The sequence below is a fragment of the Cetorhinus maximus genome, chromosome 4 (assembly GCF_964194155.1).
Source record: "Cetorhinus maximus chromosome 4, sCetMax3.hap1.1, whole genome shotgun sequence".
Lineage (NCBI taxonomy): Eukaryota > Metazoa > Chordata > Chondrichthyes > Lamniformes > Cetorhinidae > Cetorhinus > Cetorhinus maximus.
Window position 1 is genome coordinate 13,761,942 of NC_135882.1, and position 144,179 is coordinate 13,906,120.

Consider the following 144,179-nt stretch of genomic DNA (forward strand, 5'->3'; position numbering starts at 1 on the left):
GTCACATTCATATGATTGAAACCTTTACCATCATAACCATGGGCCTCATCATATTACAAACATACATGATGATAAGTCATGCACAACGTGGCACCCTCACATGAATGCTAATGACTGTAAAAGAGGGGCCCATGCCACCAAATTGTCCATAATCAAACCATGCCCACAATGTTGAGTGACACGACATCAGATTTCAAACCCTATACATGCTGATAGGATTGAATGTTGTATCATACATGCAGGTGAGGAATCTTGCACATTAGAAGCCCATAACTGTACAGCAACAGCTCTTTGAAAGAACTTGTGCACCATCCATTCCAGCCAATGGTCCAGTTTCTGACGTGGGCGCCACATACAACATGCCTAATTTTCATATACCTCTGCTTACCGCACAAAGCACATCTGGTGACACCTGGAATGCAAATGCAGCCAAAGTAGTGGCACAGCAGACGACCAATATTACCTGCACAACGCATGGCCTCTTCAGCTGCAATGCCTACACCGAGGCCAATGTGCAATACTGCAGTGCCAGATGAATGGCTTGCACCCAGCACTCATGCTTGAGGTGCACCTGCTGCTCTACATCTGTATCATGGAATCGGATCATTGAGCCTTCCACAAAGTCAAGCTTGGATGGCCAATGAAAGATACAAGGATTACCTGAATGCTTGAACTTTTGTTCTCATATGATACAGCAGAGAAGGAAGGAGCCCTCCAAAGCATCACAAATCAGCCAACAACCTTGATCGTCGAGATGGACCTCAGTAAGCCACCCTCATTATTACTACTTATTAAGACTGCGGCTCTGTATCTCTACATGGGCAGCTGTGGTCACAGGCACATGTGCAGCAGACGAGGGCTCTGGCGGAGGGGCTGAGCAGGTGGAGGAAGATGAGGGTGTTGCGGAGCTCTCGATAACTTCACCCTCCTCAGTGACATGCATCACCCTGGGTTGGCCTTCAGGTGGGATTGATAGGGCTGCCTGCTGGTGCGCAGCAGTCATCCATTCCAGCAACTGCTGTGCCAACCGTGCAACCGTCCCGCTAAAGGTACATAGCTCCTCATGTATTCCATGGATGCTAGCGCTCATACTCTGAGCAGACTGCCCCAAGCTACTGAGGGAAGCTTGCACCCTTTCTTGGCTGAGAAGCTGCTCTTGCATCCACTCTGAGTGCTGCTGCATGTGTCTCTCTGTGAGACTGGCCAATCTCTCATGGTTAGAGCTCATGTGGTTGAACCTCCAGGACAGTGTAGTGCTCATGATAGGGATAGACTCCTCCATTCACAGTCATTGAGATCAGACTGCCTCAGGGAACTCCGCCAGAAGCCCACAAATCTTCTGCTGATCATCTAAATATTGTGTCCCAAAAGGTGACTCCTGAGGTTCCACGTTCCTGCCCACTGGAGCATCACTGTGACTTTCCTCCTGCCTCCAAGGTGGAATGTCACATATGTCTCTGACTCTGACACCTCCTCTTACATCCTGGAGACTTTCACTCTGTGCCACCAACTCCACACGTGTACTACATCCCTCTCAAGTGTTTGTATCTGAGCTGGCAGTGTGTGGGCTAGTATGATGTGACTTTCTTGGACATCTCTTCTTCCTCCTGATGCATGAGGGACGATATAGCCTGCGGGGGCGGGGGTGGGGGGGTGTTTGAGGGAGCAGAGCTGGTACCTCTGTGAGACACAAGAGGAGGTAATTAGGCATAGCCCTTCCCATTGTGAAAGCACTCTCTGATTCACATCATTGCCTAACTATGCTCACAATGCCCTCATGACACAACCCCATTGTTGCACTCCCTCTCATGCCAATGTCCCATTGTACTCAGTGAACTAACACCATTACCATCATGTGCAATGGTGATTTCAACGCTGCCTTTATCACCCGCTAACGGCGATTCACCATCACCAACAGACAGCTGTTCATGTGCCCTGGCAATCTCCTTGGTCTTTTGTTCAACTGAACATATGCACTTCAGGAAGGCTGACCCTCCCCCAGTTCAGGCCACCTTTGTGGCATTTTTCATCCTTTTGGTCTGCAACGACAACATGAATTAATACAGTGCATGGAGGGATATTGCTCTTCATTTGTCTGTGCAGCATAGTGCATATATTCACATGTATTCATGAGCTGCATACACATACCTTTGCTTCAACATTGAGGCTTGTATGTGTCATGTCTCACAACTTAACTGCAGCATGCAGTTGTGACCCTTCCCTTGGAGCTCTGTGTGGATGAGCCAAGTTACTCATCTTGCCAGAATACAGTAGGTCATTGAACCTTTTCCTGCACTGAATCCATGAGTGCTGATGGTCTCCTGCTGTGCCCACCACAGCCGCAATTTGAATCCAGGTCTTCTTGGTTGCTGCAGCAGCATTATGGCAGCCAGCAGGGTAGAGGACAGGTCTCCCCTTCTGGACCTCTTCCACCAAAACCTGAAGGTCCTGTTCAGAAAAGTGTGGGGCAGCTGGACCCATCCCTTTGCTGCACATCCCCTGTGTGGCATTCTATAAATAAAAATATATGGCAACAAGGGTTGTGAGCCATTCAGATTACAATGCTCTCATTCACCTTAAACGCACTAACCATTTTCATCATATCATCAGTGATTACTGGTAAGATTTAATGGAAAAAATAGTTCTGCACAAATGCTTGGTGCCATGTGTGTTGCGTCTGTGGCTCCAAGGTAGCATGTTGTGCTCCACGACCACTGACAGCCCTACTGATTTCCTTCCTCTTAGACACACTGATATGCCATGACAGCGTGCAGCTTTGACGGGTCTGGTCAAGGGTCAACAATGTGGGTGCATCCTGATAGATGGGTGGCAAGGGGTCAAGTGGATTGGACAATAAGCATGGCAGTGTTCATCATTCATCCACCCAGAGTCTTGGCAGCTAACTACAGGACTACAAAATATCTGTATCAGGTAGTGGCGGCAAAACGATGCCATCTCCATGCCTGTGTCTTGTGAATCCACTCCATACTTTCAGTGGTACAGTACAGTACACTTTGATTGGACAGCAGCAATGACAATTCTCCCATAGGAAAAGCCCATGATGGACCATCTGTTCCAGGGTCAGCTATCAGTTGGATAATATTTACAGCTTTGACACTCACCTGACAAGGCAATGATGTCTCCTCCAAGGCACAGGGTCTTCACCATTGACGACCTACCTCTCAATTAATGGGTCTTTCTAAAGAAGGCCTGCTTTTTATCTGTGCCTGACTTGTCTAACTTTTACCAGGCCCCCCTCTGGCCCCTTACTTCTTCCGGGTTTGTCCACCCCGACCCCTATTTTAGACCCCCCCCCCCCCCCCCCCCCCCGCTTTGCAGGACCGAAAGTCGGAAGTTCAGGCAGCCATATTTAAAAGTCAGGTTCACGGAGCTAGGCATTCTCGTCTGTGTGCACAGCACCCAGAAGCAAAAATCTGGGCCTAGGCCTAACCAAACATAATTCAACTTTTATATTAAATGTTGTTAAAAAAAATCAATAAATTTAACCAAATGTTACTGTACTCAACCACATTGTATTTGAATACTAAAAATGACTCACTTGAAAGGCTTGAAGTGTTTCAGGTTCCAAAGCCACAAAGGAGGAAGTGTAACTGCTACAATCTGCAGATGAAGCCATGATAGCACGTAGTTGAAGTGTAAATGGATATCCATCACATGTGTAATCATGACGGCCAGAAGCAAAGCAATTATCAGGCTATCATAAATGTACCTAAACAAAATTGAAATTGAAAAGTAATTACTAACAAAAGTCAAAATGTCTTTTCTACTTTTAATTGTTCATTTTTTTTATTTTTCCCTAATTTTCTGCAATGTTGCTTCCCTACTGACCTGAAAGATGGTAGGCTAGAAAACACTTGTCCCAATTTTTGGGTGCAGTGATCACAATTTGTGACCTGCCTGCACCTGTTCTGATTGAAATGGGCAGCACAGAAATTTGATGTAACCACTTCATCTACATGATTATAGCATCTGGCTGAGCAGGTCCCGTGTCGCTTCCTTCTCCTTAACTCATTCAGCTGCCTCTGCACACAGCAGGGGAGCCCATAGCTTTGTTCAGAAACTGTAGTGTAATGGGTTAATAGAATAAATATGCTAATCAGTGATATAGACAATGATGTATCAGTGACATCAAAGTCTTGTGCTCAACTCTCTTGAGAGAGGATGGAATAGACTGCACTCAGGAGAAACATATCTGCTCTTTAACCTTTATATATATAGTGTTAATAAACCAGTTTAAAGCAAGTACCAGAGTAAGACTACAGTCTGTCTAGGGAAGATAGGTCATGCATACCAGTAATGAGGAACCACACCAAGTGTCCACAGATTGTAGTGGCAGTACAAAGTAGAAATCACATGGTGCAGCCAGCCTGCCCTATTTAGACTCACTCCCTATTAAAAGGAAGCTGCACACTTGAACTGAAGGCTGCAGGTAAATCATTTGAGAAGACTGAAGTTGAAGGGGGGAGCTTCCAGATTTAGTGGCTGCTTTGGAGGCTCTGGAGACCAAGATGGAGTCTAGAAGGGAGACTATGTTCACCCAGGGGAAACCCTGACATGTAGCCTCAGAAGGGAGTGCAGCACAGTGTAGGGGAGGACATAGCCCAGAATCTGAGCCCAAGAATATGGCAGCAGTGCCAGAAAGAGTACAATCACCTCATACTGGTGGTCAAGGTGAGTGATTACATCTCCTACCCATCACATCAACAATCTCTCCCTGGCACTCAGTACCCAAGCCTAACATTCACATACAGCACCTTACCTACACATAACCTCCAATGCTGCCAGCATCACTCACTGCCTGCATATACCTCTAGCTATTCAGCTATGGCACATATTCACTCAAGCAGAGTCACAGTCACTTTCTTGTAAGAGAAAATTACACACATCAGAGAGACCTAGAAAACTGGAGGGGAGCCTGCATGACCCCATCCCTTGAGCCCCCTTGAGGAGATCCTGGGGTCTAGAAGCAACAGGTCAGCTCAACAGAGTACAGCTTGAACAGAGTACAGAACTAGGAAATTTGGTTAGTGAGAGAATTTGAGGTGTTCTAATGGTTGATCTTTCTCTCTCTAAAATCTAGTCGAGTATTGCATAAATATTTAATTTAACTTTGATATTGACTTGTAGTTTCAGTCTTAGTCAGAGGGAAATTAGCTGCCTACTATTGGCAGCTGCACAATTAATTAGGTGACTAGTTAGAACTGGTTCCCTAGCCAGTAGGGCCTGACTCAAGTCTTTGGAATTCCAGCTGGGACAAATACAAGAGGTTTTTTCTAATGCACAAAGGCAAGCTTAAGGGAGTATAGATTCAACAGATACCTGAATTTGGTGAGTGAGGAAAGTCAATGCAGTGAGGGAAGAGGTGCTGTTTTGTTCTTTTACAGAACAAGGAGTGGTCTGAAGAGGTCAGTAAGACCTGAGAGCTGCAATCCAAAGTCATTAATTAGGTAAGCAGGTAATTGATAGTGACAATTAGTAAGTTTTCTCTAAACAGGGACAGTAGTTTAAACTAATACTGTGGAGATATAAATACTGTATTAAATTTATAATTTAACAACAGGTCCAAAGTCCAAAATCCAGCACCCTCAGGACCGAGACTGTGCCGTATTTCAGATTTTCCCGGATCTTGGGTTACCCACTGGTGGAACAGGCAGTTTTTTTGCCCAAAGAATAGGGAAAACTGGGGAGATCTTAAAGTGCTCATTGGACTCAGGTCCTGTATGTGCACAACTGTGTCTTTTGGGATCAGTCCAAGAATAGCCTCTTCATTCCCATGGTTATTCTGTTCCAGGAGCTTTGGATGTTGCGATGCATTAGGGAGAGAGAAAATTACCAGGGCACTTTGTTCTAGGAGGAAGTCACACCCCCTAGGTTAGGTGTTTTAGCCTGTGCTCAGGGTGGGAGGGTATGACTATGAGAGAGGCAGGCATGGGGATCCAGAAGGTAGCATGAGGAGCCTCAGCCCTTGTTGCATTTGTCCAACAGGTTCAAGGTTCTTGCAGCTTGTATGGACGACAGCAGAGACTGCATGGAGGATGAGCAAACTCACTGCAACACTGTGATGCATAGCCCATTCAACTGGGGGGGAATTCCACTTGAAGGAATGTAGTGGTAACAGGAGCCAGTATATTTAGGGGGTTAGATACTGTCCTCTGCAACTGAGGATGAGTCCTGAAGCCTGTATGACCTGCCTGGTGCTAGGGTTAAGAACATCTCCTTGGTGCTGGAGAGGGAAGGGATCCAGATGTTGTGGTCATGAGGGTACAAACAACATAGGTAGGACTAAGAAACAGGTTCTGCTAAGGAATTATGAAAAGCTGTGGGCTAAATGGAAAAAGCAGGATCACAAAGGTAACAACTTTTTGATTGCCACAAGCAAATTGGCATAAACTGAATAAGATCAGAGAGTTGAATGCGTGGCTCAAAGATTGGTGTGGGAGAAATGGGTTTTGATTCATGGGGTACTGGGGAAAGAGGGAGCTGTACAGTTGGGATAGACTTCATGTGAGCTGCACTGGCACCTGTTTAATAATTAATTGGCCCCCTAACAGCTGCAAGTAGGACAAGAGAATAAATCAAGAAATAATAATGGCTTGTAAGGAAGATACTGCAATAATCATGGGCAATTTTAATCTTCACATAGATTGGATGAATTAAATTGGTAAATTTAATGAGGATGAGTTCATGGAGTGTATTTGGGACAATTTTATTAGAACAATATATTCTGAAACCAACCAGGGAACAGGCTATTTGAGACTGGTAATGTCTAATGTGAAAGGATTAATTAATGATCTCATAGTAAAGGATCCTCTCTTCAAGAAAGGAGGGAGACAAAAAGCAGGAAACTTATAGGCCCAGTTAGCCTAACATCTGTCATTTGGAAATGTAGGAATCCGTTATTAAGGAAGTAGTAGCAGGACATTTAGAAAATCATATTACAGTCAAGCAGAATCAACATTGCTTTATGTAAGGGAAATCATGTTTGACAAATTTATTAGTTCTTTGAGGAAGCAACAAGCGGGGTAGACAAAGGGGAACCAGTTGATAGTGTAATTGGTTTTCCAAAAGGTATTTGATAAGTTCTATAGATAAGTGTTATTACATAAGATAAGCATTCATGGTGTTGGGGATAATATATAAGCATGGACAGAAGATTGGTTAAATGACAGGAAACAGTGTTGGGATAAATGGATCATTTTCAGGTTGGAGAGCTGTAACTATTGGAATGTCACAGGGATCAGTGCTGGGGGCTCATTTACAATCCATATTGTGATATGTGTATATTTTTATATTTCTAGTTTATGTATATATTTTGTATAGCTAAGGGCAAGCTGTGTCTGTGTGCGTCCAGGGTTAATCAAAGGTGAGGTTGTTGGAGTCAGATTGTCTGTAAAATCAAAGGGATTAAAGGTGTTACCTTTTTGCATTTTGTAATGAGGCCTTATGGTGGGTATTAACTTACAAGGAAGCAGAGTAGATCTGAAATTAGCATTTAGGGTTTTGAAATTGATTTATAGCTGTTGCATTTCAAAGGTAATGAAGAACATTTGCATTTTACAGGAGATGTCCTAAAATAGGAGCATGAAAGGTTTTGACATTTGGGAACCTGAGTTTTCAAAGAGAGATTTAAAGATAACGGAGAGCTAAGATGAAAGGGGTGAGGAGGTATTTATGAAAATGGGTTTTCAGCTGTATTAGTTGCTGTGGGGGGTGTCTCACTGAAGGCCAACTCCAGTGTTTTGGAGTGTGCTGAAAAGCTGTGAAAATCTTTTAATTAAAGAAAGCAGCTCAAGTTTTTGGCCAGGAGAATATTTGTCCCAAGAAACAGTTTATCTTAAATCTCCCATTGGGATAACTCACACCAACAAGGATTTGTTCTGGGAAGTTGTGGATTGTAATTCTGTTTTAAATGAAAACAATTTCTCGGTTGGGGAATATTTCTTGATTTATGGTTAGGAATCTATAAGGGCTGTTGCTTAAAATAGTTTTATTGTGTACCTTTGATAAAGCATTTTGGGGGTTATTTTGTGAGATTTTTTCCTGTGTATCTTTTATCTTGTGTGGTTTTTTTTCTCCTTTTAATAAACATTTTAACTTTTAAAACTTGAAGAAGAATTATCACTGGAGCCCTGTGCTTTTGTGTTCAGTCACTCTTCCTCATTTCTACAATATAGAAAAAAAAATTATGGTCAGCTGAGACGGATTTCAGTCTGAGATCTGGCTTCCTCAGCGTTAACATCAGCTGCGGTTGTAACATTAAAAACTTGGATGAAGGGACTGGTAGTCAAATTTGCTAACAATTAAAAGATAGGAAAGCAATTTGTGAGGAGGACACAAATAGTCTGCAAAGAGATATAGATAAGTTAAATGAGTTGGCAAAAATTTTGCAGATGGAATACAATGTGGGAAAATGTGAGGTTGTCCACTTTGGTAGGAAGAATAGAAAAAAGTAATTTAAATGAGACTGTAGAATGCTGCAGTACAAAGGGATCTGCGTGTCCGTTTACATGAATCACAAAGTTAGCGTGTAGGTACAGCATGTAATTAGGAAGACAAACGGAATGTTGGCCTTTATTGCAAAGGGGGTGCAGTAAAAAAGGAGAGATGTCTTACTACAACTGTGGCAGTGGTGATATCACTAGATTACTGCGTTTAGCTTTGGTTGCCTTATTTAAGGAGTGATATATTTGCATTGGAAGCAGTTCAGAGAAGCTTCACTAAGTTGATTCCAGAAATGATGGGGTTGTATTATGAGGAAAGATTATGCAGGTTGGGCCTATACTCATTGGAGTTTAGAAGAATGAGAGGTGAACTTATTGAAACATTTGAGGGGTACAGGTACATAGAACTAGAGGACACAATTTCAAAATAAGATGGAGATGAGGAGGAATTTCTTCTGAGGTGTCATTAATCTTTGGAATTCTCAACCCGAGAGACCAGTGTAGGCTGGGTCATTGAATATATTCAAGACTGAGTTATGTGGATCTTTGATCTAAAATAGAGTCGAGGGTTAGGGGGGCAGGCAGAAAAGTGGAGTCAAGGCCACAGTCGGATCAACCATGATCTTATTGAATGGCGAACAGGCTTGAGCGGCCAAATGGACTATTGCTTCTATTCCTCATGCTCTTATGTTCATGGAAGCTGCAAATTGCGTGACCATGGACCCCTGCTTTCCTTCCCAACCCCTGTCACTCACCCTAATTCTCCTTTCCTGCTTTCAAATACCCAAGAACTGCAGCCTGGACAGCGTCAATACACACAGGAGGAAGAGGAAAAGCACGCCATGAAAGTAAAGAGAAGGCCAACTTACACTTGCAGTCACCAGTTCAGATACTGATACTCCTCAAACCTTAGAGCCTGGTGTAAAGTTGTGATCAGCACATGGTGAGTCGCCTGGCACAAATGGGCTGCAGCCAGGCAAGGGAAAGGGTAGCTCCCAGATGGTGAGGTCACAATGGGTTTTGCTGCAGGGGATCAAATGAGGACTTTGGGCAGCATACAGGAGAATACTGATAATGCACACTAAGAAGCTTGGTACTTTGGCATTGGGTAATGCATAAAGCTTGCTGCCCATCCTTTCCAGTGTGTAAGTAGAGGCCAACTCCACGGTAGCACTGGTGGACCAATCCATGATGGAATGTCTGGTGGCTATTGTCTCATCATCCACTGCAGCTCAGGTGGAATCATTCAGACACCTCAGTGCAGCAGTGGAAGCTCAGATGGAGGTCGAGATCCAAGATTGCTGCCACACAGACTGAATGCTGACAGGCTCAGGCTGTTTCCATCATGGTAGCAAATCTCAGGGATTAAAGAGGTTTTCAGGCTCTCAAGCTAGTAAAGCAATTTGTGTTCTAGCAGATTGCTAAGGTGACATCGGACAAACCTGCTGTCCCATAACTCCTCCAATACCCTTGCTGTTGCATCTCAATCAGCCTAGACTGCTGCCCATGCAAAGATGGTACAGTCCAAAGCTGGGCCCTCAGGTCCAGAACTGTTCGAGGGCATTCTTCAAGGCCATCTTTGGCTCCCCTCAAAAAAAAAAAGTCAATGGCCTTCCACCAGCCATGCTGCAGCTGCTGGGAGGTTTCCAATCCAGCATAGGAGACGGTGGCAGCGATGGTCAGCATCAACGCCCTGCAAAAGAGGTCAGCCACTCAATGCCGAAAGAAGATGAATAATCTCTTCCGTTCCACCAGGGTAAGTCACTCTTCTCATCACTCTCAACTCTCGCAGTCACTCACACATCCACAGGGATCTCACTCTCTGCCAGTTCAAGAAACATCATTCACACTCACACACATTCATCTGCCCTGCGGATCGTATTCTCATCCCAACCATGGCATCACTCAGCACCCACACATGCCAGGCACCCTTCTCATCTGGCCTGACAGGCATCTTGCTTACACTCTCTCCATCTGACAAGCTGACACAGAACAAAAGGGAGATCGCAGACTGGTGGAGGAATGGTAACATCAAGGTCCTCACAGACTTTGAAAACAGAGCCATCCAGCTTGCCGACGACGATCTGAACTGTTCCTCTGCTGACGGTGAGGTCGGCGGTGCTCAACCAAGTGAGGATCCAAAAGTGCAATATCCATCAGACAATCATGCTGTGAGTGAGTGTCCCAGTTCTGCAGTCCCCTGCCATGCACTAATTAACTCTCCATGCCTTTGCAGGCACATCCAGGAAGCAGCCAAGGGAATCCACGAGCCAGGTCCTCTACTCAAGCCCCAAAGACACCTCGGAAGAGGAATCAGATGACAACCTAATTAAAGACCTGTCACAGCATTCACCCACACCCTCTACTAGTGCAGAGACACACACCTTGGGGGAGACCTGGTTCTAGAGTAGCCTCGGGGTTACAACCCAGTGAGAATATTGCACTGTCTGGTCCACAGCAGGTGGAGGCAGAGACTTCCAAGGTTTCAGGCACTTGGAGGACTGCTGGAGGCTAGAAACCTGCTGAGTCCAAGTCAGATGATGAGCCCCTGGACTCAGTCATGCCTTTACAGCTCCAGCAACTGAGGTAAACTTGTGAGCATCAGGAAGGGATGTCCACTGTACTTGTCAGATTGGAAGGCACGATGGAGGAGTCCATTTGCCTTCAGTCTGAGGTGACAGTACTGGCATGCCAACGCACTGAGGTCAACACTGGTAGAATGGCAGCTGCCATGTAGAGCTTGATCAAGAACACTGGTCCTGCACTGCCACAGGAGCTGCATTCCATTGCTGAGGCACTTGAAGGCATCCATCAGTGTCAACCTGAGAGAGTGCGGGGCATCTCGAGTTCACCCCAGCTGCCCCTTCCTCTCAAGGAGTCAGCTGGGGACCTCAGGCACCCATAGGGTGGAGGATCAGCAAGCACACACCCTGTGCCATCCACCCAGGTGACTCTGGGGGTGTCCGGCCCATCCAAATCCCTTCTTCCTGTAACCCCAGCAGCTCTATCTCTGCAGGCTGACGAGGGTGGCACTGCCACATACCAGGACTCTGAAAACAAGCCGGGGCCTTCCAGGTCTCGGCCTGCCGAGGTCATCACGGATAACAGGGCCTAGCATACAGCAGGCCACCTCCGCCTCCACCTCCACTATGCATGTCGGGGGAGCACCAAGATGTAGTGGCAGGGTTAGAAAGGTCAAGATGATGTAACTCTTTCGAGTTATCAACAGTCACAGATTGTAACTCTTTCGAGTACATTCACAGTTCTTGGTTTCCGGGAGTGGGACATGAACCCACAACCCTCTGATTCAAAGGCGAGGGTGCTATGAACTGAGCCACAGCTGACACCAGTTGCACAACTGGGCACGGGTGTTAATCATTTGTACTTAATGTTGACCATTGTAAATACATTCCCTAGAATGTGTCCTTGTCTATGACTCTTTGTTATGCTGAGCAGTATCAATCAGATGTAAAACCTTGTTTCCTGCACAAAGTTAAGGCTACTGTCGCAGCCCAAGGCCTCTCCCCTGCGCAGAGTGTAACCTGTTGAGCACAGCGATTGATCCTGGAATCTTGTGGCAATGAGGGCTTGCCTTATCTGGCGAGTGCAATGGACTCATTGCCTGCACCCTCACATTCCAGGACCTCATCACCGTCATCTCCTTTGACATCCTCCTCATTGGAGATGTGCAGCTCTTGCATCTCCTCATCATCCAGGTCCTCCCACCTTTGCATCGTCAGGTTGTGTAGTGCGCAGCAAGCCAGTATGATGCACGACACCCTCTGGGGACTGTACTGCAGTGCTCCTCCAGATCTGTCCAGGCACCAGCACCTCATTTTCAGGATGCCAATGGTGTGCTCAACCAAACTCTGGGTTGCAGCATGAGCCTTGTTGTACCTTCTCTCACCAGGAGTCTGAGGCCACCACACAAGCAATATCAGCCACGTCCTTTGTGGGTAGCTCTTGTCCCCGAGGAGTCAACCCTGTATCCTGTGCTGTCAGGGATCTGAGACGTGTTGAGGATGTACAAGTCATGGATGCTTCCATGTTCTTGCATGTTCCATTTGTTATGGTCGTAGACCAGCTGAACATTGAGAGAGTGGAAGCCTTTACGGTTCACATACAGGACTGCTTGTTGCCAGGGAGATTTAAGAGCCACGTGGGTGCAGTTGATGGCACCCTGCAGCTGTGAGTATCTGGAAATCTGAGCAAATTCCAGCACTCTTGCTTTCTGGCTTGCCTGATCTCTGTCAAAATTGACAAGGGTGTGTGCCTTGGCGAAAAGGGTGTCCGTGATCTCTTGGATACATTTGTGGGTGGAGGCTTATGAGACCCCGTAAAGCTCCCTAGTTGAGCCCTGGAAGGGGTCATTACCGTAGAAATTGAGTGCAGCAATAACTTTAACTGCCAATGGCAGTAGATGCCTTCAAAGTCTCTGTGGTGCCAAATCCCGCAGAAGGTGGCATATGTGCGTGACCTGTTCCCTTGACATGCACAGGCATCAGCAACATTTGTTCTTGCTTATCTTCAGGTAGCACGTGCTGTCTGTAGACTCTGGGTCTAGTGATGCACCTACGGATGACAGCTCTGTGGGGTTCATCCTCTGCATGCGGAGGCGGCTGTGCCACCCCATGCTCTTCAGGATTCTGCTCCTCCCTTTGGTGAGCCAGGCACCTCTGTCACATTCTTCTCCTTCTTCTCTCCTGCCTATAAGCAATCAGGCAGATAGCGAGATCACAGGACTCCATGTTCCTGATGGTCTCCTCACCGCAGTATCAAAAATAAAGACTCATGGGTTAGCAATTGTCTCCTAAAGGCCACTTCTGGTCAAATCATCACCTGCAACTGCCTCTTAAGGCCCCTTAACACATGCTGGAGAGTCCAGACTACCACCTGGATGCCTAGTGTTTAGTGCGCATGATGGCTTACCATGCCCACAGCCAACACCGCCCCACACCACATGACCGAGTGGCGGCAGTTTCGGCCACTTAACTGCATCCTGAATTCTCATCTCCGGCGCAGGCATTTTCGTAACCTGGACTCCAAGGCTTTGTGGTTTGCTTGTACCATGAGGGTGACTTTTCAATGCCAACTGAAACATAATGCAAGGGATTAGGAGTGTACCCCTCCGTCAGTTTTCGATGCCCAACAGGATCCTCAGGATTGCCTAGTCACGCAATAGTGCTGCAGCACCATAGCACTCCAACAAGAGAAATCTAATCATCGCCCCTTGACATTCAATGGCATTACCATCACTGTATCCTCCACTATCAACATCCTAGGGGTTACCATTGACCAGAAACTGAACTGGACTAGCCACATAAATACTGTGGCTACAAGAGCAGGCCAGAGGCTAGGAACCCTGCAGCAAGTAACTCACCTCCTGACTCCCCAAAGCATATCCACCATCTACAAAGCACAAGTCAGGAGTGTGATGGAATACTCTCCACTTGTATGGATGAGTGCAGCTCCAACAATAATCAAGAAGCTTGACACCATCCAGCACAAAGTGGTCCACTTGATTGGCACCCCTTCCACAATTATTCACTCCCTCCACCACCAACAAACAGTGGCTGCAGTGTGTACCATCTACAAGATGCGCCGCTGAAACTCACCAAGGCTCCTTAGACAGCATCTCCCAAATCCACAACTGCTACCATCTAGATGGCTGAGGGCAGTAGACATATGGGAACACCACCTGGAAGTTCCCCATCAAGCTACTCACTATCCTGACTTAGAAATATATCACCTTTCCTTCACTGTCGCTGGGTCAAAGTCCTGTAACTCCCTCCCTAACAGCATTCCCTGAAGAATGTGATGTACCTATACCACGGGCTGCAGTCCTGTGCAGTGGTTCAAGAAGGAAGCTCACCGTCACCTTCTCAAGGGCAATTGGGAATGGCCAGATGTCCAGTGCTGGCCTAACCAGCAACATCTAAATCCCGTAAGTGAATGAAAAAAAAACTTTGAGTTCCCCTCAAAGTTGAGGTTGCCAGGTTCATGACTTTTAAAGGCAGTTGCAAGTCACACCAACTTGCGGTTTAAATTTGACATGGGGGGTTGATTCTGGAATGTGGCCACAATAATTATATGCAAATTTACAACAATTACGTTCCCAATGTTCCACAGTGGGAAATACGGCTCACCATTGACTTGGAAGGGGCAATTGCATCCTGGATTTACGTCATCGGGAAATGTGAGTAGGGCCTTTTCGTGAGATTCTCTGATCTCTCCACCGAACACGCCCGCTGTGAACAGGGGCAGAAAATCCCAGTCCATTCTTCAGGTACCAGCCAAAGCATTGATGATCAGCAGATGATTTGACTGTGGAAAACATCAGTCAAGTCTAATCCTGTTCTTATTTGACATTTGCACACATTATTTTCAACAAGAGTCACTGAATAGCAGGAATACGAGCTGATTTCCCCCTTCCTATCCATGAATATTAATGTCAACTGTAATATCCCACTCCAGCCTGTACTGAGTTAGATTAATCTGGTACATATTAGGGATCTAAACTGGGACCTTTTGGCTTTTTGCTGTACCTAGGATTGCTTTTAATAATTATGCCGTCGGGGAAAAGTTCCCTGAGTTGATGTGGCTGGAAAATTACAATCATTATAAATTGGATGGACTGACCGCTTTTAACAACAGGGCTTATGTACGTTTCATATGTGGCAAAGATTTGAAAAAAAGCACGATTAAAACCATCAAACTCACCCGAAATCTATGACATATGATTTTGTTGCTGCAAGATTATCCAGTTCTCTCTGTAGAGTAGTTGCCTCCTAATATAGGAAAAGAAGTAATTACTTATGTGCAAATCAATTTTGCCAACTTTTAAGTACTCACAAAACATTAGATTTTTAAAAATAAAACCAGAAAATGCTAGAAAAACTCAGCAGGTCTGGCAGTATCTGTAGAGAGAAACTGAGTTAACATTTCGAGTCTGTTTGATTTTTCAGAGTGCTCTCCACAGATGCTGCCAGATTTCCAGCATCCACGGTATTTTGCTTTTATATTATATTTTTGGTCAGCTGTGTTTGATATTCACAAAAACCCATGACCGTGCTTAAGACTTTTCAAAACCAACGAAGAGAGAAATCCACATAAATATGGAGCCACTGTGACTCAGGCTGTAGCACTCTTGCTTCTCAGCCGGAATGCTCCGGTTTTGAGTCCCATTCTAGGGCTTGTTTGTCAAGGAAGAACCCAGCCTCTGGTGCAGGGAATCCAGTCCCCATCCCGGATAACTGGGGAGGGTTAGAGCAGGAAGGCATCTAGCTGTAAAACCATCAAACCCAAATATGTTGGTTGATATGAAGGGTGACCAATCAGCATTGCGTCACCCCATGTAACATGGGAAAAGAAGCCGAAAGAGAAGTTTCTCTTTACCTGATACAGAGTGCGCACTCTTCCCCAGTAGAGGCACGCTTCATATATCTGGACCTAAAGAGTTTAACAATGGGTACTGCTAGAATTTAACCAGCCAAAATGTTTCAAATTAAAAGTACAGTATACTATACGCTTCCTGCTGTTTGTCTAACTATGATTTTCAAACATGAGCATTGGCCTAAAGACTCATCCTGAACAAGTGAGCAGCCCAAAGTGACAGAATAGTTCTTTCTAGTGAATGACACTAGTTGGACAATGATCAACTGCACCCTGAAGCATTATGGGGTTAATTATTTGATTATCATGGGATTGACTTGGTTGCAATTTCAGATTATTAAAGATGCTGTTTGCAACCAAGAGCACAACTGCTTTCTATCAAAGAAAATAATTACAAGTTGATTATTAGATTTCTTGCAGACAGAAGTTTGGGTCCTTGCTATATAGGCTTATGGGCGGTATGATGAGCAGCACAACTAATCATAAAGTGTGTGGGTGAATTGACAACACCCTCCTGTTACAGCATAGACACATTTCATCAAACAATAGTTGCATCAGTTGGAGGTGAGAAGCTTCTGGTTGGCTTTCTGCAACTTGATTAAGATTGGCACTGAAACCTGGATGTACAATCACATGTTTTGAAGAAGCAGATTGGACGCTACGTCCAGATCCCTGATGGAAACAGTTAAGGATGCCAAGCTGCACGACGTCTTCAGCAACCCTGCAGACGGAGCGCAGCGTAGATACACCTGGTCGCGGCCAGACGGGTCCATTCGTTCCAGGATAGACTTCCTGTTTGTGTCCCGAGCATTCACAGTCAGATCCACCGAGGTCAAGCCGGTGTTCTTCTCTGACCACTGCCTCCTACTGGCGGACTGCCACTTGGAGACGGACCTGAGGGTGGGCAGGGGGGCATGGAAGCTAAATGTGCAACTGCTGACCCCAGAGAACATTGAGGAGCTCAAGAGGGATTACAAAGGTTGGAGAACCGTGAAACCCCTCTTTGAGTCCCTGACACACTGGTGGGAAGTGATCAAGGGAAGCATCAAGAGGTTTTTCATCCGCAAAGGCACCCAGAAAGCTAGAAAGGAACAGAGGGAAATGTCCCGACTCCAGAAAAAGATGCAGAATCTGCTGCGGCTGCAGTCGATGGGGGTCGATGTCAAGGAGGAGCTCCAAGAGGTGAAGGGCCAGCAAGCCTCGCACTTTGCCTCGGAGGCCTCCAAGATCATCTTCCGTTCCAGGGTCCGCTCCGTGGAGCAGGATGAGACGTGCTCACGTTTCTTCTTCCAAAAGGTACACAGAGAGCGCTCTGTGATCAGCAGCCTGAAGGAAGAAGACGGCTCAGTAAAGTCATCACGGTCCGACATTCTGAGGATCAGCAAATCCTTTTATGCCGGACTGTATGACGTGAAGCCCACGGACAGCACGGCCTCCCAGTCCTTCCTGTCCTCTATCACGGAGGTCTTAGACCACAGTACGCGGGAGAGCCTGGACAAACCGCTAACTCCTGATGAACTGACTAAGGCCCTCGAGTCCTTCGAGAAGAGTAAAACCCCCGGAAGCGACGGCTTGCCGGCGGAGTTGTATTCGGCTCTGTGGGACTTGATCGGCCCAGACCTGCTAGAAGTGTACGAGAGTATGCTCCTGGCCGGCAGCATGTCAGAATCCATGAGGAAAGGCATCATCACCCTCATCTACAAGCACAAGGGGGAAAGGGAGGAAATTAGAAATTGGCGACCCATTTCACTGTTGAATGTGGACTATAAGATTCTGTCCAAGGTCATCGCCAACCGGGTCAAATCCGCTCTGGAATTGGTGATTCACCCTGACCAGACCTGCTCTGTGCCAGGCAGGAAGATCTCTGACAGCCTGGCGCTGCTCAGGGATACGATTGCCTATGTACAGGACAGGGGTGTGGATACCTGCCTCATCAGCTTGGATCAGGAGAAGGCCTTTGACAGAATATCGCACACCTACATGGGGGATGTGCTCTCCAAAATGGGCTTTGGGGAGGGAATTCGAAATTGGATCCAACTGCTCTACACTAACATCAGTAGCGCAGTCTCAATCAATGGGTGGGAAACAGATAGCTTTCCGATTAAATCTGGAGTCAGGCAGGGCTGCCCCCTCTCGCCTGTCCTTTTCGTGTGTTGCATAGAACCCTTTGCCGAGTCCATCAGGAAGGATCCGGGCATAAGAGGAGTGACGATCCCAGGCAGTGGAGGCACTCAGGTAAAAGCCTCCCTGTACATGGACGACGTCGCCGTCTTCTGCTCGGATCCGCTGTCGGTGCGCAGACTGATGCACATCTGCGACCAGTTCGAACTGGCCTCGGGAGCCAAGGTAAATCGTGGGAAGAGCGAGGCCATGTTCTTTGGGAACTGGGCTGACCGATCCTTTGTCCCCTTCACTGTCAGGGCTGACGGCCTGAAGGTGCTGGGGATATGGTTCGGAGGGACCGGGGCATGCGTTAGAAACTGGAAGGAGCGAGTGGCTATGGTGAAAAGGAAACTGGGCATGTGGGAGCGACGCTCCCTCTCCATTGCGGGAAAGAACCTGGTCATCAGGTGTGAGGTACTCTCGCTGTTGCTGTACGTGGCGCAGGTCTGGCCCATTCCAGACTCCTGCGCGATGGCGATCACTCGAGCCATCTTCCGCTTTATCTGGAGGTCGAAAATGGATCGTGTCCGCAGGGACGCGATGTACAAGCCTCTAGATAAAGGGGGAAAAAACGTGCCCAACATCGCCCTCATACTGATGGCCACCTTTGTGTGTGGCTGCATCAAGCGGTGCGTAGACCCTCAGTACGCAAACACCAAGTGTCACTACGTGCTGAGGTTCTACCTGTCCCCGGTGTTGCGAAGGATGGGTCTGGCCACGCTGCCGCGGAACGCTCCAAGTAGTTGGACCGTGCCGTACCACCTGTCCCTGGTGGAAAAATTTATGCAGAAAAACACCTTTGACCACAAGTCCATCAGGCAGTGGTCAGCACGTAACGTCCTAGAGGCCCTGAGGGATAAGGAGAGGGTGGACCCTGTGGGATGGTTCCCCGAGCAGACTGTCAAAGTCATTTGGCAGAATGCCTCATCGCCAGAACTTTCCAACAAGCACCAAGACGTAGCTTGGCTGGTGGTGAGAAAGGCCCTCCCTGTCAGATCCTTCCTACACGCCAGGAATCTCACCCCCTCTGCACGTTGCCCTCGAGGTGGCTGCGGTGGGGAAGAGACCGTTGTTCACCTCCTTGTGGATTGTGCCTTTGCAAAGAAAGTCTGGAGAGAGATGCAGTGGTTGCTGTCGAGGTTCATCCCGAGCAGTTCTGTGACACAGGACTCTGTGCTCTACGGGCTGTTCCCAGGGACACACACCGAGACAAACATCAACTGCAGCTGGAGGATCATCAACTCGGTGAAAGAGGCGCTTTGGTCTGCCCGAAACTTGTTGGTCTTCCAGCACAAAGAGTTGTCCCCGACCGATTGTTGCGGACTGGCACAATCCAAAGTCCAGGACTACGTGCTGAGGGACGCACTAAAGCTTGGGGCAGCTGCCGCAAAGGCGCAATGGGGAAGGGTCGCTGTCTAAGACCTTTCTACCACAGCGCACCGAGAGACTGGGAACTGTTTAGAGCCCCTCGGGCTGTACAGATCAAAATGAAAGGCTGTAAATGATTGTAATATTGTTTGTACTGATGCACCTGGTGATACATTATGTAAAAGTTTAACCTGGATTGTACCCTTGTAATGTTGTTTTTGAAATGGTTTTGAATGTGATTGAAGATAATTTATGAATAAAGTATATTTTTACAAAAAAAAAAAAAAAATCTGGGGCCAGATTTTCATGTGGGCTTGGGGAAACCCAAACTGCACACCTTTGTACTTTCCGAAATGCACACCTGACCCATGTGTGACTATGCCCAAGACTTTTGTCGTTTCACCCAGGGGTCAGGTTCTCGGTGTGTGAAGAGTGTGGGTGTGGAGGTAGGCCAGTTAAAAGGCCTGCCTTGGTTCTCCAACACAGAAACCCAGCTTCCAATATCATTTAAAGGTCCCCTAAATCTCCCCTCACCCATGTTGCCTCAGATCACCCACTCCGTGTCCATGCCCCCTCACCACCACCCAACCCCCATGCCCCCTTATGCTCCACCCACCCCCATACCCTCTCATCACCCATATCACTCCATAGCCATTCATCCAGTATGAACAATGTACAGTCCTCAGGAGCCATGAAGTAGTAATGGGAATCATTTTAAAATCATTGTAAAAAAATTAAACCTCTAACAATCTCATAAAACATTGAATTCAAACACTATCATTGATACTGCAAAGAAGAAAAAAAACTACTCCATTGAAAAAGCAACTGTAATCCCTTAAGTGCCCAATAGGTTTGTAAACAAGCAAGAAATCGTATCAAAGGCATATTGTTTTTAAAGCTTCTTAAAAGTTTCAATCATTCTTGGATCAATAGATCACCTGCTAAGCTGAAAAGGTGTGAGTGTGTTCTGTACCCAAGGCCTTCCAGATCTGTCAAAAGGTCACAAGAAAATGGTGTGGGATTGGGAAGGCAGAACAAATTGTTTTTGCAGCAAAAAAAAATTAAGTTCAGCTTTTTGCCACTTCAATCACACTCCACTGGGAGTCGAACATTCCAGTTGGTGCTTTTTGTTGTCCCAAACCAAAGCCACGTTGATGTTCTAGATTTTGAAGCCTAATATTGTATATCAAACTTCATCGCCAACTGCTTCATTCAGTTTCTCTTATTAAGGGCTTCAGCACACTGTTAGGCCCACCACAAGCTTAATCTGCTTTGAGACTTTATTTAAGGATTATTCAATAATTTTATTGAATCTAAAGTTGGACTTCACCAGTAACTATTATAAATTGACAATGGAGGGAGAATGGTCTTCCATCCAGAATGGCAGTCCATGATTACCCATCTATTAAAATTAATCTATCAGAAAAGTTGCCCTTAGTTCTCAAGGATACATTGTCAATCATGAAAGATTTCCTAGTTCTTTCTTTTTCAGGAAAAAAAGAGAATGCTCTGAGGTTATTCCTTAAAATGCTTTGACCACATATGCCCCAATTTTAACTTTGGTTATGTGGAGGGTGAGTGAGAATATGCCACAGACTCCTTGGTGGGAGGCCCAAACTATTTTAACTCCCGAGACACATCAAAATAAAAATAATGGGGTGTCCACACATTGTAACACTGAGCAGCCAGCCAAACCTTTGAACCCCACTTCCAGGTCCAGAGTTTGTAGAGTACTGAAAGTAGGGATCCACCTTCTGAAGTGAGGTGGTATCCCTGCCTTCACTTGTAGCCATCGCAGGATATTTGGAATGTTCTTTAAGAAAGGCTAGCCTAATCATAGTACATGACAAAGAATTCTGAATGTGAGGCCGCCTTCCAAGAATGTACTGTAGTCAACCTATATGCAACTTACAATTATAACCCTCTCTTAAAGTGCTTGAATTGATATCATCATTAAATAAGAGGTGACACAGTTTCCTTTAGGTTCCAAGGCCTCAATCTTGAGAGTCGAGGGGCAGAGGTGAGTATGGTGGCCATTACCAAGGAGAAGGTGCTAGGAAAACTGAAAGGTCTGAAGTTGGATAAATCACCTGGACCAGATGGATTACACCCCAGAGTTCTGAAGGAGATAGCTGAAGAGATAGTGGAGGCTTTAGTGGTGATCTTTCAGGAATCACTGGAGTCAGGGAGGGTCCTAGAGGACTGGAAAATCGCTAATGCAACCCCCCTGTTTAAGAAGGGAGTGAGGCAAAAGACGGGAAATTACAGGCCGATTAGCTTGACCTCGGTTGTTGGTAAGATTTTAGAGTCCATTATTAAGGATGAGATTTCAGAATACTTGGAAGTGCATGGTAAAATCGGGCAAAGTCAGCATGGTTTCATCAAGGGGAGGTCATTCCTGACAAATCTGTTAGAATTCTTTGAGGAGGTAACAAGTAGGTTAGACAAAGGAGAGCCAATGGATGTTATCTACTTGGACTTCCAGAAGGCCTTTGACAAGATGCCGCACAGGAGGCTGCTCAGTAAGATAAGAGCCTATGGCATTAGAGGCAAGCTACTAGCATGGATAGAAGATTGGCTGTCTGGCAGGAGGCAGAGAGTGGGGATAAGGGTGGCGGCTGGTGACTAGTGGAGTTCCGCAGGGGTCAGTGTTGGGACCACAACTTTTCACTTTATACATTAATGATCTAGATGAAGGAACTGAGGGCATCCTGGCTAAGTTTGCAGATGATACAAAGATCGGTGGAGGGACAGGTAGTATTGAGGGGGCAGGGAGGCTGCAGAAGTATTTGGACAGGTTAGGAGAATGGGCAAAGAAGTGGCAGATGGAATACAACGTGGGGAAGTGTGAGGTCATGCACTTTGGTAGGAAGAATAGTGGCATGGACTATTTTCTAAATGGGGAGAGAATTCAGAAATCTGGAGTGCAAAGGGACTTGGGAGTCCTAGTCCAGGATTCTCTTAAGGTTAACTTGCAGGTTGAGTCGGTAGTTAGGAAGGCAAATGCAATGTTGGCATTTATTTCGAGAGGACTAGAATATAAAAGCTGGGATGTGCTGCTGAGGCTTTATAAGGCTCTGGTCAGACCACATTTAGAATATTGTGAGCAATTTTGGGCCCTGTATCTCAGGAAGGATGTGCTGGCCCTGGAGAGGGTCCAGAGGAGGTTCACAAGAATGATCCCAGGAATGAAAGGCTTAACATATGAGGAACATTTGAGGACTCTGGCTCTATACTCGATGGAGTTTAGAAGGATGAGGAGGGATTTGATTGAAACTTACAGAATACTGAAAGGCCTGGATAGAGTAAATGTGGGGAAGATGTTTCCATTAGTAGGAGAGACTAAGACCCGAGGGCACAGCCTCAGAGTAAAGGGAAGACCTTTTAGAACAGAGATGAGGAGAAACTTCTATAGCCAGAGAGTGGTGAATCTATGGAATTCATTGCCACAGAAGGCTGTGGAGGCCAGGTCATTGAGTGTATTTAAGACCGAGATAGATAGGTTCTTGATTGGTAAGGGGATCAAAGGTTACGGGGGGAAGGTGGGAGAATGGGGCTGAGAAACTTATCAGCCATGATTGAATGGCAGAGCAGACTCGATGGGCCGATTGGCCTAATTTCTGCTCCTATGTCTTACGGTCTATGATCTTATGGTCTTGGGACTCCATAGTGCCTACAGATTTTTTTTTTTTTTTTTTTGTAAAAATATACTTTATTCATAAAAATCTTCAATCACATTCAAAACCATTTCAAAAACAACATTACAAGGGTACAATCCAGGTTAAACTTTTACAAAATGTATCACCAGGTGCATCAGTACAAACAATATTACAGTCATTTACAGCCTTTCATTTTGATCTGTACAGCCCGAGGGGCTCTAAACAGTTCCCAGTCTCTCGGTGCGCTGTGGTAGAAAGGTCTTAGACAGCGACCCTTCCCCATTGCGCCTTTGCGGCAGCTGCCCCAAGCTTTAGTGCGTCCCTCAGCACGTAGTCCTGGACTTTGGATTGTGCCAGTCCGCAACAATCGGTCGGGGACAAATCTTTGTGCCGGAAGACCAACAAGTTTCGGGCAGACCAAAGCGCGTCTTTCACCGAGTTGATGATCCTCCAGCTGCAGTTGATGTTTGTCTCGGTGTGTGTCCCTGGGAACAGCCCGTAGAGCACAGAGTCCTGTGTCACAGAACTGCTCGGGATGAACCTCGACAGCAACCACTGCATCTCTCTCCAGACTTTCTTTGCAAAGGCACAATCCACAAGGAGGTGAACAACGGTCTCTTCCCCACCACAGCCCCCTCGAGGGCATCGTGCAGAGGGGGTGAGACTCCTGGCGTGTAGGAAGGATCTGACGGGGAGGGCCTTTCTCACCACCAGCCAAGCTACGTCTTGGTGCTTGTTGGAAAGTTCTGGCGATGAGGCATTCTGCCAAATGACTTTGACAGTCTGCTCGGGGAACCATCCCACAGGGTCCACCCTCTCCTTATCCCTCAGGGCCTCTAGGACGTTACGTGCTGACCACTGCCTGATGGACTTGTGGTCAAAGGTGTTTTTCTGCATAAATTTTTCCACCAGGGACAGGTGGTACGGCACGGTCCAACTACTTGGAGCGTTCCGCGGCAGCGTGGCCAGACCCATCCTTCGCAACACCGGGGACAGGTAGAACCTCAGCACGTAGTGACACTTGGTGTTTGCGTACTGAGGGTCTACGCACCGCTTGATGCAGCCGCACACAAAGGTGGCCATCAGTATGAGGGCGATGTTGGGCACGTTTTTTCCCCCTTTATCTAGAGGCTTGTACATCGCGTCCCTGCGGACACGATCCATTTTCGACCTCCAGATAAAGCGGAAGATGGCTCGAGTGATCGCCATCGCGCAGGAGTGTGGAATGGGCCAGACCTGCGCCACGTACAGCAACAGCGAGAGTACCTCACACCTGATGACCAGGTTCTTACCCGCAATGGAGAGGGAGCGTCGCTCCCACATGCCCAGTTTCCTTTTCACCATAGCCACTCGCTCCTTCCAGTTTCTAACGCATGCCCCGGTCCCTCCGAACCATATCCCCAGCACCTTCAGGCCGTCAGCCCTGACAGTGAAGGGGACAAAGGATCGGTCAGCCCAGTTCCCAAAGAACATGGCCTCGCTCTTCCCACGATTTACCTTGGCTCCCGAGGCCAGTTCGAACTGGTCGCAGACGTGCATCAGTCTGCGCACCGACAGCGGATCCGAGCAGAAGACGGCGACGTCGTCCATGTACAGGGAGGCTTTTACCTGAGTGCCTCCACTGCCTGGGATCGTCACTCCTCTTATGCCCGGATCCTTCCTGATGGACTCGGCAAAGGGTTCTATGCAGCACACAAAAAGGACAGGCGAGAGAGGGCAGCCCTGCCTGACTCCAGATTTAATCGGAAAGCTATCTGTTTCCCACCCATTGATTGAGACTGCGCTACTGATGTTAGTGTAGAGCAGTTGGATCCAATTTCGAATTCCCTCCCCAAAGCCCATTTTGGAGAGCACATCCCCCATGTAGGTGTGCGATATTCTGTCAAAGGCCTTCTCCTGATCCAAGCTGATGAGGCAGGTATCCACACCCCTGTCCTGTACATAGGCAATCGTATCCCTGAGCAGCGCCAGGCTGTCAGAGATCTTCCTGCCTGGCACAGAGCAGGTCTGGTCAGGGTGAATCACCAATTCCAGAGCGGATTTGACCCGGTTGGCGATGACCTTGGACAGAATCTTATAGTCCATATTCAACAGTGAAATGGGTCGCCAATTTCTAATTTCCTCCCTTTCCCCCTTGTGCTTGTAGATGAGGGTGATGATGCCTTTCCTCATGGATTCTGACATGCTGCCGGCCAGGAGCATACTCTCGTACACTTCTAGCAGGTCTGGGCCGATCAAGTCCCACAGAGCCGAATACAACTCCGCCGGCAGGCCGTCGCTTCCGGGGGTTTTACTCTTCTCGAAGGACTCGAGGGCCTTAGTCAGTTCGTCAGGAGTTAGCGGTTTGTCTAGGCTCTCCCGCGTACTGTGGTCTAGGACCTCCGTGATAGAGGACAGGAAGGACTGGGAGGCTGTGCTGTCCGTGGGCTTCACGTCATACAGTCCGGCATAAAAGGATTTGCTGATCCTCAGAATGTCGGACCGTGATGACTTTACTGAGCCGTCTTCTTCCTTCAGGCTGCTGATCACAGAGCGCTCTCTGTGTACCTTTTGGAAGAAGAAACGTGAGCACGTCTCATCCTGCTCCACGGAGCGGACTCTGGAACGGAAGATGATCTTGGAGGCCTCCGAGGCAAAGTGCGAGGCTTGCTGGCCCTTCACCTCTTGGAGCTCCTCCTTGACATCGACCCCCATCGACTGCAGCCGGAGCAGATTCTGCATCTTTTCCTGGAGTCGGGACATTTCCCTCTGTTCCTTTCTAGCTTTCTGGGTGCCTTTGAGGATGAAAAACCTCTTGATGCTTCCCTTGATCACTTCCCACCAGTGTGTCAGGGACTCAAAGAGGGGTTTCACGGTTCTCCAACCTTTGTAATCCCTCTTGAGCTCCTCAATGTTCTCTGGGGTCAGCAGTTGCACATTTAGCTTCCATGCCCCCCTGCCCACCCTCAGGTCTTCCTCCAAGTGGCAGTCCGCCAGTAGGAGGCAGTGGTCAGAGAAGAACACCGGCTTGACCTCGGTGGATCTGACTGTGAATGCACGGGACACAAACAGGAAGTCTATCCTGGAACGAATGGACCCGTCTGGCCGCGACCAGGTGTATCTACGCTGCGCTCCGTCTGCAGGGTTGCTGAAGACGTCGTGCAGCTTGGCATCCTTAACTGTTTCCATCAGGGATCTGGACGTAGCGTCCAATCTGCTTCCGGCCCTGCCGGATCGTCCAGCCGCATCGATGATGCAGTTGAAGTCCCCGCCCAGAATGACCGGCCTGGAGGTCGCCAGCAGCAGTGGGAGCTGCTGAAAAACCTCCAGCCGCTCAGCCCCTTGTGCCGGGCCGTACACGTTAATTAACCGGAGTGGAGCGTTCTTGTACATTACGTCTGCTACCAGGAGTCGCCCGCCCACCACCTCCTTGACCTCGGAGACGGTGAAGTTGCCTCCCCGCAGCAGAATACCCAGGCCGGAGGAACGAGAGTCGTTTCCGCCCGACCAGATCGATGGCCCGTGGGACCACCATCGTGACCATTGCCTGTAGGAGCTGAGGTGCGGTATCGCACACTCCTGCAGAAACAACAGGTCAGCTTTGACCTTGGCTAGGTAGTCCAAGGTCGCAACACATCGCGTAGTAGATTTAATGCTACGCACATTTATGGATACAATCTTTAAACCCATATTAAAGCATTTATTCTCCTACCAAACCCACTGTCTCTGAGAGTCCCAGACCTTTAGTCTGCTCCTTCATACCCGTAGTGAGCTCAAATTCCTTCACTTTGGATGGGCTGAGGTAGATCTCCTTGGCCGTGTTCTGCTCCAGTGGCATCTGGAGGTTCACGTAGTGAGCGGATTTTGAGATGACCTTTGCTGGAGAAGCTTCTCCAAAACTCACCCCCTCTGGGGGGTTGCTGTTCCCGGCTTCCTGGAGCTGGGGTGCGATGATTGCCTCACTGCTCCCAGATTCCAGGGGCTGTGGTGCACTGGCCTCCTCAGGTTGCAGGCCAAGTTGGGGTGCGCTGGTCTCCTTGTTGTCTCCAATTTTCTGGAGCTCGGGTGTCTCGTCCTCCAACGCCCTGGAGCTTTGCCGCCTCTTCTGTCGGTGCCGCTCTGGCACTTCCTCATCCGAAGAGCTGCTGCCCTTGTCATCCGTGTCGGATGGGAGACGCCTCTTGCCGCTTCTCTGGGAAACGCCTTTGCTTCTTCTTCGCTCCCTCTTACTTTTCTTGTTCTTCACCGTCCGCCACTCCCCCTGCTGCTTTTCCACTGCTGCCTCCTCCTCCATTGATTCGCTGTCCTGAGGACTGGAAGGTTCAGGGGGTAGTGCTGTTGATTGGCTCTCTGTTGCCTCAATCTCTTTCTCCACCTTGTCTCTCTCTGTGTCCTCCTTTGTCCCGTTGAGCTCCCTGGGGGCCTTGGTGGTTGGAGTGACACGGAACATTTCTTCTGCTTCCCCGTGCTCGGCTTTGGCTGCCTGTGCGTAAGTACGGCAGCGTTTGGGGCAGGTCCTGTAGAGGTGACTTGCCTCGCCACACAGGTTGCAGCACTTGGCCTGTTTGCAGTCTTTTGTCTGGTGCCCTTCCTGTTTGCAGATCTTGCAGAGGGAGGCGCTGCAGTTGGCCGCCACATGACCAGCCTTGCCGCATGAGCGGCAATGCTTGGGTTGCCCAGCGTAGACCAGGTAGCCACGGTTTCCCCCGATTGCGAAACTGGAAGGAGGGTGGAAAATGGCTCCCTTACCATCGGTCTTTAGCGTGACCTTAAACAGGCGTTTGCCTGTCCAGATCCCCAAGTCGTCTCGAATCTCAGTGCCGCTCCCCAACTTATCGAAGTACCTGGTGAGGAAGGTGACCACGTCGGCGACAGGGACGAAGGGGTTGTACACATGCACCATCACCTCACGTTCCCGTTGCAACGGCAGAGAAAAGTGCGGCTCCGCCGTCAGGATCTTCATCTCCGGCAGGTCTCTCTTCTCCTCGAACACCCTCAGGAGCCGGACGCAGTCTGCCACTTGCTTGAACGTCACGTCAAAATAACCACCTTTGCGGGAGTCGTGCAGGGTGAAGATCTCCGTAGCTTGGAAGCCGCACGCCTTCAACAGGATCCTCCTGGTGAAGAAGCCCCGATCCATAGGTGATCCTCCTTCGTCGCTGTGGTTCACCGTGACTCGGACGGTGATAGGTAACCCACGGTATGAATTCGGATTGCGATTGGTTTTCGCCCTTCCATCCCGACCTTGCCATGGCAGGACCATGGTGTCGCTCCTGCAACACTTGATCTTAGCCAAGAGGCCGAGATCCATAGTGCCTACAGATTTAGCACCATGGGTACCATTTTGGTACCAAAATGGTGTTTGAACTGTGCATGCTCACTTCTGGCATGGCATGCGCCAAACACCACTTTGGTAAGGGTGTTAGCATGGGCTTTAAGAGTGTGTACCAAAAGTATGCAGAGTAGGCAGATCATGACATCAGTCAGCACGTGACGCTGCTCTAGCTAATGGCCTCTCTTAATCACACGGAGGTGGACATGTATTCAGCAGCAGGAAGGAACTTACATCAATGCTATTTAAAGGAGTCATTAACAACATGCGGGTTAGTTGCTGATTACCTTCTACTGGCTCAGTTTGTTTGTGTAAGTGCTACATGTTTTGAGGAGCTGATTACAGTTGGTGAAGTCTGAAGTGAGTGGTTTTGCATGTTGTTAGGGTCCAGTTGGGGACCAGTAACTTTTTGTTTAAAGTAAATGAAATTTGAAATCCCAGGTATTTACTAAGAGAATAAAGCCACAAGTTTCAAGGGTTTTAAACAAACAATTTTTACTAATCAAGGGTCAACGAAGCAAACAATCAACACTATCTATCTTATACTCTAAAATCCAAAATTAACATGAGATAAACATGAATTAACAGGCAAATTGTGGTCAAACACATCACAAATTGCATATTAAATGACAGGCACAATACAGACAGATCCCATGAATTTCCTCAGCAAGCTACCCATATTTCAGTGATCACTGTGTTTCACAAAAGAATCATTTAAATTCTGTCTTCCTTACAAGGGATTTCAGCTGCTCTCCTTTGAGAATATGGCATCTGATTTCCCTCAACAGCGGTTACAACTTAGCTAGGAAGCCCTCTTGTTTCTTCTGCCTGCTATGAGTTATCAGGTAACTGGACTCCAGCTCAGACTTCCCCAACAACTGCTCGCCTCCCTGCCGCTCAATCGCTTCGTCTAAGTCCACGTCCACGATATTTGCTATGCTGCACTACAGAATCTGTACTGAAGCATAATTCCAGATCTCTAGCTGCGCTGCTTCCAACAACTGCTGTCAATCTTCTTTCCAGCTACACCAAGCAACGATTGCTCCCGGACTTCTATGAGCCCCAACTCACAGTTGCACTGAGCAACCACTGCTCCAGGCTTTTCTGAGCCCCATATACGCAGCAGCATGGAGCCATCAACTGCTCCCGGGCTTTTCCTGTACCCAGCTGCATGGAACTAACAACAGCACTTCAGCTGCATGGAGCTGCACTCTTCTTCTATTCCTCCGGATGAACTGTTCATGTGGGCTCGTTTTTCACGCTGCACACCACCACGCAGTCACACTGCCTGTTCCCAGCAGCTGTGGAAACCTGGATAATCACCCATTCAATGCACCCCTACCTCCCTGGAGTAAGCATTAACCTATTCAACTAATCGGGGGCTTCAACTGCACATGGAAATCCCAAAAGCAAGTGCAGCATGCATTGTCAAAGACTTTCAAGCCAAGCCACCTCATTACCATTTCCTCACAATGTTGAGAGGGCCTTGGTTGTGACATCAAGGGTTCTGGTCAGATGCTGGCCAAAACAATTGCTCCCTGTCCTTGGTGTAATAGTTACAAAACCCCTTGAGCTGCATTGCATGTGAGAGAGAGAGAGATGAAACAGTGGCAGCAAAGAAGGAGGCAAGGTGCTCACAGAGGGAGAAGTTGGAGGAGGAGAAATTCTGTCAGCAGGAGGTCTTATTCAGCTATGGTCTTCTAGGAACACTTCTGCCTCTATCTAAGCCATTAGCAGTGCATGCATTGCCAGCACTTTACAAAGGAGTTGCTCACAGAACTCTGCCATCTCTTACAACCCCAGACCTGCAACCTCAGTGCAGGGCAAGGACGGCTCTGCAAGTGGTGTGAAGGTGACTGTGGCCTTGAATTTCTTCTCATTGAGATCATTCCAGACTAGAGTTGATAACATTTGCATATCAAAGTGGTGACAAACATTCTTTTTGTCGACGGAGGGCAGTTAATTCTTTTCTCTCCGACGGGAGAGAAAAAGGTAGTGTGTGTTTTTCCAGGACAGTGGACTTTCACATGGTGCGGGGTGCCATCAACTGCACACATATGATTTTGCAGGTGTTGCATCTCAATGCTGAGATGTACCGCAACTGCAAAGGTTACATCTTGCCGAATGTGTGGTTAGTGTGTGACCATGTTCAGCACAACATGCAAGTGATCAAGTTTCAGTGTTCTTTCTTCATCAATGTACCTCTTGGACTTCAGGATCTTGCACCAGTTCTGTACCAGATGGCAGTTCTTGGGTATCTGAAAGGAGAAACACAGAAGGGTAGAGTTGGAATGAGGGAAGGGGGAAAGCAAGAGGTTCATGCTTACACCATCTGCAGCTTGTATATCAGAAGGGATTGTGGGATGGGGCAAGTGAGAGTTGAGGAAGCTTAGGGGAGTTGGTGACATAGTGGTAATGTCACTGGACTAGTAATCCAAAGGCCCGGGCTAATGCTCTGCGGACAGGGGTTCAAATCCCACAGTGGCAGCTGGTGGAATATAAACTAATAATGGTAACCATGGAACTATCATCATCATCAATTGTCATAAAGACCCATCTGCCTTCTTACCTGGTGTAGCCTACATGTGACTCCAGACCCACAGCAATGTGGTTGACTCTTAACTAGCCCATTAAATGTTTAATTCAAGGAAAATTAGGGATAGGCAACAAACGCAGACTTTGCTGGTGATGCCCACATCCCATGAAAGAATAAAGAATATTAGGTAGGCACAAACCATCATCCTTTATAGTTGCTGCCACCAATTATGGGTCACCTCGTTCTTCAAGAGAGAAGGGAGTGTGTCAGTGAGTGTGGTGCAATGTGTTTGGATGATGTGCCTGTCACAGTTAAATAGCTGGCAGTGCATGCAAGCTGCAAGATGTGAGTGAGACTTGCAGCAGTGTTAAGTGTGAGAGGGTGAGGTAAGTCAATGAATATTTAGTATGTTCTTGATACAGTCTGTTGGTTGGTGAGTAGAGGAGGTGTGGGGAATAGAACAGTGTGTGAGGCTTGTGGTTTATTTGTAAGGATATGGTATGTGAAGCTGCATTCACTTGTATGGGCTTTCAGTGGTACTGTATATAGTCCTCAGAGCTAGTATTGTTGGCATTAACTGTGACAGTTATTTGCCCCCACTGCCTTCGTAATCTCTGTCTGGAGGGCCTCCGCTCTGAAGGAAGGGAATCTTTTCACTCCTGCACCAAAGTCTCCAGTGCTGCACTGGAGAACTTTGGAACATGCTCGCTTCTCTGTTGTGCCAGTTTCATTCCTTTTTCAGCTCTTCTGCATCCACTTCTAGTGCCTGATGCAGGCAGAAGGCACCTTGACTTTAAAAGGTGGCGGTTGGCTAGAATGCTGCCTGCATCCAATGTTTCTCCCTCATCTAGACCTCCCAGCCTTTCATAACATTTGTTTCAATCGCTATTCTTTTCTCTAGAACACTAAACCAGAGATTTCCAAAACAGTCAATTTAGAGAAGACACTGCGCTGAGTGAAAAACAAAACACAAGCGAGCAGAAGCATCTGAGGATAGAAAATGAGAAGGTAAATATTGCTGATCAGAGTGTCAGTAAACATACCATAAATACATGGCCTGAATTTCACGCTTCCCCACTGACGGGTTTTTAGGCATAGGGGAGCGTGAAATTGAAGGAACGGGATTTTCTCTGGGTTCCTCGTGCTCCAGCCACGCAGTGATTTTACACTGAGGTGAAAAGGCCTCAGACTGGAAACCCACCCTTGCCCCAATTGAGGCCCTTAAGTGGCCAACAATTGGCCACTTAAGGGCTGTTTCTCACCCAGCTTCAATTTTTAGGTTGGTGGGAGGATTTACCTGGCGTAGGGGTAGCTCGAAGAAGAACGGGCTAGATCTCAAGTGAGAAGTTGGGGGGGAATGCACCTCCATCAGAAGCTCTCTTCTGACTGTGGCGCCCCCCTTTTAAGGTCCAGTGGCCGCTGGACCTTTCTTCTCATCCCCCAGCCTTTTCCCCAACATTACGATCACCCCGTTTACGCTCCCCCAGGCCTTCCTTACCCTTGGACCCCTTAAATTTACCTTGTCCTCCAGTTTCGGCACTTAGGCTCAGGCAGGTTGGTGCACTTCCTCTTCAGTCCACTGCTGTCGTTTCAGGGATTGGAGAGCTACTGGCCAATCAAATTGGTCAGCAGCTCTCTAAGGCAGGAATTCCTCCTGATTGAAGGGGCGGAAGTCCCACCTGCAGCCACTTAAGCTTATTTGAGCATGAAATAGCTGTGGAGCACTCGGAGTAAGTGAGTAAGGGAGATCCCACCATTCGAAAAATTCAGGCCCATAGGTGAAGTGCCAAGAGAACCTGATGCCTGCTCAGTCAGAAATGTTTTTCATGCAACAACTCAAGAGATGCAGCCTGGAGCAGGTCTATCTCAGAACTGGCTGTTGTGGAGAAAAGGACAATCTCAGCCTCAAGAGATTCATAATGATATGCAGGACCTGGTACCTTACATACTCCTACCATTTAAATAGCACATGGAGGAGCATTAGGTAAGGATAAGAAATCAAATCACACGTTGGCAAAAAGGAGATGCATGTGGAAGCATATACATATACATACACTAATCAGAGACCTACCTGAAATAGTCATTAGGTGCTTTGTATTTGCAAAATGGGGTACTATTGTCAGTTGGAGGCAACATTTGAAATTTGTGTCTGGTTGGAAGGCACCAGTTAAAAATTGTGCAATTTTCAGGCAACACCTAGCTGTACCATGTCTTGAGTAGTCCAACCAGTGGCTTTAAAAGAACCATTGGAGGTCGCTCAAGAAATTATAAGTTTTTAAAGGTTTGCAGGCTCCTCATAACTCAACAAAAATATAGTGGGCTGCTAGCTACCTAGGCTTAACCACCACCCACTGCCCCATCTACCCACTCTGCCTCCCAACTATTCCCCACCACCCCAAAGAATCTACCTATGGCCTGGCTTGGTGTTGGAGTCACACAAAACTCACCAGGCCTCAACTGTTCAGTTGCATTGGGTTGCTTGATTGACGTCCACAGCTCATTTGTTTCATTCAGTTGAGGCCCAAAGCTAAATCTGCATCAGGTCTCTCACCAACTTTGTCAGATAACTGTTCCCTTTTCGTGTTGGAAACAGCGCTTATATTTTTTTGGACAAGGTGTTAAGATACCAGTGCTGCCTAAAAAGTGTAAGTATGCATATTCTTGCAATTGTAGATGCCAAACCTAACTCCGCCCATGTCATTGGATGGAGGTGAAAGGCAGTAGGGTTTTTGTAAAGGAAAATTTGCGATTTTGGAGAATCACTCACAAGAAAATAAAATACCTTTATAAATAGAGAGGATTAGTTAAGGGTAATGCTCATAAATTCTTCTGTTGTTGTAAATGTAGTAGAATATATTAAAATTAAATAATCTTTACCAATCGCCAACAAGGATGACAAAATTTTTTGTCTTGAAGAATTAAGTGTTTTGCTAACGTTTTCCATGCCATGAACCTTCTTCTACAGATTATGGAATTCCACAATTTAACTCCAATAAACATGAAGAGTTCAATAATGCACACAGTGCTGAGTGCAATTCTCCACCAATCCTAAAAATCAAACAAGAAACAACTATTAAATTTAATTGGAATTGAAAACACTTCAGCAGCTCTATTCCAAATATGTTATACAAAATATCTTTCCAAGACTTATATAAAGCTCATTTGGTTTGCACAAAGGTTTGTTCATGGCAAGATGGTGTTTATGAGAATAGACAAAAAAGAGTCTACTATCAAGCATTAGAGAAGACTGAAGAGATTTATTAAAGTTTTTAGAATTATGAAGTGGTTAATAGACTGAACAGGGAAAGACCATGGGATGAATTTTGGCCACAAAGGTGGGAACAGAAACTAGGCCTGTTTTGGGGTCAAAAACCTACCTGTGGTGAGAAACTGATTAAAGTTCAGACTTTCATGGGGGTGAGTAACCTTAATTGGTATAGAGACAGGTCAGAAGGGGTGGGATGGACGCAGTTTAAATGAAATATGGGAGTCATTTAGATATCCCTGGGCAGCCATCACTGAACTTGTTGCTAATCTCAAAGGTTAAATCTGCTGATTGTACCAAAGCAATCCATTTTACCAGAGGGAAGTGAGATATCACAGGTGAACCAGAGGCCCGGCACCCAGGGCAGGGCAGACCCTCACTTCATTAATGCCAACCTGGATCTAATGCTGAGGCTGTGAGGGAGGGATGTACTCTTCTGGGGTGGGTGGGTGGGTGGGGGGGTGGTAGGAAGAGGCCAAAGCCCAACCAACCATTGTCCTCATGGACCCAATGCAGAGTGAGAGCTACCCACAACTTCGCCAACCAACCACGGACATACTGAAATGTTTAAAAAAGACCTGTTTTTTAAAAAAAACAAGTAAAGACACTAATCAAAAGGTGGCTGATACTGTAAAGTGACCACTTTTCTTGAAAGGATTGTACTGCAGACCTGGTCTGATGTTACATGGAATTTCACACCTGACGGGTGTCAAGGCCCACTTCAAACAGAGACGCTTGAAAGGAAAGCATAAAAAATGCAAAGTGCTGGATTTTTAATCCTGTAAAGCCGATGAAAACTGCCACCCAGCCAGCTACGCCCCACCAGACATTCAAAACCCCTGTGGAGTATAAGATAACCTCATCTCTTGTTGATCTATATCTCAAAATGTGTCAAAAGGTTTCTGAGACGAAAGATCGACATGAAATTAGATGCAAGACAATGCGAACTGTATTCGCTTCTGGGAATAGACAGAGATGAGTTTAAAAACTAGCTCTGAGAAACAGGAAGCATGGAAACAAGCAGGAAGGAAGAAAAGGACAATCACCCCTGCAGAAACAAGCAGCCCATCTCTCTCTCAGTCTCTCTCCCCCTAGAAACCATCCAAGGGTGCCTTCTTCAACAGAGCGCAAAATTGAACAAAGCCAACTCCAGAGTTCTACTGAAATCACCTAACTTAACGGCTGTCACGTTCCACAAGCTACGCCTCACAGATAAGCCAAGAACTTACTCATATATTCTTTTAACTTTTAATTGGATTCTTAACTTTCTTGTTTCTGTTGTGTGTGTGTGTACGTGCGTGCGTGCGTGCCTGTGCCTGTGTCACATCTTTTATTATTTTTCCTCAGGTTTTAGTAACTAATAAACTTACTCTTTCTTTTCCTCAAGAAAACCTGGTTTGATTGGCTCCTTGGTAAAAAGTAAATATGTTTGGACTGAAAAAGGTATCCACAGGGGAAAGAATTTTAAACAAACCTTTGTTGCGACCAACCGAGGAGGTTTAATAAAAGGGGAGCCAGCTCATTCCTCCTCATCCGGTTGTAACAACACTTAAAGGGGTCGGAAAAGGGAGTCTCTGGGGATTCTGTGCCATTGTGATCAGAGGGTTCATAGATGTGCACTTTGTCAGTGGTAACGGTGTCCAAGGACACCAGATGGAATTCAGCTGATAGTGAATGTGACTCTAGGACCGAAACGATTAGGAAGTGAGAGATCCTATAAAGTGGAGGCCAAGTTGGAAAGGCTGTGAGATTGCATGTGGTGCCTCAATTATGCAGGAAGTAATGCGAGTGATTGTAACTATGTGAGGCATATCTTTGTTGTATTGACTATTTAAAATGAAATTTACAAGTTTGTTTTAAATATTCTTCACCTGTTAATTAATGTTTGAATTAATTGGTTTGTTACATAAAAGTTTTAAAAAGTGAAATCTTGTCCAGTGGTTTTCTTTCCATTGGTGCTTGTGGATTCCTTTTTAAGAAGTGATCATTCTTTACATGGATCGTAACATCAGGCAGTCATCCAGAGGATATGTAAGGAACACTACTTGCATTAATGAGGTAACCACAATGGAGAGACCTGGTGAAACCCTGGGGAATATCAGACTGAACTACAGTATATTGTGCTGATAGTTCACTCTGCCAATGTTGAACTGAAGGTACTGGTGCCCAAAGTAAGTAATTAATGTGTAATTCAGCATATGTAATTTAGGTACTGAAATCGGGCGTAAAGTACACTTGGTCACTTTCATCACTTTGACATATGTTATGAATGAGGCAGTTGGGCCACCACATCCAATTTCGGCAGAGCCTAACAAAATTCAGAATTTTAATATTATCCATATGGGTTTCAGATTTGGAGATTCTTTGATGTTCTAAAATAATGTAGCTCATTTGACTGTGACTTCCTCAACTGAGGTAAAGGCTCAGTGTGTGTATTCAGTTTTATGATCAGATCTTTACGTTTATCACACAATTCTTCTTCCAGATTTGCAGACAGAACACCCAAATGTCCCATATCAGATTGAAGTGGATTATCCACAACTCAAAACAGTATTTACAATATAAATTGTACTTTCAACTGACTGGATGCTTTATTTTCCAACAATAGGAGTATTGTTCTGGCAATGGGCCATTTAGTGTTATCCATAGTTCTCAGTCAGCTTGTACTGATCAATTGATCCCCTGTAAAGACCCTGCATCGGGGAAATCCTAGTGCTGCAAGCATGAAGTCACAATTACAACTTTTGAGTAATTCTGCAAATTCTTAACATACCTGAGTTGTTTCAATGTATCTGAGTTAAGGACTAGTTTGAATATGCAGCATGATTTGTCTTCTTTCTCTTCCCACCTCACTAATTTGCTTAATTGGTGTTTTCACTCCACTGCATAATTGAAACATTTATTACCATGTCAAGTCTCCATCAAAATATGCAAACTGGTTTTAAAACCACAAGAATTATCTTTGATGCTTGGACAGTCACTTTCTCCATACAGGAGGTGGCGTAGTACAGGACACAGAGCGAGACTGAGTTGCTGTGGCAACATGCATTTTCGCATGTATGTCATAGCTATAGATAGTGATGGTAAAGTCTCGGCCTTTTGGCTAAGATCAAGTGTTGCAGGGGCGACACCATGATCCTGCCAAGGCAAGGTCGGGATGGAAAGGCTATAACCAATCGAAATCCATACCATGGGTTACCTATCACCGTCCGAGTCACGGTGAACGACAGCGAAGGAGGATCACCTATGGATCGGGTCTTCTTCGCCAGGAGGATCCTGTTGAAGGCGTGCGGCTTCGAAGCTCCGGAGATCGTATCCCTGCAGGACTTCCCCAAAGCTGGTTTTTTCGACGTGACGTTCAAGCGGGTGGCAGACTGCGTCCAGCTCCTGAGGGCGTTCGAGGAGAAGAGAGACCTGCCGGAGATGAAGATCCTGACAGCGGAGCCGCACTTTTCTCTGCCGTTGCAACGGGAACGTGTGGTGATGGTGCATGTGTACAACCCTTTCGTCCCTGTCGCCGACGTGGTCACCTTCCTCACCAGGTACTTCGATAAGGTGGGGAGCGGCACCGAGATTCGAGACGAGTTGGGGATCTGGACAGGCAAACGCCTGTTTAAGGTCACGCTAAAGACCGATGGTAAGGGAGCCATTTTCCACCCTCCTTCCAGTTTCGCTATCGGGGGAAACCGTGGCTACCTGGTCTACGCTGGGCAACCCAAGCATTGTCGCTCATGCGGCAAGGCTGGTCATGTGGCGGCCAACTGCAGCGCCTCCCTCTGCAAGATCTGCAAACAGGAAGGGCACCAGACAAAAGACTGCAAACAGGCCAAGTGCTGCAACCTGTGTGGCGAGGCAGGTCACCTCTACAGGACCTGCCCCAAACGCTGCCGTACTTACGCACAGGTAGCCAAAGCCAACGAGGGGGAAGCAGAAGAAATGTTTTGTGTCACTCCAACCACCAAGGCCCCCAGGGAGCTCAACGGGACAAAGGAGGACACAGAGAGAGACAAGGTGGAGGAAGAGATTGAGGCAACAGAGAGCCAATCAACAGCACTACCCCCTGAACCTCCCAGTCCTCAGGACAGCGAATCAATGGAGGAGGAGGCAGCAGTGGAAAAGCAGCAGGGGGAGTGGCGGACGGTGAAGAACACCAAAAGGAAGAAGGAGCGAAGAAGAAGCAAAGCCATTTCCCAGAAAAGCAGCAAGAGGCGTCTCCCATCCGACATGGATGACAAGGGCAGCAGCTCTTCGGATGATGAAGTGCCAGGGCGGCACCGACAGAAGAGGCGGCAAAGCTCCAGGGCGTTGGAGGACGAGACACCCGAGCTCCAGAACATTGGAGACAACAAGGAGACCAGCGCACCCCAACTTTGCCTGCAACCTGAGGAGGCCAGTGCACCACAGCCCCTGGAATCTGGGAGCAGTGAGGTAATCATCGCACCCCAGCTCCAGGAAGCCGGGAACAGCAACACCCCAGAGGGGGTGAGTTTTGGAGAAGCTTCTCCAGCAAAGGTCATCTCAAAACCCGCTCTCTACGTGAACCTCCAGATGCCACCTGAGCAGAACACTGCCAAGGAGATCTACCTCAGCCCATCCAAAGTGAAGGAATTTGAGCTCACTACGGGTATGAAGGAGCAGACTAAAGGTCTGGGACTCTCAGAGACAGTGGGTTTGGTAGGAGAATAAATGCTTTAAAATGGGTTTAAAGATTGTATCCATAAATGTGCGTAGCATTAAATCTACTACGCGATGTGTTGCGACCTTGGACTACCTAGCCAAGGTCAAAGCTGACCTGTTGTTTCTGCAGGAGTGTGCGATACCGCACCTCAGCTCCTACAGGCAATGGTCACGATGGTGGTCCCATGGGCCATCGATCTGGTCGGGCGGAAATGACTCTCGTTCCTCCGGCCTGGGTATTCTGCTGCGGGGAGGCAACTTCACCATCTCCGAGGTTAAGGAGGTGGTGGGCGGGCGACTCCTCGTAGCAGACGTAATGTACAAGAACGCTCCACTCCGGTTAATTAACGTGTATGGCCCGGCACAAGGGGCTGAGCGACTGGAGGTTTTTCAGCAGCTCCCACTGCTGCTGGCGACCTCCAGGCCGGTCATTCTGGGCGGTGACTTCAACTGCATCATCGATGCGGCTGGACGATCCAGCAGGGCCGGCAGCAGATTGGACGCTACGTCCAGATCCCTGATGGAAACAGTTAAGGATGCCAAGCTGCACGACGTCTTCAGCAACCCTGCAGACAGAGCGCAGCGTAGATACACCTGGTCGCGGCCAGACGGGTCCATTCGTTCCAGGATAGACTTCCTGTTTGTGTCCCGTGCATTCACAGTCAGATCCACCGATGTCAAGCCGGTGTTCTCTGACCACTGCCTCCTACTGGCGGACTGCCACTTGGAGAAGGACCTGAGGGTGGGCAGGGGGGCATGGAAGCTAAATGTGCAACTGCTGACCCCAGAGAACATTGAGGAGCTCAAGAGGGATTACAAAGGTTGGAGAACCGTGAAACCCCTCTTTGAGTCCCTGACACACTGGTGGGAAGCGATCAAGGGAAACATCAAGAGGTTTTTCATCCTCAAAGGCACCCAGAAAGCTAGAAAGGAACAGAGGGAAATGTTCCGACTCCAGAAAAACATGCAGAATCTGCTCCGGCTGCAGTCGATGGGGGTCGATGTCAAGGAGGAGCTCCAAGAGGTGAAGAGCCAGCAAGCCTCGCACTTTGCCTCGGAGGCCTCCGAGATCATCTTCCGTTCCAGAGTCCGCTCCGTGGAGTAGGATGAGACGTGCTCACGTTTCTTCTTCCAAAAGGTACACAGAGAGAGCTCTGTGATCAGCAGCCTGAAGGAAGAAGACGGCTCAGTAAAGTCATCACAGTCCGACATTTTGAGGATCAGCAAATCCTTTTATGCCGGATTGTATGACGTGAAGCCCACGGACAGCACAGCCTCCCAGTCCTTCCTGTCCTCTATCACGGAGGTCTTAGACGACAGTACGCGGGAGAGCCTGGACAAACCGCTAACTCCTGATGAACTGACTAAGGCCCTTGAGTCCTTCGAGAAGAGTAAAACTCCCGGAAGCGACGGCTTGCCGGCGGAGTTGTATTCGGCTCTGTGGGACTTGATCGGCCCAGACCTGCTAGGAGTGTACGAGAGTATGCTCCTGGCCGGTAGTATGTCAGAATCCATGAGGAAAGGCATCATCACCCTCATCTACAAGCACAAGGGGGAAAGGGAGGAAATTAGAAATTGGCGACCCATTTCACTGTTGAATGTGGACTATAAGATTCTGTCCAAGGTCATTGCCAATCGGGTCAAATCCGCTCTGGAATTGGTGATTCACCCTGACCAGACCTGCACTGTGCCAGGCAGGAAGATCTCTGACAGCCTCGCGCTGCTCAGGGATACGATTGCCTATGTACAGGACAGGGGTGTGGATACCTGCCTCATCAGCTTGGATCAGGAGAAGGCCTTTGACAGAATATCGCACACCTACATGGTGGATGTGCTCTCCAAAATGGGGTTTGGGGAGGGAATTCGAAATTGGATCCAACTGCACTACACTAACATCAGTAGCGCAGTCTCAATCAATGGGTGGGAAACAGATAGCTTTCCGATTAAATCTGGAGTCAGGCAGGGCTGTCCTCTCTCGCCTGTTCTTTTCGTGTGTTGCATAGAACCCTTTGCCGAGTCCATCAGGAAGGATCCGGGCATAAGAGGAGTGACGATCCCAGGCAGTGGAGGCACTCAGGTAAAAGCCTCCCTGTACATGGACGACGTCGCCGTCTTCTGCTCGGATCCGCTGTCGGTGCGCAGACTGATCCACATCTGCGACCAGTTCGAACTGGCCTCGGGAGCCAAGGTAAATCGTGGGAAGAGCGAAGCCATGTTCTTTGGGAACTGGGCTGACCGATCCTTTGTCCCCTTCACCGTCAGGGCTGACGGCCTGAAGGTGCTGGGGATATGGTTCGGAGGGACCAGGGCATGCGTTAGAAACTGGAAGGAGCGAGTGGCTATGGTGAAAAGGAAACTGGGCATGTGGGAGCGACGCTCCCTCTCCATTGCGGGTAAGAACCTGGTCATCAGGTGTGAGGTACTCTCGCTGTTGCTGTACGTGGCGCAGGTCTGGCCCATTCCAGACTCCTGCGCGATGGCGATCACTCGAGCCATCTTCCGCTTTATCTGGAGGTCGAAAATGGATCGTGTCCGCAGGGACGCGATGTACAAGCCTCTAGATAAAGGGGGAAAAAACGTGCCCAACATCGCCCTCATACTGATGGCCACCTTTGTGTGTGGCTGCATCAAGCGGTGCGTAGACCCTCAGTACGCAAACACCAAGTGTCACTACGTGCTGAGGTTCTACCTGTCCCCGGTGTTGCGAAGGATGGGTCTGGCCACGCTGCCGCGGAACGCTCCAAGTAGTTGGACCGTGCCGTACCACCTGTCCCTGGTGGAAAAATTTATGCAGAAAAACACCTTTGACCACAAGTCCATCAGGCAGTGGTCAGCACGTAACGTCCTAGAGGCCCTGAGGGAAAAGGAGAGGGTGGACCCTGTGGGATGGTTCCCCGAGCAGACTGTCAAAGTCATTTGGCAGAATGCCTCATCGCCAGAACTTTCCAACAAGCACCAAGACGTGGCTTGGCTGGTGGTGAGAAAGGCCCTCCCCGTCAGATCCTTCCTACACGCCAGGAGTCTCACCCCCTCTGCACGTTGCCCTCGAGGTGGCTGTGGTGGGGAACAGACCGTTGTTCACCTCCTTGTGGATTGTGCCTTTGCAAAGAAAGTCTGGAGAGAGATGCAGTGGTTGCTGTCGAGGTTCATCCCGAGCAGTTCTGTGACACAGGACTCTGTGCTCTACGGGCTGTTCCCAGGGACACACACCGAGACAAACATCAACTGCAGCTGGAGGATCATCAACTCGGTGAAAGACGCGCTTTGGTCTGCCCGAAACTTGTTGGTCTTCCAGCACAAAGAGTTGTCCCCGACCGATTGTTGCGGACTGGCACAATCCAAAGTCCAGGACTACGTGCTGAGGGACGCACTAAAGCTTGGGGCAGCTGCCGCAAAGGCGCAATGGGGAAGGGTCGCTGTCTAAGACCTTTCTGCCACAGCGCACCGAGAGACTGGGAACTGTTTAGAGCCCCTCGGGCTGTACAGCTCAAAATGAAAGGCTGTAAATGATTGTAATATTGTTTGTACTGATGCACCTGGTGATACATTTTGTAAAAGTTTAACCTGGATTGTACCCTTGTAATGGTGTTTTTGAAATGGTTTTGAATGTGATTGAAGATATTTTATGAATAAAGTATATTTTTGCAAAAAAAAAGATAGTGATGGTAAAGGCTGCAAAGTTCTTTCTATCACATGGCTAACCAGGAATTTCTTGGGCTCTTATCGCCTGTCACTGGTGTATTTTGGAAGGACTTTCAGGTTGATACTCAACCTGTCTGGCCGCTTAACGAATTCACCCTCCTTGGTCATCAAGTCCTGGTGTGGGACTCAAACGCGGAGCTTCTGGCTCAGAGGCAAAGATGCTATCCACTGCACCACATGACTTCTGGTCTTCATGCATGAGGTAGACTTAAAATACCTAGTGTTGCTGCACTCTTGTCATTCAAGTAATTGGGCAATGATTGGCTACAAGTATTAGGGGTTACTCTAAATTGCTAAATGTAAAAGCAATTTGTGGATCATTATTCCATGATTTAGCTTCAAAGTCAATGGAAATTCTTCATTAGGCTTACTCATATCAATGAAAACCATTAATCAATAAATAGGGAAAATGCACATAACAATCACAGAAAACATTTTCCATTCAACTGGCGATTTTGTGACATTCTTAATTCAGTTAAATTTTACCTGAGGGAAAGTGTAAATGTGCCTCAACTTCCAGTCTACTACTGTCATGAGGATCGTCCAAGTGATGATAAAGAAAAACTTTAGTAGCAAAATCATACAGGCTCCAAAACTGAAAAATGATTTAAAGATATGATTACAGCCCTTGCACACTATTCACATTAACATAAAAGGTGTCATTCAATGAAAATATCACCACAAATACTGTGTCTATTTACTACATAAAATTTGATTACATTCATTTTAAGTGAGACCATACAGACTATGCCTATTTTACCTGTCAATAATTTGTGATAGTTTGCAATGAGGAGTTCTCAGTTTCATTTAACACTTTCTGCATTACTTTCAATGAGATTTATGCCTGAATTGTGGCAGATGATGGTTTTTTTCATTCTTAGCTTCTATATTACATTCCAGGAGCTTCAAACAGCCCTTGGTACTTTATCCAAGTAATCATTCATCATATGCAAGCCTTGAAGGTACTACTGAACAAAGAGGCAAGGCAGCACTGCTGAGCACTCTGCTGTTCTCATATGATGCCCACAACTACACTTCCAACAGGAGTCATTGGATAGCGATCAGCAGTGGTAAACCTCACTCTAGGGATACTTCTACTACCCCTTTAAAACACACTCCTCAGCCCCACAACACATCCCTCATCCCCACCACACACAGCACAGATTGAAGGAGTTGGTTTCTCATAGGAATCTTTTAAATGTATCCCGCTTCACAATTCCATATGGCTCTTATCTTGTATTTTCGCATGGGCTGGATATAATGCAACCTATTGCAACAGGAGACAGAAAACATGGCAGCCAGGCCCACTTAATCACGGGAGAGGCCCCATGTCAGTCCCCAGGCGGCAGCAAAACTTTCCCATAATTAAGTCGGAGGGTGGAAGGGGCAAACATGGGATTCCAGGCCGCCATCGGCGGGGTGTCAATTAGTCTCATTAATGAGCCAATTGACACTCACTCTATCTCTGAGCCCACTGCAATTTACTGTTGCCTCAGGGATTAAATGGGGGCCACATGGCTTTCCCGTGCCTTCTGAAGGTTGCCCAGCAAACCTTGTCAGGTTCGGGAAGGTGGGGTGCCAGTGAAAGCCAGCCTGTGCCCTCGCCTATGATGCCCTGCCCCCTCCCGTGACCCCAACCCCGCGATCCCCATCCTGTCCTCAGGCCACACAATGATCTGGTGGGTGCAATGTCGCCATCTGCCTCCACTCCTGCTGGCACTGGTGGCAGGAGGAGCTGCTGGCCTCAAATTGGCCACCAGTTCCCAATGGGAAAGACTTCCACCACCAGGGATCTCAATCATGGGGAAGGCCTGACGGTGGCCACTTAAGTGCCTGAAGAGCATTTGATTCTGTCAGGCCTCCCCCATGGAACTGATGGGGGTTCCCTGCCAGTTCTCTGATGGATAGATAAGTTCCCCATTGGCCCAACAGAATCCCTAACCATGTCTTAAGTACATTCTACATCATGGTTGCATTTTTGATCTTTTGTAACCTTTCTATCCTTTCTTAGGAAAAGTATATTTTCACCTCCTGTATCTTCAAGAATATCTATCCTCCTTTGAGATATCACTAAGTTTCTGTAATGTGCCCAAGAAAATGAACAGAAAACCTTGTCTGTTAATTGCTTTTAACTACTAAACTTCTGATTTTTAAAAATGCACAAAAATGATAAAGTATTAACTTCATTTTAAGTTCAAAATATCAAGCAAATTTTATTTTACACCCACATAAATAAGTCATATGTTGCATTTACTTATTTATGGTATTGATCCCTCCATAGTAATGCTCGTAATTCTAAGGACTAAGATAATGCTTTGCAAGGAAATTTTAAAATTAGAGTTTCTTTTCCTTGAATTTCTTATTGTTGTGGGAACCTGATTAATCTACTGTTCTTGGTAATTTAAATAGATCTTTCTTTCAGGAATTTCAAACTGATCAGTTTTTTTCAAGCTGACTCCTCAAAAACACTCTTTCATTCAAACAGAACAATCATTATTTGATGGTTTTGAAATGTACTTTATTCATTAATGGGATATGGGCATCACTGGTAAGGCCATCATTTATTGTCTATCCCTAATTGTCCTTGAGAAATCTGAGTGGGTTGTTAGGTTATTTTAGAGGGCAGTTAAGAGTCAACCACATTGCTGTGGGCCTGAAGTCAAATATAGGTCAGACCAGGTAAGGACAGCGGATTTCCTTCCCTTAAAGATATTAGCAATCAAGGGGCAGAATTTTATGTTCCCCCAGCAGTGGGTTTGTAGGTGGGGGGTGAGCATAAAATTTCTTGGTAAAATTTCTCGGATGGGCTTTCCACTGGGTTCCCGCCCATCCTGACCTCTCCACAATTTCAAGCTGGGACGGGCGAGGCAGAGGCCGGACTGCCCGCCCTTGCCCCAATTGAGGTCCTTAAGTTGCCAATTATTGACCACTTAAGGGCCGTTTCCCACCCAGCCTCAATTTTTAGGGTGGCAGGAGGAGTTCCAGGTCGGGGAGGGGGGGAAGTCCGAAAATAAACCAGGTACAGGCCTTGGGCAAGAGGTGGAGTGGGGGGGTGGGGCACCTCCATCACCAACCCCCTTTTAAGATCAGGCACCCACCCCCATTAGGCCCAGTCCCCACAGATCCTTCCTTCCCATTCCCAACCTCTCCATTGAGCCTCCAGTCCCGCTCTGTCCATCCCTCCAGGCCTCACCTACCCTCCCCACCCTAAGACCCCCAAAACCTACCTGATCTCGGACTCCTGGCACTGCAGGGACTCTAGAGCTGCTGGCCAATCAGATTGGCTGTCAGCTCTCTGTGGTGGGACTTCCTCCCTTGTGAGGGGCAGATGTCCCGCCTCCAGCCAATTAATGCTCATTGGAATATTAAATGGCTGAGGGGCCGTCAGTATAACCATAGAAAAGTTACAGCAAAGAAGGAGGCCATTTGGCCCATCTTGTTCATGCCAGCCCGAGGACACCCAGGTGCCCTTTCTAATCCCACCTTTCTGCACCCGGCCCATAGTCCTGTAGCTTACAGCACTTAAGGTGCAGATCCAGGTACTTTTTAAAAGAGTTTAAAGTTTCTGCCTCTACCACCAACTTGGGCAGTGAATTCCAGACACCCACTACCCTCTGAATAAAAACGTTCTTCCTCATGTCCCCCCTACACCTTCTGCCACTTATCTTGAATCTATGTACCCTGTTATAAGGCAGGGGTATGTTCCTCGCTGACTCTTCAGATGGCAGGAAGGGAAACCCCGCCATCCTAAAAATCTTGGCCAAGATTTTCTTTTACAAAAATCCAGTAGTTTCATGGTAATCATTACTGATATTAGCTTTTGATTCCAAGGGCCTAGATCTTCCAGTCAATGTCAGAGAGGGACTGCCCTACGCTGACTGTGATTTAGTCTACCCACTTACCGGCCAGAATTTTCCAGCTGACGTGCGGATGGCGTAGCCCGCACGTCAGTGCATAAAATGACGCGCGAGCTTGCCGACGTCAGCGTGCGCCATCACGATATTTTGGTGGGCGGGCGCGCTCAGTTCGCCCGCCATTAATTGAAGAGTTCATTAAGCCCCTTAACTTGCCATTTGTGTACGATTTTGAGGGGACCATGCGGACTTTGGGTCGGCGCATGGGCTCAACGGGAAGGCGGGTAGGAGATTATTTAAGAAAACTTTTGCAATGTCGGGATATGTGGACCCAGGGGGGTTGTTCATGTTTTTGACGAAGTTATATTTGATGAAAGTGTTTAAAAGTTACCTGTGTGATTGTTAGTAGTTCTCCTCGATTTCCAAGAGCTTCTTGTGTACTTTGAAACCAGTCTGCAGACAGTAATCTTTCTCGGGCCTGCAGCTTTCTGGAGGCCTCCATTTAGCCTGGGGATATGGGTTTTGACCTCTCCACTGGAGGCAGCTCCCCTGAGGAGGAAGGGAGGGATAGAATAAGGAGGAGGCCAGGACTGGGCAACCAGCCTCCAGGGGAGCCACCCTTGGGAGGCCAGGCGCAGGCACAAGGTGCGCAGGGCCAAGAGGCTGTCCAAGGTGCAAGGGTCCACAGAAGACGCCACTATCCTGCTGCCGGCGAAGCAGCTAACTCAATATGACTGAGGTGCAGTGCCGAAGGAAGCTCCGACTCTCAAGGGAGACGGTCAACTATATCTGTCAGATGATTGGCCCTGAGATCTTCCCTAACTGTGTGGGCAGACACCCCATGCCAGCTCACAGTTGCCCTCAACTTCTATGCCTCTGGCTCCTTCCAGGGCTCGGTGGGTGATCTTTGCGGTGTCTCCCAATCAGCTGTCCACACTTGTGTCAAGCAGGTTACAGATGCTCTGTTCAGATGGGTATTCACCTTCATCCACTTCCGCTGCGACCAGGCAAGTCAGGCACAGCGAGCCAGAGGCTTCGCGGCCATTGCTGGCTTCCCCTGCGTCCAGGGTGCTATAGACTGTACACATGTGGCCATCAAAGCACCAGCAGGTGAGCCCGGTGCCTTCGTCAACAGGAAGGGCTTCCACTCCATGAACATGCAGATAGTGTGTGATCACAGGATGCAGATTTTACAAGTCTGTGCAAGGTACCCAGGCAGCTCCCACGACGCCTACATCTTCAGACACTCCCAGGTGCCGGGGCTCTTCAGTGCTCCAGCCCGGCTGGATGGATGGCTGGTGGGTGACAAGGGCTATCCCCTGCGAAGGTGGCTCATGACGCCACTACACCATCCAAGAACAGAAGCTGAGCATCGGTACAATAGGAGGCAGGGCACCACAAGGGCTGTGGTGGAGAGAGCCATCGGTCTTCTCAAGATGCGCTTCCGTGGCTTAGACCGCTCAGGAGGCGCCCTCCAGTACCCCCAGATCGCGTCTCTCTGATAGTGGTAGTCTGCTGCGCCCCACACAATCTTGCACTGGAAAGGGGTGATGCAGTAGGCAATGAAGACCTTGATGCCCTGGATGAGGCTGCACATGATGAATCCAGCAGTGCCTCAGAGGATGAGGAAGCACAGGGTGATGATGAGGGGCAGAACAATGACCCGCATTTACACCAAGGAGGCAGGGACACCCGTGACAATTAATCCAAAGAACCTTCAGCGAGCTCCACAAACATGGATCAGCAGGAATAGCATTGCCTGGCACTTCCACACGTGGCACTTAGGTGCCACATCTTCCACCTGTTCAGCTGCAAATAAGGGCTTAGTACAGAAACATCAATGTCCACTCAAACACTCATAATATATCTGTGAAAAAGAAAAATGCACCACAAACAAAAGACCCTCAGCCAAGGTTACAAAGGTGGACTTTATTTTGTCCAAAACAAAAACACACACCACTTATTAGCAATCACAAAAATATGGGTCCCTATTCTAAGGCCAACACAAAATCACCAGTGACATTCCCGGGGAGTGCCTAAGGTGCCTTATGCTTACGTTTTCGGGTGCTACGTCTAGGTGCTGCCCCATCGCTCGGAGTGGCTTGAGAGGCAGCATGCTGACTCTGGTGTCCTATTGGGCTCGATGAACTTGGCGGGCGTCCTCTGGCCCGTGGAGCTTGGGATGGCCCCGCCTGGGAGGGAGTGGCCAGTTCCAGAACTGGCACCTCCCCAGTTGTCGCAGCCTCAATGGAAGAAACATTGACTGGCAGAGGGGCGGAGGAGCTGCTGCTGAGCCGGAGCACCCTGAGAGGAGATCGCAGCAATGGCAGGCAAATGCTGCGCCGACGTGAGGTCAAAATCTACCTCCCTGCTCACCGCAGATGCATGGGCACCGAGTTCCCAACATCTCCCACAATGGAAAACACCACCTGTGACCAGAACCGCTGTGAGGGCTTGCAGGTCAGAGTGTAACCCAATCATATTTTGATCCATTTGGTGGAAGCCCCTCTCTATGAGAGTCGCCAATCTCTCATTGAAGGAATCCTGATGCTCTTCCCTGAGGGCAGATTCTTCACGTGCACTCTGCCTAGACTCCACCGTCGCAGAGAGCAACTGAACCATTCCCTCATGCAACCCTGCCAGATGCAAACGCACTTCCTGCTGCCTTTCCTGCAGCTGCTGCAATGGGGACAACTCCAGAGGCACGTCATCAATGCCGGACTCAGCATGTGCCTCGTCCCCTGCAGCCCTCCGGCTGTTGGAGCCATTGGCACTCTCTGCCCCTACCATGTCCTCTAGTGATCGTGGTGTGCCCTCTCCACTGTGACCCGGGACATTAGCCGATGGTAAAGTCCCCACCGAGGTGTGTGTGTCTGCGCTGGTGCCTGGTTGGCTGAAATGATGTGCCACAAGTTGCACTTATTGGCCCTCAGGTGTGGAGGGGGGGGCCACAGGGTCAAGGTGCGGGTCACTCTGGTGGTGATGCTGAAATTAACAAGGACAGTGCATCAGTTAGCGTACATTCAGTTCAACCTTTCATCCCTTCACCCCCCCAGCCTCATAAGTTGCTCACCTTTCAAGACCCTAAGGAGAACAAAGAACAATGAACAAAGAAAAGTACAGCACAGGAACAGGCCCTTCGGCCCTCCAAGCCTGCGCCGATCATATTGCCTGTCAAACTAAAACATTTTGCACTTCCGGGGTCCGTATCACTCTATTCCCATCCTATTCATGTATTTGTCAAGCTGCATTTTAAACAGCACTATTGTACCTGCTTCCACCACCTATGTCCCCTAGTAATTGACTCTTCCACCCTGGGAAAAAGCTTCTGACCATCTACTCTGTCCATGCCACTCTATGTCTCCTAGTAATTGACTCTTCCACCCTGGGAAAAAGCTTCTATCTACTCTGCCCATGCCACTCATAATTTTGTAAACTTCTATCAAGTCGCCCCTCAATCTCCGTCGCTCTAGTGAGAACAATCCGAGTTTCTCCAACCTCTCCTCATAGCTAATAACCTCCAGACCAGGCAGCATCCCGGTGAACCTCCTCTGCACCCTCTCCAACGCCTCCGTATCCTTCTGGTAATGTGGCGACCAGAATTGCATGCAATATTCCAAGTGTGGCCTAACCAAGGTTCTATACAGCTGCAGCATGACTTCCCAGCTTTTATACTCAATACCCCTGCCGATGAAGGCAAGCATGCCATATGCCTTCCTGAATACCGTATCCATCTGCATTGCCACTTTCAGTGACCTGTGGACCTGTACACCCAGATCCCTCTGCCCGTCGATGCACTTAAGGGTTCTGCCATTTACTGTATAATTCTTACCTGTATTAGACCTTCCAAAATGCATTACCTCACATTTGTCCGGATTAAACTCCAGAACATTGGTGAGGTGAAAAAGAGTCAAGACGAGCCCCAAACATTAAACGCACAAGCAGACAGGCTGGTCAGATGGCCTCAGGAATGCCACATGGCATGTTATGAACCATAGGAGTGGGGAGACTGCAGAGGTGCCTGACCTGGATGCATTGTGGCCTGGATAGTTGTGGGGCTGAAGAAACATCGCAAACAGTAGCAACATTTGCCGTCGATCACAGGAGATTGAGAGGTCACATTATTGGCCTTCATTCTGTAAGGAGGGGCATAGACCGGGTGGGCAGAAGGCAACATTTCCCCTTGGCGCTGGGATGAGTAACGTGGTGGCATTCATCTAAGTTGAGTGCCACGATGTTCACAGCTGAGCTGCTGAGGACCTTTTGGACAAAGTAATGTGGGGCGCACTGCTGAAAGGGTGCTGGAGGTCCCAAACCCCCTCAGGTGAAATAAGTCTTTGGCTGTGCAGCAGCGATCCAATGGCATGTTAGACCAGGGTGATAGTGGTCAGAAATGGGATAAGGTGACTTTGGAAGGTGGTGGAGATGCAATTCCTCAAGGGGACGAGGGTCCCTTCTGTATGACCCACATGTCAGAATGTCTCAGTCTGTGAATGACATTGTTTCAGCATTAACGATTGCAGCAACCATCAGTGGTTTGGATGGTGTGCAGACAAAGTGGATGGGACTGTGGACCTCAAATACCTGCCCACCGGACCCCCGCCTCGCCGCTCCCAGCCGCCCTGGCCTCCTGACTCCTGCCCAGCTCCATGGCCTGCTCTTCAAAAGGCGTGAAGCGCTGCAGGAGGGCGCGCCCACCTCCAGTCCTCTGGCGCTCCCGGGCATTGTGGTGAGTTTTTGCCTGAAAAACAGAGAAGAGGATTTATTGGGGCAGATCGCTCATGTACTCTGCACGTGCACGCCGCACCCCAACCATAGTGGCCCATCTGAGGCCTCCAACGGCTCCTGTCCACACTACTGGTGATCAGTCCCCAGAAGATAGCACGGCTGGTCCCAACCCCCTCCCCCAACGCCCACCTTGGACACATTCGGCGCCCATCACTTTGAATATCATATGGCTGTTAGTGCCCATGGCAAGGAGGCGCAACTAGGTGCAGCGCCAATGCCAGCAGATGGCACTTGCCCGAAACGCCTTGAGGCACCCTTTTCATCATCTCATTACCATCAATATGACATGTGTTGGAGTTCTGAGTATGTGTCGTGCGGCCTCCCCTGCAGGTTGCCCCCAGATTACTCAAATGCCACAAAGATCAACATATGCTGCGGGGAGAACCCTTCTTCTCCTCAACCACTAAGGCTGGTGTAAGCATGGTCAGTACCCATTTGCCCACCCAGCGTGCGACAGATGCCCTATGCAGTAACGACAGCAAGATATGGTGGGGGGGGGGTCAAAGGCTAAGGCTGCTTTCTGGGTCAAATGGCCGAGGCCGACATCGTACTCACCCTTCCAGAGTGCAGCAAATCATTGAATCGTTTCTTGCACTGTGTGCCAGTGCGCCGTACATCATCATGGGCGCTTACAGCTCCTCCCACGCCTGGCTGATGACATGGGGGACCCTCCTCCTCCCATCCTCCGGATACAGAAGATGCCAACGGATGCCCACCTCTTGCAGGAGGACAGCAAGACATGCATCGGAAAATCGGAGGGGGCACAATGGCCCCCCAAAGGCCTCTCCTGCAGCCTGCCCCCCTCCTCTTGTTCATGCTCATGCTGCTCTCCACTCGCACCTCCCTCCCTCTCTCCCCGAGTGGCCATGGTGCACTGCCTCAAGCAGGCTGCCTGGCCACTCTTTATGCAGGCTGCCGGTTCACCATTGGGGGGTGGGGAGGGGGGCGGGGGGTGTTGCTGTGGTTGCTGGAATGATTTGACAAGCCAACTGATTTACTTAGAGTTACACTGCTCAGCAGGCTTTACACCTGCTATGAAAAGCTCTAAGTAAATCTATGTAAAAACCAGGGTAAGTACAGGGCACACAGCTCAAGTCTCCATGGTTCTAGCCATCTGATCCCACTGTCACAGGAGTCACAGAGCAGTCTGGGCAGGGTAAAACTGGCAATCAGAAGTTTAATCTTCCCATATAAGCATCCCAGATACGTGCACGTTGGGACTTCCTCAGAGTCCCAAGGCACATCAGTGACCTAAGTTGAGTCAAATGCCTCTCCCCAAACTAGGCTCTGGTTTATTTAAGTAAATTTAAATTCCCCAGCTGCCATGGTGGGATTTGAACTCATGTAAAGAGATTAATAGTCCAGGCGTCTAGGTTACTAGCCCAGTAACATAAGATGGCCTCGCATATGCTAACACTCGGGTGTAAAAAGAAATTGTCAGTGTATACAAATTGAACAAATAAAACAGCATTATTTCAATTTGAATTATTCCTACCACCAGCCTGTAACTATCAAAACTAATAATTTTGTATCAGAATAAACAAAGTACAGGGATCTAAACAACTGCCTTTTTAAGCAGCTTGGTGTAGCATTTGCATAAGTATTCTCACATCACAACATTATTTGAATCCTGGAGGAACAACATAATGGCCGCTTATGCCTTTTCTACAGGGTTTCTGTTTTTCTTTCAATAAATTACGGTGGGAGATTTGGAGAACTCCTGTGGAAATTCTATCTGCTGGCATATAGTGATTGGATTTAAAGCAACCGAAAAATATTTCATTTTTATTTCACTCATCAAACATAGCAAATAATCTGTCATCTTGCTGAAGTAGGGAGGAATCAGCAAGAGGTATTGCCTCTTTAAGAGATCACAATTTGCATAGCCATCTCCACCGTATCACATGTAAGCCTTCTTCTAAACCACACTTCAATTGAATGATGGAACTCAGGAAGCCAACAAGCAGAACTTTGGTGCAATTAAATCTGGAGGTGACAAAAGCATGAATAAGGATCTCAACAATAGTGGGAATAAAATGGTATGGAAACAGATGACATTGAATATTTGAGCTTAGGCAGCATTGGTGGTAACTCAAATGTGGAATGTCGAAGATACACCAAACAAGGACAGGGCATTAGGCACATCAACACTTATAGCTGAAGCTCATCAAGAGGAACGCCTCTCCTAATTGAAAAATAGTGTTTTTTAACCAAATTAACAGTCCAAAATTAATTGATAATTATTAATGATCTCAGATACTTACAGAAAGTGATTACTAGAACAAAACATCTGCTAAATACCATAATAATCTTTCTGGTGTAAATCAAGTTACACCAGCTCCCTGGCATAACTGCTATTTGCAAGGGATGCCTGTTTATCCCTGATGCTGAGCAATGCTATGGGCAGCACAAGGTCAACTTTAAATTTAACACCTCCAAAGCTTGCGCTAGTGATCGTTCAGTGCTTCACATTATAGCCTTAGGTGCCAAATCGAAGAGTATTTTAAATCATTCCCTCCTGCAGCTAATCTCTGCTCTCCGACTGGGCAGACTGAAACTAGAGATACTCCTCAGCAGAAGCCAAGCCCTAAAGCTGATAAATGAGCTGGGGTCAGAATGTCAACAGGTAGAACATATGACCGTACAAAAGAGACAGAAAGAAAAAAAAACAGCTAGTCCATTGAGTTTATCCAATGCTGCCTCATTGCAACCAAATAACATGACATCCACTCACCAGTGGCCAGGTAATCTCTTGGGAGAGACAAATAATAAGATTTTAAAAACTAGACCAATTCAGGAAATTAGAAAATCCATTACCCAATTATGATATAAAACGAGTTCTAGGAAATAACAATGACCACGTGGTACTTCATCCAACAACCCACCCACCTTTGCTTCTTAGCAGTAATGACCACCTCCCAGAACTCATCCAGCTCTGTTTTGAATGTCTGCAGCAAATCTGCATCCACTATTTGAGTTGCAACTTATTTCATAGTTAATGATCCTCTGCAAAAAGAAAAGTTTCCTGACATCTGACCTAATTCTACACTTATATAACACCGAAAATTATTGAACAGGCAGAAAATCAGAGTGGTGAGCAAATAAGTGGAAAACCTTGGCCAGTATAACTATAATTAACAAGAAAACATAATATAAAATATTTACTTACAATCCATATTTATCCCACTTCAGGTCAATGAAGTGTTGAATTACAGGATGTTTTATGATATCAAATAATTGGTACTTCACTATCAGCTCAAGCTATTAAAAAAACAAGAATATTTTATGAGTAGTTCTTCTACAGCTACTGCTCCACCTTAGCTAAGCTACTTTGGTGCATTGAAAAGCAGCTGTGCGAAGTCAGCAAGGACACATGATAAAACAAACCCACTCTAATTACAAAGGTTTGAATCTTCTGATGGAAAACTGAGAGATGCTAGGGGATCACATTGAGAGAAACCGATAGCAGGTTTGCAATCCTAATTGGTCACTAAGGGTTTATTCCGACAAGATTGTTGGTCATTTCTTCGGGTTACCTCTCAGCTGGCATTAATGTGGCAGCTAGCTGTCAGGATAATGCCGCAGCTACCAACTTACTTGCCCCCTCAGAGAACTAAACAAATGACAGGTAGTAGCAATCAGATGCTAACCATTAAAGAGGCTGCATTGTTGGCAGTAGTTTCAGTGTCATTTCATGGCCTAGTACAAACAGTAAGTAATAACACTATGGCATAAAGTATGGGTGCAGTGGTCACCTTCAGTGCTAACTAATGAGTGAGGTTACAGGTCCTCATGCAGTTGGTGACAGTACTGTACTATAGCTTCTTCAGTGAAATTCACTCTTCTTATACACATCTCCTCAACAAGGTCCTCACATGACCTGTACTGCATGTAAATCTCGGTCTAAGGCACCTTGATTGCATTGGGAATATACAGACAAATTAAAAACAGAATTGTACTGCCACTGGCACTCCTTATAATATATGTAAATGAGGACATTGAGGTCTTGAGAGGGAAGCAATTTTATAGAAGGCTTCTTCACAATTTTTCTAGCACAAAAACTTAACTTGCCTCTATTATGCACCAGAAATACGTTGAACAGCAAGGAAAGTGCATCTTTCATATAGCAAAAATTTACAATTTTCCTCCTAACGCTGAAATGTTTTAATTACATTTTTTACCCAACTGTAAAATAATGAAAATTTATTAAAATCTAGTTTTAAAATAACTGTAAAATTAAGTGGAAATATAATTTTGCTTCAAAATATTGTTATGCAGAATACTATATTACTTTAAAATAATTTTTAAGACTAGGTAGAACGCACCAATTCAAACAAACTGCAAACTGTAGTTGCAGGCTTGACATGAGTGGTATTTTTTTTCAGTAATTACTTACTGGCAACTTTCTGTCAGATTCTCGATCTGTAGGCAGAAACAAAAGCATTAAATAAATGAGGACCTATTCTCATTTTTTATGCCAAAGTTTAATTTCTATTTGTTCAAACAAACATTGAGCCTTGCTGCAGTGGTAATACTCTAGATTCTGAGTGAGAAGGTTGTGGGTCCAGAGACTTGATCATAAAATCTAGACTAGACCAGTACAGCACTGTTGGAGGTGTTGCCTTCTGAATGCAACTTTACACCAAGATCCCATCTGCCCTCTCAAGTTAATGTGAAAGATCCCATGGCACTATTTTGAACAGTTCTCCCTGGTGTCATGGTCAATATTCATCCATCAACCAATCGCAATAAAAAAGATTATCTGGACGATATTACATTGTTGTGTGTGGAACCTTGATGTGCACAAATCGGCTACTGCATTCCCTATATAGTATTACAATAGTGGTTATACTTCAATAATCTTGATTTGTCAAACTCGAATGACATAAAATTCCATCTATTTCAATGAAAGGGATATTAGACAAGTTCTGAAAAAGGTGCTAGAATTTCTTTTGTGCGCTCAACCCAGGCAATATTTAATATCCAGGCTGTTAATTGATCCCATTAGTTTTGATGTTCATAGTTATATTTTCCTAGGAGTTAAGTATACCTTAAGTTTTATGAAGATGGGAAAATATGTTGCGTATTAACATAAAAAGTTGGATCGTCCACCTTATAGGAATTTCTTATTTCATCACAAGGCAGGGCAGCAAGCTCAGAATACCTACAGGCAGAGTTATGAGAACAAACATTTTAATGTTATGATCGGCCAGGCACTTGGAAAAGCATTTCAAGATTGAGCATTCTTCCACAGCTGAGACTGTTCAGCATCAGCTCTGTTGACATGCTTGGAGTCTGGCTTCTGAAACAATTATGCCCACTTAAGCAACACAAATTCCTGATAGTGCTACTGATTGCTCCTAAACTTTTAACCCCTCAGGCACAGACTGCAAAATAATCTGAGTTTTATGGGGCTGCAGAACAATTAGGTGACTGGGCAAGTAAGAGGTGGATATGGAACAGTCACTGTGGGAGGTGCTCAGAATCCCTTGCTTTGCAGTTATTCAGGCTTTGAGTAGTAACCCTCATGGTCCAAGTTACTTTTTTTTTGTAAAAATATACTTTATTCATAAAATATCTTCAATCACATTCAAAACCATTTCAAAAACAACATTACAAGGGTACAATCCAGGTTAAACTTTTACAAAATGTATCACCAGGTGCATCAGTACAAACAATATTACAATCATTTACAGCCTTTCATTTTGATCTGTACAGCCCGAGGGGCTCTAAACAGTTCCCAGTCTCTCGGTGCGCTGTGGTAGAAAGGTCTTAGACAGCGACCCTTCCCCATTGCGCCTTTGCGGCAGCTGCCCCAAGCTTTAGTGCGTCCCTCAGCACGTAGTCCTGGACTTTGGATTGTGCCAGTCCGCAACAATCGGTCGGGGACAACTCTTTGTGCTGGAAGACCAACAAGTTTCGGGCAGACCAAAACGCGTCTTTCACCGAGTTGATGATCCTCCAGCTGCAGTTGATGTTTGTCTCGGTGTGTGTCCCTGGGAACAGCCCGTAGAGCACAGAGTCCTGTGTCACAGAACTGCTCGGGATGAACCTCGACAGCAACCACTGCATCTCTCTCCAGACTTTCTTTGCAAAGGCACAATCCACAAGGAGGTGAACAACGGTCTGTTCCCCACCACAGCCACCTCGAGGGCAACGTGCAGAGGGGGTGAGACTCCTGGCGTGTAGGAAGGATCTGACGGGGAGGGCCTTTCTCACCACCAGCCAAGCTACGTCTTGGTGCTTGTTGGAAAGTTCTGGCGATGAGGCATTCTGCCAAATGACTTTGACAGTCTGCTCGGGGAACCATCCCACAGGGTCCACCCTCTCCTTTTCCCTCAGGGCCTCTAGGACGTTACGTGCTGACCACTGCCTGATGGACTTGTGGTCAAAGGTGTTTTTCTGCATAAATTTTTCCACCAGGGACAGGTGGTACGGCACGGTCCAACTACTTGGAGCGTTCCGCGGCAGCGTGGCCAGACCCATCCTTCGCAACACCGGGGACAGGTAGAACCTCAGCACGTAGTGACACTTGGTGTTTGCGTACTGAGGGTCTACGCACCGCTTGATGCAGCCACACACAAAGGTGGCCATCAGTATGAGGGCGATGTTGGGCACGTTTTTTCCCCCTTTATCTAGAGGCTTGTACATCGCGTCCCTGCGGACACGATCCATTTTCGACCTCCAGATAAAGCGGAAGATGGCTCGAGTGATCGCCATCGCGCAGGAGTCTGGAATGGGCCAGACCTGCGCCACGTACAGCAACAGCGAGAGTACCTCACACCTGATGACCAGGTTCTTTCCCGCAATGGAGAGGGAGCGTCGCTCCCACATGCCCAGTTTCCTTTTCACCATAGCCACTCGCTCCTTCCAGTTTCTAACGCATGCCCCGGTCCCTCCGAACCATATCCCCAGCACCTTCAGGCCGTCAGCCCTGACAGTGAAGGGGACAAAGGATCGGTCAGCCCAGTTCCCAAAGAACATGAGTGCAGGTTACGCTAATACTTGCGCCTGAGCTGAGAGCACAGAAAGCAGTAGAGTGGCTGAAGCTATCACCAGTCGGTCATGTGGTGTAGAGTGGAGATGGGTGGGGATTTGGTCAGGCATCAAGCGAACTAAGCACTGGCCATCTAAGTGGTGGCCAGGACTCTCCGGCATGCGTGAAGGGGCCTTGAGATGCAGCCAGAGCTGGAGACTTAACCAGGGAAGGTTAAGGAGACATATGCTGATCCTCACGTCTCTCTCTTTAATACTGCAATGAGGAGACTATCAGGAACATGGAGCCTGGTGATCTTGCTGTTACCTCACGGCTTATAGGCAGGATAGAAGTATGCGACGGAGGCGCCAGGCTCAGAAAAGGGAGGAGCACTACCCTCAATATCAAGGGGCAGCAGGGCCTCCTCTGCACGTAGAGGAAGATCCATAAAGAGCCGTCATTCATAGGTGCTTCACTATACCCTGGATATATAGATGGCACTTGTCCTACCTGCAGATGAGCGAGAACAGGTGTCGCCAAAGACTGCAATTGTCAAGGAAACTGCTTACTCACATATGCCACCTTCTGCAGGATTTGGCGCCTTAGGAACTCAGAGGGCATCCACCTCCAGTGGCATTGAAAGTGACCACCGCACTCAATTTCTATGGCTCCTTCCAGGGCTCCACTGGTGACTTCTGCGGGATCTCTCAAGCCTCCACCCACAAATGTATCCAGGAGGTCATGGATGCCATCTTTGCTAAGGCACACAACTTTATCAATTTCAACCGAGATCAGATGAGCCAGGAAGCAAGAGCGCTGGGACTCACTGAGATTTGCGGTTTCCCACAAGTGCAGGGTGTCATTGGCTGCACTCATCTGGCTCTAAGATCTCAGTGGCAAACAAACAGTCTAGTATGGGAACCACAAGAGCTTCCAATCGCTCAATTTTCAGCTAGTCTGTGACCATTACAATCAGATCAAGCAGGCCCGTGCACAATACCCAGGGTGCATCCACGACTTATACATCCTCAGTAGGTCTCAGAAACCTGACATCTTCCAGGGTCTACAGAGGCTGCAGGGCTGGCTCCTCGGGAACAAGGGCTACCCACAGAGGACGTGGCTGATGATGCCTTTGTGGCAGCCTGAGACACCAGCTGAGAGAAGATACAACGAGGCTCATGCCGCAACCCGGACTTTGGTGGAGCAGACCATTGGGATTGTGAAAGTGAGGTTCTGGTGCCTCGAAAGATCTGGCGGAACACTGCAGTACACCCCCAGAGGGTGTCATGCATCACTGTGGCTTGTTGTGCACTACACAACCTGGCGATGCGAAAGGGGGAGGTCCTGGATGATGAGGAGATGGAGGAACAGCATGTTTCCTCCGATGAGGAGGAAGTGGAAGAGGAGGAGAGTGATGAGGTTCTGGAGCCCCAGGCTGCAGGTGATGAAGCCATTGCTCTGGCCAGAAGAGGCAGGCTTGCTCGTGAGGCCCTAATAGCCGCAAGGTTCCGCGAGGAATACGAAGAGATGCAGTGAGGACTCTCCTGAAAGCACAAGATAGCAACGGGGAGCGTCTGGCACCAGTCTGGCAGAGATCATTGCACTCACGCTCTGTGCAGAGTCCATCTCATGCAGACCTTGCTGGAATACAGTGGGAACATGGACTTCAAAAGTACTTGATCCTTTTGCATGCATAATCATCTGTCCCCTTCAGCATTACACCTTCATCTGTCCAGAATGCAGATGAGAAGGGAGGTGGGCAGCCCCGCCTCAAAGGTGCTCAGAGCACACATAACATCACGTGACTCAACAACCCTCTGGCACTTTATTCTTGCAGTAAACACAATCAACATCAAGGTGCAGACATCACTGAGGTGGACTGTGATTTTGGGACAGGACAATCACTGTGGTCAAAGGGTTATGCACTACACAGAGGAGAGGCCATGGACTGCGACTCGTGATTTCATTTTGTGTGGGGACTAAGGTTGCACTTCTGAATGACACGAACACACCTCATCGTCACAAAGAGACATAGAGAAGGAGACTATTATGAGTGTATTTACATTAGTGAACATTACATACAAATGATTAACACCCATGCCCACGTTGTGCATCAGAAGGTTGTGGGTTCATGTCCCACTCCCGGAAAACCAAGAACTGTGAATGTACTCGAAAGAGTTACATCTTCTTGACTTTTCTAACCCTGCCGCTACATCTTGGTGCACCCCCGACATCCACAGCAGAGGTGGAGGTGGCCTGCTGACTGCTATGTCCTGTTGTCTGTGATGACCTTGACGGGTGTCCTCTGGAGGGCCAAGACCTGGAGGTGCTGCTTTCGGGGTCCTGCTGTGTGGCAGTGCCATCCTCTTTGGCCTGTGGAATTGGAGCTGCTGGGGTCACAGGAAGAGGGGATACGGAGGGGCAGTCACTCCTGGAGTCACCTGGGTGAATGGCCCCGGGGTGTGCACCTGATGATTCTCCTCCCTATGGGTGCTCGAGGGCCCCTGGCTGACTCCTCGAGAGGAAGGGGCATCTGGAGTGAGCTCAAGTTATCCCACCCCACCTCTTGCATTGACACTGATGGATGCTAGCAAGTACCTCAGTGATGGAGAGCAGCTCCTGCAGCAGTGCAGGACTGATGTCTTGGAGCAAGGTCTCCATGGCAGCCGCTACCCTACCAGTGTTGACCTTGGTGAGCTGGTATGCCAGTGCTATCACCTTGGTCTGAAGGCAGACGGATTCCTCCATCGTGCCTTGCAATCCGGGGAGTGCAGCAGATATCCCTTCCCGATGTTCCCGTGCTTGTCTTTGCAGCTCCAGCAAATGAGTCCAGAGGCTTGTCATCTGACTCGGACTCAGCAGATTCCTGGCCTCCAGCAGTCCTCCGAGTGTCGGCACCCTGGGATGTCCCTGCCTCCACCTGCTGTGGATTAGACAGTGTGTTGCTCAGCAGATTGTGACCCTGAGGCTATTCTAGAACTAGATCGCATCGAGGTGTGCATCTCTGCATTGGTGGAGGGTGTGGGTGAGCGCCATGATGGGTCTTTGATTTGGGTATCATCAGATTCCTCTTCCGAGGTGTCTTCTGGGCTCGAGTCGAGGGCCTGGTTCATGGGCGTCCTCAGATGCTTCCCAGATGTTCCTGCAAAAGAAGGGAGAGATTATTAGTGCATAGCAGGGCACTGCAGAACAGGAGACATCACACAGTATGATTGTCTGATGGATGTTGTAGTGCAGGATCTTCACTTGGTTGAGCGCCAGCATCACCGTCAGCACAGGAACAGTTCACATCCTCACCAGCCAGGTGGATGGCTGTATTCTCAAATTTGGTCAGGACCTTCAGTTGAGGCATTCCACCCCTGGTCTGTGACCTCCCCTTTTGTTATGAGCCAGCTAATCCTGTATGAAGGCAGATGGCAAGCGTGGATGGTGAGTGGTGCCATAGACAGGATGAGAATCTGATCCGCAGAGGAGACGATGGTGTGTGTGAGAGAGTGAGTGATGATGTCCCTTGAGGCGGAACGGAAGAGATGATTCATCCTCTTCCTGCACTAGGTGGCTGTCCTCTTTTGTTGGGCATTGGCGCTCACCATCACTGCCACCACGTCCCATGTTGCATTTATCACCTTGGATGAGACTGCTTGCCCAGAACGGGGGTAGAGGACTTCATGGCAGGCCTCCACTGCATCCAGTAGGCGCTCAAGAGGGGCGTCACTGAATTTGGGGCACCATGTTTCCTCCCTTTGGAAGCCGTGACTTTCCACCAGCTTTCGATCCCTTAGGGAGTGCTGACTCTGTGCAGGGGCAACATTAAATATGGCACCCAGATTACAGATGGCCTCAGGTTACAGCCAAGCAGGCGATTCAGAGACCACTCCGCCAGTGATCCGACGTGAAACCCGTGCCTCTCAATTTTTTCAACAGAAAATGCCGCCATTACCATCGGCAGGTCAAACACTTAATTCCCCGCCCACTTTTGGACTTTGCCGATTTCATGGAAAATCCCACCCTCTGTCTTCCTCACAAAGAATTTCAGCTCCTCTTCTTCTAGGATTTAGCCTAATCCCCAGCTGACAGCAGTGTACAATCAACCAGAGTTTCATAGGCATGGTCTTCCTCAAAAACGACACATGTCTGTAGAACCTCTTCAACTCTGTTTATGATGGTCTGTATGTCGTAGATGTACTAGAAGGATCTGGTACATTAAGGATTAATCTTGGACTGAGTACAGGACTACGCACCGGTGATGTAAGAATACACCTGACCTGCAGCTTAGGTCAGCAGTGTAGAGTTAAGTAGCAACATGTAAGGATATGCCATGGGGTCCTCTCCATTCCTATACTCTCCATTGTAAATATGTACATAGTTCAGTAATGTTACTAAAGGCTTCATGCTAACTTCTAAAAGACTGCTTAATGGTGCCTAAAAAGTACACATCTCGGGTAGCAACAACGCAACAAAACATGGTGGCAGCTGGAGCTCAAAATCCACATCCTCTATAAAAAGACTGAAGAAATCAAGAAAAGGACACCAGCAACGAATTTCTGCTCCAAAAAAAAAACCTCACTCAAGGAGCTGAGAAAACTCACCTGAAAAGCCCCTGAGCTAGAAGATCCTGGCAGCAGAAAAAAACGGCAGAAGTTAAGATCAAGCTAAAGTCTCCACTGGATCCCTATGGAAGCAGCTTCAACAAAGCAAAGCTAGTAGTCAGCAGCCTGCGGGGTGAGATAAAACTTTTTTTAAAGTTCCAGGGAAGTCAGTCCTGTGAATTATTTATTTTAAAAATCAGTCATTCAGAAAGCTCAGTTGTACATTCGTCACTAGCCCAACCTCTGACTCAGTGCCTCCTCCTGTGACCCCTGAGTCCAGAGCACAACAAAAGAAAAAAAACCATCGAACATGCAGAATACCCTACTTAAACGAAAGCCCGAGTGCCTTGCAAAATTTTCGGCCACCCAGCCCGGCAAGCTGACACCATTCTACTGGCTCAAGGTCGCAACCCATACTGTGGCTATTTTGCAGCTTCTTCCTCCTCCTGGCCTGTCGCCGCCATTTTAAAATTCGTGCTAAAAGTCTGAAGTATGTCAAAATCTTGTCCTCGGCAGTACTGGTGGTGCCATTTTGAAATCCTCCGATCTCTTAAAGGGACACAAACATTTAAAAATGTTTTCAACCATGCATCACAATCCCTCTACACCAAATCCAACAGGACATTTGGCATCCTAATGAAGTGATTTTTAACATTACTTGAGTGCATCAAGCATCAGCAAAAAATCAGAGCAACACCGGATCAATGCTTTTTTTTACGAGTTTGGTGATCTTGTGAATCACGTAGTCCTGATGCAGGCCATTGATGAATCCAACACCAGTCTCAAGGAACTGTTAACAGCCTTTGATGATATTTTAATCTTCAAGCTGAGGAGGGTGCAGAGCTTGAAAAGAGCCATAAAAAAACCCTAGCAAAATGAAGGAAACACAAAAGACAAAACCCGAACAAACCACATGAGGGCGCCAAAGAGACACATTACTGGCCAGAATCACAGTCGTTATTTTCATGGGGACCTTGGGCCAGAAGACCCAGATGATTTTTTTCTTGATGACCTCGACATGTTTCCTGACCCATACCAATGGCTGGTAGTGGACGACAAGGAAAAAGTCCTGTGCCAGGCGGACCAAGAAAAAGCACAGATACAAGTTGGAAGCGTTTGTCTCAAAGCTGAGCTGGAACATCTCAACATGAAGTACAGCCAGGCATGACAGTAGTCAAGAAAGGCACTCATCAAACTTGTTGCCTTGAAAACTCTTTTACAAACTGATCTGTATCCCTTGAAAAACAGAAGGAGTTGGCAAAGACCTTGAAGGCTACTTCAGAGAAAGCTGCATTGGAGCTGTCAGCAATGACAAACATACTCAGTGATACACAGCTGAAGAAACCAAAAATGGAACAAGAAAATAAATATTTGAAAGAGTAGCTATTTGTCCTTCAAGAGCAGATTCAAACACAGTCCATTAACCTTCGGCAACACAATGAAGTACAGAATACCTTGAACAACAGAATGGCAGAGCAGGCTTGATGAGGCTGCTAAATTACAAGAAAACTCAGGACGAAGTACTGGCACAATGAAAAGGAAAGCCTGTTGAAGGACCTTCGCATGCTACAAGGATCCCTCAGGTCCAGGTTTCTCCCTCGGGAACATTACAAAGTGAGACAAAATGAATTTATGCCACTCTGAATGAACTGACAACCCAGTTTTCACAGAAGACAGGAATGTTCATCATTCCGGGAAGAAGCCGAGAAATAAGACAATTAGACTGCAGCGCTGAAGGAAACAGTTGTACACCTGCAAGGAACCTTGGAACTACATTGCATTCACAAAAAGGTCTACAAACAGCTGAAGATCAAGAATATAGAATGGCAAGTGAAGGTTGAAGTTCTCACAAAAGAGTGTAAGCTCTTGCAAAACCAATTGGAAGAAGAGCAAGCACAGAAGATGTTCTTGAAAGACTGCATAGAGTAATTCTACTCCGCCAAGGAAGAATCGATCACTGGAGAGAACACTACATGGGGCTGAACCGAGCCCTCAGGCATAATCCAGCCAGAACAGCATCCTCCTGAAGGCTCACAAAACCACATTCAAATGTTGACTTTGTTTGTAACCTTTCTTCCCTGTTCACAGAGCAGGTCTGTTCTTCTCATTTTCAGGTCCCCGAACTGAACCAAGGGCCACACCAGCTCACAGTGCAGGAGGTTACCACAACACCCCAGTGGAGGTGATGCCAGAACCAAAATGACTTTCAGCAGAGCCTCTGCCTCCACCAGCGACCGCGGTGCAGTCAGTTTAGATGGTGACCTACATATGGCCCCAGCAACTACCAGCCAGTATGATGAAACCACAGAGTCCACGAGAACCAGGTAGCAGCCCAACGCGAACACTACTCAACACGGTTAAGTCGCCTCCACACTCTTCTTCTAACCGCAGGACGGCTCCCCCTCAACCCCAGGAGGCTTCCAGATATCAGAAAAGGTAGAAGAAGAAGAAAGGACAGCCAGACAGATACCACTCCAGTCCTCCCAGAAATAAACGACCTCCACTCCCGGTACCAAACCACTGCTGCAGCAACCTGACTGACCAGGTGTGGTGTAACTCTCACCAATGGAAAAAGTGCATGAAGCCATGCCTGCACCCGGCTCCAACCACGACCCACCACCAAGATCAACAGCCCATAGATCCTGCCACTCTCCAGACTGAACAGCAAATGAGCTGCGGCAGGGGTACAAGACCTCCAGACTGCCTCAAACCCTGATTTCAGCAAGGTAGAGCTAGGTAGCAACATGTAAGGACATGCCATGGAATCTTCTCCATTCCTATACCCTCTACTTTACATATATACATAGCGCAGTAATGTTAATAAAGACTTCTTGGTAACTTCTACAAGACTGCTTAGTGTTGTCTAAGCAGTACACACCACAGGTAGCAACAACCTAATGAAACAGTAGATTTACCAATGTTATCTTCAAGTAGCAGAAACAGCTGCAGCAACTGTATATTTGCCTTTTTTTAGCTTTTTGATCTAGCCTCCGTCTTCTTCAGCCTGCCTGTACTGCACGACTGGAATCATCATCTAGAGATGATGATCTCTGGCTGTGTCCTGTTGTATATTTCAACCAGTTTCAATCTCCCCTGAAGTTTTAGTTTCCATTCTCATTTTCAGTCTTAGTTTCCTTGGAAACTGGGAGGATCAGTTTCCCTTTTCAGTTGGAGTTTATCTCAAAACCATACAAGCTTTGAGACCACAGATTCCACCACACTAAGGTGCAGCTAAAGTCAAAGTATTGACCAAGTGATGTTTCCTTTCTCATAACACATGATAAGAGTTCACATAAGAACATAAGAAATAGGAGCAGGAATTGGCCATTCAGCCCCTTAAGCCTGCTGTGCCATTCAATAAGATCATGGCTGATCTGCCCCAGGCCTCAACTCCTCTTTTGTGCCAGCTCCTCATAGCCCTCAACTCCATGATATTTCAAAAATCTACCTATCTCCTCTTTAAATACTTTCAGTGATCTAGCCTTCACAAATCTCTAGGGTAGAGAATTCCAGACATTCACTGCTCTCATGCACTCTCAGCTTTCCTAATTTCCTTTTTAAGCTTTCTTCTGCACTTTTTATACTCCTCTAAGGACTCTGCCACACTGAGCCCTCAGTATCTGCCATAAGCGTCTCTTTTTTCCTTAATCCTAACCTTTATGTCCCTTGACTTCCAGGGTTCTCCAGACTTGATCCCCCCGTCTTTTCAGGAACATATTTGCCATGTACTCTCGCTATTTCTTCGTTGAATGCCTCCCACTGCTCTGACACAGTTTTATTTAGCAAGTAGCTACTCCCAGTCCACTTGGGCCAAATCGTATCTCATCTTAGTAAAATTAGCCTTTCCCCAGTTTATAACTTTTATTCCTGGCCCAACCTTATCCTTTTCCATAACTATCCTAAATCTAACTGAGTTATGGTCACTATCTCTAAAATGCTCCCCTGCTGATACACCTTCCACCAAAGCTCATTTCTGAATATTAGGTCCAGAACTGCCCCCTACCTTGTTGGGCTTTCTACGTACTGGCTAAAAAAGTTCTCCTGGATGCAACGTAAGAATTTTGCTCCCTCCCTACCTTGCACACTAAAACTATCCCAGTTAATACTTGGGTAGTTAAAACCCCCTACTATTACTGCCCTATTCTTCTTACACTTCACTAAAATTTGATTACATATTTGATCCTCTATCTCTCCATGACTCTTTGGGGGCCTATAGTACACCCCCAACAGCGTGTTTGCCACTTTTGTGTTTTTTACTTCTACTCATATGGCTTCATTTGATGATCGTTCCAAGATATCATCCCTCCTCACTGCTATAATTGATTAATATAATATTGCAAACCCCCACTCTTCTTCTATTCCCCTCTCTATCTCATCTGAATACCCTATAATCAGGAATGTTGAGCTGCCAATCCTGCCCTTCTTTTAGCCAAGTCTCAATCATAGCTATGATATCATACTCCCACGTACCTATCTGTGCCCTCAGCTCATCTGTCTTATTCCTCAAGCTTCTTGCATCAAAATATATTCCATTTAGCCTTGCTAAACTCACTTCTTTCTTATCTAGCCTATGTTTCCTCTGCCTTCCAGGCTCACTTACTGGCGTTTTAACTTCTAATTCCATCTCAGCTTCTCTCCCCTCTGAACTACTTTTCAGGATCCCAACCCCCTGCCAATTTAGTTTAAATCTGCCTCAACAGCATTAGCAAACCTCCCCGCGAGGATGTTGGTCCCATTCCTGTTCAGATGTAACCCGTCCAACTTGTACAGGTCCCACCTCCCCCAGGAATGGTCCCAATGCCCCAAGAATCTAAAGCCCTCCCTCCTGCACCATCTCTCCAGCCAAGCATTCATCTGCTCCATCCTTCTGTTCCTATACTCACTACTGCGTGGAATCGGGAGTAATCCGGAGATTACTACCTTTGAAGTCCCACTTTTCAATTTCCTACCTAACTCCTTAAAGTCTGCTTAAAGGACCTCATTTCTCATTCTTCCTATGTCATTGGTCCCAACATGGACCACGACCTCTGGCTGTTCACCCTCCCCCTTCAGAATGCCCTGTAGCCTTTCCGTAACATCCTTGACTCAGGCATCCAGGGGGCAACATAGCATCCTGGAGTTACGTCTACGGCCGCAGATGCGCGTGTCTCTTCCCCTCACTAATAAATCGCCTACCACTATTGCCTTTTCACATTTCTTCCTCCCGCCCTGAGCAGCTGGACCACCCACAGTGCCATGGCCTTTACTCTGGTTGGCCTCCACAGAGGAACCATCACTCTCACCATTTTCCAAGGCCGAAAATGGTTTGCGAGCAACATGCACATGGGGGATTCCCTCACTACCTACCTGGTCCCCTTCTTCTGTCTGGCGATCACCCATTCCTTCTCTGTTTGCACTTCTTTAAGTTGTGGGATGACCACATCCTGAAACGTGCTATCCACGAACCTCTCAGCCTTGTGAATGCACCGTAGTGCCTTCAGCTGCTGCTCAAGCTCCAAAACCTGGAGCTCGAGTTGCTTCAGTTGAAGGTACCTGCTGCAAAAATGGTCATCCAGACTGCCAGGAGCGTCTAGGATTTCCCACATAGCTCAAGATGTGCAAATCACAGGACTGAGCTTCCCAGACATATCTTAACTAAATAGAACATGGACCCTTGCTTTTATTTTACCCTTACTCCTACTTGAATATAGACTGGATGCTAGATCCTCTAGATAGACTAGATCCTCTAGGTGCTGCTGACTGCCTGTCCCAAGGTCCTCCTCTCGCACTCTCCTCTAGGTGCTGCCGATTGCCTGTCCCAGGGTCCTCCTGTCGCATTCTCCTTTTTTAAGGGAATTCAGCAATCCTGAATTTCTTTTACACATCCTTTCTGCCAAATCAAGTATTTGGAGTACAAAAATGCAACTGTGTTGGGGAGGAGGGGCAAGATGCAGGTATAGATCGCTGCTTTGCTGCAATCTCAATTCTTAGCCATGTTACCTGTCTTCCACTCAGTATCTTTTCTGGATAGTAGGTGGGAATTAAAAAGGTGCACACTGGCTCATGGCAGGACAGAATTAACATTAGTCATAGTCTGAGAGAAAACCACTTTATTAAAATCTGAGCTGCAGAGGTATCATGAACTGTGAGGGTAAAAATGTGGCAGGAATAATAAGGAGGTCACATACTCCTTGTGAAATAAGTTTCCAAGTGGGTAGAGGAACAGAGGGATCTGGCAGTACAAATACACAGATCACTAAAAGTAGTGACACAGGTTAATAAGGCCATAAAAAAGCAGACAAAGCCTTGGGGCAGGATTTTCCCCCTATCAGGTGCGCTTCCGATTAGCGGTCCTGATTGGGAGCACGGCGCCATTTTACGTGGGTGGGCCAATTAAGGCCCGCCCAGCGTGACGTCCGCACAGAAGCGCTACGCACTCCCTGTGCAGGCGGGGCGGGGAGGGGGGTGGCAGGGGGGAGTCCCAAAATCAAGAGTGCGCTCTTTCGCGCGTGCACACGAAAGAGCGCACTCATCTCCCTGAGGCTAAGTGCAACCTCAGGGAGATCGGCTCTAAATGTAAAAAGGCTAAAATTAGAAAAATAACATTTCCCTAACATGTCCCCTCATGTGACACTGTCACGTGAGTTAGGACATGTCCATAATTTTTACAAAAACTTTATTAAAATTTTTAAAAACCTACATGAAACCTCATCCCACCTGTGGATGAGGTTTCATGCTTTTCTAATTCCTGCCGGGGCTCCTGGCCTGCTCGCCAACCTTAAGGTTGGACGGGCAGGTCCACTAATTAGTTTAATGACTCTGTCAATGGCCTCAATTGGCCATTGACAGGTCGGCGGGCAGCAGCTGATTTTGCTGCGCCCCCACCTACCGGAAAATTTAAATGGGGCTTGGTGACGTCAAGAGTTCCGCCTGACGTCACCGTGCGTCATTTTACGTTTCGGCGAGCGGGCCCCGCCCCCCAACTCGCCGACGGGAAAATTCTGCCCTTGGAGTTCAATTCTAGAGGGATAAAATTGAAAAGTAAAGAAGTCATGTTATACTTTTACAGAGCCTTGGTTAGATCATATTTGGAGTACCATGAACAGTTCTAAATTCTATTTTATAAAATTGGTTTTGAAGCACTGGAGAAATGCAAAAATGTTTACTCGAACAAGATAAGAATTGTTGCTTGGTGGTAAAGAACTTGCATATTGCTGAAAAAAAGAGATATGCTGTTGAAGTTTTTCTTCTTGCACAAGACAGCCAAATTTCAACGGCAACAACATTTTATACTAAATGAGAAAAGGGTGTTGATTGGTTGGCAATTCGACCCTGATTGGTTTTGTGAATGGATGGATACTTGAGGATAAGCGGTATCCCCTGAGAAGGTGGCCCCTACGCCAACCACAAACAGAAGTCCAGAAAAGGTACAATGAGAGCCACCTTCACACAATTGAACAGGCCATTGGGTTACTCAAGATGAGGTTTAAATGCTTTGACTGCTTAGGGGTATAATAAAGGACTTGAGTATTGCTGATAAAAGAGGCATGCAGTTGAAGCTTTACATCTTGCACTCATCAGGGCAGGTGCAAGAATGCCAAGTTTCAAAGGGAGCAACAATTTATGTTGCATGAGAAAAGGGTATTGATCGGTTGGCAAGTCAACTCTGATTGGTCGAGGCATTGCCATAGAGAATGCACCAGGGAACTGGGGGATAATAGGGGACAAGTAGGAGGACAGGGTTTCCAGAATTATTATAATCTGCTGCATACTCCATGACTTAGCACAGAGAAGGGAGTTTCTCCTTAGATCAGAGGAAGCAAGAGACAGAGTAGGAGAGGAGCGACGTGGAAGGCCCACAAGTGGGACCCCAGAGATGAGGCAGATGATGTCACTGTTGAGGGGATGAGGAGTCCATGCAGGATGCTATGGTAGCAAGAGACCTGCTGATACAACAGCGCTTTACCTGATAATATCCTCCCAAAAGTCCGAAGACCAAACTGGAAGGCAGCGGAGGGCATTGAGACCCCAAGGATATTGGAAGCATCATGCTTACGGCCATATATGAGGACTTCTGAAGGCCAACTAGATGCTGTGCTCAGGTAACGGGTGAGAAATTAAAGGCATTTGACCAAATATAAACTGCAACATTTTGTAAATATATCGTAAATAGTTCCATATTTTCACACATAAAGGTTTCTGTTTCACTATATACACATTTCATATCCTATTCTACACATCTACACTTATCTAAACACCACTGTGACCCAATTAGTACTTTAACTGATGCAGTTTCCTTCATTCTCGGACACTCCTACATAGTGATGCCCTTGTTCCCTCAGAGAAAGTGGAGGCAGGCTGCTCATTTCTCTAACTATATGCCTGTGAGGATCATGGCAGTCGGCCTCTGTGCAGGGATCTGTTGGCAACTACCCTGTGACTGCACTACTTGCATCTCTGCAGGGGCAGCTGCCCTTGGATGGCAGATGGTGCATAGCTGAGGGGCCAAGGAATGAGAGGACGTTGAGATTCCTTCAAAATGCATGAATCTCTTACACTTCTGTTCCACTTGTTCAGCCCTTGCTGTCCTGATGGCTGGATGGCATTTGGTGCTGGGGTGCAGCTGCCATCCCTCTAACCATTGAACTGCAAATCTCAAGATAGTCATGTAGAGGTATATTAGCTCCTCTCCCACTACGGGACTAGTGCCACTGTGCAGAAGATCTCTCACCTATTGCATGCACCGTACATACTGCATGGGGCTCACGACGAGGTAGCCCTCTCTCTCATGGCTGCTCATCATGCACTCCCTAATGCAAGACATAGCTGAGGTCATGACCATCACAGACTCCCCCATTCCAAGTGCCTGAGCTCGTAAGGCCTCAGGAACTCAGCCAGATGGCCACTTATCTGCCACTGGAGGTCCAAATATTCAGTCCCAAAGGGAGACTCCAGGGGTAAAATTTTACATTCCCCCACCGGTGGGTTTGTAGGTGGTGGGGGGGTGGGGGGGAGGGGGGGTAAGCGTACAATTTATCGGATGGACTTTCCACTGGGTTCCTGTCTGCCCCGACCTCTCCGCAATTTTATGCTGGGATGGGAGAGGACGATGCTGAGGTTGGCCCATCCGCCCTTGCCCCAGTTGAGGCCCTTTGTGGCCAATAATTGGTCACTTAAGGGCTGTTTCCCACACAGCCTCAATTTTCAGACTGGTGGGAGGGGTTCCGGGGCAGGGGGATGGACCGAAAATAAACTGGGTTCAGGCCTCGGGCGGGAACGGGGGCTCCATCAACAGCCTTCCCTTAACATCGGGCACACCCAGATAAGGTCCGGTCCCCACAGGTCCTCCCACCCCATCCCCAGCCTTTCCACCAACATCCCAACTCCCCCTCTATCCACCCCTCCCAGGCCTCACCTACACTCCCTGCCCAAAGACCCCAAACCTTACTTAGTCTTGGACTCGTGGGACTTAGGCTCTGGGGACTGCTTGCAGTCCCAGTCTTGTTCACTGCAGTTTCTGACAATGCAGGGACTAGATGGCCAGCAGCTGAGGTGGGACTTCCTCCAGACTGAGAGGCAGAAGTCCTGCCTCCAGCCAATGAATGCTCGTTGGAGAGTTAAATTGTTGTGGGATAGGCAGTATCGGCCTGGATGTGTTTCTCGCCGACTTTTCGGATCGTGGGAAGGGAAGCTCCGCCATCCTAAGTCTCCTGGCCCTAGGGCTCTCCCTCATTGCTCCGCAGCACTTCATTCAGTGTCTGTGGTTGTCATGGCTTTTCTTGACATGAACTTCATGGGGTGTAATGCTAGTGAGGGGAATGTGCTGCTCTGTGTGTGGCATGGGAGGATAGGGTTTGCCTAGCACAGGCTTGGTGGCCTAAGCGTCGCGTTACAAGGGACAGGGTGACAAGCCATGTCCCAGGCATAATTGCAGTAAAGATCCAAGGGGTTCCAGGAGCATTCGTGGCCTGCTTTATGGTGTTTCTGGGGGTAAGCCTGGTATGCTGCGTCCTCGAATGGGAAATGCATTGAGATAGGTGTTATGGATGTGAGAGGGTCTAAGTTGGAGTGAAGGGTGCAGCAGGTGAACTGTGCTGCTGTGGCAGCTTGCAGTCTGAGCTGCTACATAATGTTTCCTTAAAAGTTAGTGACTTTCAGGGGTAAGCAGCAAAAGTCCGCTGCAGCAGGGTACTCAAAGTATAGGCGAGAGTAGCAACATTGGATTAGAACAGTGGACACAGCAATAGGTGTTTCACTAGGGCATGCAGTCAATGGGCCAGCTCTCACAGGGCAACAATGTTCCAGTCACAGTTCACTGACAATGGCCTCCCACAGTTGCTTCCTGGCAGATCTTTGACATTGGTGTCTTCATTGCCCTTTCATTGGGCAGAGGATGAGAAGAACCCACCTCCCCATCCCCACCACTCTCAATCTCTTCCTGGCCTGAACCTGAGCCCACACCCAACTGCAACTCACAAACTGCACTTGGAACCCAGCCCAGCCTCCAAGATACAAAAATAGGACGCAAAGTGAGTTCAGAGGTGGACTTGCATTTGGGAAGCCACAAAAGGGCCTGACTCACGTTTTCCTGTCCCTACACGAAAATCCGGCCCCTTATCTTTGGTCCCGGTAACAAATTCCATTCCCTAGCCACTGACTAAGCACCTCTCTTGGCAACCCTTGAGGATGAATCAGAGTGTTCACAATCTTGATATCATATTTTACCGCAAAATGAGCTTCAGCCACATATTCATGCCACAACTAAGGCCGCCTATTTCCACCTCTGTATAATCGTCCAACTTCACCCCTGCCTTAGCTCATATGCTGCTGAAACTCTCATCCGTGATTTTTTTACTTCTAGATTTGACTATTGCAACACAATCCTAGCTGGTCTCACATTTCTAGTCTCTGTACACTTGAGGTCTTCCAAAACACTGCTGCTCATGTCCTAACTCACACCAAAGTCCCATTCACCCATCTTGCCTGTACTCACTGATCTACATTGACCCCCAGTTATGCAACACCTCTATTTTAAAATTCTCAACCTTGCTTTCAAGTCGCTTCATGTCCTCACCCCCTCATTATCTCTGTAAGCTTCTCCAGCCCCACAATCCTCCAATCTATCTGCACTCCTCTAGTTCTTGCGTCTCCTTGATTTTAATTGGTCCACCATTACTAACTGTACCTTCAGCTGTCAAGGCCCCAAGCTCTGGAATTGCTAAACATCTCTGCCTTTCTATCTTTCTCTTCCCCTTTAAAGCGTATCTTAAAACCTATCTCTTTGACCAAAATTTTGACCATCTGCCCCAATGTGAAACACCTTGGTATGTTTACTTGCATTAATTACATAAATACAAACTGTTGCTCTCTGACTAAGAAATATCAGAACAAACCCCTCTGGTATGATAGCATCGCTAAGATGGCATCTGCAAACAGAGTGGCTCTTAGGTTTGAGTTTTATAAGTAATCTAGACGCATAGATTGGGAAAAGCCAACTTGAAATGTAAATTGGGGCTCTGGTGGGTTGTTTCTCTGATTCAAGTGTTACAGTAAAATTCCTCTAATGGTATGTAGTAAAGCAATCCTTATCGTTAAATATTCTCAAACAATTTAGTTTCTCTGTCTAAAATGCATTAAAAGATTTGAGTTTGCACTCCAAGGGCCTAGGCTCTCAATATTGATGCAATAGTAATAAAGAAACCATGGATGTATAGTGAGAGGAATAGAGCAACATTACCAAGAAATGATAATGGGTTTGTGCAAGATTGTACACATCAATTGCATTCAGAAACAATCAAAAGTATGATTATACTGGATGCAGTGGTTGAATCCTGATTTGGGGCACACCTTTAATGTCAAACTTTAGTGACAAATAAAGTTAGGAACAACACAATGAAATAAAAGCTAATATAAAAATACAAAAATCAACATTTGTGAATGGAACATCATGAGAATGGGGACAGAATGTTTTAACAACACAAGGAATTGGCATTATATGTGATACATTCCTTATGCGCTGCGCATGAAGGAGCATTGCATTATGACCAGAAACTGAACTGGACCAGCCATTCAAATGCTGTGGCTAGAAGAGCAGGTTAGAGGTTAGGAATTCTGCAACAAGAAACTCACCTCCTGGCACCCAAAGTTACAAATCAGGAGTGTGATGGAATACTCTCTATTGCCTGGATGAGTGCAGTGCCTACAACTCTCAAGAAGCTCTACAACATCCAGGACAAAGGCATCCAATCCACCACCTTAAACATTCACTCCCTCCAACACTGGCACACAGTGGCATCATATACAAGTTGCACTGCAGCAACGCTCCAAATCTCCTTTGACAACACCTGCTAAACCTATGGCCTCGAGTACCTTTAAAGACAAACTAAGCAGACACATGGGAACACCATCATATGCAAGTTCCCCTCCAAGCCATGTACCATCCTTACCATTCCTTCAATGTCACCGGGTCAAAGTCTTCGAACTTCCTTCCTAACAGCACTGTGGGTGTACCTACACCACATGGACTGCAGCGGTTCAAGAAGGCAGCTCACCACCACCTTCTCAAGGGCAATTAGAGATGGGCACAAATGCTGGCATAACCAGTGACGCCCACATCCCATGAACAAATAAATAAAATTCAATGTGCTCGTGTTAAAAGGGCCAACCCTTGCGTGAGTCTTCCTTAGGTAAAATGTACAAAACTGTGGTGGAACTCAGCACTTAGCAAAATACCTGCCCTGAAAGAGAAATACAATGGAGCAGACTTTTAATTTCAGGTAGTTAGTTTCCTGATACATTGACAAAAGGCCCGATACATTATGAGGGCCAAGCCCATTTGACTGATCGGCTGTAGACAAAACCAGTAGTCTAGAGCACTCCATTAACTGCAAGAAGATAGGACCGGGTTATGGAGAACATTCTCAGGATGGGTGAATCCAGGACAACAGAAGTTTGTTTTTGTGGAGCCTGGAGAAGCACTCCTGTTCTTGCCAGCCACGCAAACATAACTTAAAATTTGTCTTCTGAGGTCCACTACAACTATAGCTGATACAATATGGAATATGCACAGTGCATTTTAAATAGACTTTCCACCTGATTCAGGCTGGATACCAGTTGTCCAGCAATTGTCCTTCCAAAATTGATATCGGCTGGATTGGGAGCAGGTTTGAGGTGGTAAGTTTTTACCCAAACACATTGTTTCCACCCAGCAGTTCCAGTGAAACTCTACCAAAATGAAACATGACAATCAATTTACCTCTATAATTAAACATGATCTCATCTATAGCAAGTCACATATAAAAATAAATCCTACCTTTATGCAAATTTGGTTCCAGGTATTTGAGGTAAAAGAACTGTATTTTGTTTGAATGATCAATAAGATGGAGCTGGCTTAGTGCATCATATGCCTGAAGAGAATAATTTTAAAAGATCAATATATAGAATTAATATATAGATTTCAACAAATTATCATTAATGCTCCAGAATGAAAGCCCAAGATAACTTCAAAAGGTCATAATCATATATTGGACATTTATGGTTGTAAAACATTTGATGATCTTTGACCCAGAAGCTGTACAGTAAGGTAAATTTGTAATTTCTTTAAAAAGTCTGGGGAATTTGTGATTGTTATTAAGAATGTTTGTAAAGGACTTAAATTTCATCAGTTGAAAAGGAATAAATTGTAATTTTCTTGTTTAACAAGAAATACTGGTCCATGTGATCTGGCGACCCTTGACCTGGAAGTAGTAAAACAGAAAGGAAGTTAGATATGGATACTGTGTGGCCAGTCACAAAGGGCATCTACAAGCAGAGGATCTGGAGTGGGAAGGCCCAATTGCAGACACAAAGAGAAAGTAGATAGAGAGACAAGAGGAACACACCAAATTCTTTGAGAAGACGAAGCAATTCACTCTCAGGAAGAGGTCAGTTGCGTGAGCCTGCATGCCCCATTCAGCAATGAGATCTGCATCCACGATGGCAGCAGTCTAAGTTTGCATCATAGTAGCCGTGGATCCTATGCCCTCTGTCTGAGTTTCACTGTAGCATTGACAGGGACATCAAGAGGATTGTGTCTGTGTTGCAATGGAAACTAAGACAGTGGTCAGCAGATGCTCCATCATGGGTCAGTCCACCAACATATGGAGTTGGCCACCACTTCCACAGTGGAAAGGATGACATCTAAGCTCTGCACCATGGCCTGTGCCACATTGGAGCTGGACTCCTCCATGCTCCTTGACATTGATAGGAGGCTGCCTGGCAGGCCTGTCAATGCTTCAAGCATCTCGGTATGCATGTTCATCAGCATTCACCTGTAGGCCACTCCATCGACGTCCCCACCAGAGCTCCCTGTAGCAAAACATATCAGTGACCTCACTCTCTGGACAGCTGACACAAACTAACCTTTCCCTCTGGTCTGGCTGCAACCCACGTGTGCCCGGTGACTCACGATATGATGAATGCATCTCTATATTACTCATTAAGGTCCTTGCAGTGCTAGTATCTGAGTTGGTGGCTGTGAGTGTAAGGTTAAGTAAGGGTGCAGTCTTATCACTTTTGGGGAGTAACTGTTCCTCTTCCTCCTGCCTCTGCCGAGGCTGTCCAGACAACAGCTCTTCTTTATCCGAAAGCATACAAGGAAGGTGAGGGCTGGGATGGGGAAAGGGGGTGAGGAGGAAAGGAGTTCCATAGTTGATCACCCTCTGTTTCTATTTGATGAGAGCAAGGAGGAAGTTGAAATTAAGTATAAGCTTTAACTTACTATCAACCATGACAGCCACTGCTGTGTGAGATGCCACAGGCTGGGTTGTCTTCAGCTCCATGATGCAAAGGACCATCTCTGCCAGCCTGCTCAGGTTCTAGATTTGTGAAGTCCCCTTCTGCCTGTTCTTCATGTCATGGGCAACCTTCTCTTGCAAGAGAAAGGGTAGACCATCAATGATTGTGTGGCACTGTGCTTGGATGATATGCCTTCAATAACTGAATAGCAGGAGATGTGTTCATCTGGAGAGAGATGGGTGTGATGCAAGCAGCATTGGCAGACGTGTGTGTGTGTGTGTGTGTGTGTGAGAGAGAGAGAGAGCGGCAGAGTAAATGAATGTTTGGTGTGTGCGCTGAGTACCAGGGAGTGCTGCTGAGTGAGTTATGGGAGTGTAGTGCATTGGCCTGAGTGAGAGTTTGTTGGTATGGTGGACATGAGATGTAATGTGAGAATGCAGTCACTCACTTGACCACCCGTATGAGGTCACTGTATTTCTTCCTTCCCTGTTGGCACATCTGTGACATCTCCTGGACAGCATGCTCCCATGTATTTCAGCCTGGCTGGAGCCTGCCAGGGTCACTAGTGCATCAAGAGAGGTGGGGAGGTGGGGAGCACTCGCCCTTTCCTGTTGAGACATCCTTTCAATGTTGAAAATTGATTTTCTGTCAATCATGATTGTAGATGTGTAGTTTCCCTTTTATAGGTGGTAAGTCTTTAGGAGGAGCAGACTGCCTAGATCATGTGATCATCAAACAATGCTGCTTGGGCCTCGTGCTCTGCACAAAGCCTGCAGGCAGCTTGAAGGACAGGGAAGCAGCACTGCAGCTGCTCAGACCAATGCAGAAATCACACTGATTTGGTAGGTGTGATGAGCAATGTATAATTTTTACGTTGAATTTTTACATATATGTATTTTTGTCTTAAGGAAGGTAGAGTGGTTCCAGTTACACTTAGGGTTTTTGTGAGCTGAAGTGCCTAGAAGAGAAGTCTTGATGGACCTGTCACCGAAAGGTCAGTTTTTTGGGTTTGTTATATACGTATATGAAAACACATTTTTAATGAGGTTAAAGAGATGAAATTAAAGAGATGGGTTAAAAAGGGATTAGAAGTTTAGTGATTTTGGGAAAAAACACAAAGTAGAAAAAACTAGGCGGTTGCCTAGTGACAGTGATTAAGTGACACAGAGGGCAGCATCATCCCAGATTTGCACTAAGTGCGGTAGCAAGTGGGTAAAATGACGTTTTACCCGCCAGCCGCAGTGGCAGCTTTTCACGCTGTATCATCCCAAACCCACGGCATTAATTATACATTCCCAGGAAACACGCCATTTCCATGGCTCTCATTTGACCGCCCCACCATCACCTCACCACTTCAGCATGCCAGGCGCCATATTTAAAGTCCAGTCGCAAGCACACATCTCAGTACTTCCAGCCCATGACTGCTGCCAAGAAGGCATGGCCCTGAAAGGCAAAAAGACTGCAGCCCCCAGTTTCAATGACGCGTCCCTGAATGTGCCATTTGGATGCAGTGGAGGCTCGCTGTGATGTCCTTTACTCCCGCTCTGGCCACAGGAAGGGCAGCAATCTCACTAATCCAGCTCGGGAGGCAGTGGCAGCGGTGGTCAACACCAATGCCCTTCAATAGAGGACAGCCACCCAGTGGTGCAAGAGGATGAATGATTTTCTCCATTCCGCCAGATTAAGTCACTCTTCTCATCACTCTCAACTCACACATTCACAAACCCATCACACATCCACAGGGCCCTCGCTCACTGCCAGTTCAAGGGACATCACCATTCACTCTCTCACACACACCTTCATTGTCCTCATCTTGTCCATGGGACCACTCACCACCAGCATATGCTAGGCATATTTATCATCTGGTCTGGCAGGCGTCCTGCTTACACTCTCTCCATCTCTCTTCATGCAGGAGAAACTGGCACACAGCAAGAGGGAGAGGTTGCAGACCGGTGGAGGAATGCCTGAAATCAAGGTCCTCACGGGCTTTGAAAACAGAGTAATCCAGCTAGCCGGCGAGGATCTGGACCATTTGTGTGCTGACGGTGAGGTCGGCGGTGCTCTACCAAGTGAGGATTCATCAGTGCAACATCCATCAAACAACCATGCTGTGAGTGATGTGTCCTCATTCACAGGCCTCTGCCATGAACTAAGTATCTCCCCTTGCTTCCACGGGCTCCTCTGGGAAACAGCCGATTGGAGTCCCACCCAGGGCCTCCAATTAAGCCCCGAAGAAACCTTTGAAGAGGAATCTAGAGGCACCCTCCTTCAAGTCCCATCACAGCACTCATCCACACCCTGCACCAGTGCAGAGACACACACCTCAGTGCGATCTAGCTTTACAGTAACCTTGGGATTACAATCTGGTGAGCACATAGCACTGTCTGATCCACAGCAGGCAGTGGCAGGGACTTCCCAGGTGCCCGGCACTCGGAGGACTGCAGGAGACGCCAGAAATTTGCTGAGTCCAAGTCAGATGACAAGCCTCTGGACTCAGTCGTGTCACAGTTGCTGGAGCTGCAAAAGCAAGGAAGGGATGTCCACTGCACTCCTCATATTGCAAGGCACGATAGAGGAATCTGTCCACCTTCAGGCTGAGGTGATAGCACTGGCATACCAACACACCTCGGTCAACACTGGTAGGATAGCGGCTGTCATGGAGACCTTGGTCCAGGATGTCGCTCCTGCACTGCTGCACAGGCTCAACTCCATCGCTGATGCCATAGTTGGACTCCAACAATGTGTATGCGAGAGGGGTGTGGGGCAGCTCAATCTTACTCCAGCTAGCCCTTCTCCTCAAGGAATCAGCCAAGGGCCCTTGGGCACCATAGGGAGGAGGATCAGCAGGTGTACCCCCCAATCCCCCGGCCAGGGCCATCCAGCTTGGTGACTCCGAGAGTGTCCGCCCCATCCAAATCCCCTCTTCCTGTGACTTCAGCAGCAGCTCCAGCTCGACAGGCCGAGGAGGGTGCCACTGCCACACAGCAAGAGTCTGAAAGCAAGCCGTGGCCCTCCAGGTCTCGGCCCTCCAGAGGACGCCCACCAAGATCATCACAGACAGGGCGTAGCAGACAACAGGCTGCCTCCACCTCCACTGTGGATGGCCAGGGAGCACCAAGATGTAGCGGCGTGGTTAGGAAAGTTCAGAAAATGTAGTTGCACAGCCTGGGCACGGGTGCTAATCACTTGTACATAATGTTCACTATTGTCAATAAACTCCCAAGAATGTTTCCCTGCCTTTGGCTCCTTGTTCAGATGAGCAGTATTCGTATCCCTCAGATGTGAAACATTTCTGCACAAGATATAGGCAGGTGTCTCAGTCCAGGGCCTCTTTCCTGTGCTTTGTGCAGCCTTCAGTCCAAAGTGATGGTCCGGCCTCACTCTCCCTGGACACATTACTGATGCCTGCACCTTGACGGTGCTTGTCATTGCTGCCAGAATGTCGTGGGCAGGCCTCACTGAGTTCCGACAGTCTCTCTGTGTGCTCTCAGCACCTTTAAGATGGAGCTGGCCCCCATCTCTTTAGCATCTGTGACCAGTGACACTGTGCTCCTGAAGGGGTCAGGTGCTGAAGGCGGACAAAGGATCAGATGCTTCTAAAGTTTCATGGCTGCATCTCTATGATATGACACTGATCACAGAGTGCAAACAAGCTGCCCTTGGCCAGACAGGAATCATCCTCTGAGAATGTCTATATGAAGATCTATGGAGTGTTCTCACAGCATGTCATCATCATCCTCCTGCAATCGAGTGACTATCAAGGGCCTTCACTATGTCTCCATTACAGGAGCATTATCACAGAGGGTATGTGCGCTGCAATAAGCCAGACTGGAGTCAAACGTTCATAGATGCAAGGTGAGTAACTATGGTGTCTCCTCATTGCATGTAGTCATCATCCTCCACAAATTTAGCAGCTATGAGGGCTTCCCAAGCATGCCTGCCTCGTCTGGCCATGTGAGGGCCTCATCCCCGTCATCATCGCCTTTAAGGACCTCCTCACCCTCATCCCTATCGGCGTTCTCCTCATCAGAGGAGACCTTCAGCTTCTCCTCAGCCAGCTCCTCTCCCCATTGCAGCGCCAGGTTGTAAAGGGGACAGTAGACGATGATGATGCAGGACGCCCTCTGTGGCCTATATTGCAAGGTTCCACCAGACAATCCAGGCACCGGAACCTCATTTTCAGCATCCCGATGGTCTGCTCCACCAAGTTGCGAGTTGCAGCATGAACCCTCTTATACCTTTGTTCTGCTGCAGTCTGAGGCCGCCGCACGAGTGTCATCAGCTATGTCCTCTTTGGGTAGCCCTTGTCCCCAAGGAGCCATCTCTGCAGCTTCTGTGGACCCTGGAAGACGTCAGGGATTTGTGACCGACTGAGAATGTAGGAGTCGTGGACACTCCCTGGAAACCGTGCACAGACCTGCAGGATGCGTTTGTGGTGATCGCACACCAGCTGCACATTCAGCGAATGGGAACCCTTATGGTTGACATCGTTGACCGCATGTTGCGACGGAGATCTGAGCGCCACATGAGCGCAGTGAAGGCACCCTGCACCTGGGGGAAACCTGAGAGCTGGGCAAATCCAATTGCTCTTGCATCCTGGCTGTCCTGCTCCCAGGCAAAATGCAACGGCTCGCTGTGGCTCTTCGGCGGCATGTGTGGAAGCCCCAGCCACCCCTTCTTCCAGAGGGTGCTGCTCCTCCCTCTGCACAACCAGGCACCTCAGTCACTCTCTTCCCAGTCGTCTTCACACTCTGTAAGCCACGACACATACAGTTAGGTCACCAGGCTCCATGATCCTGACATTCTCCTCCTGCAGGATGAAAGAGAGAGGTGCATAGATTACCATGGGCATACAAAGAACCTCTCTTGGTTAAGTCCAAAGGCCCCTTAATGCATCCTGGAGAGTGCTGGTCACCACTTAGAAGGCCAGAGTTTAGTGCACTGCATGGCTGCCTGAAACCCCACCCACCTCTGCCCCACTCCACCTAACTGATTGGTGGCAGCTCTGCCCATTGGACTGCATGCTCTGCTGTCAGCACGGGCATTCTCCTAATCCGCGTTGCAAGGCTGCACTGTTAGCTTGAGCCACGGAGGAGACTGGTCCAAACCTGGGTGATGACATTGCAAGGGGCTGTGAGCGCCTCCACCAGTGACTGCTCCATGGCCAGATTTAGCAAGGAGATTGTACAACATACCCTGTTGTCCAGCTGTTCTGCAGTCCACTAAAATGCTCATTGCTTTGCAGTCTGTGCCCGAGGGGGGTGAAAAGCTCTGGAGCACTTGGTAGCACTTTGATGCCTCTGCATTGCTTGAGTGGGCAGAGATGCTAGAGGCCAGACTCCAATCATATCAATATGCCTGTGTCTGAGCTGTCTCAACTGCAGAGGAATGGTCAGTTTATACAAGGTTTCCCTAATGTGTGGCTGCTTCCCTGCCCACACCCCCAACCTGCACTTGCTTATGCGCTACCTCCAACCGCAGGGCAGCCCTTGCCCCACCTCATCGCGCCTCAACCTTGAAGTCCAACAGGCACTCCGCAATGTTACCATGTACTCACCTCCAAGTTGCCCTCAAAGTGCAACCCGCCAAGTGCATGCTGTTTATATGCTGCTGTGAAACATATTGGCGTGGATGATCCAGCTGCAGGGGGGTTGGGACAATTCTGGCAGGCTGGGCTTAGAATGATATACAGATCTACTACAATGATGTTCCCGACGTCCGATAACAGGTGTAGCAGACGATCGCAAACTGGTTTCACGACGTCATGAAACCGATTTTTGGCCTTCTCGCCATATTGTCCATTTACGTCAACCAATATACTCGATGCTAGCAGGCACGGACGATTCCGCCCAGAGCCACAGAAAAGGACACGGGAGAGTTCAATGTGTGCCAGAGTGAAGACAGGGATTTTTCAGCTTTCTGAGAAGAGAGAAGGAAATGGTTAGTGGGACAGTAGTTAACTGAATAGTCAGTTATAGGACTCCATTACATGATCAGTTTAGCGGCATTGCTCCTGAAACAGTGAGTTTAAAGGTGGTCACTTTTGGGTATCATGGAGAGAGATACAAGTTGGGCAAGAAGCATTAAGTGAATGTTCAAGAATTCACCAGAAGAAAACCATTTGCATGTGTTTCAGTCCCAAGCAGGGAGCCTTTGTGTCAAGCAAGTGGTAACTTTTCACTGGTTTATGTGTCTGTAAAGATATTACTAGGTAAAGGAATATTGGGAAATTGAATCATCTTCTTGTGTTTGTATTGAGATCTTTCCAACCTTTTAGTCTGGTGCAATATAGTTCATTTTTCTTTTTTTTAATAAATATTTTATTCTTTGTGTTAAAAATTCATCAGCGGACTCCTGTGAATGTGTTCAATAACTTTCCTCCAATGTTTCTAAAAAAAAGTTAGGATCTAACAAACTAGGTTTTGCTCTGGGCTCTGACTTGTTCAGTATTAACATCAGCTGGGATCGTAACAGTAGGTAAATGAAAATTGTGTTAACCCCATCTTGATCTGCTTGGCTGCATGTAGGTTGCGAACCATTTAAACCACAAGAATCTGTAGGTCTCGAGTTTCCACTCAATTGCACTGTTTTTCTCAGCGCAATTCCCCTAATATATATATGTAAGTGGAACAAAAGATTGCAAAACTTTAACCGCAAATTCAGTGGAATTCAAGTTTTTGTGATTTTTTATACTAGCTTAAATAATATCTCCCTAGGAGCAGGCATCGGCCACAAAACTGACCACAAAGGCTAATTACTATTATAAGTTTCCTCTAATTACGTTTGTTTGCTGGACTCTGAGGAGGATCCAAAATTTAAGCTGGAACTTATCGATGCAAGGACATAAATAGGAATATTTTCAAAGATTGTGAATAAAGCTAAAAAAAAACAATTGCTTAGGAAATGGCTACGGTACCCCATTCTAATGAGAAAATAATTTTGTATTTTTAAAAAATTATTTTCAATCAGGTTCTTCATGGGTGGTAGATTGATTTTGTAATTTAAAATGCTTTTTGTAATAAACCCATTTTCAGCTACAGTACCAGCATTCTTAAATATGCCAATATATTATAAAGCAATTTAAAAAAAAATGTTTAAAACAATGTCGGGTTAGGAACATAGGAACAGGAGCAGCCCATTGAGCCTGCTCCACCATTCAGTTAGATCATGACTGATCACCTACCTCAACGCCACTTTCCCACACTATCCCCATATCCCTTGAAGTCAGTCATCTCCAGAAATCTATTGATTTCTGTCTTGAACATGTTTAATGATTGAGTTTCCACAGCCCTTTGAGGTAGAGAATTCCAAAGATTCCTCCTCATCTCAGTCTTAAATGGCCTGCCCTTTATTCTAAGATTGTGTCCCCTGGTTCTAGACTCACCAATCAGGGCAAACATCCTACTTACGTCCACCCTGTCACACCCTGTAAGAATTTTGTAAGTCTCAATGAGATCACTTCTCATTCTTTGAAACTCGAGAATACAGGCCCAGTTTCCTCATTCTCCCTTCATAAAACAATCTCGACATCCCAGTGATTAGTCTGGTGAATCTGCATTGCATTCCCTCTATGCCAAGTATATCCTTCCTTAGATAAGGTTTGAACTGGTTCATGGCAGATTTCAACGATGTGCACATGAATTTGAGCAGAAACTCAGGTGGGAACAAAACACTTCTCAAAATGCACACAATTTCTGTTGTAATCACCGATTGTGCCCAAAGCAAAAATTCTACCCCATTGTTTTAACATTCCTGCAAAATATATCACAAGTGCAGATCAATGCTAAAAGTCAACATTAAGCTTCTTTCTGTGAGGTCAAAAGCTTTTTCAGCAAATCTAAGTGGACTTAATAAATATCTCACCACATGAGGCATTTTGAGTAACATCACATTCAAGCAACTTTGACCATCAACATCTAGAGCATCAGCATGACAACCAAGCTTCAAGAGCAATATTGCTGCTTCATTTCGACCTAAAAAAAAGTTTTTATTATTAAAACTCTATGATGAAGGCTTTGGTGGTTTAATGCCTTAATCATTCAATATCATTCAATGGTTATAAATATACTTTGCTCACCAAATTTGACAGAATTATCCTATAAATATTTGTGACTATATTTTTATAACAAAATATCTTTCTAAAATATTACTATGATTCAAGGTAACCATGGTAAAAAAAATTGAAATATTTTGATATCTGTGATGTCTGAAGTCACATTAGCTTTGTGAACATTCCCTTTCGTGTAAAGTGGATCCCCAGTGATCCCTTCAGTTTGTTTCACTTAAAGAAAGTGCTGAAGCACAAAAAGATCAATGTGTTGAATCAGCCTATAAAATTAACACGCAATACAGAAAATAAAGAGGTTATTCAGTTTATAAAATTAAAAGCAAAACTAGAGATTAAAGGGTAGATTTTCCATTGCTACTGTGAAAACTGTTTCCTGACAGTAGTAATAGCAGTAGGCAATAGAACTGAAGACTTGTGCTCCAGAACTTGCTGCGCCCCTCACCAAGCTGTCCAAGTACAACTACAACACTGGCATCTGCCCGGCTACGTGGAAAATTGCCCAGGTGTGTCCTGTGCACAAAAAGCAGGACAAATCCAACCCGGCCAATTACCGCTCCACCAGTCTACTCTCCATCATCAGTAAAGTAATGGAAGGGGGTCATCAACAGTGCTATCAAGTGGCATTTGCTTAGCAATAATCTGCTCATAATCTGTTTGTGTTCCGCCAGGGCCACTCAGCTCCTACTTCATTATAGCCTTGGTTCAAACATGGACAAACGAGCTGAACTCCCGAGGTGAGGTGAGAGTGACTGCCCTTGATGTCAAGGCAGCATTTAACCATGTGTGGCATCAAAGAGCCCTATCAAAACTGGAGTCAATGGGAATCAGGGGGAAAACTCTCCTCTGGTTGGAGTCATACCTAGCACAAAGGAAAGTGGTTGTGGTTGTTGGAGGTCAGTCATCTCAGCTCCAGGACATCACTGCAGGAGTTCCTCAGGGTAGTGTCCTAGGCCCAACCAAGCCATCTTCAGCAGCTTCATCAATGGCCTTTCTTCCATCATAAGGTCAGAAGTGGGGATCTTCGCTGATGATTGCACAATGTTCACCAACACTCGTGGCTCCTCAGGCACTGAAGCAGTCCATGTCCAAATGCAGCAAGACCTGGACAATATCCAGACTTGGGCTGACAAGTGGCAAGTAACATTCGCGCCACACAAGTACCAGGCAATGACCAACTCCAACAAGAGAGAATCCAACCATTGACTGTTGATGCTCAATGGCATTACCATCACTGAATCCCCCACTATCAACATCTTGGGGGGTTACCATTGACCAGAAACTGAACTGGACTAGCCATATAAATACTGTGGCTACAAGAGCAGGTCAGAGGCTAGAAATCCTGTGACGAGTAACTCACCTCCTGACACCATCTACAAGGCACAAGTCAGGAGTGTGATGGAATACTCCCCATTTGCCTGCTTGAGTGCAGCTCCCAAATAACTGAAGAAGCTGGACACCAACCAGGACAAAGCATTCCACTCTATTGGCACCACACCCACAAACATTCACTCCCTCCACCACCGACTTACAGTAGCAGCAGTGTGTATCATCTACAAGATGCACTGCAGGAATTCACCAAGGCTCCTTAGACAGCACCTTCCAAACCATCAACCACTACCATCTAGAAAGACAAGGGCAGCAGATAGATGGGAACACCACCACCTAGAAGTTCCCCTCCAAGTCACTCACCATCCTGACTTGGCAATATATATTTCCGTTCCTTCACTGTCGCTGGGTCAACATCCTGGAACTTCCTTCCTAACAGCACTGTGGGTGTACCTACATCACATGGACTGCAGCGGTTCAAGAAGACAGCTCACCACCAGCTTCTCAAGGGCAACAAGGGATGGGCAATAAATGCTGGCCCAGCCAGCGAAGCCTATATTCCGTGAATGGATAAAAAAAGAACTTGATTCCTGAAAAGCCTATCCCTAATTTTAAGATGGCTGCACATATTGGCACCACAACAATATTGGGTACAGTTCCCACACATGTGCAGATGCAGTCAGTGACATTATAGTCAGCAACATCCTACCTGGCTGGATCCAGGAATTGGTTTCCTCATTCTTTAAAGATAAAATAAGAAAAATAAAAGTGGCACCACTGGGAGAAAAAAAGAGCGCAGTGGAATTACATTTAAAAATCAATAATGAAGTGAGCTGTATTTTATCTTTGATACACTCGAGCTGCACTGCTGACTGCCTTCCTGTGTCTCAAATGTGGACTCAAATTCCCTTCCCTCATTGCTGGTCTTCTATGCATTGATTCCCCCCACCCTCCTGAATCCCCACGTCAGCACTGCCCTTAGATCCAGGCTCACAAAGGCTGGCTTCCTGTGTCTCAACCCTTGCTGGTTAAATTATGCTATCATTGACACTCACATGCAGTGAAATAATTTCCAGGCACAGATACAACTCACAAAACAGCTTTCCCCCTCATTTGTATTTTCATGTTCTCTACCCTGCTGTTCCTTTACAATATTGTAATAAGTTGGTAAAAATCAATAAAAACATATTTTGAATAAAATATATTTTAAAAGTCCACAATGCTGGGATTAAGAGTCCCACATCTATTGACTGAGCTAGCCAGGCTGTGATAGAGCTCCCTACATACCACCATTTGTGCTTCATCTTCCATGTGATTCACTAGCTATAGGGGTCTCAGTTAATCCAGTGCTAGGGTGCAGGTGGGCAGCATGAAGCTGAGCTATACGTTGGCACTTCAGCTGAATGTGGCTTGTACTCTAGCTGTTCAGCAACTGACCCTTGATGAGCTGACAGCAAGCATGTAAACAAGCTCAATTGGCCAATAATCTGAGATAGGCAGGTTGGAGGGTCCAGCTTTCCACCCTCCATAGCAAAATCACAGATGCCAGAATGGGGGCATCAAACCATCATGATGGCCAGCAGCACTATTTTTCACATCTGCCCGCTTCGGGGGCGAAAATTCAGCCCATAAAATCATTAACTTGGAATGAAAACATTACCTGAAAAATGATGAGAAGGTGAATATCAAGAAGAGAAACAGGCAAGACCTTTATCAGCATTCTGAATGTACAGGGAACATTTTTGAAAGGACACAGCCAGGGCTGCCAGCCTTGCAATTTCCTGATCTCTGCTTATTCAACAAAAACATTACCCTGATGAGCCTACCACCATCTGCAATTCACTGGCATTTTGAGCTAGGGCTTAGAAAGGTCAATATGTTGAGTAAAAGCTCACAAGAATCCACTTTGACATATAGGGAGAATTGTCATATTCAAAATCATTCAAAATCTTTATATTTTAATATTCATCATTGAGATCTGGCTGCACACTTTAAATTTTGTTTACTGCAATAATCAGTAGAACTGAAATATATATATTAAAAAGGCCTTTCGTACTCACTTAAAAAGGGTGATAGTATTCAAATGCAAATGCAATAACATTACAAAGAAAGGGGAAATATTGAACAGAGGGGCTTTGCTTGTGAGGTTCACTCAACTCACATAATGGGCCCATATTCTCTACAGGAAAGGTGATCTAACTGAAATGTATAAGAAGTTGAGAAGGCATTACAGATAGATGCTGAAAGGCTGCTTTCTCTGGCTGGACAATCTCAAACTAGGAGGTATAGTTTCAGGTCAAGGGGGCAATTTTGGACTGAGATGTGAAGAAATTTCTATGCTCAGCGCGATGAGAATATTTGGTATTCTCTATCCCAGACGGCTGTGAATGTTCAGTTGTTGAGTACATTCAAGGCTGAGATCAATAGCTTTCTGTACTCTAACTGAATCAAGGGACATGAGGATCGAGCAGGATAGTGGAGTTGAGGTCGGGGATTAGCCATGATCTTGTTGAACTGCAGAGTAGACTCGAGGTGGAGGGATTTGGGAGAATGGTCTACTCCTGCTCCTATATCTTGTGTTCATGTGAGAAAGCAAGGAGGCAATTGGCCAACATCTGAAATAGCAAATATTGTACCTCCTGTTGTTTCCTCTGCATTCTACCACATAACCAGTTTCCCTCCAGTGAAGTGCAGAGGATACAACAGAAGAATATGATTTAATTTATACTGTTTAATGATTAAAATATCATCTGCACATGAGGAGGAGTAAAATGACTCTCCTATTCTCCTATTCCAGGTTTGACCATAGCAGTGTTTTTTTGTGAATTTAGAGAGGATCTACTTAGCCAATTTTGTAGGAGTCTCACTATTTACGCTTTCAGATTGTAAAGAATTAGTCAGACAGATTAAGCAATGAACAAGATAAGTTTATTGAAACAATTTCCCGAATTTAAAAACTAGGCAAATAGCAACCACCATTAATACGTCACATGCATTTGTCTGGGCCCACACTCACACCAGCACAGATGGGAGAGGAAAAGGATAGGCTTAAAGGATTTTTACAGTTCATGAAAAATAAAACACAGAAGTATATGGTTAGCTGTTCCTCGGCTGGCCTTGCTGCGGTGATTCCATGTTGCGGCCGTTTTGTTTAGTTGTCTTCCTGGATGTAGTTGTATGGAGCAGATTTCCACAGTTTCTTCTGAAAAGGTTCTTAGTAGATTTATTTCCTCAGGATGGTTGCTTTGCAAACTAGGCACAAGTTTGCTCTGGCACCTCCTGAACACCGCTGCTTAGTAAAGTCTGCAGATTGGCCATCCGTTCTGTTGCTCCATATCCAGTTGTGGTGGTAGTAGTAGCCGGGGCAATGTGGCCGGATGTCCGGCTGACTCTGTCCAAGTGGCGGCTGGAGCTGGTGCTGCGGGATCCAGAGATGGAGGAGCGGGTCAGGGAGGGAAGCCTGGACCCCAGGCTGTACTGGCTGCTGCTGCTCAATCACCTGGAGCTGGGACCAGCCTGTGGCAGCTGCCAGCTGAGCTGTGCGGCCTGAGCCAGCTCTGGGGCCTGGTGCTCAGGTCAAACCAGCTGGCCAGCCTCGACTCTGCCAACCTGGGCCACCTACTGGCCCTGTGGATCCTCAATGTGACTGAGAAAGAGCTCGGTTCCCTGCCCAACAGCCTTGGTCTCCTGGAGCTGCTCAGCATAGCCTGAACATGAGCGCCAACCACCTGAGCCAGCACCGCTACCCCCAACCCCAGCTTTGGCTGCTGCCTCCGCCTCAGCAGCCTCAACGTGTCCGAGAATCAGCTGCAGATCATGCCTGGGGACATCTTCCAGCCTGGCCTCTCCCTCCTGAACTCCATCACCGCCTCCAATAACCTGATCAAAAAGCTACCGCCTGGAGTCAGGCGCCTAACAGTCCTGAGGGTGGGTGTCAGCTCAATATACACAGCTTTTAATTGCCTTTCTATAGTAATTGAAATTATCCTTATACAATTATATATAATGTTTAATAACCTTTATATCATATGGCAGCCAAAACTGTGACCTATCCACTCAATGTGACCTACAGTGCTTTCTTAGAATTTAATAACTTTAACAACCTTTTTATAGTTTTATATATATAATTATATATAATCATTTATAATATTCAATAACCTTTCTATAATATAGCAACTAAAACCCAATCCTCTCAATGTGGCTTCACAGTGCTTTGTTAGAGTTCTTTATTCTTTCATGGGGTGTGGCATCACTGGCAAGGCCAGCATTTATTCCAAAGAAGAGCCATATTGGACTCGAAATGTGAATTCTGTTTCTCTCTCCACAGATGCTGCCGGACTTACTGAGTTCTTCCAGCACTTTCTGTTTTTATTCCAGGATTTATTGGGGGAGGCGATGGCGTAGTGGTATTGTTGCTGGTCTGGTAATCCAGAGACCCAGTGTAATGCTCTGGGGACACGAGTTTGAATCCTGCCATGGCAGATGGTGGAATTTGAATTCAATAAAAATTTGGAATTGAAAGTCTAATGATGACCATGAAACCATTGTTGATTGTTGTAAAAAAAAAATCTGGTTCACCAGTGCCCTTTAGGGAAGGAAATCTGTCATCCTTACCTGGTCTGGCCTACATGTGACTCCAGACCCACAGCAATGTGGTTGGCTCTTCAAGCCTAGCAAGCCACCATTCAGTTGTAAAAAACTGCTTCAAAGTCTCAAAAAAGGAATGAAACCTAGGCACCAGAAACGACACTTGTGCAGCTCCCACAACACTGAAGAAGCTGAACACCATCCAGGACAAAGCAGTCCGCTCGATTGGCACCACACCCACATTCACTCTCTCCACCACTGACGCACAGTAGCAGCAGTGTGTACCATCTACAAGATGCATTGCAGGAATTCACCAAGGCTCCTTAAACAGCACCTTCCAAACACTCAACCATTGCTAACTAGAAGGACAAGGGCAGAAGATAAATGGGAACACCACCACCTAGAAGTTCCCTTCAAGTCACTCACCATCCTGACTTGGCAATATATTGCCGTTCCTTCACTGTTGCTGGGTCAAAATCCTGGAACTCCCTTCCTAACAGTACTGTGGGTGTACCTACACCACATGGACTGCAGCAGTTCAAGAAGGTAGCTCACCACCACCTTCTCATGGGCAACTAAGGATGGGCAATAAATGCTGGCCCAGCCAGTGAAGCCCACATCCCGTGAATGAAAAAAAAAATTGCCCTTGAGACAGTGGTGGTGAGCCGCCCTCTTGGCATCTGAAAGTTAGGGTTAGGATGAATATCTTGCTTGCCTATTTCCAAATGTAATGAAAATATAATCATTCTTGTAATATTATTGTGATTTATTGTAAAGGTAGGTTAATAATTGGGTTTGGATAGTTTTTGTGTGTCTGTGTGTGTGGTATTTAATTGAATTGGAGACAGCTGGTCTAGAGGCTTTGAGTGATCAAAAAGAAGCTAGGTTTGAAATGCTAAATATGTAAACATGGCTGAAGTTTAGAATGTGAGGTGTAAGGAAACTTTGCATTTTTAGATAAATCAGAGTAGTTTGAATTCCAAAGAGATGGTAAGATATTACACCTAGCCAGAAGAAGTTAAGTCAAACAGTGTGTTTATTTTCCCCAAAGGTTACTGATAATATGATCACTATGAAAAGATTTATATTATGAGAAAGGTAAAGTTCCAAAGACATATCGGATAAATGGAATTTGCATAAAAAGGGAGAAACATGTATAAAGGAGATAAGGCTATATATCAGAGGAGAAGGAATTCTAAGATCTAACACAAGTTTGAAAAGCCTCCAGCGTCTGTGCATCAAGTCACTGTCCACAGGAACTGAAGCTGAGAAAACTAACTTTGAACTCTACTGTCCAGAATATTGTGTGTTGCTTTGCCTGGATCTGTTTAAATCTATTTGTTTTTTACTGTTGCCTTAACAGAGGTGTAACTGGGAGCCAAATGAATTAGGGGTTTTAGGAGTTATTATAGTAGTAATTTGTAGACCTTTATGTGCTTGAAATCCTTTCTTTTGTTAATAAATGTTTAATTTTGTTTTCTAAAAACCTCTGAAGTAGTGGTCGTTTTATTACTTCTCAATTCAGGGCATGCCTCTCGAAATAAAGTACCAATTGCAAAACAGTTGTGACTGCGTGATCAAGTTTCCCTCGTGAATTTGATCCGCCTGACATAACACCAAGGGTAGATGCTGGGAGGATGTTTCCTTTCATGAGGCAATGTAGAACCAGGGGCACAGTTTAAGAAAGGTGTTTCCCATTTAAGAGAGAGAAAGGAGGAATTTCTTCTCTGAGGATCTTTAGCATTTGAAATTCTCTTTCACAGAGAGCAGTGGAGGCTGGGTCATTGAGTATATTCAAGGTTGAATTAGACAGATTTTTGATCGACAAGGGAGTCAAGGGTTATGCGGGGTTGGGGGATTGGTGGTGGTAGGCAAGAAAAGGAGTTAAGGCCACAGCCTGATCAGCCATGATATTATTGAATGGTGGAGCGGGCTCGGTGTCCTACACCTGTTCCTATTTCTTTTGATCTTATATGCACCACCTGATTTTTCTTTCTACTGATCTCGGTAGAATCCCATTAATTGTCTGACTGGATTTTCAATCTGTAAGATTGGTGTTGATTTTAACCCTCGCTGCTTTCAATACTGAAGCTACTTGTTTCCAGGAATAATACATGCAGACGATTTGGCTCATTGATTGCAACAATCAGAACTGGATGGAAATCCTCTCACAACCATTGCATGACTTGTGACACAGAGGCGGCTGGTGCAGGGACCGTATCGAGTGATTTCTACCTGCATTATTATGTGGGGCACGAGGGCAAGTTTGGTCACAAGTTCCTTGAGTTGGAGTTCAAGTCAGACAGTAATAATTGACCAGAATATCTGGGCCTCACAGTGTGGCTGTGAATCCGGAGCCTGGGGAGGTTAAGCAGTGGCAGAGTGAAGGCCACACCCAGGGTCCAGGGCCACACACTGCTGCTGCTGAATGTCCCTGAGTCAATGTACAGCAGCAGCAACAGCAGAACGCTCCTGTATCGTTCCCTTACTGTAAAATAAATACAACTCCCTGCAAACAGCTTTCTTATAAACAGGTATTTCAGGGTCTTTGAAGTTCAAGGCTCCCGAAATTTAAAGCATGGCATCAATATCCCCAACACCCTGCTGCGTTTGCCAACTGAACATGAATTCCTTGCCTGTAATGACCTGAGGATGTGAAGCACAGTACAGTGTTTGTATTCTCTGCTGGCAGCTTTACATGGGATTTACAGCACAGAAACAGGCCATTTAGCCCACCTCAAGACTCCTCCCACCCTTCTTGATCACATTATCAAGGTAACCTTCAGTTTCTTTCTTCCTCAAGTTCCTTGAATGTATCTATACTAGGAACATAGAATGGTTAAAATGCAGAAGAAGGCCATTCAGCACATTGTCTTTGAGTCAGTTCTCTGTAACAGCTCAGCTAGTCCCATTCTTTAACCTTTTCCCTGTAGCCCTGTAAAATCTTTTCTCTTCAGATAATTATCCAGTGCCCTTTTGAAACCCACAATTGAATCTGTCTCCAACAAATGCTCAGGCAGTGCATTCCAGATCCAAACCACTTGTTGCATAAAGAAGTTTTTCCTCATGTCACTTCTGGTTCTTTTGTTAATCACCTTAGGGCTCTCGATCTTCTGCCGACGGGAACAGTCCTTCCCTATTTACGCTATCCAGCCCCCCCATGATTTTGAATATGTCTAACAAATCTCCTCTCAACCTTCTCTTCTCCAAGGAGAACAGCCCCAGCTTCACCAATCCATCCACATAACTGAAGTCTCTCATCCTTGGAACCATTCTTGTAAATCTTTTCTGCACCTTTTCTAAAACCTTCACATTCATCCTGTTGAGGCTGAACCAGTATTTTATGAAGGCTCATAACTTACTTGTTTTTGTACTCTGTGCCCCTATTAATAAAACCCAGGATTAAGTATAATTTATTAACCATTTTCTCAACCTGCCCTGCCACCTACAATGATATATGTACATATGCACCCAGGATCCCTCTATTCCTGCATTTCCTTTAGAATTGTACCCTTTATTTTATGTCACCTGTCCTTGTTATTCTGACCAAAACGTATCACTTCACACTTCTATACATTAAATTTCATCTACCACGTGTCTGCACATTCTACCAGCCTGTCTATATCCTCTTGAAGACTATCACTATCCACCTCACAGTTCACAATACTTCCAAGTCTTGCATCATCTTCAAATTTTGAAATTGTGCCCTGTACATCCAGGCCAAGGTTGTCAATATAAATCAAGAAAAGCAGTGGCCCCTCTATATACTATCCCCCAGTCAGAAATAAAGATTTCTGTAATTCATGTTTTCAATAGGCTTGAATTAATTAACTAAACTATTGCATTGTGAAATTCTAGCCATGCTAAAGACTAATGATTCAAAATACCACATGGTTCAAAATAAAATGCCTACTGGCAGTGATATTTTTCACTCAAAAAGCACTGTTTTACTGATGTTTGGGGACTCAAATGATTAATACATAGTATTAATAGTAGATTTAGAAATGATATGGCCAAAACATTTTCTTAGAGCTCCTGCACCTAACTTGGAAACATATCACCTTTCCTTCATTATCACTGGGTCAAAATCCTGGAACACCCTGCCTAGCAGCGTCACACCATGAGACTGCAGTGGTTCAAGAAGGCAGCTCACCACCACCTTCTCAAGGGCAATTAGGGATGGGCAATAAATGCTAGCCTACTCAGCAACCCCACATCCCACAAATAAATACATAAAACCCTCAAAATTTGTCACTACACCACTAGGCACCATACTTCTGAGTGAGAGAGGCAGAGAGGGCACACAGCTTCAACAGCTTGCCCTTTGTTATCTCTCTCCTGCTTGGTAAATAGTCCTTAATGTACTTGCTGGCTGTATATTCCAGAGAAACTCTATTAGTTCAAGTCTGCTGCAGTTATTGTTTCAGAACAGGTTATTGTACTTTGATATCTCCTCTCAGGAACATTTGAAAAGTCGCAGGATGGTGTGCAGCCAACAGAGATGGGGTCTTTCACACTCTCCAGGGGGGTTGAGTGTCTGTTTTTCATCCCACTTGGCGGAATGCAAAATTGTGTTATTGTAGCAGTCTGAGCAGTTCCATCATTGTCTCTAGAAAGTTCCAGTTGTTTTAAAATCCAGCCAAAAAAAGAAAAATTAACAACTGTATCTTTAAAAAACACATCTTGATAACAACAGTTAATTTTTTCATGGTAAAGCATGAAGAACATTTTATAGCTACATTGGCAATTTAAAACTGCATTAATTGTTAATCTTCTCCAAGGATCGCCACCTTGACGTGGTAGAGAGGCTTGTGCATTCTGATGATCTCTTGAGCGATGCCTTTGGGAGCTCTTTGCTCCTGGTAGGGTGACCCACGGTGGCAAGATCTGAGGAAGACCTTGGTTTGGACTCAAGGACAGGGCCGTGAATCTGGGAGTCCCTGGCCAAGAATCTGCACGCTGGCAACAGATACATGAAGGTTGTTGAACACCTGTGTTGGAACAGAGGCATCCTTGGCCAGTAGCTTCTGTGACTTGGCAGTCCGCTTCAGGATACTCACTGCTCACCCCAAATAGGTAGGGGGCTAGAAAAGGTGCCCTAAAAACAGGTTGTCCACTTTCTGCTTTCTGGGAACTGTACCCGACAGAATCACCACCTTTGTGGTCAAAGAAAGAAAACTTTAAATTTTGCAACTTGCCAAGTTTGAACAATCATGGATAATCTCAAGAATGACAGGCTGGAAATAAGAACTGAAATCATATCACATAAGCTATCAAGGCTCCAAGTTTGCATCGCTGTCCTCAGTGAGACCCGGCTTCCTAGGGAGGAGCAGCTGAAGGAACAAACAAGGGATACGCCTTCTACTGGAAAGGAAAGGCTACCCTAGTGTCCATGGAGTTGTATCATGGATGCACTGCCAGAGCTCCCCAATTGTATAGATGAAAGACTCCAACTTCACCTACAGCTCAGCTGCAATCAATTCCACGGTCATAAACGCTGATGCCTCCATACCTGACTCTAATGAAGATGTTAAGGAAGAGTTCTATTCTGACCTTGATGTATCCTCACTGCCATCCCAAAAGAAGAGAAAAAAATTATCCTTGTGGATGATTTAGTGCCACTGTTGGCTGTAACTCTGAAGTTTGGAGTGGGAAAAGTCAATGCAAATGGCACGCTCCTGCTGACAAAGGGCAGAATCTACCTGGTGGTGAGCTTGATGGCAGGAAGGGCATTTAATTAGGTGGGATGGTGGAGTTTCAGAACCCACTGCCTTCCCGTCTCTGCCAGAAATAAGTTCAGGGCAGGAAAGCCCATGGTCGATCTTCCCACCCTGCCACTAATTGAGGCCAGTTAATGACCACTTAAGGGCCTCATTCTGCCGCTGTTTGGTATTAACCCAGCTACAGGCAGGCCTGTCACCATGTGGCGTGGACAGCAGCTAAAACCATGCAGCCAGCTTGTCCCCTCCTGCGGTGAGGTGGGGGGGGGTGGGGGGGGGGGCGCGGGGGGAGAGGCTGGGGGGATTCCCTCGATCAAAGTGCCTGATCAATCTGGACATCAGGAGTGTGGGTCATGCTGAGAGTCATCCTCCCCCTGCCCTTGCTACTGATACTCTTGAACCCCGCCCTGCAAACCCTATCCCATGAATTTCACCCCCCACCATATAACTTACCAATGGCCTGGGATACTCTACAATTGCAGGACTCTGGTGCCTATCCTTCTGGCAGCTGACAGGGCATCCCCAGTGGTGCTGCTGAGCACAAGAGCTGCCGGCCTCTGATTGGCTGACAGCTCTCGGTGGATGAGACTTCTGCCTCCGGGATCTTCCAGGGGAAGGCCTTGCCACTGTCTGGTTGGCCTGTGGTTCGGTGGGCTTTCCCAAAAAGAGGCAACTTTCATCTTTCACTGGCTCTCCAGCCAGACAGTGAGACCCCTGATGCCTCAACAGGATTCCGCCCAAAGTGTGTTCAGTATGGCCTCATTATAACAAACGGCCTCTTCTGCCAGAAGAAGCCTTCATTACCTGGTTAAACAACACAAGGTGGCAACTCAAGAGGGTGGCATTCCAACAGCCCAAAGCTAATGCCCAAAGACAAATTGGGAAAATAAAGAACATGTAGCGGGAATGGAAGGCCTGAGAGTTCCACCAATATGACATATGAAGCTTTTTTGAAGCCACCAGGGGCATCTACAGAGGTGAAATGGACAAAATCCCCTTAGTTCACAGGGTGATGTTTCTCTTTGTAACAATGACAATACCATCTATCAATGTTGGAAAGAATATTTTGAAAAACTCCTCAACCGTGAATCTACAGTGGCTGCTGATACCCTCCAGTCTATCGTCCAGTACCATGTGGTAGGATCCATGTATGAACCACCTTTGATGGTAGAGCTTCAACAAGCAATCAAGCAAATGAAAAACAACAAAGCCTTGATGGTATTCCAGCTGAGATCTTCAAAGTTGGCGGACATTTGCTCACATCAAGGCTCCATGCACACATCTTATAGATTTGGAAAGAAAACAAACTCCCTTCAACCTTCCCCCCTAACCCCCGAATTCAGAAATGCACAAATTGTAACTAATTTCAAGAAGGAAGATAAATCATGTTGTGGAATCTATCAAGCTCTTTCCTTCTTTTCCAGAGCAAGGAAAATCCTGACACGCATTCTCCTAAATGCCTACTTCCTGTGAGTGAGGAAATACTCCAAGAGACACAGTGTGGCTTTAGACCTTCCAGAGGAACTTCCAACATGGCCTTTGTCCAAATCCAAGAAAAATGTTGAGAACACCAGGAACTCTTCATTGTATTCACTGATCTGAGCAAAGCATTAGACTCAGTAAATCGCTAGGCTGTGTGCATTGTGCTCCAATGATTTGGATATCCAAGAAACCTCATCACGATCCCGCAATGTTTCATGATGATATGACTGCAACTGTCTTGAGTTAGAAATCTGAAACAGACGCCTTCAAAATCTAGACTGGGTCAAGCAAGACTGTGTGATAGCCCCCATATTATTAACAATCTAAGTAACAGTGGCTATTCACCTCATCACAGATCAACTGCCCTCTGGTGTCAGTATTAAATACCATCTAGATGGTATTCTTTAACTTCGGTCACCTCCATGCCAAAACTAAACTGACCATCAAAGATATACATTGGGTGGAATTTTCCATTCTGGAGACTAAGGGCAGGGGCAGGTGGGAAAGTTAATTCACGCTGGGCGGCTGAACATGTGCAATCTTTTGCTTTTTAGTCCATTAATTATGCACGTGAGGAGCCCTGCAAATCTCACAGCTGGGCGGCCAGGGATTCATCTGCCCCACCATAACCTCATGGGGTTGAAGGTCCGGGTGCCATATTGAAATGGCATCCAGGCAGACATTCATTCACTGCAGGCCAGGTGTTGCTATGGAGAGTAAAGCAATGGCCCAGAAAGGGACAAACTGCCCTTCAGTTCAGTGAAGCCTCCCTGGGGATTCTCCTCCAGGCCGTCCACGAAAGATGGGAGGTCTTCTTTCCTCAGGATGGGAGCAGGAGCTCCTCCCACCTGACCATGCAGCCTGGGAGGAGATTATCAGGGGGGTTAGCGACCCATGGAACTCAGAAAAGGACCGCTCTGCAGTGCTGCAGATGCATGAATGATCTTCTTCGCTCCGTCAGGATAAGTGAAACTTCTACTCACTGCATATCAGGCAGTCTAAAGGTTAAAGTCCACAGGGATGTCACACACAACCAGCACATGGGACATCAGCACTGAATGTCTGCTAGCCACTTTAAGATCACCATCTCATGTAAGTTCCTGCACAAAAGGATTCTTAATCCCTTACTGGGAAGGCTCAGCAGACACAACAGGCATGCATGCTTTTTGAACTGCTCTTTCATCCATAGTGCTCACAGTCAATCCATCTGTCTTTATGCAGGACAAGATCTCACATAACAAATGAGAGAGAGCCAAGACCGGCAGGGGAGTCCCAGAATTGCGGACCCCCAAGGAACAGGCTGCAGAGCTGGCCGGTGAGGGTAGGGATCGTTCCTGCTTGGAAGGCAAGATCAGCCTCAACAAACCAGTGAGGGTGCATCGACAACATGCAGATAATGACCGTGAGTGATCTTTATGAGCCTCCTCAGTCAATCACTAAATCTCTTTTCTCTCTATTCCAGGTACCAGCAAGAAAAGTGGGAGGAGGTCCTCCGACAGATAACAGCCCCAGACTCCGGACCACCTCTGAGGAGGAAGCAGATGTACCCTCAGATGAAGAACCATCACTGCATTCACCTGCACCTTCCACCAGCACAGATCCACACACCTTGGTGGGACCTAATTCTTGAGCAGGCTCAGGTACACAATCTGGTGAACACCACACAGACACAGGTTCACAGCAGATGGAAGCAGTGGCAGCCTGATGCTCAGAGGGCTGCTGGAGACCAGGCCACTGCTGAGACCGAGTCCAATGATAAGCCTCTGGAATTGGACCTAAGGAGGGGTATCAGCATGTGATGTCAGAACTTTGTGCTCACCTTAATGAAGCCATCTCCTTACCTGTGATGATCTTAAATTGCTCCTGGACAGCTGTTTAGGGGTGCTTTAGGTGATCTTTACGTAAAGGCACAGCACACAACTTGATTTGGAATTCAATGCACGACAGTGCACTCATTGACGTAGGGTATATGAAAAGGATTGGCCTTTATGAGCTGGACCATGTCAAGGACTGCCATGCTCTGCAAGCAATGCATTTGCACATTTCTTAAGTCCTCAGCAGTGTTTATGAAGGGATGCTGTCACTGACTGTTGTATCAAAACTGACTGGGCCATGTTTCTCCCTAATGCAAAAGTCATCCAGGACAGAAACTTGTGAGACTTCCAACAATTGCAGGATCCAGAGTGTTTGTAACTAATCAAACCATTGTCCTGGCGAGGCATTCTCTGTGAGGACAATTCAAACAAACCTCGCAGCTTTGGGTGCATGATGTCAAGTTAAAGATCACTGCATCCTGAGATGTGCAAAGGGTGATTGGGGGTCAGTAGCAAGATCATGCCTCTGCATTATGCATGAGAGAGCTGGCGATGGGAGATGGAGTTCTCTGAATGCTGTTCCCTCTTCAGACATCCAAATGCAAACTACTGAAGAATGTTATATGTTTGGGCCGTCTTACTAAGCTGACATGAGTGCATCTTGCTGCAATTGTATAGAGCCTTGGTGAAACCTCACATGGAGTATTGTGTACGGTTTTGGTCTCCTTATCTATGGACAGATATACTTGCCGTAGAAGGAGTGCAACGGAGGTTCACCAGATTAATTCCTGGAATTGTGGGATTGTCTTATAAAGAGAGACTGGGGAGACTGGGTCTGTATTCCCTAGAGTTTCGAAGAATGAGGGGTGACCTCAATGAAAATTACAAATTTCTTATAGGGCGTGACAGGATGAATGTAGATGACATGTTTCCCCTGGCTGGTGAGTCTAAAACCAGGGGACATAATCTCAGGATAAGGGGTAGCCTGGGATGAGGAGTAATTTCTCCACTCAGAGGATGGTGAATCTTTGGAATTCTCTACCTAGAGGGCTGTGGAAGCTCAATCCTTGAGCATGTTCAAAACAGAAATTGATAGGTTTCTGGCAACTAATAACATCAAGGGATATGGAGATAGTGTAGGGAAGTGGTGTCGAGGTAGATGATCAGCCATGATCTAATTGAATGGTGGAGCAGACTCGACAGGCTGAATGGCCTATTCCTGTTCCTGTGTCCCCATCCATGTGTGAATTGGTTTTTCATCTGCTTGAAAACTTACTTGGTGATGCCATGGATGAAAAGACTGTACTATGTGGAGTTGCGCTAAGGGAGTGCTACTCACATTCCACATTGGCCACATGTTGCCAAGTCTACCATACATTCCAAGGATGACCCCTTCGTTAGGGCAGAAGGTGACTAATGCCATTTCCATGATCATTGTGAGATTTCTGACTTCTCCTGAGATGTTCAAGCTGAGGATGAAGGTATTGGTGCGTCCTCTGCATTGAAGGCCGAAGGAAACTTCGATTGTGAAAATTTGCCTTCGCCTATTCCTCTTCGAATCTTGTAATTATGAGGTTGTCATTGGCAATTCTACCATGTTGTGTCCGTGCAATTGCATCCTCATGTGGCTCGTCTGAATCCTCACCTTCTTCAGAGCTATCCCCTTTAACATGTGCTTCATCCGAGGAGACTTCTAGCTCCTCAACGTCCCCCTCAAGCAACACATTCCCCCCCACCCCTTTGCAGCGTAAGATTGTGCAGGGCACAGCGAACAACAAACAAACTTTCTGTGGTGGGTATTGGAGAGCCCCGCCTGACCAGTCAAAACATTTGAAACGCATCTTCAGGAGACCAATAGTTTGCTCTATTAAGGACCTTGTGGCAAAATGTGTTGCACTGTATCTCTCCTCAGATGCCCTCTGTGGCTGACGAACAAGCGTCATTAGCCATGTCTTCTGGGGATATGCTTTGTCACAGAAGAGCCAACCCTCTAAGCACCGAGGTCCTTCAATTTAATCTGTGCGATTTGTGAGTGATTCAAGGTGTGAGTCATGAGAGCCCCCTGCATACCTAGCACAAACATGCAGGATTTGCTTTCACAAATTAGCTGGACGTTCAGAGAGTGAAATCTTTTTCTATTTATTAATCTCACAGGCTGCTGCCAGGGAGCACTCAAGGCCACATGTGTGCACTTGATAGAGCCCTGCACTTGGGGGAAACCTAGATCACAGCGAATCCCTAAACTTTGGCAGCCTGGCTTGTGTCATCCATGCAGAACTGAACATAATGATGAGCTTTACCAAAAAGGGCCTGTCACCTCCCTTATGCATTTGTGTGTTACTGATTGTGAGATTCCACAAAGGTTTCCAGTGCAGCCCAGGGAGAATCTGCTGGCAAAAAAGTCCAGTGCAGCGGCCACCTTCAAAGCAACCGACATTGGAAGCCCTCCAGTCCTTCTGGCATGAGTTCCTCACAGAGAAGGTGAAAAATGTGAGCTACCACATCCCTAGGCAAGGGAAGGCACCTGCAGCACTGTTTTTCACTCATCTCCATGTATGACCTGCGTCTTCTATAGACTTTTGGTTGTGCCAAGCATGTTCATGGATTTTGCCCCTCCACAGCAACATCTGGGACTTCCTGGGGCCTGCTGACTCTTGTTCCTCAGGAAGATGGTCTTCCTGGAGCTGTGTCAATTGGCAACAGGCCCTTCTTCTCCTCATTCTAATCATAGCTATCAACAAGGCAGCATTCCCTGCAGCCTGCATTATCCGCTCCTCCTTGTATCTGTGAATGGATACAATTGAGCAATCATTGGTAGTTCCCTTTGAATGGTCTCCCTCCATGTCCAAGCCAGGAATCCAGTCTCAAGCCCTTGACCTGTCCTCAGTCTATACATGGCATCCCCAGGCCACCTTTAGAGGCTAATAACATCATGGAGGTTCTCACGTGGATGAACATCCCTCTCAGATGTGACTGCATTCACAATGATGGTCTTCATTAGGCTCAATAGGCCCATGTGCTATAACCCTCAGTGAGGATATTGTCCGTTCACTACCAGTAGCCTAGACAATAACTATCAAAACCCAATCTTTGTACTTATGTCATGGCTGCAAGCATGGTACCTTGTAAGCCATGACCAGTACACTGGGAACATTGAAGCTTGTAGTGTCCATTTAGCTTCTGTGCAGCAGCTGTAGCCCTTGATTGTTTGATCCTCCTTACGCCTCTGCAACAATCAGATGGTCATTAAGACCAACTACATAGTAGTACAAAAACTTAATGCATTCTCACCTGAATGTGAGAACAAAAGTAAAAGAATAAAGCTCCTTCAATGTGCATTAGACCCTCGAGTCCAGCACTCAGCTGAGCCATGGGTCCATGGTTTGAGCAGGAAATTGATTGGTTCCCTTTCAATTAGACCAAAGTTATTGTGCTGAGCTTATGATTATACACGCCGAGGCCCCTCCCATATCGATTTTTTTCAAGCTTGTTTTTCCGACAGCATCATTGATCACTGATTGCGAACATGGTGTTCATCACATTTGTAAGTTCGACTAGCTTCCAATCACCCCCTATCAACCATCAAGTTCCTTCCATCTTCCTCCAAAGTCACCACCTCCTAATTCCCAATCCTCCTGAAAGTATCCAGCCTCTCCTGTTACCCTTGACTACGTTATTATACATGTCAATACTCCTGTTCTCCCCACTGAACCATTCAATGTTGATGTCTTGATCTCACCTCTCCCTTTCTTGAGGCCACTTACTTTTCAGGATCTCCCTCACCGGTGAGACCATCAAGTACTCCCCCAGCTACTGACATACAGAATACAGATGTCTCCCCTGAACATTACTATGCCCTCTGTCTCCCAATACCATGACTTGAACCCCAGGACCAAATGCCTTAGTTCGCTGACCATGCCCTGCACACCATTCTGTACACAACTGTCACTACCCAGAGAGGCCTTCCCCTACACAAGACCTGGACCAAGATATGCATGCCATGCAGAGCACACTAACATGACCCATATAGCCCCAGGACAGTCTCTTCAATATGATCCCCATAGCATGGCCTCAGACCCAGGATAGCCTCTGAATCTTCCCTGGAAACTCTTTTAACTTTTTTCCCTGGATAGTCTTTCACTCTTCCATGGACAGTCTTTTAACTTTTGCCCCCATGCAGCCTTTCACTCTTCCACAGTCTTTTAATGTTTTCCCCCTTCCCCTCTGTTCCTTGATCACCCTCAGCCCTGTCTCCGTCTCACCCTCCCCATTCATCTTCCCCCCACCAGTCCTGTCTCCACCTCACCATCCCCTCTTGTCTCCACGCCCCAAGTCTTGTCTCTGGCTCACCCCTCCCCATTGGTCGTGTCTTCTGTGCCCAGCCTTGGCGCAGCCTGTGCTACAGGCACCCGATATTTAGCAGTTACAGTGTTAAAGGAAGACAAAAGCAGCATCCACTGACCTCCAACTCATGGATGTAGTGAAGCTCACCAGGTGAAGGCCACTTATATACAGTTGTAAAACTGACTATTCTAATTATCCGCCATTGGGGCACTTAATTTGGAGGAGGATTCTAGCCTTTTAATGAGCCTTCATTAATGAAGCGAATGAATGCAAGTTGCTCAGCGAGAAACTCGACCCACCTTTTACCGCTTTGAAAGTTGAGAGGACAAAATTTCAAACTATTTTTCTGTCAGTGGGAGACTGATTTTTCCATTCACGCCAAATTTAGTGCCCCCGCCTGCCATGATTCCTGCCACAAGTGAGAGTGGAAAATTCTGCCCATGATCGACAGTTTGCAGATGACTGCAGTGTCAGTTCACTCTGCAGCAGATTTGCAAGCCACTCTCAATCTCTTCAATTCTGCATACAAGAAACTCGGCCTGTCTTTGAATGCTGCCAGAACAAATATCCCACAACCAATCAGCCAAGATGCACCACCTCCCATACATTTTGAAGCAGAGACTCTGGAATATGGTGAGCACGTCCCATAACTTGGCAGCCAACCACTCTCAAAAGGTGATTCATTGATGAAGAGATCCAACTCCAGATCAGCTGCACCAATTCAGCCATCTCAAACTATGGCATCAAGCGTTTGACAACAAAGACCTCAACAAGTCAACAAAAGTATTAATGTACACAGCAGTTCTCGTCACCACACTCCTGTAACTGCAGAGAGACCTGGGCCTTGTTCCAGGAATGCATAAGAGCACTAGAGAAATTCGATCAGATATGCCCCTGCCAAATCATTCGGATTCAATGGGAGGGCCATCGAACAATGCCAGGTCCACAAGCATTCAGGCGAAACTCCTGCAGAATCAATTTCGATGAACTAGCCACTGTGTCCAGATGGCAAAAAAACACTTCCCCTGTAAGGTCATATTCTCTCAACTCTCAAATGGCCTATGTTTCAGGAGAGGGCAAAGAAAATGCTTCAAAGACACTCTGATGCTCTCTTGAAGTGCGACAACATTGACTTAAATGACTGGGAGGAGCTTGCTACCAATTGCTCAGAATATTGACTATTTGTTAATCAGGCTGCATCATGCTTCAAGTTCCAAGACCTCAATAATGAGGCAGAGCAGTGGTGGAGAACAAAAGAAAAGGAAGCAAATCGTGCACTCCAGATCCCACAATCTCACGGGGATATCCTATCTAAAGTTCCCAATGATCTGTGGGTCGAGAACCAACCTGCTCAGTCACATGGAGACCCATCGCAGAAACTCGTGACCCTGAATAAGCATCATCCTCGATTGAGGGCCAGCTGACAACAAATTGATAATATTTTTAACTTTTGTTGCTGTACTTCAAATATTAATTTTCCTTTCAATTTACTTCACTGCAACATTAAATTTATTTCTAATATCTCAAACACCTTTTCTCTATCCTATTTTAGCTGTCTGAAAGTACATTTATGTCCCATTCCAAACATAAGCAATGGACAATTCTCAAAATGGCTAAGCATGCCATCTCTGCTCCAGTTGAACTCATCTTTCAATTAGGCATTTTACCGCCTTCTGGACTCAACATTGAGTTCAATAATTTCAGATTGTAACCACTGCTGCTATTTTTCACAAAGCAGCTGTTGGTAATTCTACTGTTGCCATTTACACATCCACTAGACACATCTTTTGTCCTGTTACTTGTCCCAGTGCCACGCATCTTTACACTGCAACATCATCCCTTTTTTTTCATTTAATCTCTCCTGCCTTCCATCCTATCACAGATATTCCCTTTTGTTCTTTCCTCCCCTCCTCCCTTTCCTTACATCTGTACTTAATAAAATCTGTTAGGTTGCCAACTTTTCCCGGTTTTGATAAAAGGTCATCAGCCTGAAATATTGGGCTGAATTATATGGGGCACCGTGGTCCCTGTGGCCACCCCTGCAGCTAAAACTTCAGGGATGAGTCTGTACAATTGGCCGTTAATAGGCCAGAGGTGGGATTTCCGCCTCAGAGAGTTAGCTTTCCATGTACTGGTAGTGGCAGCGGGAGCACTGGCAGCTGCCAGTACTGCATGTGGGTGATGAGGAAGCAAGCTGTGATGGATCAAAACTTTGTAAGTATTTGGGGGTCGAGATGGGGCTGGGTTGAGGGCTACCTCCACCAAAGGAGGGGCCCATTGACGGGCCCAAGGGGCCAGTTAAGGAGGGACACCCTTCTGTATACCACCAGACCATGCAGGGAAATTTGATCGCTTGGTGTGGACCTCTCCCACCACCGGTTAAATGTCAGCAGTGGCAGGATGAAGCCCTTAAGAGGGCCTTAATTACCCAATCAAGGGCTCGATTGGCCAACTGGCAGACAGGCTGCCCAACACCACCCCGCTGCTGGTATAATTGCGGAGGGGGCAGGGATGGGCGAGTAGGGGGTGGACAGTCCACCCACTAGATTGCCACCCAACCACCAGCAGGGGAGCATTAAATCCAGCCTATAAACTCTGTTTCTCTCTCCACAGGTGCTGTCTAACATTCTGAGTATTTCCAGCATTTTCCATTTCTATTTCAATTTAGCTCTAAGTCGTTGCTATAAGGATTGCTTGACTCATCCTTCATTTTTTTCCTCTAAAGAAATACCTTACTTAACTATGAGAACAAATATACATCTTATCCCTCCAAGTAGGAGAATCTTGCTACACTGATGTATAGCGTTGACTAGTTATTCAGTTTTATTCATCTTGACAATTACCATAAAATGCTGCAAGATACAATGGAGTTCTTTGTTTGTAATCCAGAACATGAATTTTTGCACCCTTGTTGTGTAAGCAGTGAAGAGAATTTGTTGCATCATACTTAGCTGCATAATGGAATGGGGTCTGCCATTCTTCGGTAGTTCGTGCCTCAATATTCGCTAGAAATAAATAAACAGTTATCAAGTAAGAATATGTGAAAAAGATTTGTTTTTCCAAAGTGATCTTAATACAAGAATCCCACATCAATCAAGTAACCCTGAACAGAGATGATGATGTCCCAATTACTAATTTTTAAGTCAACAGTAAAAAATCATTCAAACTCACATATTTCAGTACTCATAACAAGATGCAACAGACTCTCTAATTTGTAAGATCTTTTAAAATAAATTATCAGTGGCAGACACCAACTCCTTGTATTACTGGACATGAAGACTTAATGACTACTCTGCTCTGTGTCTAATGCAACCAGCTAGCAATCAGAGTGCTAGAAGCCATGAGCCAAAATGTGCATTAAAATGATGACACCTCCAGAAAATATATAAATTTGGGGTCTTGCCACAATGTGACTCAGCAACACTCCACAGGTTAAGCTCCAGCTTGATTACATTTTTCAGGAGTGGGGAATTGTGAGCCAAAACAGCCCTTTCATTTACACTGGGCCATCCTTACCTTGCCAGCTCTGACCTATTCTTCCAGAGACACTCTACTTATTTGATCCATGATAGCCATTTTGTTTATAAAGGGTTACCCTTATCCTGCCCACACCAGCTCCCTGGCATCAGGGTGTTAGCACAAGTCCTGCATCTCTTCCTCATGTTATGATCTCAAGGGAGACCATTAACTTTTAAAAAAGAAAATCAAACTCCCCATGATTAACTGAAAGAATTACACCACAAGGTTTCACATTTCAAACAAAAACTTATTGTACAAGAATTAAATAAAGCAAGTACTAGTAACTTAACACTATATTTCATAAACACTCATTCTTTAAGTCCGAAAATCTGTTTTTATTTTCACCCAAGAGTTCCCCTATACTTTCCATGATCTTCCATGATCTTGACATTCCCTCACTTCTGCCAGGACCAAACCAAGATGTGCTCTCAGGCACATGACAGATGAAATTTTATGCAGAGAAGTGTAAAGTGATTCATTTTGGTCAGAAGAATGAGGAGGTGATATGTACTAAATGGTACAATTTTAAACAGGGTGCAGGATCAGAGAAACCTGGATGTCTGTGCACAAATATTTGACCATGCCAAGTCAAGTTGAGAAGACTGTTAAAAATGCATACAGGATCCTTGGCTTTATAAACAGACATATAATACAAAAGCAAGGAAGTTATGCTAAACCTTTACATATCTATAAGGGGCCAGCTTGAAATTTGACCAGGAATTTCCAGGCCCTTTGAGGATAGGGTCGGAGGCAGTGGGGTGATGGAATATTGCAACAGAAGACATCAGAATTAATGTCCAATGCCTTTATGTCAGATCAGTATTTTCCAAGGGACAGCGTTGTGAGAGGACAGCACATCTTGGCGCTTCAAGCGCGTATTTGAGGTGATTAATTCGGCAAATGACAGCGAGTTTAACCTTTATTTTTAGGTAGGCACTGAGGTGGTGAACTCAGCATCAGGTTGTTAGAGGTACTGACACCATATTTAAAGGACCACCAGCACTCTCAATGTTGCTGCAGCCCTCCTACTTGCTGGTGTCTTTGAAGGTTCTTTGAAGACTCTTGACTCACTGGTGCCTTTGAACACTCTCTGAACATTCCCTGCTCGCTGGTGTCTTTGAACACCATCTGAACACTCCTTACACACTGGTGCTTTTGAACACACTTTGAACACCCTTTGAAGACCTCCTTTTTTGCTGGTGATTTTGAACACCCTATGAAAGCTCCCTACTTGCTGGTGCCTTTGAACACATCCTGAAGATTCTCTACTCTGGTGCCTTTGAAGGTTATCTAAAAACTCCCTTCTCGTTGGTGCCTTTGAACACACTCTAAAGACTCCCTACTTGCTGGTGTCTTCGAACACCCTTTTAAGATGCCATACTTGCTGGGACAAGAGTTATGCAGCAAGACTAGGGAAGCTGGGGTTGTTCTCTTAAGAGCAGAGAAGGTTAAGTCAAGATTTGATAGAAGTTTTCAAAATCATGAAGGCTTTTGATAGATTAAATATGGAGAAACTATTTTAAGTGACACAAGGACTGGTAACCAAAGGACACAGATTTAAGGTAATTGGCAAAAGAACCAGATGCAACATGAGGAGAAATATTTTTTAAGCAGCAAGTTGCAATGATCTACAATCTACTGCCTGAAAGGCTGGTGGAAGATTCATTAATAAATTAATAAAAAGGGAATTGGATGGATATTTGAGGAGGAAGAATTTAAAGGACTATAGGGAAAAGCAGGAAAGTGGGGCTTTTTCAAAGAGCTGGCACAGGATGAATGGACTGAATAGTCTCCTTCTGCGCTGTATCGTTCAGTTTCTGTGAAGAGATCAGAAGCAGATCAGGTATGCACTATCAAATGTGCATAGTGGATGATTTCAAACAGTAAATTTTAAATCCAAAAAGCTGCACAGGACGTGAAGTCCCTGTGCATGTTACCTGCTACTTCCGGAATCTTGGCTGTCAGATAACAACAGCCACTGCAAATAGCAGGAAAGTCACAATTGCATGAACATGCCCATTATAAGTTGTGGGAAATGTATTAGGCTATGATAAGGTCTCATTTGGAGTTCTGCATCCATTTTTTGGCTCTGCTCCCCAACTCAGGAACAATGTTGTGACTCTGGAGAAGGTACAGAAAAGGATGATTTCTGGCCTGACATTATTAGACTATCAACTAGGAGCATCAAGAGAACGCCAAGAGGCATGGGCTGAGACAGGTGGTAGCTCAGCTAGCAGCAGACCGCCAACTATAGGATGTAAGAGTTAGGGTAGCACCTCTCACAGGCAGGCTCACTGCACTTTTTGGAGTGGCTCAAACCTGTAACGCTCCTCACCTTCACCCAACTCTCACCTGTGGCTCCAAGTAAGTGTTAGCATGCAGCCACATCCTTGTGATCCGCTTCAACTGGCAGATCAAACAAGATTGCGGAGCCGTGGAGTCTCCTATTCTCAGTTGCTTAGGGAGTTGTCTACCCTGGTATGTGAAAATTCATTCTAGTGGACTGAGCGGATGAGACCAATCTAAAGTCCAATGATCTTCAAGGTGGGTCAGCGCCTGTCCAGTACTTCACCCACCTTCAGCTGCAATTCCCTGCTGCCAGACCTCAGAGAGGCAAGGGAACATCTTATGTAGTTCCACCATCCGCCTCTTCAAAGGCAGGGGGCTCACTAACACCAGCTGCTTCAGCAGCAGAAGGAACAACACCAGCAGGAACACCAGTTGCCTTCCTCAGCCATTTGATTCCAGATGGCAGATGAGATGGACATTGCGATGTGGCTGGAAGGAGATGAGACCACCAGTGGTGGCCAGGCTGCAAAAGCCCTTTTTAAAATTTAAATTAAAGTTAGAAGAGAGAGCATCGCCATTTTGAACTACCATCTTCCTCGCCTTCCATTGCATCCCTCCGCTGCTTTCAAGCTGGAAGGCCTCTAATTGGCCCTCCAGCTTCAAGAGTCTGCCCATCATCCTTAACTGGATGGCAAGCTTGTCCTCTTGCCATTAATTAGGCACTCTGGGAAAATCACAATGTTTACCATACAGTGTGATCTTCTGACCCATATTAAAGGCTGATGGTGGGGTTCAGAAACCCACAAGGAAAATCCTGCCCAAGATGCCTGCAGAGAGAGAAGTAAGTGGATCTGCAAGGTCAGCACGACCTGAGGCTGGCTGTGCAGGAGAATGCTGACCATTCTCAGAATGTGGGGACTGGCACCTGAAAGTGTTACACCATTCACCTGTCATGTCTTCCTGAGGTACTGCATCCTCTTGGTGCACTAGGTTGGAAGGAACATACTTTGGCTGTCAACTTTCTTGGCCAATTCCATCCATGCCTGTATGGTTGTAAAGGCAGTCCTCTTCCTCCTGTCCTTGGGAAATATCAGATCATTTCAGGCCCTCAGCTAAACCCCCAAATAAGAGTGAGAGGCCCAGGGACATCCTTCCCAGGTCTCCTCTCCATTCCTGTGGGTCCTGCAACCTGACTAAAATTAAGCGCTGAGCTTTTCAGAAACATGCTATGGTCCTTTAAAATGAAATCCTTCCTCTGACACAATGACTGTGTCATCCAACCCACCCTCTCAAATTGGTCCAGGAACCCTAAGATGGGCTCTTAACTGGTTTGCTCTGGTAAGGAACAATGAAAGGCTCACGAATCAGGAGATTGGGTTCACAACCTGAAAATGGTCCCACCATAGCTCCAGAGACTAAGGTAGTAATATTTCGCCCTTAGTCTGTCTCCCAGGAACTATGCTTCAAATCTTCCCACTGCTTCAAATAACATTTAATTACCTTACAATGACAGTACTCTGAAAGCTCCAGGAAACACAGGCATCACATACATCATTCTGTTCTGATGGTCACACATCAGTTGGACACTAAAATTAGACTCTCTTTTGCACATTGGCCCAGATGGCAACATGGGTGCAATCAATGACCCCCTGGAGTTTTTGGAAGGTATTCCAATTGTGTTACCATGTCCCAGTTGGTGTCCAAATCAAAAACATAATAAGGCACACTGAATCATCACAAAGCACCATCCCAACTTAAGAGCAGTTTAAGCCTGAAGTATAGTTCTAATTTGCTAAAAACTAGTAAGGTATGAAATGTGAATTTTGTATCTATAATTTGCATCTTTACCATTATTTTCTAACAACAACTCAATCATTTCAATGTAGTTCAAGGATGCAGCAACATGAAGTGCAGTTCGACCATAATTGTCAGCCTGGTTTACTCGAGCTCCTCTTTCTATTAAAAAGGTAGCTACATCAACATGCCAATTAAGTGCAACCTAAAAATAAATAAAAAACAGAAAAATCAGAAATTTAGCTACATAGTTAGAAAGCATCATATGTATTGTTACAGCATATTTATTAGAAGCCTGGTTTCTTTGGTGGTAATGTTACTTTTAACCTAACTTTGATCACTCCAAATTGATTGGATGAATTAATCATACTTGCTTTCCTTCATTATTGCAACATTGAGCACATAAAATTATATAGCATCTACCACACAGTAACACGCCATTTGGCCAAACTGGTCCATACCATTGTTTATGCTGCACATGATCTTCCCCTCACTCTAATAATCTCTTCCTGTCCTGCCTCCTTATCTCTCTATTCTCTTCCTATTTGTGCATGCATCAAGCCTCCCCCCAAATATGTTAATGATTTCTGCATCAACCACTACACAAGGCAGTGGGATGTACATACATCCAGGTTTTGCAGTAGTTGAACATGGAAATCCAGGAGTTGCTGCCAAAACTGGTGTCATAGTCAATAGTTTTCAAACTGTCAAATGCCTTCTGACACTCCTGTGTCCATTGAAACTTCTTGTTCTTTTTTAATAGTTCAGTCAATGGAGCAACCACACGGCTAAAATTTGGTACAAATTTCCGGTAAAATACACTCATGCCTAGAAATCTCAAAACTTCTTGTTTTGTTGTAGGCACAGGGAAATCCACAATAGCTTTGACTTTCACATCTCTCGGAGCCACTTTGCCCTGTTCAATGGTATGGCCTAGATACGTAACTTACGCCTTTTGCAAATTCACTATTAACCAAGTTAACCTCCAAATTAGCTTCTTGTAGTCGACCAAATAATTCTTCCAGATGTTGTAAATGCTCCTCCCATGTTTGACTGAAAACTATCAAGTCTTCAGTATAAACAGCACAATTGCTCAGTCTTGCAATTACTTTGTCAGTCTTTGAAATGTTGCTGGTGCATTTTTCATACCAAATAGCATGGCTTTAAACTGATATAGTTCATCTGGTGTCACAAAAGCCGATATCTCCTTTGCTCTCTCCGAGAACGGTACTTGCCAATATCTTCTCAGCAAGTCAATCTTTGTGATAAACTTTGATTGTCCCACTTTCTCAATGCAATCTTCCAACCATGGTACAGGATATGAATCCGCTTTTGTCATTGCATTCACCTTTTGATAGTCCACACACAGTCCTTATATTCCATCCGGTTTCGGTACCATCACAATAGGTGAACTCCAGTTACTGAAACTAGACTTAATGACTAGACTCATTTTGAAGCATAAATTCCATTTCTTTCTGTACTCGTGGTAACTTTGCTGGATTTAATCTATATGGATGTTGCCTTATCGAAGATGAAACTTCTTCACTCACATAATGTGTAGCTAAATTTGTCCTCCCAGCTTATTCCCGCAAATAGTCTTGTGTGACTGAAATAGCTTCTCCAAATCACTTTGATACTTGTCTGGAAGTAACTCAATATTACGTTTAAATTTTCAAGTACCCCCTCATTGTTCAATTTGATTAGAGGAAAATCAATTTCAAAAGCCTTAATTTCTCCCTTTTTCTCCTCATCTACCACTACTAATACCTCCGTTTGGTTCCCTTCCCTATCAAGGTACTTTTGAAGCATGTTTATATGACACACCCTCAGCTTCTTCCTTCTATCTGGAGTGTTTATTAAATAACTTACTTCACTCAGTTTCTTTTCAATCCTGTAAGGCCCACTAAACCTTGCCTTTAATGAGTCACCCAATACTGGTAACAAAACTAACACGTTTTCCCCAGCGACTAAACTATGAGTTGTGGCTCTCCTATCTGCCTTCACTTTCATCACTTGTTGTGATATCTTTAAATGTTCCCTAGCTAACTCACATGCTCTGTCTAATCTTTCTCTGAAATTTAATACATAATCCAGGAGAGTAGTTTCCGAATTTTGACCCACCAATTTCTCATGAATCAATTTCAGTGGTCCCCTTGCCTCATGACCATAGGCTAATTCAAAAGGACTAAATGCAGTTGATGCATTAGGAGCATCCCTAATAACAAATAACAAGAATATAATTCCTCTATTCCGATCCCGTGGGCAGTCCTGACTATACGCCCTCATCATAGTTTTTATAGTTTGATGCCATCTTTCCAAAGCCCCTTGTGATTCAGGATGCTAAGCTATTAACTTAAACTGTTTTATCCCCAAATTGTTCATTACTTCCTTAAACAGCTGTGACATGGGGCAGAATTTTTAGCTAGGTGGGCTGGCATGCACCCGACCCGCTCGAGCATTAAATAAAGTGCATTGACATCGCCATGCATGCCAACTCTTACGATACTTTACTGGGGGGGCGCACAATGGAGACAGAGGCGCACCCGCCATTAATTAAGTGGCCAGTTAAGCCCCTGGAAACACCAACTGTCTCAGCCTTTACATAGCCTGTGCGATTTTTAGGCTGTCGCATGGGAAAAACGGGCAGGCGGGCAGGCCACAATTTGCGAAACCTCATCCACGGGTGGGATAAGAGGGGTCAGTGGCCTTGTTAAAGCAATTGGTGAAGAGTTTAGGATATCACTTGCTGCTGGCTGCTTCTGTGAACAGGACAGCTTAATTTTGCTTCAGAGCTGCATTCACATATTTTAGAGGCTTCAGTTCAGGACTCAACTGTTGTTTGCCAGGCCCCCGGAGGATTCACACTGCGTGGGGCCTTCCAGGTATCAGACAGCCTTCCCTTACCCTGGTAATGAGGATTGTGGTCTCAGCTGGAGGCACCTCCTCTGAGGAGGAAGAGAGGGCCAGAAGGGGGAGGAGGCCAGGTGTACCTGTTCAGCTTCAAGGGAGTGATCTGTGAGAGGAGAGGTGCAGGCACAAGGGGTGCAGGACCAACAGGAAGTCCAAGGCGGAAGGGGCCGCAGAAGACGCCAATGTCCTGCTGCCAGGGTTTACAGGTGGCGATGCAGCCACCTCAATATGTCTGAGGTACAAAGCCGATGGAGACTCCGTCTCTCAAGGGAAATAGTGACTTCCATCTGTCAGGGGGTCGGGCCTGAGATCAGCTCCGACCGCGTGGGTGAACACCCCATGCCACTGGCGCTGAAGGTCACGGTGGCCCTCAACTTCTATGCATCCAGTTCTTTCCAGAGATCAGAGGGGGATGTTTGTGGAGTGTCCCAATCAGCTGTCCACAATTGTATCAAACTGGTGACAGACGCTCTGTTCAGGCATGCATTGACTTTCATTCATTACTGTACAGACGAGGCCTGTCAGACAGAGTGAGCCAGAGGCTTCACAGTGATTGCTGCGTTTCCCCGGGTCCAGGGTGCAATCAACTGCACACATGTGGCCATCAAGGTACCAGCAGGTGAGCCGGGAGCCTTTGTCAACAGGGAGGAATGCCACTCCATGTATGTGCAGATCGTGTGTGATCACAAGATGCAGATTCTGCAAGTGTGTGCAAGGTACCCTGGCAGCTCCCATGAGGCTTACATCCTGAGGCACTCCCAGGTGACGAGGCTCTTCAGTGCTCCAGCCTGACTAGATGGATGGCTGCTGGGTGACAAGGGCTACCCCCTCAAAAGGTGGCTCATGACGTTTCTCCGCCACCCAAGAACAGAGGCCGAGCAGCAGTGCAACAGGAACCCTGCTCCACAAGGGCGGTGGTAGAGAGAACCATAGATCTTCTCAAGATGTGATTCCAATGCCTGGAACGTTTAGGGGGCGCACTGCAATACCCCCCAGATCATGTGTCACTGATAGTGGTTGCATGCTGCGCTCTCCAGAATCTGACACTGGCAAGGGGGGATGCAGTGGAGGAAGAAGATCTTGACGCAGCTGCACAGGCAACAGATGGTGAATCTAGTAGTGAGTCCGAGGACGAGCACGGTGGGGAGAACACTGAGGGCATAGACGCAGACCTGGGTAACCTACAGGGAGGCAGGGACACCCGGGATGCTTTGATCCAACGCTCCTTCAGTTGGACTACCAAATAAGAACCACCACCACATGCCAGGGCTGCAGGTTCCATGCTTGATCCCTGACAGGACCAGTTCCCTGGTCAACAACATACACTATGTGCCTCTGCAATAAAGTTTCAGGAGACACTCATCCATCATAACATCATGGCCTACACTGCACCTACAGGACAAATGAAGCATTCAGAGGCCAGTTGCACAAAATAACATATCATTTATTTGTGAATGTGAAGCATTGCAGAAATTAACATCAACCAGTGTTTTACATCACACCATTAAAAAAGAAAAGAAAAATAGGGGAACCAAATATCACCGTGATAAGGCCGTGTTGTGCTTAAGATGCTTTAAGTTTTCCCTTGTGGGTGCTACATCTAGGCACTCCCCCCTCGCTGCACTGGCATTAGAGACAGCCTGTTCACTCTGTTGTCTTTTTGGCCTTGATGGCCTTGCTGGCATCCTCTGGCCCATGGAGCTGTGCTGGCCCTACCTGGGAGTAAGCAGCTAGTGCCACAGCTGGCATCTCCCCAGTCACCACAGCCTCATCAGTTGCCACGGTCACTGGCAGAAGGGCAGAGGAGTTGCTGCCATCATCCAGAGCACCCTGAGAGGAGCCCACAGAGACAACAGGCAGCTCGTATGCCAACGTCAGTTCGCTTTGGACTTCCCTGCTCACCATTGATGGACGGTCACTAGCTGGGATACTGGGTGTCCAATCCACCTCCCACACTGACACTGACCAGCTGAGGTCATTGCCGCTGTGAGGGCTGGCAGGTCCAAGCGCATCCCCAGAAACCCCTGATTGAGTCTCTGTAGGAGCTTCTCCATGTGAGTTGCCACTCTCTCCATGGCCATGAGGGTCAATGCAGTGCTTATGCTCTGCAGGGATTCCTCCACAGCGGACACCATGGCACGCATTCCCTCATGTATCTCCGCCAGATCCTCCCACACATACTGCTGGACATCCAGCATCTGCTGCCTCATGGACGACTCCAGAGGCCCATCATCAGCCATCTACTGAGCACTGGCCTGGCCCCCAGCAGCTCTCTAACTGCTAATGTCTTGAGCACTCTCTGCCTCCGCCTGCACCTCAAGCGAGTGTGAAGTGCTCTCAGCAATGTGCACCAATAGATTACATGGTGATGTTATGCCCACCGAGATGCTGGTATCTGCACTGGTGCCTGCTTGACAGAGAGGGTGTGACGCAGGTGCCTGGTGAGCATGGTGGTCCTCAGGTCAGGGGTGGGCCTTCAAGCTCCTCATTACGAACGGCTGCTGGTGAGCCTAAAAGTGAGAAGAAGAACATGTCATTAGTTTAAGTCATGAAACTGTCACTGCGCATGCCTGGCACCCTGATGAGACTGAAATATGCATCATGGTGCTCTCGCATTTGAGTATCAATGGGGAATCCAGGTTCCTGGCTCACATCAATATAGAGACAACAATGGAGTGGCAGCAAAAACCGACATTCTCACCTCAGTGCATTACATTCTTACCTTCCTCTGGCACCTGAAGCTCACCGCGGCCACTTGACCGAGGTACATAACGCCACTCCAGCTCCAGGGCCTCCTGCTCGTATCGTGTGAGGATGAGGAGGTGTGGGGGTCCCCTACCAGTCCGTGACCTCTCAGCATTGTTATGGGATGTTTTCTTCTGAAAGGATAGGGGAGCATTGATTAGTCCACTCTCTACTTGCAGTGTCATTGCAGCCTGGCCAATCCCACCTGAGGAACACCTCACAGGGCTCAGCCGATTTATGATCCTGGAGCCACAAGGCACTCAGACCTCGCAGCTCACCCCCTTGGCCAGCTCCTGCCTCATTGACGTTTGGCACTCACACTCTAACACCTCTGAGGTCCACGAGCGGATGGGCAGATCTTAACTGTTCTGCAAAGTGACCCATGCCAACACGGTACTCACCCTTCCCAATTGCAGATTATTGATGTGCCCCTGGAGCTGGGCCCATGTGCGCCTCACCACGTCGTGGCTGCTGACCCTGGATGTCACCTCCGCCCAGCCTTTTTTGGTGATGTGGGGGGGGCCTTCTCCTCCCATCCCTGGGGACAAGGGTTTATCTCCTTGCTACCACCTCCTCCAGGAGGGCTGTGAGGCACTCATCTGAGAAAAGCGAACTGACTGCCCCACTGGCTTGCCCTCCCACCTGCCGTGTCCACCCACATAGTGTTATTGTCGCTGGACTAGTAATCCAGAGACCCAGGGTAATGCTCTGGGATCCTGGGTTCGAATTACGCCATGGCAGATTGTAGAATTTGAATTCAATAAAAAAAATCTGGAATTAAAGCTTAATGATGACCATGAAACAATTGTCAATTGTTGTAAAAACCCATCTGGTTTTCACTAATGTCCTTTAGGGAAGGACATCTGCTGTCCTTACCTGCAGGTCTACATGTGACTCCAGATCCACAGCAATGTGGTTGACTCTTAAATGCCACCTGAACTAGGGCAACTAGGGGTGGGTAATAAATGCTGGCCTAGCCAACGACACTCACTTCCCATGAACAAATGAAAAAAAGATTCTCTTTCTGCAACACTTTGAAAACACCTCTACAGGCTGCTCAACTACCATAGGCATCACCCATATCTTTGACCCAGCTGTTTCATTACCTAAAATAAATTGAACCCCTGCAATGGGCATGTTTTCCATGACTACAACAATTACCTCACCTGTTTTCCACTAACTCTTCAAATTTACCTTCCACAATGGAATAGGTTTAGCATCTCCATGAATCCCACTTATTATCACCTGTTCCTGCAACGCTCCCTCTGAACAAGAAGTATCATTATCCCACAACATTAAGGGTTTACTAATCCCTGTGTCTCTTAAAATTTTAAAATTTTTACCTACTCCACCCTATACACATGGAAAGACTTCCCTTTCACATACAAAGGCCTGAATTTTCCTGTCGGCGATTTGGGGGTGGGGGCCCGCTCGCCGACGGGAAAATGACGTGGGATGATGTCGAGAGGAACCCCTGATGTCATCCCGATCCATTTAAATCTTTAGGAAGGCGGGCAGACAGTGAAATCAGTTGTCCGCCTGCCAACCTGTCAATGGCCAATTGAGGCCATTGACAGGATAATTAAGATAATTAAAGACCCTGCCCGTCCAACCTTTAGACTGGCCGGCAGGCCAGGAGCCCCAGCGGGCTTCTGAAAAAACATGAAACCTCATCCATTGGCGGGATGAGGTTTCCTGTCTGTTTTTAAAAACTTTAATAAAGTTTCTGTGTTTCTTATTAACATGTCCCATCTCTTATGACATTGTCACATGAAGGGGACATGTTAATAATTTTTTTATTTTTCTATTTTTAAAGTTTTTTAGACTGTCAGTAATCTCCCTGAGACAGCACTTAATCTCAGGGAGATGTGCACTCTTTCGCGCGCATACACGAAAGTGCGCACTTTGACAGTTGGGGAATCCCTCCCCCTCCCCCGCACAGGAAGCGCATAGCACTTCCTGTCGGGCAGCCCGCTGGGCGGGCCTTAATTGGCCCGCCTACTCAAAATGGTGGCGGGCCCTGTTTTGGCAGTGGGGGTCGGCTGCCCGCCCACCGCCGAGCTGGTGCGGCTGCCCACCAACCTAGGGCAAAATTCTGCCCAAAGTCTTTAAATATTTCTGCAACTTGTTCCTCAGGTTTCTCTTGGGTAAATTGTGAACTCACTTCTTTACCTACCCCTGATTCTTCCTGTTTTACTTTACACAAACCATTGGTTTTTCTTATGCATGAACCTCTGAACCCACAGTACTCTTACTTCCAGAACTTTTCTGCAGCCCATAATTCCAATAGATTTTCCCTGTAATTTCCAACACATTGACTTTGTGTGCCCAACTTTATTACAATGAAAACACCTCAATTTGCAAGTGTCACTTCTACCCTCAGCACCTTTTTAGTCTGAGAAAAATCTTCCTGGGAATTTCCACCTACTCCTTCTCTTCCCTGAATACTTATCTTCCTTTCACCTTCCCACTTTCTATCCTTCTCTGATTTCAAAGGGTGATGAAATAAAGGTTTCGATCTGTGAACTAACTCATAGGGCAGAATATCAAGCTCGGCGGGCGGACGCGTGCCCAACCCAGTAGAGCGTAAAATGACACATGATGACGTTGGGCAAGCATCCCGACATTATCACGTAGTCCCACGCTATTTTGTTTGGTAGGCGCATGCCGGAGTCGGCAGTGTGCCTGCCGACAATTAAAAGGACTGTTAAGGCCTTTAAAAAGGTAATTAATGTCAAATTTGCCCTACCCATCCAACCTAATGGTTGGCAGGCAGGCAAAAACGCCAAGCAGCCTTTGCACTTTTTAGGAAACCTCATCCACAGGCGGGATGAGGTTTCCGAAAGCAAATAAAAACTAAAACAAAAACAGAATTACCTGGAAAAACTCAGCAGGTCTGGCAGCATCAGTGGAGAAGAAAACAGTTGACGTTTCGAGTCCTAAAAACTAAAATAAAAACTAAATACCAGTTTCGCACTTGAATTAAGAACACGTCCCTACTCATGTTACAGTGTCACATGAGGGGACAAATTTTATGACATTTTTATTTTGTACATTAAGTTTTTTCAAAGAGTGCTTGAGGCAGGTCCATGCGTCAGGGAGATTGAAGTGCTCTTTTGCGCACATGTGCGAAGTTTGCACTAGGCCCGCTCGCCCTCCCCCTCCCACCTGCACAGGCAGCGCTGAGCGCTGCTGCTCGTGTTCCATGTTGGGCATGCCTTAATTGGCCTGCCGCGTAAAATCGTAGTACGGTGCCAATTGTGGGCAGCAGTCAGTTTCCCGACCACCCCGCCTGCCCCCATTGAGCACCCCCGCAAAGGGCAAAATCCTGCCCACAAACATCAGCTTTCTGTGCTGCTTGTCTTAGCGTTTTAACCCTCTGTTCCTCCATATGAGTTCTCACTACTGAAGAAATTGAATTTTTAAATTATTCCAAAATAATTACTTCTCTAAGAGCTACATATGTAGTCTCTATCTTTAATGCCCATATCCACCGGTCAAGATCACTTTGTTTTACTCTCTCAAACTCGATATAAGTTTGCCCAGGCTGTTTTTTTTATATTCCTAAATTTCTGCCTGTATGCCTCAGGAACCAACTCATATGCACTCAAAATAGCTTTTTTTACCACATCATAATTCCCTGACACTTCTTCAGACAGTGACGCATAAACCTTATGTGCTCTATCCACTAGCCTAGGCTGTAACAGTAATGTCTAGTTCTCTTGTGGCCATTTCATCTGTTTAGCTATCTTCTCAAATGAAATAAAGAATGCCTCCACATCTCTTTCTTCAAACATCAGAAGATCTTGCACAAATTTAAACATCTCCCCGCTGAGTTTTAGATTAAAGGTTTTTTCATCATCAGAACTTTCCTTAGCATCTGAGATCTCTTTTTTAAAGTCCAGCTTTTCAAGTTAGTACTCTCTTTCTTTTTCCTTCTCCCTCTCCTCCATTGCTAACTTTTCCCTCTGGAGATCAAGTTTTCTCATTTCCATTTCTTTTTGAAATAATCTCTCTTTTTCCCTTTCTGCCCTTTCGTTCTTTTTCTTTTTCCTCCAATTCAAGTTTTTTCAGTTCCTTTGCTTGTTGAAATTCAAGCCTCTTCATTTCTAACTGAAGTCTCACTACCTCCAGCTGTGACTCACTAGTGGCAGGTATCATTTCCAGTTTTAAGTGCTGTGCTATCACATCAACTATGTTTGCTTTCTTTGCCCTCACAGATAACCTCAACTGTAACTTATCTGCCAACTCTGTTAACTTACCCTTAGATACTTTTTGTAACCCAGTCAGAGTTATTTCTTCTACTTCCAAAAAAGTTTTTGCCATTTTTGTAGTCTCACCACTTTAAAATCCCTCACACCAGCTCCTGAATTCAAAGTGCTTCTTGTACTCGTAACCTTAAGATTCACCAACTCCAAACGAATCAAGGAATTTCAAATATCCTGCAAACAGCCCCCAATTTGTTATGATGTGGCAGGTGATGTGTGCCAGGCAAATCAAATCCATGAGGGAAACTTGATCATGCTATCACAATGGTTGTACAATTTGTATTTATTTCAAGATGTGTGCCTTGAATTCAGATGTAATCAGTCCACCAAGACTTCAGAGATTTTTTAAAAAGCTAAATTAAACATTTATTAACAACAGAAATAATTTCAAGCACATACATAGGTCTACAAATTACTATGACAATAACTCCTAAAACCCCTAATTAATCTAGCTCCCAGTTACACCCCCATTAAGGCAACGGAAAAAAACAGATTTTAAACAGATCGAGCAAGTTAAACACAATACCCTGGACAGTGGAATTCAAAGTGGCTTTTTCCAGCTTTGGTTTCCTTAATACACTGGAGCCTTAATACACTGGAGACTTCTTATGCTTCTGTTAGATCTTCCAATGCCTTCCTCCTTTATACATGTTTCTCCCTTTTAATGTGTAAATTCCATTGTCCATATGTCTTTGGAACTTTACCTTTCTCATAATCTTTTCATGTTACCACTATGTTGTCAATAACCCTTGAGAAAAATAAACACATTCCTTAACTTGCTTGTCCAGCTATTTGTAAACAGACTGAGATCCCTTTTGTTATGACACAGCAGTTGGTGAAGGCTGAGTTGTTTAAATCCCAGAGGGAAACTTGAACAACTGTCATAACCTATATTCTCAATTGGTACGTTTGAGATGCAGCTCTGAATTCAGGCATAAGAGCACCTAGCCTCAAAAGGTTTTTTATATAAAACTAAATTAAACATTTATTAATTTAACAACAAATTAAACACATACATATGTCTACAAATTACTACCATAATAACTTTTAAACAAATCTCCAAATTAATCACTCCTAGGTAAATCTTCACAAAGGCAACAATAACCCATAGGCCTGAATTTTTCAGTTGGTGGGAGGGCTCGGCAGGAGCAGGCAGGGGCGGTCGCAGAGCTGATCATCACCAGTGATCGGCTCCACGCTACCATTTTATGCGGGCGGGCCAATTAAGGTCCACCCAGTGTAAGGCTCAAGCCATAGCACTCAGCACTACCTGTGTGGGCAGGGGGAGGAGGGAGTTGGGGCCAGCGCTCTTTTGAATATGTGTGTGAAAGAGTGCTTCAATCTCCCTGAGGGAGCTGCCTCAGGGAGATTGATTCACTATTGAAATTATTAAATAAATGGATTAAAAATTTATTTAAACATGTCGCCTCATGTGACTGTGTCACATGAGATGGGACATGTTTTTATATTTCGGAAGTGTTTTTTATTTAATTAATAAAAGCTTTAGGAAACCTCATCCCGCTCGTGGATTACTTCCTTAATGGTCTTAATAGGCAATTTAAATATCGGCAGGCGAGCAGCCGACTACGGCACACACCCACCGAATGAAATGTCGCGAGACAGCGCCCAACATCATCGCGCGTCATTTTACACATCGGCGTACCTGGCCCGCCCCGCACCCGAATGAAAAATTCTGCCCATAAACTTTAACCAGACACCAGTCAAAGCAATTTTGACTTTACAAATTCAAAATGAGGTTCCTTTCAATTTGTTTCCTTTGCAGACATAGTTGTAGGCTTACAGGCTGGTTAGATCTTAAGTGCCTCTGACTGACACATACAAACTCCTTTCTGTTTATACTAGCTTCTCCTTTGAATGTAAATTTTCCATCATATCCTAGGCTTTTAATGTCACATCTTCTAACAATAACCTTTTTCATCCCATTAATTTTATTAGGAATATTAACACATTGCTTGGCATCTCCCAGCTAGGTACAAGATTTTACTTCCACACTTGAATGCTTTATTCAACAAATGCAAATTTACACTTTACCTTCTATCCTCCTTACATTTATCTAATTAACATCTCAAAACTACTATACATCAAAGCACCCAGACTAGCTGGTTTTAATCCAATTAAAACACACACATAAACACAGACATAGACACAGACCCGATTACAATTCCAATTTAAAAATAATTTCCAATAACATTATACACATTAATATCTCTTCTTAATACCTTTGAAAACCAAATCTCCCTTTCCATCTAAAAATGCAAATTCCCTTTACACCTTACATGCTAAGACCCCAATCATGTTTACTCATTAACATATTAAAGACACTTCTACACCTTACTTCTTTTGATAACTTCAACCTGAAGTCTGCTTAGCTATAAGATATAATTAAATCAGACACATAGAAACGATCCAAACCCCACTATTAACCCACTTTTACAATAAATCACAATAATATTACGAGAATTATTATACTCTTGTGGCACACAGTTAAAACAATCTTACAAAATATCCCCTAAAAACCCCACTTAGTCAGAACACACAGGTAAACTATTTGACAACAGCTCCCTTATAGATTTTTAACCATAAAAATCCAGTAATATTACCCAAGGCAAAACTGCTGACACTTTAGTAAAAACTATACCACATGATTTCTCACTCTCTTCCACTCTGCTGTGGAAATCCAAAACAAAGGTTCAGAAACAGATTGCTTTCTGAAAATAAAGTCTTTTCTGGCTTGAAACTTGATGGTTGCTTCAATTCACGACTTTCACACCTTCTCCCAGCACAGACCTGGTCTCAGGACATCTCCCTACACACAGCCACACAACTCAGCTCAACATCAAAATCCTTTTCCCCCTTCATCTTAGATTTCATTGACCTAAGCACCTCTTCGAACTCAACTTTCCAAAATATAAAAATCTTTCCTGTTTTTCTATTACCTCCACTTTCAGGCCAAATAAAATTTAGCAACCTTCCCTTGTTTACTTATGGAACTGTTGTAAGTTGTAAAAGTCCCTTGTCACTTCTAAACTTCTCTTTGAAATTTAAGAGCTGAAAAGTCAAATGCCTACCTATCACCTAATGGAAATTTTAAAACGTAACCTATTTACTCATACCTTCAACTTTACCATAGCCTCTCATTACAAATGCTTGCATCTCACACCTTTACTTTTCATCTCTCAGTTCCCACAGACAAGCTGTATTTACTAACCTTCACCCAGTTTAATTAATCATGGGCACACGCACACATCTTCACAACTCGCTCACCGAGAAAAAACAAACTACACATTTCAAAAACCCACTTCGTATTGCTTACTATACCCATATATACAAAAAAATTACACAACGGTGTACATGCATCAACAATGAACATATATACAATTCTTTTGTAAGAATAAAGTTCATTGCAGTCCAATCTCAATTTCCCAACATCCAAGTCCTTTTGAATTTAAGCTCTTGACAATGCACCTGCAATTAAATTCTATCTTCCAGCCACATGTATAATTTTTGTGATAAACGCTGATTGTCCCACCTTCTTGATACAATCCTCCATTTGTGGAGTAGCATTTGCTACTGTGCTCACTTTGCAGTATAGTCTTTGTGATCCATCCGGATTTTGGCACCATTGCAAGGGGTGAACTCCAATTACTGTGACTGGGCTCTGTAATGTCATTTTGAAGCATAAATTCAATTTCTTTCCACATGAGCTTATTTCACTGGATTTAATCTATATGGGCATTGCCTTATTGAAACTGAATTCCCACATCAACAACATGCAAAGTCAGCTTTGTCTTCCTAGTCAATTTTTACAAATTGCTTTGTTTGACTACAACAGCTCTTGTAAATCACTTCAGCAATTTTCGGGAAGGTAACAATATCGCATGAGATTCTTAAGTCCTTCCTCATTGCCAACTCAATCAGAGGAAGGTCAATTTAAGATTATTTAATTTTTGCTTCCTTCTCCTTCCCTACCACCACCAGTATCATCTTCTGTTTATCCTCTCTGTCAAAGTATAACTTTTAATTCAGGCTTCTTGTTACTAACACTTGTACCATCGCTAGATTTTCTATACCTCCAATTCCCTTGCTGATTTCCATATCACCCTTTTCCCACACTCAACTGTCTGTGTGAAGTACCAAAGTATCGGCTAAAACAGCAGCTTCCCTGATCTTCTTACTTTGTCTTTCATCTAAATATGTCTTGTAATTACTGGAATACTATTTATAAATTCTTCCATAACCATAATTTCTCTTACATTTTCAAAACTCTTTTCTAATTTCAATGATCTAAACCATTGATCCTATAGAGTTTCTTTTTCTCCAGCAAACTCTCTGTGATTAGCTCTCTTTCGTATAGTCCTAAACTTCAACTGATAAGCTTCAAGGTCAAGCTCTTAAGCATTCAGTATTGTCCTTTTAACTACCTCGTAGTTTGCAGATTGTTCCTCTGACAAGGTAACATATACATTAATTGCTGTACTTAACAAAACACTCTGTAACACTATGGTCCAAGCATCTCTTGGCCAATTCAACTTCATAGCAGTCTTTTCGAATGAAGTGAAATATCTTTCAACTACATCCTCTGTAAATTTAAGCACTAACTGAAGATTTTTAGTTAAATCAAATTCCTCAAAGGAATCAAAGTCACTATCTGAATCACTATCTCTCCTTTCTACCTTTATTCTAAGCTGCACTTTAAACAATTTGGTCTGGCTTCTTTCTCTCTCTGAAGCTCTCTATCTCTTTCCTTCTGTCTTTCCTCAATTGCTAACTTCTCTCTCTGAAGTTGGAGTTCAAGCTTTTGCATTTCTATCTCTTGCAATCTTTTCTTTTCCTTTTCTTGCCCTCTTTTTCCCACACCAGCTTTTTTATTTCTATTTCTTTTAATCTGTCCTTCTCTTTTTTCCAAGGTGTTATTCATTTTTCTTCCTTTTTCATCTAATTCAAGTCTTTTCAGTTCCATTTCTTATTCAAGTTCAAGCTTCTTCATTTGCCACTGAAGTCTTACTACCTCTAGCTGTGACACACTAGTTTCAGGTATCCCTTCCTCCAACTTTAAACACTGAGTAAGTGCTTTAACCATATCAGCCATACGAAATTCTGCTTTTATTTCCAACGGCACTTTATCTGCTAATCCTCTCAGCTGAGTTTCAGTCAGAGGTTTCAAATGCTCCGAAGTCATATCTTCCACTCCCAGAAAAGTCTTAGCAACTACATAGCCATTTTGCAGCCCAACCACTTAACATGAAGCTCCTGGGGCTGAATTTTCCCCCCGTCGGGAGGGAAGTTGATGGGCGGGCGCGTGCGGACGTGCTTCTGATTGGCGCCCCCGATCAGAGGTATGGCGCCATTTTACATGGGCGGGCCTTAGACGTCCGTAGAGAAGTGCTAAGTGCTCCCTGTGCGGGCAGGGGGGGGGGAATTCTTAAAATTGAGAGTGCGCTCTTTCACGCATGCACACGAAAGAGCGCACACATCTCCCTGAGGCTAAGTGCAGCCTCAGGGAGATCGGCTCCAAATGTTAAAAAGCTCAAAATAGAAAAATAAAATTTCCCTAATATGTCCCCTCAAGTGACAATGTCACATGAGTTGGGACATGTCCATAATTTCCAAAAAAACTTTATTAAAATTTTTAAAACCCAACTTAAAATCTCATCCCACCCGTGGATGAGGTTTCATGCTTTCTCTAGTTCCCACCGGGGCTCCTGGCCTGCCGGCCAACCTTAAGATTGGACGGGCAGGTCCACTAATTACTTTAATTGCTCTGTCAATGGCCTCAATTGGTCATTGACAGGTCGGCGGGTGCGCAGCTGATTTTGCTGCGCCCCTGCCTTCCTGAAAACTTAAATGGGGTGCGGTGACATCGGGAGTTCCGCCCAACTTCACAGAGCGTCATTTTATGAGGCGACGAGTGGGCCCCGCCCCCGCTCGCCGACGGTAAAATCCAGCCCCTGAGCTCAGTATTCTCCTCGTACATGTGTCCTTTAGATTCACAAATTCCAAGTCAATCAAGGAATTTTAAATCCCGCAAAGAGCCCCTAAATTTTTTATGACCACAACCAATGTTATTTGCTGAGCAAGCCAAATCCCAGTGGGAAACTTGTCTGACTTATCATAACATTTTTTTTGTATTTTGAAAACAAGGGAAAGAACACCTGATCCCAGAAGCATAGAATCCCAGTAACACTTTTACGGTTTTAAAATTAAAAGATTTATTAACAAGAAGGGAAAGAAACTTAAGCAAACAAGATTAAAGTTACATAGTTAAAACAGACTTACAAAATATTCCCAAAACACCCCACTTGGTCAGTGTGTGAATGGATGTTATTTTTAGGGCAGAATGTTCCCCCCATTGTGGGGGGTGGGGGGGGAAGTTCAGGAGCGGGTGTGTGTGGGCGTCCCTCCGATCAGTGCCCACGATCGGGGGCACACCGCCATTTTACATGGGCGGGCTAATTAAGGCCTGCCCAGCGTGACGTCCACAAGGAAACGCAATGCGCTCCCTGTGCAGGTGGGCGGGGGGAGGAGGAATTCCCGAAGCCGAGAGTGTGCTCATCTCCCTGAGGCTAGGTGCTGCCTCAGGGAGATCGGTGCCAAATACAAAAATGTTAAATATAGAAAAATAAAATTTTCCTGACATGTCCCCTAATGTGACACTGTCACATGAGTTGGGACATTTCTATCACTTTTAATTAAATTTTTAAAAACCTACATGAAACCTCATCCCGCCTGTGGATGAGGTTTCATGCTTTTTCTGAAGCCCATCAGGGCTCCTGGCCTGCCCGCCAACCATAATGTTGGACGGGCAGGTCCTTTAACGAGTTCAATTACTTTTTAAATGGCCTCAATTAATCGTTGACAGGTTGGAGAGCGCACAGCTGATTCGGCTGCATCCCCGCCAACCTGAAAATTGAAAGGATGCGGGGTGATGTTGGGAGTTCCGCCCAACGTCATCCTGTGTCATTTTACGCGTTGCCGAGTGGGCCCCCCCCCCCTCCTGCTCACCGACCTCAATATCATACCCTTAAAATATTTTTGGGGAATATTGTGTTATTCTGTAAAGAAGGCTGGCTGTGTGTGTGTGTGTGTGTGTGTGTGTGTGTGAGAGAGAGATTTAATTAGGCTGGGCAGAGATTAATTGGAGTAAGATTGTCTGGGGTCTGGGATATTTAAAACGTGAAAAGGATAGAGGCATTCGGTTTATGGTACAAGAAAACAGGTTAGATCTAACATTTGCATTTTTAGATAAGCTGAGAGTATGTTTGAATATCAAAGGGGAGAGCGAGGTGACAAGAAACATGCCTGCATCTTTCAGGAGTTCCATAGGTAAATAGTAGTGGGGATATTATATTTTATTGACAAAAGCGAAGACAAGATAGGGACATAAAGATTTTATATTAGGAAGGATTTGAGCTTCAAAGAGGTGTGATAGCAATGGAACCAGAGATGAAGGTGGTGGGGGGTGGAGGGAAGGTATTTTGGAGTTACTGTGGAGAGCTTAGAGAGAGGTAGCTGGAGCTGGGCTGGGAGGAGATGCAATTTGAATCAACCACCCAATCAAGCCAGAAAAGTCTTGGGCTGCAACAAGCAGTTTTATTCTGAAGTGGATTCCGCCACAGAGTGGAAAGGGTAGAGGTCATGCCTTTATTGGAGCTTCAGCAGTTTGTCTTGTGTAAATTTACTGTATTCTTTTATAGTTAACATCCATAAGGGAGTGTTGCCTGGAGATGTTTACTTCTGGGTCTGATCAAGTAGAGAGTTTTTGGGGAAATGTTTTGTAAGATTATTCTTAATTGTATAACTGTAATCTTGTATGCTTAAGTTTTCTTTAATCTCGTTAATAAAATTTTAACCTTTACTTTTTAAAATCCCAAAAGTATTACTGGACTCTTACTGCTGAGATCGGTACATCTTCTTCTCATTTTCAGAATACAAAAATAAAGGTTATAGCCCATAAGCCAAGTTTCCCTCTGGGATTTGGTTTGTGCAGCAATTTGCACCAGCTGTGGTCATAACAAATTTGGGGGTTCTTTGCGGGATTATTAAAATTCCTTGATTGGGTTGGAGTTTGTAAATCCAAGGGATATGAGTACGAGAAGAATGCTGAACTCGGGAGTTTTGTGTTGAGGGGTTTTAACATGGTTAGACTGCAAAATGGCTTTGACAATTGCTACGACTTTTCTGGGAGAGGAAATTGTAACTGTGGAGTATTTGAAATCTCTGACTAAAACTCAGTTGAAAGAACTAGCAAATGAAGTGCATGTAGAGGTAAAAGCGAAATGTTGTAAGGCTGATGTGGTTAAGGTACTTCCCCAGCATTTAAAGTTGGAGAAAGGGATACCTGAAACTAGTGTGTCGAAGATGGAGTAGTAAGACTTCAGTTACAAATGAAGAAGCTTGAACAAGAAATGGAACTGAAAAGAATTGAATTGGAAGAAAGAGAAAAAAGAGAAAAGAAAAAACTCGAGTTAGAAAGAAAGGAGAATAAAGAGAAATGATAAAACTGGAACAAGAGAAAGACAGATTAAAAGAAATAGAAATAAAAAAGTTTCAACAGGAAGGAGCAGCAGGAAAAGGAAAAGAAAAGATTACAAGGGATAAAAATGCGAAGGCTTGAACTTGAGCTTCACAGAGAGAAGTTAGCAATTGAGGAAAGAGAAGGGTCAAGAGATAGAGAACTTTAGAGAGAGTAAAATGGCAGACAGTATTAATTGTCTAAAGTGAAACTTAGAATAAAGGAAGGAAGGAGAGATAAGACTTTTGAAATTATAGGAGAGTTTATGATTCTGGAAGAATTTAGAAATAGCGTTCCAGTAAACAGCAAGACATATTTAGATGAAAGACAAAGCAAAAAAATCAGGGAAGTTGTTGTTATAGCCGATACATATAATATTTCACACAAACAGTTGAATTTAGAAAAAGGGTCATATGGAAATCAGGAAGGGAGTTGGAGATTTAGAAAATGTGGCAATGGTAAAAATGTTAGTAATAATGAAGGACACCAGTCTATTAAAGATGGAAAGGTGGAAAGTAGAGTTGAAGGGAGGAAACTGATATGTTACCATTGTAATAAGGCTGGGCACATGAGATCAAGTTGTTGGAGGTTAAGCGGGAAACCGATTGCGGTAATTGGGACTCAGAAAAATTCTGGAAGCAAGAGTATTGTGCACTCTGAGATCCACAGGCAAGATAAACCAGTGGCTTTTGTGCAGGTGGAGCAGGAAGAATCAGTGGTAGCTTGAGAAGTGGGAATGTGTTCTCAACTTATCCAAGGGAGTTCCGAAGGGCAGGTTGCAGAGATGTTTAAAGATTTTATATGTGAAGGGAGAGAGTATCCAAGTGTACAGGGAAGAGCAAGAAAGGCTGTCAAAATTTTAAGGGATACTGGGGCTAGCCAGTCCTTAATGTTATGGGATAGCACTATCTGTTGTCCAGAAGGGTTATTGCAGGACAAACTATGAATTAAGGGAATCCATGGCAAAGTCAAATCTATTTCACTGTGTAAGGTAAGTATAAAAAGTTATATTAAATCAGGAGATGTGATTGTTGGGGTAATAGAGAAATCACCCATTGCAGGGGTTCAATTTATTCTAGGGAATAAATCACAGATATTGACTATGCCTACCGTAATGGAGCAGCCTGTTGAGACACAATCAACGGAGGTTTTACAGAAAGAGCATCCTGGATTGTTTCCAGATTGTGTGGTGATGAGGTCACAAATGCACAAGTTTAAACATGAAGTGGAAGAATCTAAAAGACAGGGGGAGGATGCTGAAATTCAGTTGGTTGGATCAATCTTTGAAAAGATTACTCGAGAGGAAAAGATTAAAGAGGATGAGGTTGAGGTGTTTAGTTCAGGGAAGTTAGTGAAGTTGCAGCAGAAGGATTTAGGTTTGAAGCAATTATATCAGACAGCTTATTCTGGAACAGAAGCAGAATACATTCCAGAGTGTTATTACATTAAGAACAATGTGTTAATGATTAAATGGAGACTGCCTCATGCTCCGGCAGATGAAAAGTGGGTGATATTGCACCAAGTATTGATACCATTTGGGTACCAGAGTGAAATTTTGAGAGTGGCTCATGAAATCCAATGGCTGGACATTTGGGAATTAGAAAAACTCAAGCTAAGATACGAAAACATTTTTATTGGCCTGGACTACAAAAAGGTGTAGTCAAATTCTGTCAAACATGTCACACATGTCAAGTGATAGGCAAACCTCAGGCAGTAATTAAGCCTGCACCTTTAATTCCAATTCCAGCATTTGAGGAACCTTTTAACAAGGTCTAATTGATTGTGTCGGACCCTCCCTAAGACTAAAAGTGGGAATCAGTACTTACTGACAATCATGGATGTGTCCACAAGATTCCCAGAAGCAATACCTTTAAGGAAAATTACAGCAAAGGTGATTGTAGAGGAGTAAACCAAATTCTTCACAAGATATGGATTGCCAAAAGGAGTACAGTCTAATCAGGGATCGAATTTCATGCCACAGCCATTTAAAGAAGTAATGAACAGCCTAGGAATAAAGCAATTTAGGTCATCAGCAAATCACCCTGAATCACAAGGTGCCTTAGAAAGGTGGGATCAGGCTTTAAACACTATGATTACAGCATATAGTCAAGATATCCACATGATAGGGATTGAGGGATTCCATTCTTGTTGTTTGCTATTAGGGAACCCCTAATGAGTCAACAGGTTCAGTCCTTTAGAGTTAATTTATGGTCATGAAGTAAGGGGACCACTCAAACTGATTCAGGAGAAATTAGTGAGTCAAAATTCTGAAACAACTCTCTAGGATTATGTGATGAAATTCAGAGAGAGATTAAGTAAGGTATGTGAGATAGCTAAAAAAAAACATTTAAAGATATCTCAACAAGTGATGAAGGCAAGGGCAGACAAAAGGGAAAAGGCTTGTAGTTTTGTGGCTGGGGAGAAAGTGTTGGTATTGTTGCTATCATCAAACAAACCGCGGAAGGCAAGGTTTAGTGAATATTACTAGATTGAAGAGAGACTGAGTGAGGTAAATTACATAGTAAATACCCCAGATAGAAGGAAGAGTCAGTGAGTGTGCCATGTAAATATCCTCAAAAATACTTTGACAGGGAGGATAAACAGGAGGTTGCACTGGTAGTTGTAAGTAAGGAAATGGGGGTAGAAGTTAAGAATTGTGAAATTTTTCTTACTCTGATTAAAATGGACAATGAGGAAGTGCTTAAGAATCTAGTTGTAATATTGGATTACCTGCCAGAAGTGTCAGAGTGACTTAAAAGAGCTATTGCAGTCATACCAAAGAAATTTATGGAACTAAACTGTGAAAAACAGATTAAGCTATACATGATATCGGTGTGGGGAATTCAGGTTCAATAAGGCAACACGCATATAGATTAAATTCAGTAAAACTAGCTCAAGTGCAGAAAAAAATTGAATTTATGCTTCAAAATTAAATCATAGAGCCCAGTCACAGTAATTGAAGCTCAGCCGAAAGCGGATGGATCACAAAGACTGTGTATTGATTACTGAAAAGTGAATGCAGTGACAAAAGCAGATTCATATTGGAAAGGGCAAAAGAGATATCAGCTTTTGTGACACCAGATAGTCTATATCAATGCAAAGTGATGCCCTTTGGTATGAAAAACACACCAGCAACATTTCAGAGACCGTTGTGATGTGTATATTGATGACTTAATAGTATTCAGTCAACTGTGGGAGGAACATTTACAACATTTAAAGAAACTATTTGATCGACTGCAGGAAGCCAATTTTGTTGTAAATTTGGTTAAAAGTGAACTTGCAAAAGCGCAAGTTACATATTTAGGCCACACTGTTGGACATGGTCACGTGACCCCATGAGATGCAAAAGTAAAGGCTATTGTGAAATTCCCAGTGCCTACAGCAAAGTGGGAAGTTTTGAGATTTCTAGGCTTAAGTGGATTTTATTGGAAATTCGTGCTTAATTTCAGCAGTGCTCTGCTGCCTAGATTGTTAAAAAAAATAGAAAATTCCAATGGATACAGGAGTGTCAGAATGCATATGACAGCTTGAAAGCTGTACTGACAACGTCACCTGTTCTATCAGCACCTGATTATACAAAGCAGTTTAAGTTGGTTATTGATGCCAGTGATGTCAGTGTTGGTGCCATATTGCTACAAGAAAATTAACTAGGAATTGAGAAGCTGGTGGGATATTTCTCATAGAAGTTGAATGTACACCAGGAGAAATATTAAACTACAGAGAAATGAGACTTTAAGTTTGGTGTTAGCTTTGCAGCATTTTGAAGTGTATGTTGCAAATAATTCTCCAGAGACAGTTATATATACTGACCACAATCCTTTGAAGTTTCTGGAGAAGTTTCGGAAGAGAAACACAATTCTGTTTCGATGGAGTTTATTATTGCAACTGTTCAATTTACAAATGATACATGTAGCTGGGTGAGAAAATTTGGTTGTAGATGCGTTTTCAAGAGCTTAAAATTCAAAAGAACTTGGATATTGGCAAATGGAGAACGGACTGGAAAGAACTCTATTTTTACAAAAGACTTGTTTATATATGTTCATGGTGAATGAAGGTACTGTACAGTATAGTAGCTTTGTTTGTATAGTTAAATGTAGTAAGGAATAAGAAATGGGCTGAAAAATAAACCATCTTTTTGGAATTATGATGGTTCATTTTCTGCTAAGGAGGGGGTTGTGAGAATGGATGTCTTTTTTTAATACTTTGGGGGAATATTGTGTTATTCTGTAAAGGTTGGGTGTCTGTTTGTGTGTATGTGTGTGTGTGATTTAATTAAGCTGGGCAGAGATTAATAGGGGTAAGGTTGTCTGGGACATTTAAAACATGAAAAGGATAGAGTGTTAGGCTTATGGTACAAGTAAGTAGGTTAGATCTAACATTAGCATTTTAAAATAATTTGGGAGTTTGGTTGAATATCACAGGGGAGTAAGAGGGAACAAGAAACATGTCTGCATCTTGCAGGAGTTCCATAGGAAAATAGTAGTGGGGATATTATATTTAATTAACCCTATCAAGATAGAGACATAAAAGATTTTATATTTGGAAGGATTTGAGTTTCAAAGAGATGTGGTAACAATGGAACTGGGGATGAAAGATGGAAAACAAGCTGTTTTAGGGTTACTGTGGAGAGCTTAGAGAGAGATAGCTGGAGCTGAGCTGTGTGCTATTTGCTCTGGGCTGGAAGGAGATGCACTTTGAATCAACAATCCAACCAAGCGAGAATAGTCTTGGGCTACAACAAGCAGTTTTATTCTGAAGTGGATTCCACTGCTGAGTGGAATAGGGTAGAAGTCATGTGGTATGCAGTTTGCCTCATGTAATATTACTGGATTTTTTTATAGTTAACATCTATAAGGGAGTGTTGCCTTGTGGGTCTGACCAAGTAGAGAGTCTTTTTGTGGAATGTTTTGTAAGACTAACCTTAATTATGTAACTGTAATCTTGTGTGTTTAAGTTTTCATTAAAACTTTTACTTCAAATTTGTAAAATCCCTAAAGTATTATTGGACCTCTTACTGCTGAGATCAGTACATCTTCTTCTTGTTTTCGAATACAAAAAAAAGGGTATGGCCCATAAGCCAAGCTTCCCTCTGGGATTTGGGTTGCGCAGCAATTAACATCAGCTCTGGTCATAACAGTCAGAACACACAAGTAAACTACTTGGCAGCAGCTCCCTTATAAATTTTTGACCATAAAAATCCAGTAATATTACCCAAGGCAAAACTGCTGTTGCTTTAGTAAAAGGTATATCATGCAACTTCTCACTCTTCCACTTTGCTGTGGAAATCCAAAATAAGGTTCAGGAACAGACTGCTTTCTGAAAACAAAGACTTCTCTGGCTTGAAACTCAATGGCTGCTTCAAATTAACAACTTTCACATCTTCTCTCAGTACAGGTCTGGTCTCAGGACACCTCCCCCACACAGCCACATAACTCAGCTCAACATCTTTCCTTAAATATCCTTTTCCTCTTTCATCTTAGATTCCATTGTCCTAAGCACATCTTCGAACTCAACTTTATAAATATAAATATAAAAATCTTTCATATTTTCCTATGACCTCCACTTTCGAGTCAAGTAAAATTTAATAACCTTCCCTTGTTTTCTTATGATACCATTGTAAGTTGTAAAAGTCCCTTGTCACTTCTAAACTCCCCTTTGAAATTCAACAGCTGAAAAGTCAAGTCCCTACCTATCACCTAATGCAAATTTTAAAACCCAACCTATTCACTCATACATTCAACTTTACCATAGCGTCTCATTACCAATGCATGCATCTATAACCTTTACCTTTCATCTCTCAGTTCCCACAGACAAGCTGTCTTTACTAACCTTTCCCCAGTTTAATTATTCGTACACACACAGACACACACACACACACACACAGACACACACCCCCTTCTTTACAGAATACCACCATATTCCCAAAAATATTAAAATAATAACATCCATCTTCACACTATACATTCCCCTTGTCTAAATTTTAAGTTCCACCAGGGCCAGTTGGATCCTAACTTCATTGAGGCGTTGCTTCGGATATGGACTAAAGAGCTGAACTCAAAAAGGGAACTGAGAATGACAGACCTTGACATCAAGGCAGCATTTGATTGAGTGTGGCATCAAGGAGCCTTGCAAAAGTAGAGGCAATGGGAATCAGAAGGAAAATTCTCCACTGGTTGGAGTCATACCTAGCACAAAGGAAGATGATTGTGGTTGTTGAAGATAAATCATCTCAGTCCCAGGATATTGCTGCAGGTGTTCCTCAGGCCCAACCATCTTCAGCTGTTTCATCAGTGACCTTCTCTCCATCATTAGGTCAGAATTAAGGATGTTCACTAATGACTGTATAATGCTCAGTACCATTTGCAGCTCTTCAGATACTGAAGCAGTCCATGCTGATATGCAGCAAGGCCTGAACAACATTCAGGCTTGGACTGATAAATGGCAACCAACATTCATGCTGCACAAGTGCCAGGTAATGACTTATTCTAACAAGAGAGAATCTAACTGTCTCCCCTTGACATTCAATGACATTACCATTACTGAATCCACTACTATCAACATCCTGGGGGTTACCATTGGCCTGAAACTGAACTGGAACATATAAATACTGTAGCTACAGGAGTAGGATAGAGGCTTGGAATTCTGAAGCGAGTAACTCGCCTCCTGACTCCCCAAAGCCTGTCCACCATCTACAGGCACAAGTCAGGAGTGTGATGGAATACTGTCTACTTGGCTGGATGAATGTGGCTCCAACAATTCAAGAAGCTCAACACCATCCAGGAAAAAGCAGCCTGCTTGATCGACATCCCATCCACAAACATTCACTCCGTCCATCATCAACGCACAGTGGTAGTAATGTGTACTATATACAAAATGCATTGCAGCAACTCATCAAGGCTCCTTCGATAGCATCTTCCAAACCTCTGCCATTTTGAAGGACAAGAGCAGCAGATGAGCGGGAACACCGCCACCTGCAAGATCCCCACCAAGCCATTCACCATCCTGACTTAGAACTATATCACCATTCCTTCACTGTCGCAGAATCAAAGTCCTGGAACTCCCTTCCCAGCATCACAGGTAGACTGTAGTGGTTCCAGACGGTGGCTCACCACCACCTTCTCATGGGCAATTAGGGATGGACAACAAATGCCAGCCTTGCCAGCAACACCCACATAGCATGAAAGAATACAATAAAATTTCTTTTTTCAAAAAAATCATTACAATACTTTCTTTAAAAAATGAAAATCTATATATACCTCATGAAGCAATGTTTGTCCATGCTTGTCTGTCGTGTTAATTTTAGCTCCCTTTAGTAATAACTTCTGTATCATTTTCAGATTTATCTAGAACAAATTGATTTTGTTTAATCAAATCTCAGTGCAATTTTTAAAAAGGGAATAAGACATTTTCTAAAGAGCTTGACTGTTGTTCAATATGTGTAAAGCAAAACGTGACACCATTAAGTCCTTAAAGAAAATTGGAGGAGACTGCCTGATCATTATGGAATGAAACCTATAGCATTATTTCTCTAATTGGTCAGCAACTTCATCCAGTATATAGTAGAGTCAGACAAACCATGGTTCCAGGACCACCCTCATTCTGTGTTTGTTTCACTGATTTCAATCAGGGTAATAATAAGAAAGTTACAGTTGGTCTTAGCACCTTTGGGTGTAATGTAACGTGTTAGTGAATGTAAAGTAAGCTGGAGGTCCCACTCCTGGGGCAGAATTTTACATCCTGTGGGCAGGTGCGTGCCTGACCTAATCAGGCGTAAAATAATGTGCGATGACATGGGGTGAGTGTACCGACGTCATCGCGCACTCGTGCAATGTTTCGCTTGGCGGGCACAAGCAGCTGCCGGAGCAGCGTCCACCATTAATTAACAGGACACTTAAGGCCAGTAACAATCCAATTGACAGCAATTTTTCATTGCCCGTGCGATTTCACGATCATCACATGGGCAAAATGGGCAGGTGGCCAGCAAGCATTTTCAAAAGCCTCATCCACTGTGGAAATCCAAAATAAGGTTCAGGAACAGACTGCTTTCTGAAAACAAAGACTTCTTTGGCTTTAAACTCAATGGCTGCTTCAAATTAACAACTTTCACACCTTCTCTCAGTACAGGTCTGGTCTCAAGACACCTCCCCCACACAGCCACATAACTCAGCTGTGGGATGAAAGGCATCAGCAGCATTACCAGTGTGAGAGGTGAGGAGTTTGGTACACAGTTTGTTGCTGGTGACTTTTGGTACTTGGCAGCTTCATCTCTATTCTGGGCTTCATACTTAGCGTTTCCAGGCTTCATTTCAGGACTCCTTGGTATCTCCAAGGACACCAGAGGATTCAGACCGTGTGAACGCATACAGGTATCAGACAGCCTTCCATCACCCTGGTAACGGGGATTGTGATCTCCGCTGGTGGCACCTCCTCTGAGGAGGAAGAGAGGAGCCGAAGGGAGAGGAGGCCAGATGTCCCTATGCAGCTTCCGGGGAGCAACCAGTGGGAGGAGAGGCGCAGGCACAAGTGGTGCAGGGCAGGCGGGTAGTCCAAGACAGAAGGGGCCAAAGAAAACGCCACTATCCTGCTGCCAGGGTTTACAGCTGGCGATGCAGCCACCTCAATATGTCTGAGGTGCAATGCCGAAGGAGGCTCTGCCTCTCAAGGGAGACCGTGACCTCCTTTTGTCAGATGATTGGGCCTGAGGTCAGCTATGACTGTGTGGGTGGACATCCCTTGCCAGTGGCTCTGAAGGTCACAGTGGCCCTCAACTTCTATGCCTCGGGCTCTTTCCAGGGCTCGGTGGGGGATATGTGTGGAGTCTCCCATTCAGTTGTCCACAGTTGTGTCAAGTTGTTGACAGAAACTCTGTTCAGACGGGTACAGACCTTTATTCTTTACCACACGGACGAGACCAGCCAGGCTGAGCGAGCCAGAGGCTTTGCAGCGATTGCTGGGTTCCCGGCATCCAGGATGTCATCGACTGCACACATGTGGCCATCAAAGTGCCAGCAGGTCAGCCGGGTATCTTTGTTAATAGGAAGGGATTCCATTCCATGAACGTGCAGATAGTGTGTGACCACAGGATGCAGATTCTACAAGTCTGTGCAAGGTACCCTGGCAGCTCCCATAACGTTTACATCCTAAGACACTCCCAGGTGCCGAGGCTCTTCAGTGCTCCAGCCTGACTCCATGGATGGCTGCTGGGTGACAAGGGCTATCCATTGAAGGGGTGGCTCATTACGCCTCTCCGCCACCCAAGAACAGAGGCAGAGAAGCGTTACAATACCAGTCATGCCTCCACAAGGGCAGTGGTAAAGAGGACCATAGGTCTTCTCAAGACGCGTTTTTGATGCTTGGACCATTCAGGGAGTGCACTACAATACCCCTCAAAGCGGGTGTCACTAATAGTGGTTACATGCTGCGCTCTCCACAATCTGGCACTGGCAAGGGCGGAACCACTGGAGGATCTTGACGCAGCTCCACAGGCCACAGAGGATAAGTTCAGTAGTGAGTAAGAAGAAGAGCATGATGAGGAAAACTCTGAGGCCGTGGAGGCAGACCTCGGTAACCTCCAGGGAGGCAGTGCTCCTTCAGTTAGGCTACCAAAGATCAGCTTCAACCACATGCCAGGGCTGCCACCTCCATCCCGGATGTCTGAAAAGACCTTTCATTTGAACCCAAAGAACACTCAGTGCCTGTGCAATAAAGTTTAGAGCCACTGACATCCAGCATTACATACTGGCGAACCCTGCATCAATAAAATAAAAAGGTGAAGCATACTCAGGCCATGATGACAGAAACAAAATTTATCTCATTTTGACAATTCTAAACTATTTATATAACCTTCTCTGGTCTTCATTCCCAGACCGGTATGGATAAAGCAAACATAAAAGAAATAAAATCACCCGTGACCTGTCCTTCTTGTGCTCATGGTGCCTTTAACTTACACCTTCGAGTGCCAAGTCTTGGTGCAACCCCTCGCTGGCACCGGCATTAGAGATTGCCTGCTGACTCTGCTGTCTTGTTGGCCTCGATGACCTTGGCAGTCGTTCTCTGTCCAGTGGAGCCTGTGCTGGCCCCACCTGGGAGGGAGCAGCCAGTTCCACGGCTGGCATCTCCCCAGTCATCACAGCCTCATTAGATGTGACGGACACTGGTGGAGGGGAGGAGAAGTTGCTGCTGTCATGCAGAGCACCCTGAGAGGAGCCCGCAAAGATGACAAGCAGCTCTTGCGCCAACGTGAGGTCGCTCTGGACGTCCTTGCTCACCATTGATGGACGGGCACCTAGCTGGGATATTGGGTGCCTCATCTATCTCCCACACTGGCACTGACCACCTGAGGTCATTGCCTGTGTGAGGGCTTGCAGGTCCAAGCACAACCCCAGGAACTCCTGATTCTGTTCCTGGAGCTGCCTCTCCATGAGAGTCGCCACTTTCTCAATGGAGGAGGCTATGCACTCAACCATGATGGTCAACACAGTGCTCATGCTCCGCATGGACTCCTCCATAACGGAGATCATGGCATGCATACCCTCATGGATCTCCGCCAGATTCTCCCGCACGTTTCGCTGGACATCCAGCATCTGCTGCCTAACAGACGACTCCAGAGGCTCATCATCTGCCTTCGACTGAGCAACATCCCTTGGTCCCCAGCAGTCCCCCTACTGCTGGCACCCTGGGCACTCTCTGGCCTCCGCCTGCACCTCAAGCGAGTGTGAAGTGCCCTCACCAATGTATACCAAGATACTAGCCGCCAATCTAATGCCCATCGAGGTGCTGGTACCTGCGCTGTTGCCTGCCTCAGAGACCGGGTGTGACGCAGGTGCAGCTGAGGCTTGGTGGTCCTCCAGTGTCAGGTGTGGCCCTTCAGAGTCCACAGAGCAAATGCCTGCTGGTGAATCTAATGGAGCACCAGGACATGTCATTAGTTAAAATCATCATGCTGTCACTGTGCATGCCATGCACCCTGGTGAGGCAATGGAGATCTGCATCATGGTGCCATCGTCTTTCAATGATCAATGGGGACTCCAGGCTTAAGGTTCACATCAGTGAAGAGACTACACAGGAATGGTTGCATAATCTGAAAGTCTCACCTCTGTGCACTGCATTCTTACCTTCATCTGGCACCCCGCCTCTCCACAGCAGGTAGCACGTGGAGTGTGCCAGCTCTCAAGTTCCAGGGCGTCTTCCTCGAACCTGCTGAGCAGCAGGAGGTTGAGCAACTCTCCACCTGTAGGTGCCCTCTCTGCTTGGTTATGGCTTGTCTTCTCCTGAAAGAACAGAGGAGCATTGATAAGTCTGCTCTCTACCTGCTGCACCATTGCAGCCTGGCCAACCCCAGTTGAGGAGCACCTCACTGTGCACATCCCAGCTGAGCCACAAGGCGCTTAGTCCAAGCAGCTAGGGCTCACCCCCTTGGCCAGCTCTAGCGTCACTGAGAGTTGGCACTCAGACTCTAGCACCATTGAGGTCCATGGGGCGCGGAGGGGGGAACGGCCACACCTTAACACTTCCGCACACTGACGCATGCCAACACAGTACTCACCCTTCCTGCACGCAACAGCTCATTGAAATGCTTCCGCACTGCACCCACGTGCACCGCATCACATCATGGTTGCTCACCAGTGCTGCAACCTCCTCCCATGCACTTTTTGTGAGGTGCAGTGGCCTCCTCCTCCGCCATCCTGGCAGCCATCTCCTCCAGGAAGACGGCGAGGCACTCGTCGCAAAAGTGGGGCGCCGAGTGCGCACCTGACCTGCCCTCCCACCTGCCATGTCCAGCCGCACTCACCTCCATAACTTCGTTTTGGAAATGCAGAGGGGACATCCTTCCATGCCAGCCTTTTAGGGGCTGCCTGGGCCATTTTTAAACCGGCCGCCGAGTCACCATTGGACCCGGCAGCCGACAGGCCCCCGCCCCCGCTCGGCCCTTCCTGACCACTAAAGCCACATTTCACGCTGAGCGGGCCTTAATTGGCAGACCTTTCCCAGCCATTCCCAGGCCTGCCCACTGTGCCTGCCCGATGACCTCAAACTCCTGCCCCAATCACTCTCCAGCAACACTCACTGAAGGGATATGTACACAGACATCACTTTTTCTCTCTTTTCTTCTTGCTTTTGCTTAATGTTTGCCCCACATTTTCCTCACTATTGTTCTCGCATTTTCCACATCCTCTAACGGGTGCCTCCTCTCCGCTCACTGATTTCCTATTATTTGTTACATCCCCAACCGACCTTCGGCTTCCTTCTTCATGACCTTCAACTGCTCTTTGCCAGTGGAAAACCAGTTTATTCCTTGTTAATGCATTCACTGTGTAGATTTAATGAGTAATTTCAAAACTTTGAATATCTTTTATTGAGTGACTAGGGAAAGATGAACATGATTGAGAAACCAGTGACGATTAGGGCTTTATCAGTTTAAAATTGTAACCAAGAATGAGATGAAATTTCTTCATGCAGGAAGTTTTTGGAGCATGGAATGCTTTGCCACAGGCATTGGTTGAGGCAAACATCGTTGCACCTTTTAAGGGCCAATTGGAAAAATATTTGAAGCAGGAGATAATACGTGGCTCGCTATGGGCCATCAGCAAGATAGTAAGATTAGTTTTGGACTGTTCTAGCAAAGATCCAGCATGAATGTGATGGGTTGAATGGCCTCCTTCTACATTGTAAACTCCTATGGTTCTATGCATTTCATTCTGTTTTCTTTCAACACCCAACTGTGGGCTTCAGACTAGTGTTGATAGCCATGGCAATCAAGAGTGTCCCTAGCCCTGCCAACACCCATCTATATATTCATCCTGCTCCTCTAAATTATTGTGACCATATGAACTGTTGCAAGATGAACGCTGCGAGGAATGCCATTCAGTCTTCTCCATTATGATTGCATGCATTGTTTCAAAAACTTCAAAATTTTTGCTTCTGCTGAACAGAGACTTCAGCACAGAATGAATTGTGACATACCCATTTAATTTTGCAGAGACCACTGCACCACTGCAGCATTGTCCCTTCAGCAGCAAAGTGAGATTTTTACACAATTATCCATATCTTTTAGTTGTTCTTAATTTACAACTGCTAGTACTATAGGCTAAAAGCACGCTCTAGGCTTTCCTTTGGTATCATAAAATTCCATTCCAGAGAGATCATGAATGGGAATGGTGTATTGTGAATTACATAAAATGTCTGTCTCAATTCAGTAACTTTAAAGAATGAGTCAAAGGAACACTTAAGAAAGTATATATCTATTTGACTTTACAGCATTTAGAATTTTGTGACAGTTCAATG